Source organism: Alexandromys fortis, unplaced genomic scaffold (assembly GCF_014885135.2).
Source record: "Alexandromys fortis isolate MF-2015 unplaced genomic scaffold, M_Fortis_MF-2015_v1.1 scaffold_145, whole genome shotgun sequence".
Taxonomy (NCBI): domain Eukaryota; kingdom Metazoa; phylum Chordata; class Mammalia; order Rodentia; family Cricetidae; genus Alexandromys; species Alexandromys fortis.
This window is the reverse complement of record NW_026068049.1, coordinates 1,393,003-1,537,181: the sequence shown is the minus strand read 5'-3', so window position 1 is coordinate 1,537,181 and position 144,179 is coordinate 1,393,003. Positions and strand designations below refer to the sequence as shown.

The 144,179-nt window shown below is 45.6% G+C and overlaps 1 protein-coding gene across 1 annotated transcript; it reads left to right on the top strand.

Annotated features, from left to right (window-relative positions):
- The first annotated feature begins 32,943 nt into the window (after window positions 1-32,943).
- On the top strand, window positions 32,944-128,553 carry Clic5 (chloride intracellular channel 5). The gene is made up of 6 exons (XM_050119376.1): window positions 32,944-33,306; window positions 76,233-76,342; window positions 81,435-81,560; window positions 87,420-87,526; window positions 115,982-116,163; window positions 123,462-128,553. Exons 1-6 carry the CDS (start codon window positions 33,244-33,246, stop codon window positions 123,627-123,629), a joined length of 756 nt encoding a protein of 251 aa, XP_049975333.1. The 5' UTR covers window positions 32,944-33,243; the 3' UTR covers window positions 123,630-128,553.
- The last annotated feature ends 15,626 nt before the right edge of the window (window positions 128,554-144,179 follow it).

The following is a 144,179-nucleotide window of genomic DNA, read 5'->3' as shown; positions in this document are numbered from 1 at the left end:
TCAGTGATCTGGAGGCTGGGGTAAATGCCAGGCCTCCTGAGAGCTGGGCAAAGCCAAGAGGCAGTGGGCCCTGCTGTCCAGCACGGCACTTCTAAGATGTTTTTTTTTTTTTTTCCTTTTTAATCTTTATTATTACTGTAGCATGCAGAGGTCACAAGACAACTTTGTGGCGTTAGCAGTTCTCTCCTTCTGCCTTTAGACAGGCTCTGAGGATCCAAATCACACTGTCAGGTGTGTATCCTTGGGTAGAAAGTGCTTTAACAGCTGAGCCGTCCCCCAAAGACAAACTCTTCTCCCTGAGTTCAGAAGCTCTGGGGGATAGCTGGCCCCAAATCACAGCCTTCCCAGGGGCACAGCCCCTTCCCCTTCCCCCAGTCCAGGGGTAGAGCCTCTCCTTCTCCCCCACCCCAGCCCAGGCGCAGAGCTCCTCCGTCTCTCCCCAGAGATCCCTGGGATTCACTGGACTTCTGTGTTTTCTTTCCGGGGTCACCAGTTAATATACTCAAAGTTCCAGAAGTCTGTACACATTGCTCCCATGCTGGAGCACCCGTCACTTTCTCTGTTCACTTCCACAGGCTCTGAAGATACGTGGAAGGGCTTTCAACCACTAGGCATGAAGAAGGTATTCTACATCCTTGGGGGATCCGAGGCCTTTAAGTGTTTAAACAGGGCTCTTAGCTTCAGAGCAATTCTGCACCTTTACTCAGTAAAAGTGTCAAACAGAGGGTATGCTGTGGAACGGTTCCCAGTTACAGGACCACAAGAATTTTTTTGCAGGGAAATCTCAATGGAGTAGTATACCAAGAAACACCCTAAAATTACTGCCCTGATTTACCTGTATCATTATAAAGAATGCAATGATGTACCATGACTGTTGTCTAAATGTATGCACGAAGGGAGCAGAGTCAAGGGGCCTGAATATCACCTTATCTGTGTAGCAGATTTCTTCACTACTGTGGTGCTTTGCTTAGGTAATCTGTTGGAAAGTGGCCAGGCTCAGCTGAGGCTTAATGTAACTGCTGGTGTCCAAGTCCCGTTATCTGTGACGTGGGGAAGCTACCCGCTCTTTTATTTTTTAAAAATTTATTTGTGTATTTTAGGTATGAGTGCTCTGTCTGCATGTATGCGTGCCTGCCAGGAGAGGGCATCAGACCCATCATGAATGGTTGTGAGCCACCATGTGGGTGCTGGGAATTGAACTCAGAACCTCTGGAAGAAAAGTCAGTGCTCTTAACCGCTGAGCTATCTCTCCAGCCCCTCTCTTTCCCCCCTTTTCTTTTTTAAAAATATTTTTTAAAATTATTTTTATTTCTGTTTACCATTATTAAAACAATATATCATATAAAATAGAATTTGAAAAAGCACTAGATCTCATTAAAATACTAAAATAAGAACATTCTGTATTGCCATATGGCACAGAAGATCAAAATTAAAATAGACATAGAGATGTACTCCTGTAATCCTGGCACTTGGGAAGTACAAGCAGAAGTTCAGAGTCATCCTTAGCTACATGGTAAGTTCTGGGCCAGCCTGGACTACATAGAGAGTTATTAAGGCTGTGGATGGGCAGACTCCCTCCACAGAATTAGTAACCTTCAAATAAGATCCTTGCTCCCCAATAATCCACCGCAGTGTCCCTTGAAACCTTATCTGAAACCTCACAGGAGAACTGTGCCTTTTTGAGACAGGCTCTCATGTAGCCCAGGGAGCTCTGAAGAGAGGAAATTAGGGAAGAGCTGGGGAATCTCTCCTTATATCTTTCTGAGGCTGGGAGATCTCACAGCTCAAGCCTGCTGCCAGGCTTTCTGGTTTCCAGGCAGGAGGCGGAAGGGTTGAGAGGAATGTTTGTGTCCACCAGTACCCACCTTGATGTAAGTCACTTCCTCAGGTCAGAGACCCTGGCCGGCCCTGGGAAGTGTCTGTTAGCTCATGTTTTAATGGGGTGTCTGTCCTGAGATGCGAGAAAGAAGGGCTGGATTCTCACTCTACATTCTCATTCCTCTTCCCCCCAAGCCCACAGAATAATGACCTATGCTTTGAATACACAATAAAGTTGATGAGTTTTTGTGTGTGTTGTTTTGTTCTGAGACCGAGCTAGCAAGGAGGTTTTTGGGGATTTGGTCAACCCAACACCACCCAGAACACATTTTCTGAGCCTCAAGTGTTGGCTGATTACAGCCTCAGGGCTGGGGCATCCCAAGTGGAGATGGATTCCCTCCTGAAGGGCTTCTGAGTGTTGGGGGAGGCAATGGGAAGCACTAGAGGAAGGCCGAGGATTTGAAACTGCATGGTTCAGTCGAGTGTTCTAGACATTCAGAGGAAGGGCCTGCTGGTGACCAGATTAAATCATCTTCTAGTAATTCCTCTTTCTCACTTTCAGAAATTATTTCCAGTCACCTCAAATATCCTTAGAGGATATGGGAACACACACACACACACACACACACACACACACACACACATATACAGAGACAGACAGAGAGACAGAGGGAGAAGGAGCTTTGACATCTCTTACATCTTGTTTCTCATTTTCATTATACTTAGAGTTCTGTGGATTACGCCCTTCATACCTGACCCCAAGGTGAAGAATCTTTTAGGAATGTCGAAGACTGATTCTTTCCTTGTGTGTGCGCACGTGTGTGTGTGTGTGTGTGTGTGCGCTCGCAAGTGTGGATGTGTGTGCATGGGCTTGCATATGGAGGCCAGAGGTTGATTCTGGTGTCTTCCTCTGTCCCTCTTCACCCTTTGTTTTTGACTATGAATTTCACTAAACCCAGAGCCGAGCCATCCATGCAGGCTCGTGGACAAGAGAGATCCAGGGCTCTACCCATCCCTACCTTGCTAGTTCTGGGATAAGAGATGCCTACTTCTGTTCCTGGCTTCTTATGGGAGTTCTAGAAATCTTAATTCAGGGTCTCAACACTTGCATGGCAAGCACTTTGTTGACTGAGCCATGTCCCATCCAGGAAAGCTATTCCCTGACCTTAAAGCTGCAGGATTTGGTGGCCTACACCTTTAATCCCAGTACTCTTGGAGGCAAAGGCAGGTGGATCTCTGCTAACTCAAGGTCAATAAGGTGCAGGATAGCACAGATATATACTGAGGCTATGTCTCAAAGGACAAAATCCCAAACAAACAACAAAAGCCTCTAAGATTGCTTTTATTTTATCTAAGATTGACAAATATTGCATATTTGTCACTAGGTCCCAGAGTCAAGAAGTAGGTTTTTTTGTTGTTGTTTTTTTGTTTTTTGTGGCAAAGGACCAGAAGAAAAAATACTCTTTTCCCTGGCAACAAGTTTTACTTGGTATTGAAATAATATGTTTGTTTGTGTAGCCGGGGCATCTATTAGTGCTTTAACAGCTAACGTTTATAGAGCAGCAAATTGGTTTGGCATCCATTAGTAACTCAGCCCTGATGTGGGATAATCTCATCTGGGCAATTAGTGGGCCTGGTCTCCCATTAGTAGCAGCTGTGAAATCATGTGGCCGAACATCTCAGGAAGCCAAGTTTATTTTGTGTTTGGACAAATGGTATACAGTCTTGACTTCCCCTTAAATGATCTTTTTATAAAGCCTTACTATTTCATCTATATTGGAGAATCCAGTTGATCCAAAAATAGCCAGAACCAAAACTTAAGGCATGGCCCTAACAGAGGCCCAGCGTGCCACCATGCAGAGATTGCTCTGCCCTCAGCCGCAGAGGTGGTGACTGTCCCTGAGCTAAGTGACTTGGATGGCTTTGCAGAAGAGCATAGCTCCAAGGACTCAGAGGAACAAAGAGAGGGTGGAGAGAGAGACCCTTGGTATTGAATAAGCAGCCCGAAGGATCCAAGAGGGCCTAAATTCTTGACACTGAGCATACAAAAGGGAAGTATTACCGTGCACTCTCTTATATGCTAGCATCAGTGATTACATATGAAAATATAGCCTGCCGAGCACAGATCTCTTGAAAAACTACACACAGACATAGAAAGACAGATACACCCATACACACCCACAATTCCATACCTAAAGAAATTTGAAAGCATTGCCTGCTTCTGCTTCTTAGAGTGGAGTGTTAACCTGTAAAAGGGTCAGATAATTCTCCAGAAACCTGGGACCTTCTTCGACTCAGTACTTCTCCTTGGGAAACACTAAGGCTAACACAGGCCGTGCCGCCATTGCTCCAGCCTCAGGTGTCTGCTGGGGCTGATGGCATAGCCTACTGAAATGGAAGGGAAGTGAAAATTCTACTCTACATAAGCCTATTTTTTTCCCCAGGGATGATTTTAGTGGCTTTGATCACTCGTTGAAATAAATTTTGCAGAATCCTCCTGTGAAGTTCCTATAGCTTCTGCTTGGATACAAAGACTTTGAGGAACCTGGAGCTCATCCCTGGCCATGTTGGTCTCTAAAGCCCACACTTCCACCTATGATTCATTCTGCTAACTGTGAACACATTTAAACTTCTCTGCAGGGCAAGTCAGTGATCGGCGACTTTCATCATCTCTGATGATGCTCACTTCTCTGTCAGAAATAAGGAAGGAAGAAAGAGAATGGTGGAAGGGAGGGGTAAAGTCCTGTAGAAGTATGGGAAGACTCTCAGGGATTCATTTGAACGTTCGTGATTCCCATCTCTTTGACACCCAGTCTTCTGCTATTCAAGACCCCAGAGATGTGATGTTTGGACACAGGTTGAAAATGCTTGTTAAAGGTTAAGAGTCAGTCACCTCTAAGGATGGAGAGAGGGCGGCTGCAGATGAGACACCCTGGCGTTTCTCCCTGAAGTCTCTCCAGGGGAGCTGTGCTCTTCTCAAGGTCGTTTGCAAAGCAAAGCAGCCTTGGGGAAATGGCGTCTTTGGTGTTCTCTCTTCTGTAGGAAGTGGGGGCCATACAGATGAGAGGCTTTAGCAAAGCCCCAAACAGCCAGCACCTTTGTTTCTTTTCTGACCATTCTGGTTTTCATGTCCTCAAATTTGAATTCTCAAATTAGACTCGGAATGACCTTTAGCATAGATTGCCTAACAGACAGAACCCATTTCCCCTGCCGTGCCTAAGGGCTGGACCATGCCTTCTGATGCCAAGCCACCATGGTGCATAAGAATGATCTAACACTGCAGTCTTTGAACCAATCCTCCCCCCCCACCCCCGGAGATAAGTGGCATCTGAACCAATCACCAGCTTCCTATCCGTGAACCTGTTCCGATTGGCTCTTACAGCCTAGACCCTCCTCGTGACCAGGAGGAGGTCCATAGTTCCAACAAGGCCCCAGGGTCAGAAGTTGGATTAGGGAAATGGAGCAAGAGATGAGCAGGGGCCTGCAGGACAGTGGCTGCATGAAGCAAAGCAGGCAGGAGCCAGTGAGATTGGGAACACACGGGGCCATTGACGGCAGGCAAGGGCAGTAGAGGCCAGTGGGCAGGCAGAGAGAGGAGGAAACTGGGAGAATGAAGGAGAGTCAGGACTAAGTTCCCATGCCAAGGTGAGTGGGCAGCTGTGGCAGGTTCAGGTCTGGGGGGTCTGAAGCCTATGCCACCAAGGAACCCTGCCTAACAGACGTGTGTAGAGTTTGGAACACACAATTAGCTGCTGAGGTCATTATGAATTCGGAATTTAAAAATCAAAACAGTTACAGATTTGTTAAAATTCATCAGATACTAGATGTCAAAAAATGACCCAGAGAAGTAGCAAAGCTATTCAATACTTAGCTTTTATCTGCAATACTTCTGTTCTCTCAGATTTTTAATGTTTATATGACACGTTGCCTCTTCATTTGATAATATTTGGAAAGTCCCTTTATGAGAGAAAGAACAGAAACATACTTCCTTCACTACCATGAGCCAACAAATTTGAGTTTAATGTTGATAATTAGTATACAAGCTGGTTATGTGTGCAGCTTCCCACAGACCAGGTTCTCTCTGTGTGTATTTCAAATCTTGATGTTTCTTTATTACCCACATACTGCCGATGGCACTGCCATTGGTTATATTTATATTTTGGTATGACCTATGACTTTGGGCCTTGGTGTCACAACCTGGGCTAAGACAACAGACGTGAAGAGCACTACTGGAAGCCAGTGCTTTACAATAGCAATAATATATATAATATAATAAAATAAATAGTGATATATTAATATAGTTGTTATCAGAAATGACTTAGGACCACAAATATATACCTCTTTAAGTCTAAACTGTATCCCTAATTGAGTTTCTTAATGATATCTCCTAATTTCCAGGTCACTCCAGAGCCACCAGATCCTAATGGCAGCATGACAGAGAACTGTAGAGGAAAGAGACATTGGTCTTAACCAATCACATCTTAAGTAGCTTATGTTTGCAAAGTTTACTGTGGTTGTTTGAACAAAAATGTCCCCCATAGGCTCACAGGGAGTGGCTCTGTTTGAAAAGATTAGGACACATGGTCTTGTTGGAGTTGGTGTGGTCTTTTTGGAGGAAATGCATCACTAGGGGTGGGCTTCAAGGTTTCAGATGCTCAAGCCAGGCCCAGTGACTTTCTCTCTTCCTGCTGCCTGTCAATCCAGATGTAGAACTTTGGCTCCTTCCCGAGTACTGTATCTGTCTGCACACTGTCATACTTCCCACCATGACAATAATGGGCTAAACATCTGACTCTGTGAGCCAACCCCAGTTAAATGTTTTCCTTTATAAAAGTAGCTGTAGTCATGGTGTCTCTTCACAGCAAGAAAAAAAGTGGTAAACACTTGAAACCTGGATTGTGAGGTCTGTGAGCATCACAGTGAAGTCCTCTTTGATGGTCAGAGGGTTTCAATTTCTCCCTAGACTACAACCTATGAAGGCACAGGTGATAGTTTCCATAATTATGAAATAATTAACCGAATAAGATGGAACCCTTTTGGCCTCTGTACTTTCTGGGGACATAGTAAGATTGGTGACATTCTACTGTCTTTGTGCAAGTCTTTAGGAACAAACACTCTGTGTGTCGGAATTTGATGTCACATGCTTCTGTTTGAGGAAACATCTGCTATCAACTGCTCCAAATGCACTCTGTCCCAAATAGGGGAAACCCAGATGAAAGGAAACACGTGTCAGGTGAGCCTGCGGGCCCACACTGGAAGGCCCACATGGGCTTGACTAAATCAAGGAGACTGTGTCACTACAGAACAGGAAGTAGTGTGTGGTCTCTGGAAAAGGCTTCCAGTCACTTTCTCTCTGCTCTCTCAGTCAAGTCTATGGCCAGCCTAAGCCTCTTCTGTGTCTACCCGAGTGGGCTTGTGAGCCTGTCTTGTTGGAAACTCTACTTGGACTATGGGAAATCTCCAAGTAAGGAAGGCGAGGGGCTGGGGAGGTGGTAAGGCTGGTATAGTGCTTGTCACACAAGCCTTGGGACCTGCGTTCAGATCCCCAGCACCTATGAGCATGCTGGGAGTAGTGGCACATACCTGGGATAACGGCTGGGAAGGTCAAGACAGAGGGATTCCTGGAGCTTGCTTGCCAGTACAAACAGACCCAATGATATACTGCAGGTTCACTGAGGGAGATTGTTTGACAAAAAGAGTAAAGTGGAGAATGATTGAGGATGCCAGTGACCTTGACCCCAGTCTCCACACCTGTGCACACACCCACATTTGAGGATGGATAGGCACACAGACATATGAACACAAATATGTCACCTATATATAAGTGAGGGGAATGAGATAGCATCTGGTTATGTAAACAGAGACTCTGCTTTGGTTTCCTGGCCACCCAGAACAAAATAATCACACAGAAACTATATTAGTTACAAGATTGGCCAACAGCTTAGGCATATTCTTATTTAGCTCTTACATCTTAAATTAAACCATTTCTATTCATCTGTGTATTGCCATGAGACTGTGGCTTACCAGCAAGGTTCTGTCTCTTAGACTCCGTAAAGTCTCTCTCTTTGCCTCTGTTTGGATTTCCCACCTGACTTTACTCTTCTAAGCCATTGGTCAAAACAGCTCTATTCATCAACCAATAAAAACAACACATACACAGAAGGACATCCCACAACATGGGTTCAGCAGGAGAAATGAATCTTGGGGAAGGTTTTCACTGCACAGGAAAAGATACTAATAACCTCCAGAAAATCTAAATAAAACAAGCAAAAAACCCAGGAAAGTTAGGCAAGGGGACCTTGTACCTGTCATCCTGTCCCTGAGAGGTAGAGAGAGGAGAATTCCTGGATTTTGCTGGCTATCCAGCCAATCTAGGCAGCCAGTGAGTTCCAGGTTCAGTGAGAGACAATTCAAACAATAAGGTGAAGAGCAATTAGCAAAAACTAACATCTACAGACATTTGCACCTGAGTCTACACATGTGCATAAACATATTACACACATGCATGTGTCTACACATGAATGCACACACTCACACACAAACACAAATGTACTTGTGTCTACATAGCTGCACATATACACAGAGTAGTTGATAATACATATATATATATATATTTGATTTTTAAAAATATAATAAAGAACAAAAACACCTTGTGTGAAACACATATAGGTAATGAATATATCAATCTGTTAGCAGGGGTGATAGTTCCATGATAGTCTTACAGATGTTTGTCATTTCTTTCTTTTTATATCTTTCTACATTAAAGTTTTTATACAATTAATAATTATTTTCTGAATTTAATGAGTAGATAAAGATTTGTTTTTTTTTTTTAAAGAAAGATAAAACCAACTTGAAATGAAAACAGAAATATTTTCATTTGGCTCAGTGCCTTCAATTTAGGCATTTAGTGTAAGTAGGGGACCTTACACTCAAAGACACTAGGCAAACTTCCCCCAAGAGATTCTAAAATTGAGGGCATTTTCAGGGCAATCACTTGGTCACCCACGCGACCAGTGACTTCTTAGTCCCAGCATCATGGAGGATGGGCCAGTGCCTCTGACCTCTGTGAGTATCCCTGAGGTCACACTCGCTGTGTGACAGTCTGATGAGTCATGTCCCCCCACCCCACCTACCCGAGCAGGCAGTTCCCATATATCCAACGGAAGGAAGGGGGAAACAGGTAATAATGTGGTTGTGATAGTCGCATACAAAGGAACTTCCAAAATGCTGGACCGGGGGTGCCAATTCTAGATGCCAACCTTTTCTAAAGATAGAAAATGCAGCGTATTGCGCCACCCTGTTTATTTTCTGAGTCTTGGAATTGCCTTTGAACAGGAGGCAGCTAACTCTGGCAGACTTCCTGGAAACTTGACACAGAGTCTTGGGGTGGCATTAAAAATGCAACGGGGCATTTGACTCTCTGAGGAGAGCAGGGTAGAGCCCCATCCTCCCTCGCTGCTCTGAGTCAGCAAATGGGAGGGTGCCAGGGGCTCCGTGGAAGCTGGACACTAGGGAATGAGGTCCTCAAGCCCAGCGTCAGTCTCAGGGGGCTCCTGAGGACCGAGGAGCTTGCATCTGGTGTTCATTGTCAGATAACTTTACACCCCTGCTAACAGGTATTGTTGAAAGCTCACGGCACTGACAGTGCCAAATCCAGTCACTTGACCAAGAAGACCAACCACCACATCTTCCCCACAGAGCTCGGCTGAGCCTGCATCCACACAGCTATGATCTGAAGTATGGCTGTCACTTCCTTAAGCACAGGATAACGATGACCGTGCCTCTTGCAGGCCCTATATAGACAGCATCTCTGTCATCACTTGTGTGGTGTTTCACACGTCCCATCATTTTCCATACTGTAGAATAGGGACACACGCAGGTGGAAGGACCGTCCTTGGGAAGAAAAAGAAGTACCAGAGAATGGGTCAGTTCGCTTTGTGCTTCACAGCTCAGCCTCTTCTCTCGGGCTGCTGGACTGGTACTCTGAAGACGATGTACCTTCAGCCTCTTCTAAGTGCCACAGTGATCCATCGACTTGAAGCACTCCCCTACTTATATTTACAAATGGAAAAGGGATCTAGCTTAGCAGAGACTTACCTCGTTTGATTGCCAGCCCCAAGGCTCCAAGTTAGTTTAACTGCCCCGCTTCTGCCACCTCGGACCTTAAATTCTTCTCTGTCTTATGTGCTATAGATCAGAGGTATCTGAGAAAGTGGTGAATAAAATATAAATACATCAGTTCGGTCTTACCACCAAGTTCCTTACCAGATGTATAAATCTGAGGAAGCTTAAAACCTCTAACTGTCAGTGTTCACATCTATAAATGTGGATTAGATATTACACACCTTACGAAGTTATTGTTCTAGAACTCAACCAAAAATGCAGGTGAGTACCTAGCACGGGACCCATGAGGTACTCAGTGGGCACGGACAGCACCATCACTGTTGAGAGTCTCGCCATCGTCAATGACATCAGTTCTGATGGTGCTGAGACAAAGGCGTCATATGAGGCCAAGGCGAGTCATGGGGTGCAATCTCTGGGTTTTGTAGAGTTTGAAAATAACTTCGGCTCTTCAGGCAGAATTCTTGGTCCCGGAAAACAGAAACAAGTGTGGAGGACGGTGAGATGACTCCGTAAAATGTTTGATGTGCTCAAGTAAGGGTCCGTGTTCAGAACTCCATCATCACTTAAAGCCAGATGCAGAAGCACACACCTGAAATCTCAACACAGGACAGTGGGGGGGGGGTATGGGGGACAGGTGAGTCCCTGAAGTTCATCGGCAGCCTCCCTAACTGAACTGATGCGCTTCAGATTCAGTAAGAAAAGAAACCCTTGGCTTCCATGTGCACATACACACATGCACACACACCACACAATGCACATATGCACACACACATGTGCACACACATACACACATGCACACACCCCACACACATGCACACACATATGCACACACACCACACACACACCCATCCTACTACACACTGAGCAACAGAGAATGAGCTTCCAGAAACATGTGCCTTGTCTTTACAGCCTGGTGGTTTCATGTTTTTTACCTGTCACACAAGGCAGGCGAGGCTTAGCACCTGGGTTCTGAACGCCAGCTTTGTCTTATTAATAATGTACACAAAGTGACCTCCACTGAGGGCCTCGCCTCTTTGGAGTTCCGCATTCCCATCTGCAATTAGAAACCTAGACTCAACCCTCTCTTGTCTGCCTCGGGCTCAGGAGCAGAGTCTATATTTTGCTAAAACACATGGTCTGTTTTGTTTATGGTGTGGCTACTTCTCTTTTAGTGGTCCTGTCCATTTTTCCACTGAGAGGACAGAGCAGAAGCCATATCAAGAAAACCATGCCCTCTAGTGTTTTATGGAGGGATTACTGTCCTGGGATGAGAAAGGAACTCTGCTGAGCTTCCTGGAAGGTCCTAAGGTAGGAGATATAGATTTGCCCCTAACTTGATGGGAATTTAAATGAGTTTATCTTGGAAAATTAAAATACTATGAGAAAGCAACCCCCTAAAAAGCCCTATAAAATTATAGAAGTATAGGAATCCAAGTCATGTGGAAAATTACTGGGGAAATACTAAATCCTATTTGGTACAACATCCATGATTTATTTCAAAGGTGTTACCACTTTTTGCTGAAAACCAGCCTTTAGAAAAAATGTTTATGAACATGTGGGTGTTAACATGTATATGTGCATACCACACATGGATGCCTGGTGTCCATAGAGCCAGAAGGGGATGTCAGACTCCCCGGAGCTGGTGGGCACAGGAGGCAGATGTGGGTTCTGGAAACTGAACACAGGTCCTCTGCACACAAACCAAGTTCCTTTAACCACTGAGCAATCTGTATAGCTGCAAGAAACGCAACTTTTAATGTTTCATTGGGCTATTTAGAAAAATATTCAGAATATTTAAAGAAGTTAAACTTCAGTATTTATCTACTCAATCTTTTAGTACTAATAGTCTTTCTCAAAAAATTTGTTTTACTTGTTTTTGGTTTTTTATTTTTCTTGATATGAGACAAAAATATCAATAAAACAGTCTCATTTTCTCCTATGCAGCATCACAGAAAGTGGCAGCTCATGTAGTCTGTGCCTTTTGTCATATAGATAATAATATCCAAAACCTGGTACTTTTGTTTCAAATTGAGAATCCTAGGTACTTTCTGAGAGATAAGGTGTACTATCAAGCAATGATATTGTTCAATAAAGTATTATAAATATTAACTTATTGCCTCTCAGGCAGGCGCTGATATGACCCACCCAGTCACCTCATTTGACCCTGTAACAACCAAATAGAGCACTACACTTGTTAGCCCCACTTAGTAATTAAAAACAAATGGAGGTTGTAATGTTTAGTTTTTGTCAAATTGAGACAAACTAGAGTCATCTGGGAAGAGGAAGCCTGAGTCAAGGAATTGGCTCCATCAGATTGCCACGTGGCCATGTCTTTTTTGCACTTTCTTGATTAATGATTGACAGGGGAGGCCCCAGCAGAGTGGGGAAACTTCCCAGTAATTCCCGTTCATCTGGGAAGATTTATTTGTGTCTGTTACAAAGCTCAAATCAGAGCACTGTATTTGCTGATATACTGGTCGGTATAAGAAAGCAGGCAGGGCAAGCCATGGGGAGCAAGCGAGGAAGCAGCCTTCCCCCAGGGTCTCGCTTCTGTGCTTGCCTCCAGGTTCCTGCCTTGGCTTCCCTCGTTGATGGTAATGGATGACACGGAAGTGTAAACCACACAAATCCCTTTTTTCCCCACTGCTCTTTAAGGTATGATGCTTAAACAGCAACAGAAAGCTGATTAGGTTAAAGGACTAGAAAATCGAGCGGCCGTACTGAATTCAAGACACCGTAAAGCCAGTGACCGTCTTGTTAGACAGCGCGGACCTTCTCTTTAGACACCACGCCCTCCCTCATTTGAGCCGTTCTGTACTGAAACCGAGACCAGGGGGTGTTTACTATTTTTGTTTGGTTAGCAGCAGCAGCAGCAGCTGATAAGCAGTTTTCGGTTTTGAAACTTTTCTAGCCCCTGTATGGTAAAACGAGGATCACACATCTAGGGTGGCACAGAAAGGTTGGGCTGGAAGGGAATCCAGGGAAAGTGGAGGCAGGCCTCTTTCAGCGCTGGTCAGGTGGGGACCAGGCATCTGAATGAGTTACAGCTTGAAGTTCTGCCGTGATACTTCCTGAGTCAAGAGGTCCATTGCGCACGCATGTGCCAAAGAGGACCCCAGCTCTTAGGAACTGTTCGTTTGTAGTCTCTTCTGCTCTCCAGCCAAAGGACAGCAACACGCACCACAAGAACATCTGGTTTTGTGATGTTGTTCAAGCATGGACTTTTCATACGCACAGTTCCTTGTGTTTTACTTTGAATAGCGGCTTGACATGAGACCATCATCTTAGCCAATTGTAATTTGCTTAGTCATTTCCCTATTGTTGGGGCTTTGGATTGTTTCCTGCTAAAAATAAAACTCCTATATTATTTCCAGACCATTCTTCATTCAGAGGCAGTTTTTCCAATCCATATCGCCCCAGGGCTTAATTTCTGGGTCAAATGTCTGCAGCAGCATCTGCTGCCAAGCTCTGCTAGGGTGGCTTTCTAGAAAGAACGACAGCAAATCGTGTAATCGGTAGCACTGAGATTTTAGCATTCTGTTCTTCCCATGACTCCATTGTTTATTTATTTTTGCTATAATAATAATAATAATAATTATTATTATTATTATTGTTGTTATTGTACATACATATGTGCATGGTTGTGTAAATACACGCAGAACTTAGTAGTTAATATCAACTGTCACCCTCAATTTCATCTCCATTATGATTTTTATGATAACTAAAATGTATTTTTTAAATTTCATAGATATATACAATGTATCTTAATCATATTTGCCCCCTTACTCTGTCTCTCTAACTTCCCTGCCCCCCCACCAGTGTCTCTCCCTTCCAGCTTCAAATCCTTATTTTTTTAAAATCCACTGAGTCTAATTCTGCCGTGTGTACATTACTATAAGGTCGTCCAGTAGGCACAGGCAACACTGCCACCCAAAGGAAAGGGATTTTCCTTCCCCCTGTAGCCATCGACTGGCAATAGCTCCTGAGGTAGGGTGCAGGGTTGGGAGGTCCTGCTCTGTCCACCTTGGTATTTTGAGACAGGGTCTCTTACAGAACCAAGAACTTGTTGATGTGGCGAGACTGTCTCTGTGTCTGCAGTTTGTAGGGCCACAGGTGCTCTCTGAAGCACCCTACTTTTTTTTTAAATATTTATTTATTTATTATATATACAATATTCTGTCTGTGTGTATGCCTTCAGGCTAGAAGAGGGCACCAGACCTCATTACAGATGGTTGTGAGCCACCATGTGGTTGCTGGGAATTGAACTCAGGACCTTTGGAAGAACAGGCAATGCTCTTAACCGCTGAGCCATCTCTCCAGCCCTGAAGCACCCTACTTTTTAACATGAGTGCTGGGGTTCTAGACTCAGGATTTCATATTTGCAGAGCAAGCACTGAGTTCTTCTCTCTCCAGCCCAGCCTTAAACATCCGGTCCTCCTACCTTCACCCACCCTGTTGCTAAGACTATAGGCTGAATCGCCACTCAGTTTACCGGAAACTAGAATCAAACTCAAGGCTTCCTGCGTGCTAGCAAGAGCAGGTTTTGCTCCACCTGCACCCACCTGCACTGTGTTATTTTATACGATTTATTTTCATGCATAGTTCTGTGCGCGTGTGGGTCTGTGTATGTGAAGGCATATGCTCATGGTGACCAGTGGCATCAGCTCTCCCTGGAGACAGAATGAGAGGCAGTTGTGAGCTGCCTGCTGTGGCAGCTGAGGATCGAACTTGGGTCCTCTGGAAGAGCAGTGCAGAATTTTAAACCCTGATTTGTTCAACTGGTTTGTGGTAGCGTTAAAAGTTCCCTTGCTTTTATTTTGCTAGTTAACAAGACTGAGCGCTTTCCCATGTGGAGATTTATTGTCCACATTTCCTCGTGCACACACTTGCCACTGATTTCCTATGACCTCACTTTGAATGAGTTGACTCTTGACCTTAGATAACTGGGCCAATGCTCCGTTTGTTAAAACTAAGGCTGTCTTTGAAATTTTCCCAGCACATGCTCTCCAACTGCCTTGTAATTGTCTTTATATTGTTTTATTACTTTAATTGTTTATATTCTAACATGTATTCAAAATAGTTTTATTTATTCATTATTTGTGTGTGTGTGCATGTGTGTTTGTGCATTATTGTGCATGCATGTGTGCATATGTGCCAGGGCGTGTGTGTGGTAGTCAGAGGAACACTTGGTGGGAGTCAGTTCTCTCTGTCTACCACTGCAGCCCAAGGATCTAACTCAACTCAGAGCATAGGGCTTGGCAGCAATCACCTTTATCACTGAGCCATCTCACTGGCCTGCTAACATATGTATTTTATGTCTAATTATTGACTAGGGAATCAGAACCATTTGTTTCCTTCCTTCATGGAAATGATCTGTTGATGCTACTGTGGTTTTCCTTTTATGATCATCATTCCTGCTTTGACCAAAATTTATTGCAGTGTGGATTCAAAGCACTCTCTGTAATATGAACTGATGTCTTCATGGGCCACACAGTAATTATTTTTGTGTGTGGGCGCATATCCACACGGTGCATAGGTGTGTACATGTGCGTGTGTGTTCGTGTGTATGTGTGCCCATGTGAACATTTGGTGGGTACATGTGTGTATAATCTGGAGGATAATCTTAAGTATTTTTTCTCAGATGCCATCAACTTATTCTTACTTTTTTAAAAAAATATTTGTTGTCTTTTTAATTGTGTGATTCTGGGTATGGTACATGCACACCTGAGCACAGATACAGCGTCCAGAAGAGGTACTGGGTTCCCCGGAGCTGGAGTTACAGGTGATTATGAACAACCTGACTTGGGAGCTGGGAACTGAGCTCGAGTCTCTACAAACACAGAGATTCCTAACCACTGAACCACCTCTCCAGCCCTTCCATCTGGTTTTGGAGACAGGGTCTCTCATTGTTCTGGAGCTTGCTGACTAGGTTAGGCCGTGACATTCCATTGCTCAGTGCACGGAATGCACAGAGCTATAAATTTACCTCAGAAGATGAATGTGGCCATGCGGTGGTGGCGCACGCCTTTAATCCCAGCTCTATGGAGGCAGAGGCAGGTGGATCTCTGTGAGTTTGAGGCCAGCCTGGTTTACAGAGTAAATTCCAGGGCAGCCAATGCTGTTGCACAGAGAAACCCTATCTCAAAAAAAAAAAAAAAAAGAAGAAGAAGAAGAAGAAGAAGAAGAAGAAGAAGAAGAAGAAGAAGAAGAAGAAGAAGAAGGAAAAGAATATAAATGTCATTTTAGTGAACTCTCTCACCAGTTTGCACTCTAACTGTGAAGCATAGAAAATGAACATTTTGGATATAGCAAATTTAGTTGCTGTTATCCAGATGCATAACATCAATGCCCTCTGCTTTAAGGCCAGTGTTTCAGAGAAGCAAAGCCCGGGATGACCAGGAAGGAGAGTGGCACTGGAGCAGGCTTCTTCAGTACCGAGAGCTAATGTTGCCTGAGGCCAATAGACCTGACTTTTTACAAACCCAATGTGAAGTAGGAGCCAGCTGCCCCTGAATGGCACCGTTTCCACCTCTCTGCTGTTTCTTTCCCCTTTGCCATCGTCTGAGATGCTTTGACTGGGGCAAGGGTGACAGCGAAGGAACTGTGCACTGGAGAATGACCCAAGGAAGGGCCTCTGAGAGTCCAGTACAGGCAGGAGGAGAGAGCATTGATCCAACTGCAGTGGGACGCTCACTGCTGCAGAGACTTGGACACAGGAAGAATGGACAGACAGCAGACAGGAACTTGGAGGGTGGGAAGATGGATTCCGTAAATCATAAGCTTCGCTCCTTGTTTGAATGACTGGCTAGGTGGTGATGTCACCAACTTGGTAGGAATATACAATGGAGAAGATTTGAGCAGGGAGGCCGAGAGTGTCAGACTGTGGACATTGACCTGGGGGCACCTGGAACATCAAAGAAACAGCTCACCAGATTGCATGGTTATTAATATCAGGCCCCCAGGAGAGTGACTAAGACTGAAAATTAAAAATTTGAGACAGATGGGTGGACCCAGGAGTCGTTGGGTTTCAAGCAAAAATTACATTAGCTCCCTTCGTAACTCACCTACATAAGCAGCCGTAACTCCAGGGTAAGTCCTTGTCCACTAGAGGCCTCATCACAACTGCAGATCTGTAATGAAGTTCAGCCCGGACCCCCAGAAATCCCCACAGGAGCTGGGGAGCCCAGACAGACCCTGTGTTTACTGTTAAATGACAGTGAGCTACATGGTGGTCAGGTTTCCTTCCTTGGATTCAGCTCAGTTCCCCACCTAGCAGAGGTGGGACCGTTGGTACAGGCTGCATAGCCAAGGTCAAGAGCACGTGGGTGGTCTCTTGTATCACATGAGATCTGAGAGGGCCTCTGTCAGCCCTCACCTGTCCTGTGTGAGCATGAATTCATGTTTCGTTAAATATTTAACAAATTGAGTGAGTCAGGGTTGGGTTTGGGGGGTGGTGATGCAAATGACAAGGCGTAACACACATCAGGGATTCACAGGGCGGGCCTGTCTCTGCATCGCTCTAGTGAGGGGAACTTGGATAAATGAGTTTGTATCTGTGAACATGAGTCTCCTGAACTTGTTAAAAGGGGAATAATGAAAACAGTCCCAGCCTGCCCACCTGACAGACAGCTGTCATGATGACAGTGGAGGAAGGCCTATGCAAACAGTATCATTGTTTAAAGGTGCTTCGTAGTGGACCACATCTAGGAAAGTCTCAATAAACAGCTGACGATGGAACTGTGCTGTGAGCACCTTCCACCCATGGCTCTGATCTTGCGTTCCACAGCTGCCTACTGAGTGCTTGCCGTCGGAGTGGGGGGGGGTACTGTGCTCGCTGCTAGAGGATACAGAAGAAGCACGGGTGCCAGGACAAGATCCCAAGAACCTTAAATGCTTATCAGTCAGCAGGAGGCACAAGTCGGGAAAAAGCCACGTGCAGTAGGTTCTAGCGTGTGGCATTTTGGAAGAGGCAAGACAGACCATCTGGAGGGAGACAGGAAGGGATCAGCGGTTGCCTGGGGCTAGGGGAGAGAAAGACAAGGATGCTAATGGCATCAGAAATGATCTTTGAGATCTTCTCATGGGAGGCACACACCACTGTAAGTTTGCCCCAATTAGAATGTGCAGTACCGAGGGGCTGGAGAGAGAGCTTGGCTGTTAAGTTTGCACAGTGCTCTTGCAGAGGACCTCAGTCTGGTTTCCAGGATCCACATTGAGTGGATCAGGACCACTTGTCACTCCAGCTCCAGGGAATCAAATGCCCTCTTCAGGTCTCCATGGCTACCGGCACACTTGTGAAGATACACACACTGATGTATTCATTACTTTTCTATTGCTGTGATAAAATTCTATGACCAAAAACAACTCACCGAAGAGTTTATTTTGGCCCTGGTTCCAGATGGCTGAGTCCAATCATGAGGGAGGCAGGAGAGCAGATGGCAGGCATAGTAGCAGGAGCAGAAAATCAAGAGATCACATCTTCAGCAGCACACATGAAGTAGAGAGAGTGGACGGGAAGTAGGGCCTGGCTATGAATTCTCAGAGCCCACCTCCAGTGACTATCTCCTCAGGAAGGCTGTACCTTCCCGTAGCTTCCCCAACAGTGCCACCAACTGGCAACCAGGTGCTCTAATGCCTGAGGCGATGGTGGACACTTTTCTTCCAAATAACCACATATGGATATGAATAAAAATAAAACAATAAATCTTCAGATGAACAGGGCCAAGAGTGGGCTGTGATGTGAACGGGGGACTTCCAGCGACTGTTCCGCATCAGAGCAGGTTCTCATTGCAGATATAATGCACTCTTCTTGCAGAGGCTAGGTATCTGGGCTGTGTGCAGAGGGTCCGTGGGAACTTGGTACTTTCTGCTCAAGTTTCCTGTCAACCTAAAACTACTATAAAAGTGATCTCCTCAAGAAGCAGAGACGCACACGCGTTAGAGGCACCGAACCAGATGAGGGGGAAATTGCAAAGAGCTTTAGGTAGAGATAAATGAGGCGGAGTAGCTATGCACACACATTCCCTCTCTAGCTTGCCCCTATTCTATCTTCAAGCAGTGACTCAGTACAGCTCTTGTTTGCTTGCTTACGATTGATTTGATCTTTAATTATGTGTCTGTGACTTGTGTGACTATGGGTACCAACGAAGAACAACCAAGGAGGGCATTAGATCTGTTGAATGTGGAGTTACAGGCGAGCTACCATGTGAGTATGGGAACCTAACTCAGGTCCTCCGCAAGAGCAGCGAGTACTCTTAACCACTGGGCCATCTCTCCAGCCCCAGTTATGTTTGTTGATTGATAAAACCATCTCAGTTTTTATTCACCCCAGTGTAAAAGGTCATCATATGGGGAGCAGCTCAGGTCACCTTCAGCCTCCCAGGATTCGGAAGTGAGGGGCACGCAGGCTGGAATTCACATGGCCAGACACACAGAGCTTCCATGATTAGCTAGCAAGGAGCAAGGGAGGAGCTGGCGTTGATGGGTGACCTCAACCAGACCACTTTGGTGTGGCCCTTCTCTGTCCCTCTGACCTTCAATTTCATGTCTCCTCCCACGGAGCAGATGCCTGGGTGTGAGGCGGGACCTAAAGGCATCGTTTGACCCTGTGATCCTTGCTGCCGAGAACTTTTTACCGAGAGCACAAAGTCTTGTGTCCACTGCTCTAATTGCCCAATTCCGTGTTTCTGGGAAAGGAAAAGAGTCACAGTGTTTGGATAATGAGGCAGTAAGCGAGGATGGGTGGAGGATGGAGTTAAGCTCAAACCGACTTCAATGCAGCTTTAAAATAGCATAGAATCACTTAGGTTCAATGTCAGCCTTTGACAGGGGCTTCTCTTTCCATGAGGCTGAGCCAATGGTGTCCACACAGCAGAACCCAGTGTGAGGGATCTGTAGCTTTAAAAAAAAACTCTGTAAAGGTATCATAGGAGAATTGTTTAACCAGGGTTGAACTGCAAGCTTAACATTATAAAACAATCTATCTCTGTCTCTGTCTGTCTCTGTCTCTGTCTCTGTCTCTGTCTCTGTCTCTGTGTCTTTCTCTCCTTCCTGCTGAGTTGGGGAGAGGTGAGGGCAAGTACCCACATGCCACAGGACACACATGCGTTGGTCACAGGACTTTCGGGAGTCCATCTTTGCTTTCTATCTTGCTTTGAGGAAATCTCTCTTCTGTCTGCTCCCTTGTCACATACTCCATCCAGGTGGCTGGCCTGTAAGCTTCTGGGTGGTTCCCCTGCCTCCCAACTCACGGCAGGAGTCCTGGAATACAGATACAAGCCACCACATCCACATCTGGTTCCTTACAATGAGGAGTCCGAACTCACGCCATGAGGATTGCACACCAAGTGCTTCTGTGCATTGGGCCATCTCCCTAACTACTGCTTGGCAGGTGTTTGCAAGGTGGATTTGACTGAAAACAAGTGCACTAGAAATAGTCATAAGGCAGTACAGAGACTCTGTCCTCTCAGTGATCTGCCCCTGGTTCCCTCTCTAGAGTTTAGCACACTTTGTTCTTAGGTTCTTGTGGTTGTCCTGCCTCCCACAATGGAGACTGTCAAGACTCACTGTGCACTTGCTCGCCACAACCGCTTAGTTTCTCATTGTGTCCCCAGGTTGTTGATTGTATGTGGTGGTTAATAGGTCAACAGTGTGTGAATGGAAGATAATTTAACAATCCACATCTCAAAGCAAGGGCAGCTGATTGTGAGACGGCCGCTCTACTGACTACGTCATCTTCCCAGAAGGGAAACAGGAAACAAAGGAGCCTCCTTTCTCAGGACCATGGCCTCCATTTCTGTATTCTCCTAAAAACACATCACACTTATGTGGCTAGCATATAGTGCGGGCTCGGAGCAGGCCATATGTGTTTGGGGTCCTGTGAGCTCCTTGCTGGCAGTGCTTCAATATTCTACACACATTGACTCCCAGCACTGAGCTCTGGTCCCCACATGGAACACCCATCCAGGAAACTGAATTTCACGCCCAACTGATATAACTGAGACATTTTCTGCCTTCTCCCCAGAAAAAGGAAATGGAACTAATTCAAAGTAATATGCTTCGATCTCCTGGAGGCATGAGAAAGCTTCCTGGCGATTCATTTTTAAATTGCACAGGTGGATATCAAAGCCTCGCCCCCAGTGAGAGATTGGCCAGAGCCTCTCTCCATCCACCTCCATGTTCTACCACAGTTTTCCCTCTCTCTGCCTCAACACCGCTAGGGAAAAGCACACGCAGAGGTTCCTTGTCTTTCTAAGGAATCCTAACTGGAGAAATGGCTAGTGAAGAGGAAAGGAAATAGACGTAAACATAAAGGTATCCCTAGAACCCGGAGGACCCTGGCACTGCTGCTCTCATCTCTAGGATGACTTCAGTTGGGAAGTAACTAACTTTGGTCTCCTATCCCCCTTTTGTAGATAAGGAAACGGAAGTTCAGAGAGGCTGGATTGCCAAATTCCAGCTCTCAAAAGTCTGTGGTGTCCCTGGATCCCAGTTCACTGTCCTTTTCATTATAGGTTTTCTGTCTGCTGAAAAAAAAATCAAGTCATAAAATATTATTTTACGGCTTTATTATTCTATTTTTTTTAACTACCTGTAATCGCTACAGCTCCATACACATCCTCTCTCTCTGGAATTCTGGCAATTTTGGAACACATTTTCACCTTCATTTGTATTTTAAGAACCTCCAAAGACAGCGTGGCATTGTTGTGAAAATCTGGAGCTTTAAGAATATTACTTTCAATCACCAAGATGTGGCCCATTTTTTACGTGTATCATTGTGCTGTTGACTCATGCCCACCCAGTCATAGCCACCCAGGGGTTCCTTTTATCGTACAGATTAGATGGTCGCCCACCAAAGTTTCTATTCTGTGTAAATTCTGACTCTGCTCTAAGTCTCTGGCTATGAGCATGATGCGTGGTGTGAGGTGGTCTCAGTCAAAAATGAAGATTGGTGATGGTTAGGTAAGAAAACTAGGGATTTCTAGTCTCAGCACCACGAGATCCAGCCACTCAAACAGCAGTACTTGGGCTCCCCACCTCTCCTGTGTCCCCACATCTCAGCCTTTGTTTTCTGTCAGTGTTGCTCAGAGTCATCCTGGCTCCATGGGGACAAGATGGAGCCACAGCTTTCTAGCCTGTTCTATCTCTACTAGGCGAGAAGAAGGAACAATGATCTCAAACATACTCCTGATATAAGTCCTGACATGTGAGCCACCTGCTCACCTTTGAAGCTCCTCTGAAACCTAACAGGCAGTGAATGGAGACGGTGTGGAAAACCAAAGAAACTGGAGACCCTGTATGTTTCCGTTCCTCTGAAACTTAACTGTGCAGCCATGGGCATTTGCTTCCTTCCTATGAAACATTCTGCTACCATAATGGATGGGTACTGGTTTCCATTCCGTGGTCTTCTGTCTTATTCCTCCCCGTTGCCCACTCTTTTGGGCCACACCCCTTTTGAGCTACTCTTTCTTTTGCTTGTCATCTTTTTTTGTGGTTGAGATGTTGGGATCAAACTGAGAATCTCTGAGTCACTAAAGATGGTTTATTCACAGGCTGGGCCCGTGACCAAAAGCTCAGACATGCAGGTCAGAAGAACAGGAGCTGACAGTTGCATTGCTGGGCTTTTTGTTTTTAATGTTACATTTGTCTTGGATCCCTTCCCAGATACACCTGCAAAATTGCTGCATTAAGATTTTCCCTGAGCTCAAAGAAGTGCTTGACACTCAGTGAAGATGGTCAGCTACTCAGTAAATTCTGCCCCAGAGGTTGATACTGCAGAGCTGATCTCAATTTGCATCCTTGCTTTTCTTTGACTTCTATGGCTTCCGTTCCCCAGGTTGGGTATTTTTAAAGCTGGGTATGCCATCCCTATGTTCTTCATTTGTATGTGTGCTTGTTTGTTTTCTGGTTCTTCTCTGGGTATCTCTTAGGCAGCATTCTGGACTCCTTGAGACTACCGACTCCTTAAACAAGGTCAGCCTGTACTGATCCTGTCACACCTATAAGCCACAGAGAATCGCCAGCTCATCCCACTCAGAATATTTTCTCCTCTGTGCGCCCAGGGAAGCATTGCTGGTGTTCTGGGATTTACTGATGGAGAGAGCTGGAAGGAGGATCAGCTCTTCTGGGTATGGCTATTTCCAAACATGTCACCCAGCCGCTCTGTGACTTGGCTTCCTCATTTGTGAAATGGGACTAATAACACCCAGTCACTGGCCTATTACAGGGATGACACAAGCTAATAAGGGATTCAGAACTCCCAGTGCATGGCAGAATCTTAGCCAATGTTAGCTATCATTTATGTTATGCAAGCTTTTTCATGGTTTAGTTCAAATTAGAAGTTATGAAAATGCTGTACTGTAATGCTCATTTTGCCCATGGAAAGGCAGGACCCAAATAGAGGAAGAAACTGTGGAAAAAAGAGGTTTCAATGATTCATTGACTGGTTGATTCCTTTAATGTTGACATATTGATCATAAACACACCATGGGACTGACTGAAATCTCAGGAACTAAAATCCCAAATAAAGCCTGTAATCCCGAACACATGCTTGTGATCACAGCATCCGCAGGACGAAATCAGGAGGGCCAGGAGTTCAAGTCTGGTCTTAGCTGAACACTAAGTTTGAGGTTAGCTGGGGTACCTGAGACTCTGTCTCCCCAAACCAAAATAAATAACAAATGAATCAATAAATTGTTCCTGCCTTGAGTTGGTCTTCTCAGATGCCTTGTCAGAGTGATAAGGAAGAGCACTAGAAAGATGAGTCCTGCTGTAGATACCTGTGGGGTCCTGCAGTAGATGATACTGTGGGGTCTTGCTGTAGATGATCCCTGTGGGGTCTTGCCGTAGATGATCCCTGTGGGGTCCTGCTGTAGACGATGCTGTGGGGTCCTGCTGTAGACGGTGCTGTGGGGTCCTGCTGTAGATGAAGCCTGTGGGGTCCTGCTGTAGATGATCCCTGTGGGGTCTTGCTGTTGTTGATGCCTGATCATTGGTTCAGGAGCCTTTGGAACTGATCTGTAGAAGGGATGTGGAAAAGCGTGGGGATACAGGCTTGGGAAAGCTGAGGATGCTGTAAGCGAAGCTTAGTGAGTGATTTAGGCAGGCACTTGACTGGAAGGCTGGACTGCAAAGACGATTTGAGAGAGCAGGGGGAGCGCTGGAAGGCTAGACAGGAAGACGCTCCCGTTACACTGATGCCAAGAGTCTACATCGTGTTCCCTGAGGTTCTGGGGAAAGGTGAGCTCAGGGAAATGTGTGTGTTAGTCTGATGGAGGACACCTGAAGCAGACCCACACTCAGGCTGTGGTATGGATTTCCTGGCTGTGTTTAGTTCTTAGGAGCACACATCATGGCACCAGGTGCCCCAGGGACCAGACATGGAGCTATTGGCTTTAATATTTTCCTTGTGTTTTGGCTTTGCCTGGGTCCCATCTCTCCTCTCTACTGCATCCATTTTCCCTTTATGCAGGGGGATGTTTACTCTGCCAACATATGTTGGGTGTGTGTATGCTCTTTTTTTTTTATTAACATTTTTATGTTCATAAGAACTCACAGCCAAGAGCTACTGTCCTTCCTGTCTGTGTTGTTTCGTTTTCTGTTTCAGGAGTTTGTTTTATATTTCTGAAGTTAATGGTGTGATGAAATTTGAGGAGAGAGTGCATGGAGAGGAGGATATGAAAACAAAATGGTGGATTCATATATATTTTGTGTTGTGTTGTGTTGTGTGTGTGTGTGTGTGTCTAGACCGTGTGAATATGTGTAGCTCACAGGTCAACTTGGGTGCTGTTCCTCAGGAACCTCCTGCCTTGGGTAATTTTTGTTCATTGCCAGTTAGGCAAGGCTGGGCAGCCTGCAAGTCCTAGGCATCCCCCTGTTTCCACCTTCTGAGTGTGGGCATTCCAAGCACATGCCACCATGCCTGGCCTTTGAAAATGTTCCATGTGTTACAGACACCCAGCTCAGGGAGTTCTGCTTGCATGGCAGACGTGCTGCTGACTGAACTGTCTTCCTAGCCCTGACTTTACAGTTTTCAAAATTATTTAAGAACTTTGATGCTTTTTAACTTTACACAGGAAACATTCATTTTGGGGGCATGCAGTTCTGCAAATTTTAACACATACAGAGATGCTTGTGACCACTAGAACAGACAGGATATTGGTTTTAGCACCAGCGAAAACTCTTTCCTAACATCTGTGCAATCAAACTTCCCCCAACCTGCTGCTGCCTGCCACTGATCTAGAATGTCATGCAAGCAAAGCTATACAATGCGTACCTTTTTGAGACTAGCTTTTCAGGTAGCATTGTACAGTTGAGATTTATGCATGTGCACACTTCTTAGAAGCTCTTTTTTTGACTGCTAAATGGTGTGCCGTTGTTTGTGTGTATTACAATTGGTTGATTCATTTAGCCATTGTTTCTAATGTGGGGTCATTATAAATAATACTGTGTAAACATTCACGTTCAACACTTTCGGTCAACAGGAATTTTCATTTCTCTTGAAGTGTGCCCAGGAAACGGGAAGACACAAAGAGCACAGACTTGATGTCATACACAGTTTCTAAACTGCTCTGTGGAAATGTTCTAGAAGTTGAGAGTTGTAGTTGCCTTCGTGCTAGCTCTCAGAGTTTTCAGAAGAGCAGAAGTCACCCTTCCTAATAGACACGTTGTAGCTTCTCTCATTTTACCCGTGTACCTCCAGGAAATAACTAACATTAAGAATATTTTCATGTTTTGCTCTTCGGTAAAGTGTCTGTATCTTTTTCTGTTATTTTTTAGACAAGGATTGTTCACTTGTTTTTGAGTTGTGAAAATTTTTTACACATCCTGAAGTGTCTTTTGACCCCCCTCTTCTATTTCTGAATGAGATTTATAGAATTGGTGTTACCCTGTCTTAAATGTTTGGTAGAATTTGTTAATGAAATGCCTGGGGCTTCTAGGTCTTTTGCTGTTGGCTTATTGAAGGGTTCTCAAGTGTGAATAAAATATATTTAATTTTTATTCAGAGAGTGAGCCTGTCAGGTAGATCCATCTTTTCTTGTGTGAATTTGTTATGCTTTGTCTTTCAAGATTCCATACAATTTGCAGAAGTGGTATAAGTGATATACATAATTCCCATAAGCAGGCTCTTCCAACAGTTCTGTGTCCTCTCACTTGTGGAGGTATAGCTGATGGCCCCATCTTTCATATCTGACTTTAGTAACACACCTTTTCTCTCTCAGTAAAATCTAGATGGGTGTGAATATTCAACTTTGTGGCTTTTTAAAATCTATTTCTCTCTTTTTTCTTTTTGTAAATAAAATCTTCTTTTTTAAAAAATCGTGTCCTATTTCTTTCTCTGTCTTTCAATCAGTTCTGATCTTACACTTACTCTTTTGCTCCTTTAGTTGCTTGGGTACAGTTAGCTATTCCTTTTCTAGCTTTTGAGGTAGACTCTTAGATTACTGGTTTAACTCCTTTATTCTTTCCTACCATATCACTTCCCCTCCAGTGAGCATGACAGCTGCACCCTACAAATTTCAATATTCTCTATGTTCATTTCAACCCAGTTCAAGTTATTTTCCAGTTATCCTTAAGGCTTTTGTGTTGGTCAACGATTTTCTTTTATTATATTGCTTAATTTACAAACATTTGGTTTTGGGGGGCATGCCTTTCTGACATCAGTCTAATTGACTCTATAACAGTCCTAAGACACATTTTCATTTTAAATCAGAATTTTTCCTGTGACTAGAATATGGTCTTTTGGAGGAAGGCCACTAGTTAGTTCCAGGCCACTTAGCCCTGAAATAATCACTCAGAAACTGTATTAATTAAATCACGGCTTGGCCCTTAGCTCTAGTTTCTTACTGGCTAACTTTTGCATATTAATTTAACTCATTTCTATTAATCTGAGTATCGCCATGTGACAGTGACTTACTGACAAATTTTCAGCATGTCTGACTCTGGTGGTGGCTCCATGGCATCTTCTCTGACTCCACCCTTCTTCCTCCCAGCATTCAGTTTAGTTTTCCCCACCTAGCTAAATTCTGCCTTGTTATAGGTCCAAAGCAGTTTTTTTTTAATTCATTAACCAATGAAAGCAACACATAGAGAGAAGGACCTCCCACACCAATGGTCCTTTGGTGGAGTTTCCTTGCAAAGTTGAGAATGATGTGTACACTGGTGACCATTTCCCAGGAGAGTTCACAAATTTTAGCCATGTAAAGTTGGCAGACAGTGCTGTCAAGTCTCTCTATGACTTCATAGAGGTGTCAAGATGTCAATTAATAAGAAGGAGATTAGAAATTTCTGATTGCAAGTGTGTTCTTGTCTCTTTCTCTTTTCTGACCAATAAGCTTTTTCTTCATCTGAATTGAGCCTCTGTTATTATCAGTTGTATACATGTTTAAGATTCTCTATGTCTTTGTCTCTCTTACACACACACACACACACACACACACACACACACACACACACACACACACATCCCAGGCTGGCTTTGAACTTTCTGTGTAGTCAGAGATGGCATTGAATTCCTAATCTTTCTGCCTCAGCCTTCCCAAATGCTATCATTGCACTTGTAACTCTGTGGTCCCCGAATACTATCACTACACACATGTACCACTATGCTCCCCAAATGCTATCATTACACACATGTACCATTCTGCTCCCCAAGTGCTACATTGCAAGCTTGTACCACTATGTGTATGAATGTACATCATATATAAACCTGGGAGTTATGGAGAGTTGTGAGTCACCATGTATGTGCTGGGAATCAAACTCAGAACCCCTGCTAGAGCAACAAGTGCTCTAAATGTTCAAGCTCTCTGGATTCTCTATCTGAAATTGGAAATGGTATATTTTAAATTATGTGTATTCTGTTGGTGGATGCTGTACACATGTGTGCAGGTGCTTCAGAGGCCAAAGGCTTCAGAGCCCCTGGAGCTGGAGTTACAGGTTAGGTTGTGAGCCACAGGATGTGGGTGCTGAGAGTTGAATGCCAGTCTTCTGAAGGAAGAGTACACAGTCCTGACTGCTGAGTCATCTCTCCAGTCCTCATCTGCATTTCTACTGTTGTAAAAAGGAGCAACGGGCTGTGTTCCCACTGCCCGGCTCCTGGCTGCCTGGCTAGCTTATACCCCTAAATAACAACACACAAATTGTATTCATTTAAACACTGCCTGGCCCATTAGTTCTAGCCTCTTATTGGCTAACTCTCACATCTTGATTCAACCCATTTCTAATAATCTGTATGTCACCACAAGGTTGTGACTTACTGGAAAAGATTCAACATGTCTGACCTGGCAACTTCATGGTGGGCAGCTCTCTTTCTCTGCCTTCTTTCTTCCAGCATTCTGTTCTGTCTACTCCACCTATCTAAGCTGCTGCCCTATCAAAAGGCCAAGGCAGTTTCTTTATTAACTAATGAAAGCAACATATAGAAAGAAGATCCTCCTACACCATTCTACTATATCACTTTGTATAAAAAAAGAGGTCTTTATTTGGGATTTACAATAGGACTACTCAGCTTTTTTTATATTTATGGCAAACAATTTAGCATTTCACTTGGATTATATGAACTCTGCAACTACACAAATTACTTTAACTTCCGTTCTTTATGTTGTATTTGTCATATTAACAAATTTAAATTAATCAACCTCATATATTTAAATATATCATATATGTTGTAGTTTTCCTTCAATAGTTGTACAAAAATACAGGTATTATAGAGACCCACATATCAGCGTTTCCCAGGCAATGGTAATCTCCTCTCTCTGGTTCCAATTTTAGCCTGTGTGCTGGCAAAGAGAACACTAAAAGCATTTTTTTGCAGTTCTTTCCTGATAAAGCCTAATCTAAAAATTGTGCTGAGTTTATAATGATGTGGGCTAAATGAGAAGTAAAGTGTTTTCTGCCTGTCAAAGCTGCCCTTGGCTCTAAGCAAGTTTGCTTGGGCAGCGCTGGGTGCAGCAGGCTTTCTTTTGGGCCACCAAACAGCTCCCAAACGGTGACATGGGGACTTCATATTAGTTATGAATGCCTAACCTTATCTTATGCTTGTCCCACTAGCTCTTATAATTCTAATTTAACCTGTTTATCTTCATCTGTGTTTTGCCTTGGGGCTTTTTACTTTCTTTCATTCTGTGTGTCCTACTCCATGTCTATCTGTCTGGTGACTGCCTGACTGTCCCCAGGCATCTGCCTCTCTTTCTCCTTCATGCTCTTCTCTCGAGAGAGAGCCTAGATTCCTCCTACTACTTATTCTCTCTCCCCACCAGCCCCACCTATCCTTCTACTGCCTAGCTATTGGCTGTTCAACTTTTAATTGGGCCAAATCAGATGCCGTAAACAGGCAAGGTAGAATTGCAACACATTTTTATAGAGCTAGACAAATACAGCATATACACATGCAATGCAGTTTTACCTAGCTAATATTCTGCAACACAAACATATGCAACACAGCTTTATATAGTTAAAGTAATATGCCATAACATTTGGGTATAAAAGTAAAGCCATTATATCAACCATACTATGGAGTTAGTAGTAAAACTGTGTACAAAAATAGTTGATGGCCAAGCCTGAAGTGGGGTGGGACAGCAAGAAGGTGCATAGGGGCTGGGGAGACCATTTAGCAGTTAAGAGCACTTCCTGCTCTTGTGGAGGACCTGAGTTTGGTTCCCAGCACCCAGGTCAGGTGGTGTACGATCTCCACCTCTAGGGGATCTAACTCCAGCTCTAGGGGATCTGGCTCTCTTTTCTGACTTCTGTGTGTACCTACAAATGACATACACCCACAATACACATAAAGACCAGAAAAATATGAAGGTTTTGTATTTAAACTATGAGTTATTTGCAGGGCTGCCATGGGTGATGATTTCTAGAAATATTAATAAGCAGAAACTTCCTGTTTTCCAATATGTCTGTGCCAGGCTTGAGATTCAGAAAGAAAGATCGTCCCACGCATTGCTTGGATCCTAGGCAAGAGCATGATCCAAAGCTCCCATAAAGGACTTTCCATTTAAAAGATCTCCTAAGGCTTTCTCTCTAATTTTGTTTGTGCTTGCTGACGTAATCTGAAGACATTCCCACACTCCGGTTCACAGAAGGTGTGATACAGCGAAAGCCCCAGACTCCTTTGTAACCCGGGTCCTGCCCTAGGGATTGTCATCACTGGTGCAGAGTTTCAGCTGTGAAGGTGACAGCTTGTGTAAAGCTTGTGTAAAGGCTTCCGTGATGTAAGTCTGAAAGCAAGGAGGAAAAGCCGAGACATTGAACCTCATCCTGATGAAGAGCCCAGAGGGTTGCATGTCAGCCATGATGGTGCTGTCTTCAGCAGGAAGGGAATGCCTGAACTTGGAGTCTGTAATGGTGGCCATAGCATTGTCCTCCTCTACCTACCTACCGGAAACATGACCAGGGAGTTTCCGCCGAATCAGCTTGTGCTGTGTGTAGCCTTTCCTTCCTCCCATCCCTACAGGGTGAAGAAGGCCCTTTGTGTGCTGTCCCGTGGAGCCCCTCTGTGCTAGTCCACTTTTTTTTTTTTTTGCCATAGCAAGATACCTGAGATAAACTACTTAAAAAGAAGAAAGGTTTATTTTGGGTTCAGTTTTAGAGGTTCTATAGTCCATCACCCATTAGCCTCATTGCTTAGGACCTGTGGTAACACTGTACACAATGACAGGGACTTGTGTGGATGGAGGCTAGCAAAAAGACGGATCGGTATGGTTGCTTAACTCCTGTGATAGTTTGAATGAGAATGACTCCTATAGGTTCATATGTTTAAATGCCCGTCCTCCAATTGGCAGAATTGTTTTGGGAAGGATTAGGAGTGTAGACTTGTTGTAGGGAGTGTGATTGAAGCCCATGCCAGGTCCAGTCTTGATTTTGCTCTGCCTCTAACTCGTGGATGAGATGTAGACACTTAGCTGCTGCTCCAGTACCAAGTCTGCCTGTCCGCTCCATGCTCCCCGCCATGGACCCTCTGAAACGGTAAGCAAGCTCCTAATTGAGTGCTTTTTTAAGTACCTTGCCTTGGTCCTGGTGTCTCCTCACATCAATAGAGAACTAACTAAGACGATTGCCTTTTAGGACACGGCCCCAGTGACCCAACTGCCTTCTACTGGTAGGCCCCACCTCTTAGAGGCTCCAATAGTGCCACGGCTGGAGTCAAGTGACCGTTCAGATCCAAACTCGGACACAAACCCTCCATCTGCCTAGTTCGTGTGACAGCCTTGAGGTTGCCTTCTAGGACTACTTCACTGGAATGGATTTTACTCTTCATTGATTAGGACCAGATCTCATTTCCTTCAGTTCCGTGTGCACTGTGTGAGAGACACAGTTAGTTGAGTAACTGAGGAGGAAATACCAGTTTATTCAAATTCTGACTTTCCCATGTCCTAGATTGATAACTGGAATCAAGTTTCTTAAGTCTACTATGCCTCAGTTTCCCCACTATAAAATCGGGCCAATAACACCATTTGTAAAAATTAAGACAGCCAATGTCTTTCTTGAATTGCTTTCTGTCTTAGATTGAGGCAAGCTCTTTCACCCGAACCCACAGTTCAGACTGAGTTCAGACTGCTCATTCAGTCTGTTTGGTCTCCACCTCCAGAGCCCAGAGAGCAGAGACAGGCCACCAAGCAGGCCCAATAGTTACACAGATGCTATGGAGCCCAACTCAAGGCCTTAAGCTTGTCTGGCAAGAGTTTTGCACACTGAGCCTTTCCCAAGCTCGACAACTACTTTTTAAAAGAAACAAAAGATAGGGAAAGATACTTTTGGAAACCACAAGGCAATGTTTAACAATAGCGCCTGGGAATCTGTGGTTCTGCACCTCCCTCCTAAGGATACATCCAAGGGAAATGTGTCCATTGTCGTTAGGGTTGAAAGAAACCAGGGTCACTAACCTCACTCCACTAACCCTTAGACTAGTTCTCACCTTAGATTAGTTCAAGTCTGGGTCATGGTTACCTTGGCTGGGGAGGAGCAGGGGGAAAAAGGATCAAGAACTTCTGGTGATGTGGCTAACATTTTATTCCTTCATCTGGTAACCGAAGGTGAAAATACATTTAGCTGTATACCCAAGGATGTGATTATCCCCCCCCCATCATAGTTCACAAACAAAACAAAACAAAATTGCACAACAAACCAAACAAACAACATCCCGCCCTTCACAAACAAACAAACAAACAAACAAAAACAATAAAGAAAGCTTGGAGTGGTGGCATGCACCTGTAACCAGCAATTGGGAAGTTAGAGGCAGGAAGATGAGAAATTCAAGCTCAGTTTCAATTACATAGTGCATTCAAGGCCAAAGGCCAGTCTGGGCTGCCTGAGAGGTGTGTGCATGTGTAGGGAGAGAAAAAGGAGAGAGAGAGAGAGAGAGAGAGAGAGAGAGAGAGAGAGAGAGAGAGAGAGAGAGAGAGAGAGAGAGAGGAAGCAGAGGAAAATAAAATAAAGCCAGGGGTAAGGGGAGACCCATAAAGTTGAAAGTGCTGATCCCTGACTCCAGTACCCGTGACCCCGTTGGCTCACCCCTTTGCCTCTCACAGGCTCCTGCCCCACCCCTTCTCTGTTTGCTCAGTGCAAAGACACAAATGCTGCGAGCTCGGGATCTTCCCTTCTTTCCTTTTTCCCAGGACTCGGCCCGCCTTGCAAGTGCGTAATTTTGGTACTAGAGTAACTTGGTCTAGCTGAATTGTTCTGTTAAAAAAAATAAAAATGTATACATTTAAAAATCTTGAAAGCCGTGGGCTCTTTTCCTTTTGCTCTTGTCCCTGGCTCCCTCTCTTTGTCTCGTTACCCCCTGCAGGACGTCCTCTTGGTCATTTGGGACTGCCCAGGCTCTGCATGAGCCTTGAGTACTGAAAGGTTTAGGGGGTGACTGGAGGCAGCCGATGCAGCAGAGCTCCCCACTGTGTCGTCCTCCCGACCGCCAAATCCCCGCCCGGATTGACCCCGCCCCGCGGCCGCGGTCTATTTTGGGCGCACCGGCGGAGGCGCGGGATCGCTGACAGTCGCGGATCCTGTGACACCTCCCAGCAGCCAGGCACTTGTTGCTCCCGGGACCTGTTGTCAATCCCTTAGCTCGCTTTTCCCTTAAGCCCCCTGCTGGCTCTTGAAGTCGGTTCTTTCCCCGGGTCACCTGAGACACTGATCTCTCAGACATCGCTGTCCTTGCTTGGGGAAATTGATGAGAGACTGGAAGCCTTAAAAGAAATTAAACAGCGCTGAGAAGAGAGGCTCCCACCGTGAGCAGGAGCCTGAAGTGCTGCAGAGGTGGCGCCTCTCCGACCCGGGACCGCGGCCCGGAGCGCCGACGGTATGATGGACTCAGCGACAGCTAATGGGGACGATAGGGACCCCGAGATCGAGCTCTTCGTGAAGGTAGGTCGTCATCCGCGGGCCTCTCTCAGTGCTGGCTCTGTCGTGATCTCAAGTGTCAGGGCGCAGATCCCTCTGGGACTAGGGACCCTCCCTAGGGAGCACAGCCCAACGCCCTGCCCTCCTGGTTCTGCAGATGGCCTTTCTGCAAGGGGTTCCCGGGAGGATGGAGTAAACTTCAACCTGGCAGGTGTCTGTCTTCCTGGAGAGCTGACCTTCAGTCTGTGAAACACTGTAGGGCAGGTCACCACCATGGATCCTGGACTCCAAGGGTCGCCGTGACCAGGCTGATCTTAAAGGATGCCTCCAGATATAGGGACAGGAGGACCTGGCTGGACCAGTAAACTTTTCTCCTACAGTAGAGGAAGGAGGAGGAGGAGGAGGAAGAGAGAGAGAGAGAGAGAGAGAGAGAGAGAGAGAGAGAGAGAGAGAGAGAGAGAGAGAGAGAGAGAAACGTTGATAAAAATGATCTTTGGCAAAGCAAAAATAGCATTTCCTAGCACCGTTCCCCTTTTTTTTTTTATTCAGAAAGACTAAAATAACAGTGAAGCTCGCAAAACTATTTTCTTGTTTTGTGGCTTGGAAAGTAGAAAGCGAACACCCGTTCCCCACTGTTATTGTCATTGTCATTATGATTCTGTGGGGCAGTATTTGTAACCAGGGGACCTGCCAGTCAACCTGAGTCAGGGCTGCAAAGCAGCACCTTCTAGTGTAGCAGAACCAGATTAAGCTTCTTGGGCGCTCCGTGAGCAGGAGCAGGAGCGAGACAGAGGCTGTATTTCTTTTGCAAGCTGCTGAAGAAGTACAAGGCCAGGTCCGCGGGCATGGGCAGAAACATTTGATCAGCCCTCTTTGCGGGACACTGCAGAAGCAGAAACTTGGAAACCTGAGGCGGGAGGAAAGCAGCCTCTGGGCAGGCGGAGTCGCCAGGACTAGGGGGAGGGGGAGAGCTCCGCTGCCTGATTACCTGAACTTTTCACAAAGGAGAAGAAAATCAAGGGCAGTTTCCTAGAACAGAGTGCTGAGTGTGGAGAACACACTTGTTGCTTAAAGGGCGTTCATATAACCTGGGAGCCCGAAAGATGTCAGTTTGCTCAAACCACCCCTTCCAAGCCAATGGTGCAGACTTCTGTAGAAAGTTTTAGGTTTGTGTAAACCCGAACAGCAATCTTTTCTTCTTTGACATCTTTGAAACACACGCACACACACACTATTCAATACACATATTGAATTTCTAATATAATATATATAATATATTATATATAATATAATAATATATAATCTGTTAAAAGTTATTTTATGTCTACAAAGTGATCTAGATCTCCTTTTGTGCTGGCGGCCGACCTAGGTAATGAACAAGGGCCCTGTCGCCTCCCAGGCTGGACAGGATTTGACCAAGGGATCCACACCGGGAGCCCCCAGCTCAGGTGCCCAGGCCTACAGCTGGGAGGGTGAATGGACAGAGGTTTCACACAGCTTGCTGTGTTCCTTAAGAGAGCCATTCTTGCACTTGCTCAGCTTCCCTGGGAGTAGGGACTTCAAGGTGTCAGGTTCCCTGAGGGAAATTTCAAACACAAATTGGTTCTTTTAAGCCAAAGGAGCCCTTTGCCCTGTTACCAGACGCAGAGACCAATTCTACCTGTGTCTTTGGAATTTCATGTTGGCAGCATTTGGAGATTTTGTCTATTTATATATAAAAAAGCTTACTCCACAGCTCAAGTAGCCCCCCAGAGAATTCTAGAATATCTGTGCTGTCATCTGCTTTTTCTCTAAAGAGAAGCAATTAGTGGGAGGCAAGCGGGCCTTGGTCTCTAAGACCAGATTGATGGCAGAGCTGGTTTGATTCCCCTATTCTCATTTTTTAGTTTCTAGTTACTGTTATGGTCACAGAGTATACACAAAAGCCGGGTCAGTCAGGTCGGTGGTGGTTCACCCAGCATGCAGGAGGCAGAGGCAGGAGGATCTCTGAGTTCAAAATCAACCTGGTCTACAGAGCGAGTTCCAGGACAGCCAGGCTACCCAGAGAAACTCTGTCTGCTAAACATAACCAGTTGAGTCTAGAGTAAAGCAACCGCTCTGAGCGGTGTCATTTTGGGGGAGGGGGTGATTAGTTTGCAGAATCATACTTTCCCAAATCTGAAGTTTCCCTTACGGATTTCCACAGAAAGAATGTCTCTGAGGTCTGGTGTTGGATAACCGATGTGCTTTCTGAAGGGGAGGGTAGTTTGGTCCCTCTGAAGTAGCTCACAGGGAATGTGGGTTGGTCCCTCTGAAGTAACTCACAGAGAAGAGGCCCCACCTGGAGCAGTGATGTTGGTCATTGTCAGCAGCCTGTGAAAGACCCCCCCCTCCACTTCACATAACACCGAGTCTGCCGTTCCACCCCACTACTCCCTGAGACTCCACGTTGTCCCCTTTCCTTGCTCTCCGAGGCCATCACCTGTTTCTCCTGCAGTGATAGTTGTCATCATGCCGAGGAACAGCAGCATCCTAGGTCATGTGGAGCTCAGGGAAGGAAATGATCTCATTGGGCCCTCACATCCTTATTCATGAAGGTTATTTCACTCTTTGTGAAATGAATAAAACAGTGAACTATGATTCACCGGACCTCATGATCCTTACAGTCACAGCGCTTGGTGAACTGAGGTATGCTCCCTTTCGGTACCCAAGGCTACGAGAACAGGGTTTGTGTCATGATACCGCCAGCAATTCTGTGTTGGGGGAAGGCGTGTGAAGTGCTCTGAAGCAGCCCACAGACAGCATGCAGGTTCAGTCCTCGGTCTTACACATCATACTCTATACATCCCGTCTCTCCCAGGACACTGATATGTCCGTCCTTGTATTATTTATTTTCCGGCCTATCATGTAGCCCAGACTGGCCTTGAGTTCCCTAAGTACCGAAAGATGACCTTGAGCTCCCAATCCTCCCACCTCCATCTCCTCAATGCTAAGAGTGCACCACCATGCCCAGTTTGCTTGGTACTGGGGATGGAGCCCAGGATTTCATGCATGCTAGGGAAGCACTCTACCAACTGAGTTTCAAAGGCAGCCCCTTAGACCTTATTCTGACAAGTTAGGCTCTTGATGTTACATATAACCTGCGCCCAAGGCATCTCTCTGCCTCAAATGAACTAGATGACTATGAGCAAATCACTCAACTTCCCTAATCTTCTTTGACCTCTCCTTTAGCCAAAAGTCTTTATAACTAATAGCAAGGAAGCTAACAATGATAACAAGTCATTGTCCAAACCAAGATACTTTGAGAGTGATGGGAACTGTGGAGCTTAGACTGAGGATAGATGTGACCAGAATTGTGAGAATGTGTGGTGCTCTGATTAGGCAAATGCAGTCAGCATCAACTTGCTGTAAAACTTCCATGGGGTCATACAGGCAAGAGTGCTTTGCAAGGTGAAGCTTGCTACACATGTCTTACCTTCCATCTTCCCTTAAGTTGTATGGCAGGTAGAGTGTCTCTGGATGTGGGTGTCCCTGATTTCCTTTGGAGAGCCAAGGCTTGGCTCCCTCCTCACTTGCAGAGATATTTTGAGAACGGATGAGATCATCTGTAGCTTGGACTTTGATCATAAAGGAAGGGTACCAGGTTAGAGAAGGCAATGAATATGGTTTGGTGAAGGAAAGAATAAAGAACAAGAGAATCAAAACGAAACAGAAAGCAATTTGAGAGGACAAACACAGGACTTTCTGAGCAGGGTGGATCAAGTTCTCCCTCCTCTCCTAGCCACGCCCTAGGTCCCAGAAACAGAAAGTTACCAAAGAAAAGGGATTATGGTCGACAAGTCCCCAACAGTCATTTCTAGAAACTGGGGGTATCAACAGAAACTATGGGTTCTCAAACGTGGATACATGAGCACATCATTTAGGGAAAGTGAATGGCTCTTGAGCCAGGACCTTCCCCAGGCTGATGCCATCAGTCCCCACGGGCAGAGTCCAGAGCAGTTTTCTCACTGCTACCCTGAGGTGACTCCAGCGTGCAGGGTTTACGGACAGCCAGGGGCGGGTGCAGGGCAGGCAGTTTCTGCTACAGCTAAAATAATATATGTGAAAGTCCGGAATGTCTAGTAAACTGGGGGTGTGGTCAGGAGGGCCGTGGATGGAACACTCAACTCCATCAACAATTGCTAACGAGCCGGCAGTGATTCTCTGCACAGGACTCTAGAACAGTCCATGCGTGAATGGTGAATGTGGCTAGTCAAATAGTCCTCCACGCCATGTGCTTGTGGTGGGAGAATAAAGCAATCCTCTGATGGTGTGATCGAAATGGCTAGTTGTTTTCGTTGCCGGTGACCCCAAAATCTCTGACAGGGGAGCAGTGGTCAAGTCATGAGATACATAGTGTGGTCATCTGATTTCCAGAACAGGCAGGATGGAGTCTCATGGTGTTCCCTGCATAGCCATCAGCTCTTCTGACAGCCTGATCCTTTCAGGCAGCTCATCTAAGCATAAGTTATCCCGTGAGGTGTATGTGTGCTTGCATGTGTGCGCGCGTGCATGTGTGTGTGTGTGTGTGTGTATGTGTGTGCATGCTCTTCTGACAATCTGATCATTTCAGGTAGCTCACCTAAGCGTAAGTTATCCCATGAGTGTGTGTGTGCATGCATGTGCATGTGTGTGTGTGCATGCCTGTGTGTGTGTGCATGTGCATGTGTTACACATGCCTATGTCCTTGGAGGCCAGATCAGGACATCAGGTGTTTTATCACTCTTTGCCTTTTTTATCTTGAAATATGTGTTCTCATTGACCTTGAGCCCAGGTGGTAATCAGCAAACCCCAGTAATGAGATGATCCTGGTGTCTCCATCCTCAGATGAAATGTCGGGGTTACAGATGCAAGAGATTACATCTAGCTATTTAAGTGAGTTCTGGAGATTTGAATTCAGGTCTTCATATTTGTGCAGCAGGCACACTTACTCACTGAACTGTCTCCTTTAGCTGTTTGTGTGTATGTAGCGTGTGTGCGCACACACGCATATGCTTGTGGCATAGGTATATGTGCATGAATGTCTACATGTTGCTGCACATGCACCCGTGTGCACATGCAGTAGTGGTCAGAGGTGGTCTTCTTTGGTCATTCTCTGCATTATCTTTTGAACAGATCATTGGGCTATCTTGTTGATTTTCTCAAAGAACCAACTTCATTGGTTCTTTGTATTGTTCCCTCTGTTTTTACTTTATTGTTTTCAGCCCTCAGTTTGATTATTTATTGTCTCTTCTTGGGTGTGTTCACTTCATTTTGTTTTAGAGCTTTCAGGTATGCTGTTAAGTTGCTAGATTGAGATCTTTCCTTTTTTTTTGTAGGCTTGTGAACTTTTTTTTTTTTTTTTTTTAGTGCTGTGAACTTTCTTCTTAGCACTGCTTTCATTGTGTCCTAGAAGTTCAGGTATGCTGTGCATTCATTTTCATGGAATTCTAGAAAGCCTTTAATTTCTTTCTTATTTCTGTCTTGGCCCATTTTTCACTCAATAGAGAGTTGTTCAGTCTCCATGAGTTTGTAATCTCTCTGCTGTTTCTGTTGTTGATATCCGGCTTTAAACTGTGGTGGTTTGGTAGGATGCACGGAGTTATTTCAGTATTCTGGTATCTGTTGAGACTTGCTTTGTGGGCAAGTATATGATCAATTTTAGAGAAAGTTTTATGAGGTGCTGAGAAGGTATATTGGTTTGTGTTTAGATGAAATGTTCTGTAGATATCTGTTAGGTCCATTTGGTTTATAACTTCTGCTACCTCCAGTACTTCTCTGTTAAATAGTTTTGTCTGTTGACCTGTCCATTGGTGAGAGTGGGTATTTATGTCTCCCACTATCGATATGTGATCTAAGCTGTAGTGGTGTTTCTTTTACAAACTTGGGTGTCCTTGTGTTTGGGGCACAGATGTTAAGAATTGAAATGCCATCTTGGCAAATTGGAGTAGGCTGGGCTGGCATCTGTGGTCTTTTAGAGTCTGTAGCACATTTGTCCAGGCCATTCTGGCTTTCAGAGTCTCCACGGAAAAATCAGGCCTAATTCTAATAGATCTGCCTTTAATATTACTTGGTCTTTTTCCTTGCAGCTTTTAATATTTTTCTTTGTCCCGTATATTTAGTGTTCTGATGACTATGTGGCGAGGGACTTTCTTTTCTGGTCCAATCTACTTGGTGTTTTGTTTGTTGTACCTTTTTAAGCATCTTCCTCTTTAGATTAGGAAATTTTACTTCTAGGATTTTGTTGAAAATATTTTCTGAGCCTTTGAGCTGGGATTCTTCTCTTCACTCTGCTCCTACTGTTCTTAGGTTTGGTCTTTTCATGGACTCCCAGATTGCCTGGATGTTTTGTGTCAGGAAATTTTTAGATTTAACATTTTCATTGACTGATATATCCATTTCTTCTACCATGTCTTCAATGCCTGAGATTCTGACTTATCTCCCTGGTATTCAGTTTGTGAGGCTTGCCTCTGTAGTTCCTGTTCCAATTCTTAAACTTTTACTTCCAGAATTCCTTCAGTTCATGTTTTTTTTTATTGCTTCTATTTCTATTTTCAGGTTTTGAACACTTTCATCCCCTTTCTTCCACTGTTTATCTTTTCCTGGATTTCTTTAAGAGATTTATTGATTTCCTCCAATTGTTTGTGTTTTCCTGGATTTCTTTAATAGATTTATTAACTTCCTCTTTAAGGACCGCTATCATTTTTATATAGCTGGTTTTAAGGTCTTTTTCTTGTGCTTCAGCTATGGTGGAATATTCAGGGCCTGCTGTGGTAGGATAGCTGGGCTCTAGTGGGGACATAGTCCCCTGGTTGTTGTTGACTATGTTATTGTGCTGGCGTTTAGGCATCTGGGTTTAAGATGATTATATATCTAGTGCTAGTTTCTGGGTTTGTCTTTGTTGGGTGGCTGTTTTGTTTGTTGGTTTCTGTTTCCTTTCTGGATTTTCAGAGTACGATGGCTGTTGTGTTTTTTGTTTTCCTGGCGTGCTCAGCTGATGTGTTCACAGAGTACGCCTACTAGTGTTGGAGGCTGGGGTACAGAGGAGGGTTGGGGGAGGGAGGTTAGGAGGGGATGATCTCTGGGACCCACAGAGATATAGGCAGGAAGGAAGAGAAGCTGCAGCTGGTGATCTGTTGCAGCTCTAGGGACAAGACTGATGGGTTGGGTCTAGAGGAACAGTAAGAGGAAGAAAAAGGTCTGTGGGCAGCCTACCTGACGTCCTGCCTGACCTCATGATCTGCTCTCAATATCCCAATACTTAGCACCTATGTGCACCATCACTGCTTCCTCTCCAGGTACTCGAAGGTCGAATGGTGCCCATCTCAGGTGTTATGGCAGGGCACAGGGACAGAAATCCAGTATCAGTGGCATGAGCCCCTGCCTGCCTGCTGAGCTGTACTCTCTCTTTGGGTGGCTGCTGGCTTTCTCCAGTTTGATCAGAGTCTATGAAGTTTGATATGTAGTTAAGTTGGAAGCTTTCATTGAGAGATCAGGTGCTAAGCCTGCAGTAGTAGAAAACTGTCACCGTGCCAGGCTGCGGTTTCCTTGCTGCATGGGAGATGGTAAATTGTTTGACATCACAGGCCATAGTGTGCTTCCTCCCTGACTTCTTTCTTTCCTTCCTCCCTTCCAGCTAGTACAACGCTAGTAGCAACAGTACATATTTGACGGGTTTGGTCTTCTGTGTTAGAATTTGGGACCTCCTCTGCAGACCCTGTGTAAGATAAGGACTTTAAGCCCACTTCCCATGGATGGTATGTCATAGCTTATTCTCACCCACCTTGTCTCACTGATGGAGCTGTGACATAGACCAAGGGCAGCTGGCCCTCAGGGCAGCCATCCCTGGATCCCAGCCCTCTGACTGGGCTGATGTTTTCACCGACCAGAGGCCATTGCATCAAGGGTGTGGTTGGTGTCACCGTAGTACAAGGATGAAGCAGAATCATTGATTCTGGAAGCTGATACTTCCTGCCAGTTCCTCCATCATCCAACAAAGCTTCTGCACAGCTGTTTCCTGGGAGGATGGGTTTCAGGGCTCTGTTCCTTTTCCTGTCTCTTGACTCCAGGAAGAGTGAGAATTTACACCTGAGAATTGTCTGTGCCTTTGACCGATAGGTGAGAAGAGCAGACTTTGGCGTCTGGGCCCTTTGCTTTTGGAGGTCCCTGCTTTCCTCTTCAGATTTCTCCACCCCTCACAACGACTTCCAGGCCCTGCATAGGTGTGGAGGTTTTTTTGGAGGAAACACAACCCCCCATGAGCTTCCCAGAGGTGCGGGTGTGTAAAAGGTCTCTCACCATCCAGGAGTTCAGGAGCCTGCTCTCTATATGAGGAAACATCTCTTCCGGCCTCTCGGAAAGTTAGAACTGTTCATCTATTTCCTGCCAGCCTCTGGGAAATACAGATAGTTCCTTGAGAGACATTTTGAGTTCCAAGATGTGAAGTTATTTAAGGACAAATAAAAATTTGCTACCAGAACTGAGATGAGCCTTTTATTTTAAAAAAGAAAGGAGCTCCCGCCTGTAGCGCGAATAATAAAAACCCAGAGTCAGAAATTGGGATTCAACCCAAAAACAGGGAAGGGAAGCAGCCAAGCCACTGGAGAAGTCCTACCTCTACCAAGGCTGGGCAACCGCAGACTAAGCATCCTAAGCCTCTCTCCTCCCATTTTATATTCCTTCCAGTGCTGGGATTAAAGGTGTGTGACTCCTAGGCTTTGGATTAAAGGTGTAGACACCACTACCTGGATTTGTTTCCGCATTGATCTTGTGTAACCCAGGGTGGCATTGAACTCACAGAGATCCATCTGACCCAGGACTTCCTGGGATTAAAGCTATGTGTCACCATTGCCTGACCTCTAGTGGCTTTAGTTTTGTCTCTGGTCTTCAGGCAAGATGTATTTATCAAAATACAAATATACCACTATACCTGTCTATAGAAACACCCTAGAGCACTGTTGGCACAGGAGAGCCTGGGTTTTTCTTATTGCTGTGGTCCTAGTAAACAATAGTGAGGCCAGAGGGTCTCAGCCCTGGATGCATGGATACTTCTGCAGATGTTCATGTGATCCTCCTCAATCCTTCTTCCTAAGTTTAGATTTAAAGAGGTTGAGGAGAGCAATCCAGCCAACTGTGTCTTTACACAGCTACCCTGAAGTCACTTTATGGCTCATCAAAGACAAAGAACCCAAAGGGACCAAATGAGTCCATGGGAGATCCAAAGGACAAAATGAAAGCCAGATCCTGCCAAAGCATGCATTTTACAGGATGGAGGAGGCTAAGGCAAACATGCTCGTTAGCCGGAAACATCCCACACTGGCGTCAGATCTCCAGGAAAGGGAGGAATGCTTTGACATTTTTTCCCCTATTTTCTCTTCCTCTCTTGTGATATTTCTCAGTAATGCGGGAGTGACAAGCAATTTTAAAAGCCGGGCAAATGGGAGCTGTTAGCTAGATAAAGAGCTTGAGGAGTTAGGACTTCGGGGGATTTCAGATGACAGAGAGAGTGGTTGGTGCAGATGTTTACGAAGCCTCACCCTGTGCCAGACTCTGAAAGCAGAGGGCGGTCAGGGAGAGGTCCAGAGCAAATGGGGTCGCAGCCGTCCAGGAGGCGCAGTGAGGGAGATGAAATGCGCATGTGCCGCAGGATGTGACAAGACAGAGGATGAGGGGTGCAGGGTAGCACCATTGAAGGACCCTAAAACTAGTCTGGGAGGAAGCGAAACCAGCAGTGAACCCTGAGGCGTGATCCCAGGCGCAGGTAGCTGGGAGTAGGCGAGCGGGGTGATGGAGTTCAGGACTATCCAGGGCTGTTGGCCGGGAATGGAACAGTTGTTGGAAAGACGTCATAAAACAACGCGAGGAGGGGACCGTGTATTGGTGCGCTCCCTTTGTAAGCAGTGGAAGTCACTAGAGGTGTCTGCCTGCAGCTCATGGTTAGGAAAGGCCTATCTGCTGTGCTGTGTAATGAACTCAGGGACAGACGATCTGGATCCACTCCTACCCTCCCACGCGTGGTTTGCTCCTCTATGCAACGGGCGGAGCAGCCATAATATCGTATCATTTTCTATTTACGCTTGTGGTGGTTCGAAAGAAAATGGCCCCCAAAGGGAATAGCACTATTAGGAGGTGTGGCCTTGTTGGAGGAAGTGTGTCACTGTGGTGGTCTTTGTGGGCTTTGAGGTCTCATATATGCTCAAGTGATACCCAGAGGGACAAACCACTTCCTGTTGTCTCAAGATGTAGGTGGGACTCTCAGTCCCTTCTCCAGCACCTTCTCTTCCTGCACTCTGCCATGTCCCACCATGATGATAATGGACTGAAACCCTGAGCTGTAAGCAAGTCCCAATTAAATGTTTTCCTTATAAGAGTTGCTGTGGTCATGGTGTCTCTTCGCAGCAATAGAAACCCTAAGTAAGAAAATACTAATATCCAGAAGTCATCTAGTGTGACCCTCCCTGAAAAGACAGTCCAAGTTGGACATTTTGGAGTGTGTGCTGTGTGTGTGGAAGGAAGGAAGACAGTGAGCAGATGCTGTTCTGTCATTACTGCTGTGGGCATGCCCGCCATGGCCACGCCCACCATGCCCCTGCCAACCATGGCCACAGGAGAGTACTGAGAGTCTCGAAGCAGGTGGAACTCAGCACAAGTACTGAAGCCTTTCTATACCCGAATGGATTTGAAGGGCAGAGGGTGCTGTGGGAACATATAGAAGGGTGTCCAGAAGGAGCTCGTGCAGCTTGTGAGGAATGTCAAAGCCTCATGGTGATATGGCAAGTTCATTTCCGGAGAGATGTGTTCTCATGCTGGGAAGAGTGATAACTCGAATGTGCTTGGCCAGCATGGCCAGGAACACCAAGTCTGCACCGATGCTCTAAGTGATGACCAATTCATTGGCTTTACGGCTCCTTTTCATGCTGAAACACTATGAATTCACAGTGAAGTTGGGGCTGTGAGGAAGAGGTTTGTTGATCATGAAAAATAATGTGACAAAAAAAAAGAAAAAGAAAAATAACGTGACGTCAAAATTGTTTCATATGAAGCACGGCCTTCATGTTAGTGCTCGAGAGCTGGAATCAAACACCAGGGTGGTCAGGGCTGTGGATCTGAACTTTTCTTTAGAGCTATGGTTGACGGAATGTATTCCCCACTGGACGGCATGTGGGGAAGGTGGGTTTGCGAGTTAACAAGGGGGGAGGGATGGGTCACAAGATGAGTTGGTTAAGCAATGAGAGGTAGGAAGGGGTTAAGTAGAACATTCTAGGTGCTGTGTGAATGATGGTTTGGAGGCAGGAAATGCCAGGTTGTATCCTCTAAGATACAACCTCTTGGCTGGGGTCAAGAGAGTGAATACAGGGGATGTCGGGAAGGCAGATGGAGTTAAAATAAAGGTTCCAGCAAAGATTATGGACTAGATATCTTACAAACAAGAGAACTGCTTTGCTTAGTACTAGGGCTTGGAGGTCCAAGGGAAAGGCATTGGTGTGTTAGATGTCTGGTGAAGGCCTGCTTTCTGGTTCATAAATGGTATGTTTGAGTTGTGTTCTTAACTGATGGGATGGGAAATCCCTACTGGCTCTCTCTTGGCCAAACTACTTCCCCGAATCCCAACCTGGAGCAGTTGAGATTTAGATTTAAAATCAGATCTGCTTATTCTACTTACTAAAAGTGCTATTTTGAGCGAGAGAGAGAGAGAGAGAGAGAGAGAGAGAGAGAGAGAGAGGGTGTTTATCCAATCATGTTCACCTGACCATGCTGCAGTGCATAGGGAAGTTCCTGTACCATCAGTTGTGGTCACCTATGTGTGGTGTCGTCAGCTTCCCTGCTCTAACCCTATGGACCTCACAGTAATGGTTTTCACTTCTATCCATCATTAGTCAGTGATAAAGGAGGAAGAACCAAGACTTCAACCACAGAAATAGCATAAAAGGAGGAGGAAACATGCAGAGAGCCATGCCTGGCAGCAAGCCCATTACCTGGAATGAGAGGAAGGAAACCCTTGTCCCAGTTACTGTCTTGTAAGAGTCCAATTTTGGGAGGTTGTCATGGAGATAGATAGCCTGTTTGTTGTGCAGTCGAAGGCTCCTCTCCCCCAGAGGTACACCAGTGCTTCCTAATGCTATCAGTGAGTACAGGCCCTGAGGAAACCACAGGCAAGGAAGGGAGGAGAGGCTGGCTCAAAATGTGTTAGTCAGAACATAAAAGTTGGGATCCGCGATGCTTTGGGGATTTGGCTGGGAAACTACAGGGGCCACCAGCCTGTTGTTGGTTGTCTCAGTGGCATCGGTCAGAGTTTTCTTGTAGGGAGAGGACTGTAGGAGAGTATAGCCATACGATCCTTCTTTATTGTCATATTTTATGGCTGTTGTTGTTGTTTGTATGTTGTTATTTTGAGACACTTTATCCCAGGTTGTCATCAAACTCTCTGGGGAGTTAAGGATGACTTGAACTCTGGATCTCCCTGCCTTTATTTGTATTCGCTGAGTGCTGGGTTTATAGACAAACATGGCCATGCCTGGTTTATGGGGGTGGGTATCAGAGCCCAGGGGCTTATGCATGCCAGGCAAGTGCACTATCAGCTGAATCACACCTCCAAGGGTTTGATTGCTTTGGCAGGATTCGTGTGAGGGAGTGAAGTGAAGGAGTTGACTGGCAACTCATAAAATCTGTAACCCTGGAGCTGCCTGCATGACTCATAGGCAGCTCTTCCCCCACCGACCTGCTTCCAGGGCAGATAAGGAAGTGACCTCAGCTTCTCCACCCTTGTCATGATCCTAGAAACATTTTCTGGCATTTCTTTCCCCAAAAGAATACCGCTAGAGAAGCCCTCACCACCTTGGGTCCCCCTAGAGGGCAATATGAAGATTATTTGGCCTCTGCTCCCAAGAAGCTCTCTCTGTGCGCCAAGAATCACTGTAACCTAGGTGAGGTACCTGCTACTTCAGGGTAGGGAGACACATGGCTCTTAGGGTTGAAGAAGTGAATACACAGTACAGTGGAGGAGAAGCAGGGCCTAGCAGGGTCAGCTACTTGGTGAAAGGCCTGGGATGTGGGGGGAGCATGGCTTACTGGAGGTAGAAATGGGGGGGAGTAACCATTGCTCCTACCATTGTCCTTCCCTCTGCTTGCCAATAATTGCCTTCACTTGGGTTCAAGCAACAGGACAGTAACTGTCTAAAATGGTGACCTCAGCACCTGATATTGAATGGGTCCTCTCATGCTGCCTGCTTTCCTACAAAGGCGTGGGCGCACTATTTCCTTATTGCCTATGTATTACACGTGTGTTTGTTTCATACAGATACAAGCACACACATGCTCTTCAGTATCTACATATAAGTTTTATTTGAGTTTGATTTCTGTTGCCATGATAAAATATTCCCAGAGCACTTAGGGAGAAAAAGGGCTTAATTTCAGCTTCCAAGTCCAGGTTACAGTACATCATTGCGGGGAGGTCAAGTTGGGAACTCCAGACAGCTAACCACATCACATCCACAGCCAGGAGCATATGTGTTCACTGACTTCCTTGTATTCAGCTCGAGTTCTTTACACTGACACAATTCAGGACCCTCTGTCTAGGGAATGGTGCTTCCCATGGTGGTCTGAGCCATCTCACATCCACTAACTTGGGACAGTCCTCTGCAGGCTAACCCACTGCAGACCATCTCTCACTAAGTCTCTCTTCTCAGCTGATGCTAGATTGTATCCGGTTAACAATTAAACTCAGCTATCTCAGAGTCAATACTTCTCTCTTGTCACCTGAGGTCTAAGACTTGGAAGCCTATAGCTACATAGTGCTTGGCACAATACTTTGCTGGATAACTGGCTGCTATCAGACCATTGCATGCGTTTTTTGCCTCTTACATATTTAGCAAAACTCCCCTTTTGTGCAGAGGGGGTCTTTGCTTCCTGCCATTTTGTTGGTGGGAGCTGGTAGCTTGTCTGTCTTCATCTCTCAAATAGAGGAATTGGATGATTTTTTTTTTGCTGCTGTCTGAGGTCCCCTTTAGCTCTGATAGTTGATTATTTTATTCTCTACCGAGTATCATCTAGGGCCCTTTGAGCGATTCCACAAGGATTTACGGATTTCTTGGTGAAGAAGCTGAGCTCTTATAGCCCAAGACAGGGTCATCTAGTGGTCCTTTATAAAAGTCTCATGGCAAATATTTCAGGCTTTGTATGATACCACTGTCTTTGTCACAGGCACGAGGTGCCCAGTTCTGTCACCATGAGAACAGTCACAGACAACATGCAGATTAATGGAAACACCTGTATTCTAGTAATACTCTACTCCAGTGTCACCATGGCCTGACTTATGACTTAGTCACCCAACTGGATTCATGCGGAATATATACAACTGAATTTGAAGTGAGTGTGGTAAAGTGGCCCGAGCTGTGGGGGTGCTCTTTGCTCTTTTCTACCATAGTATAGGAGAACTGTCACTTTCAGGGGAGGTGGCCAGACCCACCTGACACGCTTCCACAAAGCACCAAGAATGAAGATGCAACCTCTGAGTGATAATGAGATGGAGTATTCTGAATTTCCTAGAAAATTGTTTCTGTGTGAGTTCAGGTTGTTAATACCCCCTTTGCTTCATGTGATGAGAGTCACACAGGCGGGGGTATGTCACAGTGTTATCAGGCTCACAACAAGGTTTCTAAGGTCGTAGTCTGGGTGTAGATGGACCAAACTCCTCCTGTGGTTCTCCCACCACTTCTGCCTCCCTTCCCTGCACTCGGCTACTCTTTTGTCAAGTGCTCCCCGCACATTTACTGGCTGACCTGGTGTCTACCTGGCCACACTTTACTGGCATCTGTTGTGTGTCTGATTAGCACCTGGCTGCTCTGTGCTAGGGCACAGCCACCTGGCAGAGGGAAGATGTAACACGCCCCCCCCCACGCCGACAGCACCGCAAAAACAAGGATTCCCTCACCCCCAGACCCGTGGAGAACCCAGGTGAGATGGGCAAGCCCTGCAAACAGCCGCTCCCACCTGTAGGGCCTCAGAGATTTCTTGAGAAAGGACACTGTTGTCCTATGAGGTCACCTTTTCTTAATGGCAAACAGTTGGGGTGGTTTCTGTCCTTGACTTCCATGTACCCTTGACCAAAACCCTTGACCTCTCTGGGGAATTTTTCAACTATGAAACAGATTGGAACCACATTCCTGGCTCTGTGACATGCTGGCCTCCATTCAAAGTGAATAAATGTGAAGAATCCACTTGAAGTCGGTGGATTTTTTGCTGTTTTACATTGGTTCAAGTGCATATAAGCCACGTTCATTGTACATCTACATATGGGAGGTTTGCATGTAATTTTTTCATATTAAAAGACCCTTTTCAGCAGTGTCATATGTTATGACTTGACAGAATTTTTTTCTGTGGGTCAACGATTTATAATAAAAGGCAGTTTTACCCATTATTCATGTGTTTATGTTTTGGGAGTATTTTCAACTGGATGAAATGTTGACATTTACAGTGGACACACCCATCAGCGCAAACACAGGACCCGTGAATTAGCTGTCTAAATCCTTTTCAAAGGAGCCAGGGTTCCACCTGTGGTGTGCGATAACGCTCCCCACCATTGTTTCTTTAAGAAAAACAAAATGTAAATAGAATATTTTTAATGTCTTCTGTACTCTGCTACTTACAAGTCCTAACTTAAGTGCATAGAAATATTCTGCATTTGGGAATGAATGAAATTAATGGCTGAATGAATGACCACAGGGCCTTGCTGGAGAAAGAATCTGTGCATTTAGACCTAGCACCTAGGACTTGGCATGGGGTACGTATCCAACTCATCAGGAAATCAGTTCCTATAAGCTCAGGGCTTTAATCCCCCCCTCCTTTAGGTCTTCACTGTAAAACAGAACAGATAAGTCTATCAACACCTCTGCTATGTGAAGATTTTGTAAATGTTAGGAACAAGTTCAGATGATGCTCTGCTCTCAGAGCCACAGTTGCGTCCTCTGATCGATGCAATTCATGCAGGGACTGATGTCTTCTGCCTCTGCCCTCGGCCACAGGCTGAAATATGGAAAGGTAGAGCCACTGACTTTATGTCTGCATCCCCATAAGCTTGTACAGAGCTGAATATTTCAGAGATGCTCGGTGAATTTCTCAGAGTCCAATCACTTGATTGATAAAGTCTTGCCTATCCCAATGATGAGTGCTAGAGAATGTTAAATATTTACATGATTCTCTTTCTCCCAAAATGAATTCTTCTTGCAGTTGGGGGAAGACAAAGAATATGATCAAAAATATATTGTATGGAATTTTTCAATTAATTTTTTTAATGTACACACTTCACGGTTTACAATGACATTGTAAAAAAAATTAAAATTGCAGAAAGTTTCCTCTTATTATATTTTTTGCTCACATGGCCTTCTGAGATTTGGAAAGCAGGTTATGCCCACTGAGCTGAGCAACTGACTGGAGCCATCTTCCAGTTGCTACCATGTGTTTCAGGCAAGGAACTGCTTGAAAGACTAGACAGCTCTCTAAGACAACTGTTAGCAGTAGGGGCTCCTCGAAGATGCCATGATCTCCTTCCAATTAGCATCCTATGTGTGACATACAGATGTGGACAGCTGCACAGATAGCTGATGTCGTCTTAGGGTTGGGCAGCATTATCCCACAGTGAATAAAATTTATTCTTGTGAAATGTTGAAGTCACAAGTACTCATCCCAAACACAAATGGATATATATATTACATCTGTGGTCTTAAATCATCATGCGAGAGGTTAGGAGAAAGCCTTAAAAAATTATTTAAAAGATGCAAATAAACGGTAGAAAATGCTGATGTAGAATTAGAATTGGTATTCTGACATTTTCAGAATGCTTGGCACACACCTGTATCTTTTAGACATGAACACACACTAGGTCCATCTATAGACTTGAGCTGGTGACTCTACAGGACTGATTTCAGCATCCCTTCCACACTTGTCTGCAGTTGAAACCCTCCCATGAAGCATTTGCTTTTACTCTCAAGAACTTCTTTGCAGACGGATTCTGTGTGTACCTGTGAACAGCCGTTCTCGTTTCAACTCACAGACATTCACGTCTCACACAGTCTTCAGGCACGGTCTGCCTTTGCCATATTTTCTGGAAAGGCTGCTTGTTAGAAATGAGCTCAGCCAATACTTTATCTCGCCAGCCATCTACCAAGCACCTCCTATGTGTGTGGTTTTGTACTGTATCCCACGGTGTCCAAAGATGGAGACCAGGGTGCCTGGGCTAAAAATTCCAAGACAGAATCAGGTTAGGGATAGAACAATACACACCTTTGTGTCATTGAATGGTAGTAGTTTGCTTGAACTAGGGGTGAAGGGGGCTTACAATTGTTTCTCTGGAATCCATGGTACATTTTCTTCTATCATTGCTTACTCTGTTGACCTGTGTCCATCTTTCCCCAAAGCAAACTGCTTTTGCTATGACTCTACCTGACTTTGAGCTTGAGTATGCCACTTTGAACACATTCATAATACCTCTGAGGACTCAAAACTTTTCAGTATCACATTAAATTAAATTAAATAAATTATAAGGCACTTCCCCTTGATGGTATTTACCTAAGAGCAAGTCCAGGTTTGAATTTTCTACTTTTCTTTCTGTATTATTCCTCGTTTCCTGTCTGTATTAGCATAAACCTGTATTTGCCTGCATACTGTCTTATGAGTCTGTCCCTGTGTCTGCATGTCCCTGTATGTGTCCCTAACAGAAAGCATCACATGAAAAAGGAATGGGTCACTCTGTTAAAAGGATGAAGTCATGACCGCAGCTGACCCCAGGTGGCCAGATAACAGCTAGTATTACAAATATTATTATTTATCAAGAAACACCTGTATGTTGCTGTCAGCATTTATGACAGATTTCCAGCGTGTAAGATTACTTCCAAACTATATTTGCTGATTTCCAGCATTTATTCCCATAATGCACACACATGATTTATTTGTCGGTTAAGGGCATGGAAGAGAAAATAATAATATGGCTATGCATTAGTTTAAATTGCAAAAGTTGATTATATGGTAAATTCAAAGGTAAGTAAGATTGCTACGTTGGTCCCCTAAAGGGTGGCTAAAGAAACAGACCAAGTACTAGGATAGCAATCTTATGTATCAAGCAACCTCAAGTTGATTCATTAACTCTGACTGTGGGGTCCGGCAAATGTTCCAAAGAAGATGAGAGCTATTTTCATAGCAAGGCATTGCCACCCTTTAGTACTTACGTGTCCTTTCTATTCTATGTGTATCAGTGGTTTATCTTAGTGCATGTTTGTGCACTATGTGAGTGCAGTGGCCTCGGAGGCCAGAAGAGGGCACTGGATTCCCCAGGCTGGAGCTACAGAAGTTGATTAGCTCTTGTGTGGGTTCTGGGAATAGAATCTGAGTCCTCTGGAAGAGCAGCCAGTGTTCTTAACCACAGAGCCATCTCTCCAGCCCTAGCCTGAGTACTCTTAAAACCTTTCTGGAAATAGATTGCTTGCATACAGTCTACTGTTAAGTCTCAAACCCTGGGGCAAATGTCTGGGGTGCCTATCTATAATACAAAATTAAAACTTAATGTTTTAAAAAATTGTTCATTAAAAAAAGTCACCATCAATTAATATCTCTTTTTGACTAGCCTGTCAAACACCAGTGTTGAATTCTTTGTTCTCATTCTCCTCTTCCATATTACACAGAGCCTCTACTGGCTGTAGTTACCATGATTCTGTTCTTGTGTTATAGGGAAACTCAAATCCTTTGGCTAATGACATGTGAGCTCCTACTAGGAAGTAGCCAGTTCAGAATGTCTGGGGTGGGGGTTCTGAGCCTTCATATTTCTTCCAAATATTTGAGTGATTCTCAACTCACTCAAACTCTCCATTAATGGCATAAACCACTGAGGCTCCAAATAGTTGAACATCATAGCTTCCTGGGGAGTGCATCACAACCCCCCACCACCACTCTCCCCAGGAGAGCAAGAGCTCTAGAGTGGAAAGAAAAGCTTACATACAAATATACAAATGCAACCTGCTGTCTGGTTTTGCTGTTTGTTCATACTTGGTTTCAGGATCGACCACTCTTTTGGATAATCAGTAAGAGGGCTCCTCTCGGGGAGAAGCTTTTTCTCCCAGCGGGCATTAGGTGCCTGTAGTTCTTTGTTTACAGGTGGAACCCCGAAAAATCTCCACTTCCATATAAGCTTGTCCACCGATGCCGCCATTGTTCTCTCTTATTTACACAGACTTTGGTAGGAGCCACTGTTTCACAGCGGACTTCCTGGTATTATCCTGGCTCTTACAAACTTTCTGCTTTATTTCTTCAAGAAACACACATTTTAGCATTTCATCATGTGTGTGTGTGTGTGTGTGTGTGTGGTGCATGTGTGTACATGTTTATGTGTGTTTGGGTGCATACCTGCTGTATGTACATGTGAATGCTGGTCTCTATGTATGTTGCATATGTGCATATGTTCATGTGTGTCTGGGTATGTGCCTGTAGGTACATGTGAATTCTGGTGTCTGTGTGTGTGTGTGGTGCATGTGCACATATGTTCATGTGTGTTTGGACATATGCCTGTATGTGCATGTGTGTGCTGGTCTCTCTGTATATGTGTCTAAGCCAGGGGTTGACATTGAACGTTTTATTTTGTCACTCTCCACCTTATTTTCTGAGACAGGTTCTCTGAGGAAAGCTCTTGCTCACAGATTCAACTAAACAGGCTGGGCAGCAAGTCTGAGGAATCCTCTTATCGCCACCGACTCAGGGCTGGCATTACAGCCTGCTCGGCCACACCTAGCTTTTCAGCATTTTATCTTAAGTCAACAAAAATCCTCTGAGCACTTTCAATGTCCCAAGCTGTGGCTGTGCTAGACTTAGATATGACAAAAATGAATCAGAGTGTCTGCCCTTGATCAGACCAGACTTCCACACAGCTCTCTTGCTGCTAGGAGAGCACAGCAGGAGTCAAGATGAACCCTAAAGGAGCAAATGTGGGCTTCAGATAGGAGGCTGCCAGTTCAAGTCAAGGAGATGGAGAGAGGCTTCATAGGCATCTGGCTTCGGGACAGAGCTTTGGAAAGGTCAGGGCTGGTGACACAAACAGGTCCCGGCACTGCTGTCTGAGCTCTAACTCTGCTCAAGCATCGCCTACACCTTTGTCATTTAATCTTCATCTTGTAGAGGACATTCCCTGAAAACTTCCTAGGAGGACAGGGAGCGTGAGACTTAGAGAAGAAAAGTCACCAGCTGCTGTATCTTGAATGTGCCCCTCACAACCTCAGGCACTGGGACTGGAGGCTCAGTGGTGAGAATGCTGGCTGCTCTTCCAGAGGACTGGAGTTCTGTTCCCTGTTAGTATCAAGTGGCTCACAACCACCTGCAGCTCCAACTCCAGAGAATCTGACTTCCTTATCCAGCCCCTACTGAACTTATGTGCACACACATACACACACACACATACACACACACACGCTTTAAAATAAAATAAATCTTTTTTGAAAAGGCAGGCCTTGCCAGCATGGTTGTAGGAGAAAGCGGACCCTTTGAGATGTGTTAATGCTTGGGGCTACTTTTATAATGAGCAGGATTCTGCCTTCAGCTCAGTGATCAAACACCAAACTCCACCTTGGAAACTGAGCATTTTCCTCACAGCCAATCTTAGCATGTTTGAACTTCCCAGTCCCCAGGATTGTGAGAAAATAAACCCCCATCTTTATAAATCACCCAGCTTCAAGGTACTCTATTCATCAATGTAAAGTGAACTTCGACATCAGTGCTCTGGGTCCCCAACCCACAGGAATAGGGTAGCTGGATTGCCCAGGCAGTGAGGAGGAGGGCTACCTAGTTGAAGGGAGCAGGGAGCATGAGAGGGAGGGTGTGAGGAGGGGCCATGGAGAAGTGCACTTGGGCTGTGCCCGGAGAGAGAGTACAACTGCGCTTGGCAATTTGGTCATTATAGATAATGGTCCAATTATATGACATTTGCATCTGGGACAAGGTCTAGAGACCATGCCTCATGCGGTCAATTAACTTCTTAATGAGGAACTTTGAGAAACTCATTGCGTCCCTCCAGGGTGTTGGTGGTCAGGGTGCTCACCAGCAGCTGTGACCCAGCAAGTACCAGTGTTCTCATTCTTGAACGATGGGCGTAGAGCCAATATTAGTTCTGCATGCAGCCAAATCCGGAGCTGTCTTTACACCCAAGACAGAGAACTTTGGCATTTGCTCCATAGGACTGAGAACAATTTTTATTAGCTTTAGGCCTTTGGTTGTTGCAATCAATTACATTTTCAAGTCAAAAGAAAAATTATGTCTACGTGTGTATGTCTGTGTGTGGGTATATGAATGTGCCTGTAGATACCCTTAGGCACCAGAAGAGGGCGTCAGATCTCCTGGAGCAGGAGTTGCAGTTAGAAGCTGCCTAACTTCAATGCTGGGAACAAAACATAGGTCCTTTGCAAGCAAACACTCTTAAGCACTAAGCCATCTCTCTAGCCCTAATTGTTTTTGCTATGGATGTACATTGTTTTGATTTTGACTGTCTTTGAAACCTTTTACGGAAAGAAGTAGAATTGAAATCTAAACTAAGCTGAGACCTGTACGCAATGCTTCATGGACTGTAATCGCTGTGCCTGCCAGTGTTTAAATCTCTCCTGGAATTCTGGCTGCTCTTCTGTGCTCTGGTGGTTTGTGATAGGATTCACGTCTGTGAAGTCTAAGGCTGATGCCTTTTTTCCCCTTGGGGGCTGCCCCCAGTTCCCTGTCACCTGGCCCTCTCCTTATACAGTTCATCACAACAGCTTCCTTCTTCAAGGCCAGCAACTGGTCAGAGGACAAGGTGAAGAAGCTGGTTCTCCCCTTCCACCATGTGGGGCCCAGGGGTCACAAACAAGTCATTAGAAAGAATCTTCACCCGGTGAGCAATCCTACTGGCTTGAGAGAGCGTTATATAAATCCTTATATATAACAGGTTTTGTTTCTTTACTATGTTTACTTATAGCTCACTTGAAGGAATGACTATTATTAATCCGTTCTGTTGTTGATATAAGCAAGCTCACCTGCATGCCTAGAGAGTCTGGTGTCCTTGCCGGAAGTTAGACAAGGAACTTGTCATCTTCTGCTATGCTTGGCCCCACTGGTGATCTATTAGTCATGCCTTTTTTTCTTTCTTTTCTTTCCTTTCAAGACAGGATTTCTCTGTATAGCTTTGGAGCCTGTCCTGGAACTATCTCTGTAGAGCAGGCTGGCCTTGAACTCACAGAGATCTGCCTGCCCCTGACTCCCCAGGTTGAGATTAAAGGTGTGCACCACCACCGCCAGTCATTCTTTTTCTAAAGGACAAAGGAAAGAAAATAGTTAAGATGAAGGATGATTTCTGTTGTCGTTGTTTGCTTTTGGTAGACAGGTCTGTTGCTGCCTCTTCAACTTGGTGACTCATGACTGGAATGGAAACTCAGGACTTAAACAAGAGTAGAAACCACTTAAAATAATAATCTCAGGTCACTGGTGTCACCCGCAGTGAAACTGTGGGCCAGGTTTTCAGAGGAGTGCAGAGAACGACCCTCTTATGTTTGATCTTAACAACACCCATATTTGTAAAACATACTGTAGCCTGTAGAGAATGTTTAAATGAACACATAAGCTAAATTCTTAACAGTTCATGTGATCCTACTTTACAGATGGAGAAGCATTTCAGGGAGGGAGATGTTCTTACCCAAGGCTCCACAGTTCACAAAAGAAGCTGTGTCTTATGCATAGTGCTTTAATTCCAAGCTCCCGCTCTAAACTCCTATCCCACAAACAAAGACAGGCATGTGGGTAGAGATGTCACCGTCACCGTGAGAACTCAAGACATGAGCTTCTGAGTACATCTTAGCCTACACACGTCCAAACTCCAGGATCTGATCCCAGAGTTAAACACTAGCCCATCAGTGGATGCTGTTCCTCAACCAGCCCAGGGCTGGTCCTTTGACAGCTGCCTCTGTAGTTCAAGGTATTCTGCTGTAGTAACTAAGACATCAACACTCAGAGCTAGTGGGAGTTGGGTTAGTCTGTGGGTAATGAGGAAGAGGAGTAGTCCATGCAAGGGTCCATGCGGCTTGCCCTGCGCTCTGCCCATCACTTTCAGAATAGAAATGGGACGGAGAATCCTTGTAGGATAGTTTAAAAACAACAACAACAACAATAAGCGTTCCCATCGAGATTATACTGTACTACCTGATACCTTTGCTGACATTACACTATGTGGTGTTGTAGAAGTTGCACCCATGACTCTGGTTCACAGTGAGGTGAGACACAGACCCATGGTGAATGCAGAAAACAACTGCCACTGATCCACATCGGAAACTGGGATTTTTTTGTGTGTCGTTTATTTTTATAATTAACGCTTTCACATTAATTAAAATACAAGACTGCCTGACTTTTGCTAACCACAGTAATTCCTCCTTCACAGAATTAATGTCAAGAACCCACAGTAGCTAAATACTAGCATATTTACAGAACATACTATTTATGCAGGATGTTAGGAGAAGCTAGAAGGGGATTCTGCCAGCAGTGAATGGAGCCTTTGCCTCAGCTTCAATATCCTAGGCCTCTGATTTGAGCTGTTGGGATGGGTCAGCCTGTGAACTATTGGGAAGGTGAATTCCCACAGTCAGAGGTAGGAGCCAGGACCTCAGTCCAGCTGAGGATGAGACACCTGCCCCTGAAAATCACAGATCCATAAAGGGAATCAAATCAGATCAGGCTTTAAAGCTTAATTTTTTCATTATCATTGGGAATGTCATACATTTACATAATGAAATGTGACCTATAAGCCCATATCCCCCCCCTCCGATTCTCCCTGAATCTTCCCACAACATATCTTCTTCCAAGTCAGTACTGGACCTGAATACTGCAATGCTAGACTTCCTGGCAAGATATGCCCACCGGAGCAATAGTGGCATGACTGTTAGGGGTAACTAACTGCTCTCTGATTGGCTTTGAGGCCTGGCACACAGCAGAGATTTCATGCCTTATATTGTGACCCCTTGCTTCTGTCTTAATTCACCCTTGTTCAGGGCCCATTGTGCTTTCTTCTCTTCTACTCCCCTTTTGGAACACCTCCCATATGCTGTCCTACCTTTATATTTTGGAAGCATATAGCCTGTCTGATTTCACAGGTTCATAGCTGGGAAAAAATACAGGCTCAAGAAGAACTGTACCTCAGACACCTGCTTACCTGATTTAGAAGTCAGTTTCAAGAGACTTGGGCTTCAAAGACGAGTTAAGACTTTGTGGGAGACTGAGATAGGATGTATGTATGTTGAACATGAGAGGAATGTCACACCAGTCTGTGGTACTTTCTTCTAGCAACCTCCATCAACTAAGGCAGTCCCTTAAGACCTTAAGGCTGTGATTATAGACATGATGCAAATGTGTCTTATAGATTCTTCTCAGACTGATTCTCACTATTAATGAATAAAGCAAGAAAGTTTTTCTCAGTTTGTCTGTATATGAAGTCACCGAGGAGAATGCAGAGGCCAGTACATCATGTCCCTTTCTTCAGAGGACCCAGTAGCTTGGCAGAAGAGACGGGTGCGGGAGCACCTATCAACAGCCACGGACAACAGAAGATAACATTGTGTGTTGAGTTCTAAAAGAGAAGCAATGACTCCTTCCAGGGCAACTATCATGAAAAGTTTTAATAGAGGAGTTTTTGAGATTAGCCAATGTCTCAAGAGGCCAACGTTTTACAGAGAGTTCCATACCCAGCTTGGTTAATGGGGTCACATGCTTGGGTGGAGACCGCAGGATGGATGGCTCATGTTACTATTCTCAGCATCTCCCAGTGACTGCCAGCAGAAGAGGAGAAGATCTCTAATTTCATGGACAACACAAGAGCCACACTGAACTTTCAGGAGAGACTCCTACTACGTATGAGTAGTTCACAGAAGGTGACTCAGGCCAAAGCTATCCTGGAGTTTGGCACGTACACTTCGGCTCCAGGGTCATCTGCCCTTTCACAGGTTTGGGTCTATTGAGCTGGGTCAGACTAGCTAGAGATTCCCTGGGGCTTGAGCCATGGAGGATGGCAGTGGAAAGAACATCTTCTTGGTCCTTTGCCTGGTGGCTGAGAACGCAGAAAAGCCAGGAAGGACCTCACAGCTTCATTGATCCCACTAGGCTCCAAAGGAATGGGAACCTCGTGCCATCAGTTACTTTTCTTTACTTGATAAATACTAGACACAAGTAACTTAGGGCACAAAGGCATTGTTTTCCTTGAAGTTTGAAAGTAGTGCCCATCATGACTGGGAAGTGACAGTGCAGGCATGTGAGGTCTTTGCATCATCTTATATCTACAGCCTTTGAAAGTAGCGCCCATCATGCCAGGGAAGTCACGGGGCAGGCATGGGCAACCTTCAGATCGTGTTATCTCTACAGCCATTGAAAGCAGCAACCTTCATAATGCACAGCAGGAAAAAAAAATGACATCTTGAAATTCGCAGACAAATGGATGGATCTAGAAAACATCATATTGAGTAAGGTAACCCAGACCCAGAAAGACAAATATTATATGTACTCACTCATAAGTAGCTTTTAGACATAAAGCAAAGAAAGCCAGCCTACAATTCACAATCCCAGAGAACCTAGACAACTAAGAGAGACATACATGGTTCTAATCTACATGGGAAATAGAAAAAGACAAGATCTCCTCAGTAAACTGGGGGCATGTGGGCCATGGTAGAGGGTAGAATGGGAGGGGAGAGGAAGGGAGGAGATTAGAAAAAAAATGTATAGCTAAATAAAATCAATAAAATTAAAAAGGAAAGAAAGTAGCATCCATCAAGACAGGGAAGTCATGGTGCAGACACGGGATGCCTTTGGATTATGCTGGGTCAGCAGACAGAGGGAGAGAGGGTGAGCATTCTCCGAGACAGCCTGCTGTTCACAGAAAGCCAAGGAAGCCCCGAGCAAGAATGTCAAGTATGTTCCGCCCTAACTCTGTTGTCCCAGGACAGTGGTGGTAGAGTTTCACCTGATCCTTTCACCAGCGACTTTTATGCTCCAGGTGAGACGATTGGCGTTGTGACCTCTCCTGCTTGCTGAGTCCACCTTTCCCTTTCCTGACTCACTGTCAAAGGACAGCCGCACTGAGCAAACAGATCACAGCTTCCAGAGGAGCCAGTTACACTCAAACTTTCTCTCTCCACCCCAGACTTCCCTCGTTATCCTCTTTTGTCTGGATTTCTCTCCTGGGAGAACTTTCAGGAACATTTGTCGGACAATGGCGTCTTCATAGCTTCATGTGTGCAGCGTCTTCATAGCCCCACGCACATGTGTGTTTGTGTGTGATCTTCATAACCCCATGTATGTGGTGTTGTCATAACCCTGTTTGTGTGTGTGTGTATGTGTGTGTGTGTGTGTAATTTTCATAGCCCCATGCATGTGGCATCATCATAGCCCTGTGTGTGTGTGTTTGTGTGTGGTGTTTTCATAGCCCCATATGTGCAGTATCCCAGAAGCTATGGATTTCTTCATTCTGCTAGTAAGAATATTAACAATGCTCTACCCACACACCAATCCCACACCCTTCCTTTCTTTACGTCTGCATGAGTATTAGATCTATAAGGATCAGGTTGTAAAAAGGCCCCTGGATTAAGGTCAAGATTTTACAGATCTGTTGAGAATTAGGTCACTGAGTATAAGGTAAAAAGAGCCCAGACTTTCTGTTTTATTGCTATTCCATTTTCCAGGCATTTTGGCCTTTCCCCTGTGCAGCCTGTAAGCATAGGCATCCAACATTAGTAAGTTGTGGTATATCCGCATCGTTTCTAACCTCTCACCAAAGCTCATTCCAGTTCTGGATCTATGATTTGTTTCAGTGATTACAAGTTCCAGATGTCACTGAGAGAGACTGATTCCCAGAGGACAGACTGAAGTGCCAGTCGATACTAAAAGATAATTTTGACATCATTGTTGTATCATTCATCTGTGCAGTCATGCAATTGGAGATGGAGTCGACCCAGGCTTTTGTCTCCTTATGTGACATTCTCCATGAGTTGCAATTATGCATCGCATATGCATTCATGCTGTATAATGTATATATTACACTTATATTATATAGTTACACACTGTACACACACATATATATATTCTATTAACTCACTCATTAAGATAGCTAGAAATGCAGTAGAGGTGAACTAGTTCAATTCCTGAAGACTCAGTTTCCTGAGTGCAAGGCAAGAGCAATAAACACCTGTCCTAAGTCACACTAATTGATAGACTCGAGTCAGGACAATAATAATAATAACTCCTGTGTGGTCTCTTGCTGGGGTATGATCCCATACTATTTTGTCTCACACCCTAACCTTCCCAAGTGCCAGGCTTGCACATGTCCCATTTACCATCTTGACATTGACGTTGATCACAACTTCAGCATCACCCTTGATTCTTTGTATTTCACCAGACATAGCCTCTTTCTGACCCTCACTCTGGTGGCTTGAACAGCTGTGGTTTTCATAGACTCATGAGTTTGCATTCTTGGCCTATAGAGAGTGGCACTATTAGGAGGTGTGGCTTTGTCGGAGAAGGCATAGCCTTGTTGAAGGAAACACGTCACTGTGGAGGTGGGCTTTGCTGTCTCATATCTGTTCAAGCCATACCCAAGGAGACAGTTTACTTCCTGCTGTCTGTGGATCAAGATGTGGAACTCTCAGCTCCTTCTCCAGCACCGTGCCGCTCTCCATTATGATAATGGACTAAAGCTCTGAACTGTAAGCCAGCCCCAATGCAGCGTTTCCCTCGTAAGAGTCACTGTGGTCATGGTGTCCCTTCACAGCCATAGAAACTCTGACTAACACACTCACTGTGGCTAGCACCTTGGCTGACACTCACCAGAGCTGAATAGCAATATCTAAGTGCAAGATTTCACTCCTATTTAGTCCATTATCAGGGAATCTCCACTGAGCCTCCCTAAAGGCTCACCATTTACAGGAGAGGAACTGGACACACCCTATGGCTTCTGATAAATGTTGAATCATACGTGCTCAGTGTTTAATCTTTTCCTTGTTAAATCTCAAAAGATTCAGAGAAAGTACATTTCTTTTTCAACTATTTTAGCTCATTATATACACACACACATATATATACAAGTATCTATATACAAGTATGTATATGTATGCGTAATATACAAGTATCTATATACAAGTATATATATGTGTGTGTATGCATATAAATAAATATGACTTACCTCGTTTTCTTCTCTTTGCACTTAGAATGTATAGTGTTAAAAATCTTAGAAATTATATAGGACAAGAGAGTTTTTCTTCCCCTAGTGAATATGGAAAATGAAGTAACAATAAAGTAGAAAATGCCAGTAACCTCGCCTGTGGTGAGGGTCAAAAGAACTACTGAAAATGACCAAAAGATGATTTTGAGTTTCTTCGGCAGCAAGGGGGAAATGAAGAAAGCAAACAGTTCCAGAATTCACAGAGTAGGAGACATCTAATTTCTTGAGGGACATAGAATTTCTTATCATTGAATTATTCGGAAGCATAATGTGATATTTGAAACTGGAAAGATTTCTCAGCAGAAGGTACAGAGCACCTGATGCTCTTGCAGAGGACTGGAGTTCAGTTCCCAGCACCCACATGGTGGGTCACCACCCTCTGTAACTCCAGTTCCAGGGGATCCAGTGCTGTCTTCTGGCCTTCCCCGACACCCACACTCATATGCACAGACTCCCACATAGACACAGATACAGGCGCACACACACATAATTAAAAAGGAAAGAAATCTTCAAACACGATTCAGCGAGGGTGGCATTCACGGGTGGAAATCTTGCTTTGTGGAAGCATTTGGCTATTGGAAGCAAAGCAAGCCAGGGAAAAGCAGAAACTAGAACAGTCCACAGTCCCACGGGGCCCACAGCAGACCTCCCCCAAATGGCACTTCCCAGACAGGCTCTGGACTGAAGGCTGCCTTACGGTCTTGAGTCAACCAGGGATTCCACTCCTCTACCAGAGTCATTAAGACACTGAACAGTGAGAAAGGAAAGGGGAGGAATATGACATGCTTAGAGAACCTCCCCACCATTCAAGGAGTCCCTCCCTTCCCTCTGAATCACTTCCAGTCAGTACGTGTGATATTTTCCATTTGTCCTGGGTCCTCCTATCTCACGGTCAGACACAAAACGACTGTCCCTATTCTCACACTATGACTCACGAGGGAAGCCGGTGCTCAGGGGATGTGGCTGGCATGCTCAAAGTCATACTGCAGTGAGTAGAGAACCAGAGTTCAAATCTCAACCACCTGACCTGGCTCTGGGTTTACCCCCACTTGATTGTGGATCTTCCTTAGGCCGGAGGGTTGACTCACGATCTTCAGAATTTTCTCAGCCTCTGGTACCTAGGACAGAGGTCCTTAAAGAAAGACCCTGACCACTGGATCAGTATCATCCAGAGTCTCCTAGAAATGTCAGTCCTGTAGCCAGTGAGATGATTGCACATGTGTTTACAAGCCTGATGAACGGAGTTCCATCCCTGGGACCAAACCCAGGGGACAACCCATTCCACAATGTCATCACCTGACCACCACATGGGCTTCGGCTTGTCACTCCCCAACATCCTTCTCTCTGATAATCATTATAATTTTAAAAGAAATGCTAACTCTTGGGTTCTTTTGTGTTCTTAAAAAAGCATTGAACGTGGCTTATAAAAGTTTTGTGCGTATGTGTTTATGTATGTGTACATGTTCATGTGTGTGCATGCTCTTATTTGTGTGCTTGCCTGTGAAGGTCACAGGGTAACCTTGGCCATTATTCCTCAGGTTTTATTTTTTTGAGCCAGGGTCTTTCACTGACCTGGAACTCACCAAGTCGGGTAGGCCAGTTGTGCAGCAAGCCCCAGGGATCCAACTATCTCTGCCTTCTGACATGGTCCTGACATAACAAGCATGTGCCACCATATGTAGCTTTAGAAAGTGTCAGTAAACATTAAAAAAGGATGTTTTCCAGAATTCCCATGAATTTCATTAAGATATGTGAGAAATCCATTCATAATTTTGTTTGAAGTCTTTCAAGGCATGTTCAGAAATCACCCATTATGGATCAACTCCCAGTCTGGGAGGAGATTATTCCATCCAGTGGTCGAGATCTAACTCTGTGTCCTTACATGTGAAAAGCATAGAAAGAAAAGGAAATAATGCACACACACACACTCACACACATACACACATACACACGCACACACATACACACATGCATGCACACAAACATGCGCACAGACGCACACACACATACACACCCATTCACACACACATGCATACACACATGCACATACACACTCACACACATACACACATGCACACGCACACACTCACACACACGCACACACACACATACACACATACACTCCTCATAGGCTTGTGAGAGCAGGTATGAACCATAACTTTTTATTCGGCGCTCATTTTGGGCTATCAGCTGTCACTAAGTGCCTGGCATGAACTGTTCTGCTTGTTTCTGGCTCCGGCTTTATGAGCAGGCAGCACATCTCATCGCTAGTTTACAACCAAGCAATATAAAGCCAGGAACTTGCCCCGGACTGTGAAGCCAACAGATGGAAAATCCCAGGGGCTCGCTGTCCTCTCGTGCTCTTGGTGAGGAGGACATCAATACAGTGACAAGCTGTGGGACACTGGGCTGAGCTGGAACTCGGTGGGCGTTCCTTGGTTCTAGAGCAACATCTAATGCTTTGTTGATGATCAATATTTGTCAGGCAAATAAGTCAGAGACGATTCCATATTAACTACTTCGTATACAAGAGGTCAGCGGAGGCTTTCCAGGGCAGCTGGAATCTGATTGGGTGGAAGCAGAAATGGAGAGAAAAGAGAATCCAAAGGACAGTAGCACCACAGTCAAAAGCGCAGACAGCAGACCTGACCCCTGTCAGAGAGGGAACACGGGGACGAAGGAAGAAGTCTTGAAGTGGGAATACTGAAGTAGGAAGAGACAGTGAGGAGTCCTGAGAGTCGGCGTAAGGAGCTTGAATTGATGTTATTATCTGTGGAAGGCACTGTAGGATTTGGAGCACGGTTCAAAGGAGCCGAAGAACTCTCTGAGACTTCCTATTAGGTCTGTTGGCTCTTTGTTATTTTACAAGTGACAGAAGGAAGTTAGCCATGCTGCTTATCTGGGGAGATGAAAACAAGGAAGAAATCTTTGTAAAAAGGCCATGTGGAAGGACGGCTGTCTTGGTGGCTAAGAGTCCTTGCTGCTTTTCCAGGGGACCAGAGTTCAGTTCCCAGCACCCACGTCAAGTGGCTCAGAAACTCTTGGAACTCCAATTCTAGCACCCTCTTCTGGCTTCTGTGGGCGTCTACACCAATGAGTACACACCTACACACACATCCATACACAGACACTGTAAGCATCTACACCCATGTGTACACAGCTACACACACATACCCATACACAGACATTGTGGGCATCTACACCCATGCGGACACACCTACATACACACCTATACACAGACACTGTGGGCATCTACACCCATGTGTACACACCTGCACATACATCCATATAAGACAATGTGGGCGTCTACACCATGTGTACACATCTACACACACACTCATACACAGACCCATAATTAAAAATAAATCATAAAATCATTTTTTAAAAGGTCACATAGTATTTTGGATTGTTATAATGATCACAAATCAAGAATAATTGTTAGCCATTACATATATCTGTGATACTCAATAAAATGAGAATGATTGTTTATTGTAAGAGTCTACAAACACTGTTATAGGAAAAATAGATGCAAAATCCAGAAGGCCAACACAAAGAACAGATAAGTCTGCATAATGCTTGCTAATCAAGGGTTTCAAACAAATGGCCCAACCTGTTTATTAAAAGTAAATATTTATTATAGATATTTACTATCAGTCATTAACCGGTTTCTTTGAAAATGACAAAGCCATAGGTTTGAGTATGTTGTCTCTTTATTTTCATTAAATTAAAAAAATCCAAAAACTCAGTTGCCTTCCTATACACTAAGGATAAGGAAACAGAGAGGGAAATCAGAGAAGCATCACCTTTCACGATAGCCACAAATAGCATAAAATATCTTGGGGTAACCCTGACCAAGGAAGTGAAAGATCTATTTGACAAGAACTTTAAGTCTTTGAAGAAAGAAATAGAAGAGGACACCAGAAAATGGAAGGATTTCCCTTGCTCTTGGATTGGGAGGATCAACATAGTAAAAATGGCAATTCTACCAAAAGCAATCTATAGATTCAGTGCAATCTCCATCAAAACCCTGTCACTCTGGGTGATGGCCAGAGTAGGTGTCAGATCCTAGCATGAGCAGTTCCCATGTCAAGAAAGAGCCTGCATTTGACTCTTGGCTTGACCTTTTGTACAGTTCAGGGCCTGGTCCTCCACCTGCACAGCATAGAGAAATGGACCACTTACTCCTTATGTCATGTACTGATGCAGTACATTGGTTTCATTGTCAACATTCCAAGTGACAACAGGCCTGCATGTCAAGTGACAGAGATGACGTTCCACTTGAGGTGGCACCAGTTGTACAGTGCTTGTAGCTAGGAGATGGATAGTTAAAATATTGGCTTATTTTTCATAAGTTGAGATACTTAGATTCATGGAAACCTGGAAGAGATATTTAAGATAAGCAGTATAACTATATACGTAGATGCACATAAATACATGTCCGTATACATACACATATGCGTATATTCAAGACTGACAGGGACCCATTTTAAGAGCTCATCACACCTCAGTCCCTTTAATTTTATCAAAATATTTCCCCAATCTGTTGAGTATTTAATTTTACACTCCAAAGTATTGAGGACTTTGAAAAACACCTATTCCTAAGGGTTTCAGATATTTTCATTCCTGAAACCATGTATACAACACAAATTAAGATTTTTTTCCACACCCCTTCAACTGCCCTCTGAATGCTCCTAATGTTGGGGCTTGGGTTAGAGCTCAGTTGGGAGTGTGCTGAACTAGCAAGTGTTTGTACAAACCTAGGGTTTGATCCTCACCACCGTGTAACACTGGACATGGAGGCAAGAGGATCAGAAGCTCAAGGTTATCATTGGCTACATAGTGAATTCAAGGCCAGCCTGGACTACATGATGATCTGTCTCAGAAGAAGGAGGATGAGAGGGAAGAGGGAAAGGAAGAGGAGGAGAAAGAAAAGGAAAAGGAAGGCGAGGGAGAGAAGGAAGAGGAGGAAGAGAAACAAGAGAAAAGTAAGGAAAGAAGGAAGAGAAAGAGAAGGAGGAGAAAGGGTAGGAAGAGGAAGCAGGAGGAAGGGAAGCATGCTCTCAGCATGGGGAATCTCCTCGCTCTCCCGCACACACTTGTGAACACGTGCAGGGCCCTATTTTAAAATAAAAAAGCGATCACACCATTCTTGTTCCTTTGTGACTTGCCTTTTTCTCTGACCATGAAGCCCCTTCCAGAATAACACATAAAGATATATATCATTCTGATTTAATAGCTGTATTTTAGTCTATCATATATCTCTATGAGATCATAATCACTGTTCTGCTATTAAGGGACATATGATGTTTATATTGAATGGCACTGGGGATCAAATGATGTTATAAGGAAAATTTATATATGGGGTTTATGTAATCATGCATATGGATGTTGGTTGGCAAAGAAATCTTATTCTTCATTATACAAGCAGACATCCTAAGGCACAGGATGCTTGAGACAAAGATGAATTCACTATGATACTTTGGCACTCTTCTTTTTCTGCAACATGTAGGTTTTCTCTGCACTGGGGCTTGCAGACAAGAAGTCTGGCAATCCACTGTGCTGGACAGTGATGGGCAGCATGAGCTGTCAGCATGACACCTTCATAGAGCTTCATTCACAAACCAATACACACCAGAGTTCCACAATTTAACCCATCAGACGAGGGTCCGACACCTGACTGGTCCCTCTGGTAAGGAGGCAGGTGACCTCCGCAGGTGTTGGGTGGAGTTTGCCCAGGATAAACACTGCCTGTGACTCTCAGCATGGCTGGCTTCTAACAGATAGGCCAAGTCCTGGAATTTCAATGAATAATTTAACCAGTTCTCTTGTTGCAATGTCAGGGTTCCCTTTCAGCAGCTGGCACCATTGTCTTTTGCAAGCTGGCTCCTCCCCCGCGGGAGGTATGGAAATTTGGCTGAGATTCACCGACATTTTGAGAACCTACGAGGGCCAGATTATTCTACACAAGAGTGGAGATTTATCTTCTCCCGAACAGGAGTTATATGAAATCCAGATGTGGAAACCCTCACAGGCATTTGTCCCCAGGGATTTCGGTGAACATGCTCAGATTCAGTAAGCACATGGTGGGCTTGGGAACCCACCTTTCTAAGAAGCTCTCAGGAGCTGATATTTTGAGTAGCAAGACTGGAATCGGTCTAGAATTCCCTGAACAAAAGGGATACTGCTGTGAGCTCCAGGGAAAGCAAGCTGTCAAGGGACTCAGCTGAGGGGCGGGGGTGGGGTGGGGCTGGGTGTATGTGTGTATTCATTTTCCTAAGGGAACTGCCAAGCTGAAGGACATTGTATTCTAGCTACAACTGCACTCCATTGATAGAGAGACTAGTTATGTAATGATTATTGCTCACCCTTTTAGGATGCTGGCAATCACACTATCTTCTCGGAGAACTTCGTGTACCATGGGCAACTGTTTCCATCACCAAATAATTACACAACAGGGGTGGGAATGCTGAGGCCAATTCAAACCATTTAAACCATTAAAAAAGAAATGCTTCTCAGGTGAACAGGCAGAGAGAATATCCAGCTACAAGCACGAGGGAACAAAGGCCCTGGCTCTTAAATCAGATCCTCAGGCCTGGTTTCTTATTGGCCCGTGATCTCTCTGCTGCTGTGATCTTTGCCTGCTACAACTAGAGAAGATATGCCTGGCCCTGAAGTGTGTCACAAACTGAGAAGAATCAAACAGAATCTGCCTTATGACAGAGCAGAAGGGAATCCCAGTAATCACATAGTCTAGGCTAACTAGGAAGACACAAGGAGGAACTGTGCCTTTGGCTGGAGTTTGCGCTCCTCTCCCCTCCTAGGTGTTCAGCAGAACCATCTCTGTATAGAAGTGTCTGTGTGGACTTCATGGAAGGCCAGTGTCATAAATAAAATGCGTGATCATCGAATTATACTCTTTCCCACTGACCCCAGCTGGTGTCTCAGAACTCTCTAGAGCATCGTCTGGACGCTTCTTCAAGCACTCAGGAGATGAGGCACACATTGGAAGTTCTTTGCTGTTCTTTTATCAAAACATCCTTGGAAGGGGCTGGTCTTAGCTGTTGGATCTGGGTGCTGTGAAATCTCGAAGGTCATCGCAGTATCATGCGCTCTAAACATAGCCCAACAATAGCCGGCTTCCTTCCTTAGCCATTCTTTTCAAGTGAAGAGATCTGGGTTTGTCCCAGCTTACAAAGAGCTCAGAGGGCTTGCAGGGCAGGGAGCAGATGACTGTCGTGTAGTGTGCCACAAACTGGTACAATTGCTACACTTGGTCCTCTCCAACAAGATGGAAACACGTATACGTGGTCCGGTTTGATGACGCTCCGTCGTTCCAGAAGCCTTTGAACTGGATGCTATCTGTCAGGGCTGCAAGGGCATTTCCACATCCTCTGGCATCCCAGAGGGCTCATGGGAGGGATCTGCTCTGTGAATGTTTCTACCAGGAGGAGAAACTACACGGGTTCTGTCAGCTTGACCCAAACCTAGGCACACCTAAGATGAGGGAAACTCAACTGAGTGGTTATTTTCATCAGACGGGCTTGTCTGTGGGGCGTGGGGCGTTTTCTTTATTGTTCATTGGTATGGGGAATTGCAGCCCACTGTGGGGAGTCCCAGTCCTGGGCAGGTGGGCCTAGGTTGTATAAAGCAGGGAAGGAAGTTGGTAAGCAGCATCCCTCTGTGATCTCTGCTTCAATTCCTGCCTCCAAGTTCCTGCATTGTCTTCCTTTGATGATGACTGTAACCTGTAAGCCAAATAAACCCTCTCCTCCCCTAAGTCAGTGGTAGTCACTACTGACCACAGCAATAGGAAGCAATCTAGAAGAGATGCGCGTACCAGAATAAGGTTTTGTAAAACTTGTGAGATGGAACATGCCGGAAGGAGCATACCAAATTCGTAGATTCACAGAAAGGACCCAGGAGGTAGGGGAACATCCAGCCCTTTTAAACATGGATTCTGAACTTTGAACTCAGGTCTTCTTGCTTAGAAGGCAAGCATCTTCCCAACAGAGCTATTTCCTCAGCTCCTTTTGGGTTTTTATCGTGGTACTTTCAGCTTTTATCGGAGACGTCAGATGGGAACTTCCCAGGACTGTCACAAATCCTGATCCCGTCTAACTTCATCACAGACAAGAACTGCAGCAGACAAGTCCGAGCAGGGGCGGTCCTCACATAGCCCTTGTTTCAGGAGCAAGGGGGTGCAAGGCCAGACCGAAGCCACAACTTGCTGACGGCACATTTATCTTGTAGCACGAGCAAGACCAGCACGTGCCAGCCGGAAATGGGAAGGAGTACAAGAATCTCATAGCTTTGAATAATAACTTTTAGAAATATTGGTGGGGTCTTAGAAAAATCCCCTACTCTAATCCCCTTCCTATTAGATTGTGGCGTCCTGGGTGCTTGTGTGTTCTGCGTAGTTCTTGGAGTAGGCTTATGTTTTTAGTGGGAATACAATGACTAGGCCATTTCCTGCTTTAGTCTGCTGTTTGGAAAAGGCTCTCCTTTCCTAGTTTTCCTGGACGCAAACAAAAGACAGACTCCTGGTCAATTACAGCTCAGCCCCGAGCTTGACCCTGTAACACAGTCAGGTACAAGTTCAGAGTGAATTCTTTTGCAAGGTAGAGGATGAAATGAAGCCGCGTCTCCTCGAGGGAATGCCTAATTGATCCTCAGGATCTGGAGTGGAGGGACTATCTTCGAAAAGCAGAAGATGCGATCACTCAGGCCAAGTCTTCAGTGAAAGGGCTGGTTTCAGTTTTCTGTTGTCCTGGGGACTGAGCCTCACTCTAGCATGCTATGAAAGTGTTGTGTATGTCCCTGAGTTACAGTCCTCAGACTTCCCCTCTTTTTATGGCATGTGTTTGTGTGATGGGTTCCTGTGTGTGTGTGTGTATGGCACATGTGTGCACGTATGTGCCATATGTAGGGGCAGGTAGGCATGCATAAGTAGAGGCCTGATGTCAATGTTGGGTGTCTTTCACTTCCTCTATTCAATGAGGGTCTCAGACATGCATATGTGTGTCCATAGAGGCCTGATGTCAATGTTGAGTGTCTTTCACTTCCTTTATTCAGCGAGGGTCTCTTACTGAACTACCGAACTTGCAGCTTATGCATTGCAGGTAGTCTAGCTAGCCACCTTGCCCCAGGGACCCCTCTTGAAAGCTGGGAGGACAGGTAGCCACCGCCTCTACCAGGCTTCCGTGTGAGCTTGGGATGATCTGAACTCTAGTCTTCATGTCTGTGTGTGAAGCAGCTTAGCCACTGAGTCATCCCCTCAGCTCCCTGCCCCGCCGGGCTAAACTGTGTAACGAGAGTCTCAAAACAAAAACCTAATAAAAACAAAATAAAATAACCTCGCCCCTCCCCCCCAAAAAAACTGGCCCCTGGAGATCGGGAAACCTGGAGTAAGAGGGCAGGGAAACACTGTAGGAGTCAGAGGGCATGGGGGAGAACAGGATAACAGGGGCCATTGAATCAACTAAACAGGGCTCACATGGGCTCAGAGACTGAGGCAGCAAGCATGGGACCTGCATGGGTCTGCACCAGGTCCTCTGCATTTATGTTATGGCTGTTAGTTTGGTGATCTTGTGAGACCCCTAACAGAAGGAATGGGTATGTCTCTCACTTTTGCCTGCTCTGGAGACTAATTTCCTCCTATTGGGTTGCCTTGTCCAGCCTTGATATGAGGGCTTCCCCTTGTCTTATTGTATCTTGTTTTGTCTGGCTGTCTGTCGTCTCTTGGAGACCTGCTCTTTTCTTAAGAGGAAACAGAGGGTGGGTGTATCTGGAGAGATAGGGAGAAGCTAGGAGGAATGAAGAGAGGGGAAACTGAGGTTTGGATATAAAAAAACTAAAACAAAAACATTTTTTAAAAATGAAAAGTCATGTGAACTGTCTTGTTCAGTTGGTTTAGACTGCAAAGCGAAGGAGTGGATTGGAGAGGTGACTCAGCAGGCAGGAGCTGCTTTTGCAGAGACTAGCACAGGGTTCCCAGCACCCACGTCATATGATTTACCACCCATGCCTGCTCAGGCTGTGGAAGACCACACTATTTTAAGTCATTATGGAAGCAGAGAACACAGTTGCACAATCGCTAGGGAAACTCAAGCCAGTGGGGCCATATGCAATGCCAAGTGCTTGAGTTTTTTATGATTGTACCTCTGTGGAAATATTGCCACTTGGTGTGGTCATCCTGGAGTGTCACAGAGACCTGTGACTAGACCCAGATTCCTAGCCACCAGGCACAAGTACAGGGTTACCCTCAAACCTCCCTGGTGGGCTCTTCCACATTCCCACTCCAGTCTAGTTCGTCATCAGCAAACTGTGGCCACTGCACTGTGCTCCATTTCCTCGAGAAAGGCGCATGGCTTGTCAATCACTGCACTCCCAGGCTTTGCTCCCAAACTGGCCCTGGGCAGAGACACACTAATCAAGGGCTCTAATCAAGGGCCCAGTTTGGTGAACATGGCTGAAGACTCTTAGTCCTCTGGCTAGGCAGCAGAGCCAACAACAGGATTTTGTGGGGATCTTCTATCTTACAGGAAGTCAAATTTAAGCCCTTACTAAAGGAAATGTCACTGGGTACATCGGCCTGTGACTGTGCTTGTCGTTAGAGAGCTGTGCAATGTCTGGTCCCACCTGTCACCCATGCTGCAGACCCAGGACTCTGATCCTGCCCCCAGTAAGTTCTTTTATTTCTTTGTTCATTTGTTTTTCAATAATCTCCTTGCTTAGTTTTGTTGAACATCCCCCAGTGAGCAGAAGTTGACAGTCCCTGGCAATCCCTGGAACTCTGAGAGTAAGAATTGATGATGTCTAAGACAGGCAAATTAAATCTCATATCCATGAGAGGAGCTTAGACGTGGCATTTTCATAAGCAGTAGGATGTGAATTTGAAGGCTTGCAAGCATGCTTTATTGACATATTCTTAAATACTGATTTTGCACAGATTTTTTTCCAGAAAGTCCCAGACATAGGGACTTTTAATAAATCTCATGACTCTGACTTGATCTCAGTGCCATAAATTTCTACTATGTCATGATTGTGAATTTCGGGTTGGGAATCATTTAACTAAACTCAATTTAGGAGGAAGATGACAGATTCTGTGGTTTCTCTAACATCTGTCCAGACTATTAAGATTCAATATTCAAAACAACATTAGGTCCAAGGAGAGCAGACAGGAGGATGGCAATAACTGAAGAATCTCAGCTATCCTAGGATCTCAAAGGCCAAACTTAGCAGAAGACATGGTTCCATGTCAAGGTATCTTTGTTTGGTATATAAATCCTGGGGTTAGAGATTGAATCCATGGGTATAGGAGAAATGGCTTCATGACCAGTTTCAGAACTAATATTGATACCATTTTGCAATAACAAACAAAATGTATGTCAAGAGAGCAAAGAGAAACTTCTGAGCATGCCCTCATGACAAGGAAAGCAAGCTTCCTCCATTAGGAACTGGATGACCTCGGGAAGTTCAAGTAAGAAGTTTTCAAATTAAGCCCACATTGAAAGGAGTTCTGTCTGCTTGGGGACATAGGTTTTTAGCACTCTTTTGTTTCCTGTGCTTTGGAAGGTTTCTGAGGTGGAGGAATTCCAGTTTGAGCATTCCTGATCCAAGCACTGAGAGCTATAATCAGGTCTCGTGAACAGCGTGGAGGGGCCTTAAATGTTTGTGACAGCAATTCCTGGATGTTGAGAAAACACAGACTTCCACTGGGCTTCACTGATAAAATGCAAGAATCGCTCCCTGCTTGACTCCTCAGCTTCACCCATCTATCTTCCTGGGTCTCAGTCCTTTCCCATCTTTGGCATCTGAACTCCTTTTAAACGTGTTTACTTGCAGCATGATCCTCTGGACAGCAGCGTAACAGCTTCCCAGAGAGCAGACATGTACCTGCTTGTTCATGCACCATCAGCCACCACAGCATAAGCCCCTTCCCACAGCCTCCCTCTGAGGAAATGTGAGAGTGGCCTAACCGGGGAATATTTTTCTCTGACAAGTGAACACTCGCTATGGTTCCTTCTATGTTTGCCCTTTGGATTGAGAGATTGCTCCACCCACAACCCCCTGAGCATAGAGCATTGTCAAGCTTTTGTGCCACTATACAGAGACTTGTTGACTCTTGACTAAGGCCTAGACTTCTATAAACAGACATCTCAGTAGCTCTTCGGAGTGTTCATGGCCTATGCTTGTAATGACAGCAACTCTAACCATAACGTGAATCTCATGTATATTATCACTTAGTCACATATTTTTTGTTCCAAGTTTGAACTTAAAGAGAAAGAGAAGGAGAAATAGGAAGAAGAAAGAGGAGGAGGAGAGGAAGAAGAAGCTGAAGAGGAGGAAGAGAAGGAAAAAAAGGAAGAAGAGAAAGAGGAGGAGGAAGAGGAAGAAGAGAAAGGACAAAGAGGAGGAACAGAAGGAGGAAGATGAGCAGAGGGAGGAAGAGGATTTGAAGCTAAACTCGATTGATTCTGCAATGTCTATTTCCCAATAAGGCCCATTCTTAGATTCTAGGTAAAGATTATTAGGGGCAACAGTACTCAGCCTAGCCTACCATGTTTGTACCCTTTTCCAGCAGAACCCTTTGGAGCAAAGACACCACCCTTAAAGGTTCAGAACCATATCTGTTTTGAGTCATCATCACCATAAGCTTGCCACCTTTAACCCATTTCTTAAATGGCTTATCAGGACCACAGTGCTGATGAGCAAAGAGAAAATGGCCCGTGGGCTGCCAGGGTTGTGAGAGCAAAACACCAAAATTTGGACCATTTTCATGGGCTCTTGGCAGCTGTTGCAGTTGCTTTTCTTGTTGCCATGACAAAAATCTGATGAAATAGCTTAAAGAAGGAAGGGTTTATTTGGCTCACAGTTTGAGGGCACACTGTCCATCACAGTGGGAGTCGGGTGACTGGAGTGTGATTCCTCATCTTCTTACATCTTGGTAGACAGGAAGCAGACAGGAGGTGGGGCTGGTCTCTAAAACCTGAAGTCTTCCTCTCCAGTGACCCAGCAAACTCTATCTCCCAAGGGTTCCACAACCTTCCCAAACAGTGCCATCAGATGAGAATCAAGTGCTCAACACATGAGTCTATGGGGGATATTGGTCATCTAAACCATAGCAGCAACCTTTGTTCATTAGATCCGGATTTAAGACATACACATGTTGAAGCCACATGATCCTAAAAACATAGCACTCCCTGCATTCTGGCATGGCTAACACAGGAGGACTGTAGGGGCGTGACCATGCCTACCTCAAGGGCATCATTTCACTGCACAGATCCCCAGACTCTGGGAGGAGATAACCTGGCTGAGCCTAAGGGCTGGCTCCTGGAAAAGTATTAGAGCACCAAATCTAGAGGCAGACCACTGGGCTCTGTCCTGGCCCTACCAGGGTGGGAACCTTGGCCAGGTATATGGTTTCTCTGTCCTTCAGCTTCCAATCTGTAAGGGATGGTAAGGTGCCGTTTCACAGACTTCTCATGGAGAGCAAATTAATTGGTTGATAATAGATATAAATCTCTTAGACCCCACGCCTAATAAAACAGACCATTGTTATTGTTACTAACATAACAATTATTGTATGGGATCTTATTTTTTGCCAGTCAAGAATTCCTTTCTATAAAATTTGGTAGGTGGGGAGATGGTAAGATAGCTCAGCTGGTCACACTGCCTACTACCAAGTCTGACAACCCAAGTTCAATCCCCAGGATCCACATGGTGGAAGGAGAGGAGAACCTGCTCGTTGTGAGTTGCCTTCTGACCTCCACACAGGCACTGTGACATACATACATACATACACAAACAAATAGGCACACAACTAATTGAAAAATAAACAAATAAATTTGCTTGGATAAGGTCTTAGTATGTAGAGGGCTGGCCATGAACTCCCTAGGAAGCCCAGGCTGGCCTTGAACTCTCTACCATCCTATTGAGATTTCAGCCAGCACCACACAACATGGGCAAAGTCCAGTGTTTTCTTTCTCCCTCCTTCAGTTTCTTATCCTCCCATTAGCACAAGAGGAAAACAGATGGAGGTATGGGGATGTGAATTCCAAAGCAAGTTTTAACACACTCTTTGTCTCCTGCATCATAGCTGTCCCTGGGGAGGAGACCTGGACTGCTGAGTGCTTTGGAGGACTTCTCAGGGACTTGATGTGATAAACGCATTTGCACCCACTGGGATGAAGTGGGTCACCATCTCTCTGAATGTTCTGTGATGATTTCTAGTTTTGTATTGGGTGCCCCCTTCTGGTGGTGGCAGCCCAGGCTATCTTGGGTCCTAGGGATGGGTCTTTTTCCAGCAAGGGGGAAAGCATGACCTAGATAGTGATGGTAACTCTCGGTATGGTTAAAAAAGAAATGTAGTAATGATTCCCAACCAAAGTTGTCAAAGGGGAATTCCCAAGCACAGACCAGCTGATTATATGGATACGTAGAATGTTAACCTGATGTCAAGGTTCGGCAGTTTTAGAAGGCTATGATTCTAGAGCATCTCAGGTTGGAAACTCCAGTTCAGCATTTATGAGGACCATGCAAGGTAGAAGGCATTGCTTTGCACAGATGCTAGGGAAACAGGGATGGATCCACTGGGTCTCTGAAGTCCACTGGGATGTGGCTAGAAGCCCAGCGACTGTTCATTACCATCCATGTTCTTCTGTGTTTGTTTGTGCCCCGGACCTCAGGCATCTGCCCCTTTCCTTTTCAGGCTGGAATTGATGGCGAGAGCATTGGCAACTGTCCTTTCTCTCAGCGCCTCTTCATGATCCTCTGGCTGAAAGGCGTCGTGTTTAACGTCACCACTGTGGATCTGAAAAGGTAAAGGAAACCTATGTTCACAACAAATACCTAGCACAAGGAAGGTTCAGACGGGATGAGAGAAAGCCAGCCTGTGGCTCCAGGCAATCTCTGATGGATTCCGTCTCATTGCCCAGAACTGTTCCCAGAGACCAGTCGAGGGCACAAAAGAGGGTGAAAAAGCCAGGGCCTCCTCTGGGGCTGTGCTCCATTCACTACCCTGTTTGGTTAGAATTGATTATCAAGGGTTAAAAAAGCAAGCAAATGGCCACTTGATGAGTGTCCATCTCAAACATGGACACAGGCATCTAAAAACATATTTATTGCAATAGCACAGACATTGCATCTGTGGGACCACTGAGTCTTCGGGGCACTGGAATCCAGACTACTTCTAAGCCTTCCTTCTCTTCACTCTCAGAATCCATAACATGAGGGTTGTGGAGTGGAGGATTTCATGGGGAGGTCCTAAAAGGAAAGAAACGGCTTAATTATGTCCTTTCAGTTGAGCTCTCAAATATAACCTTATTCATATTTATTTATTGTGCTGAGGCCCAACCTTGGACCCTCATGCATACTATACAAGTGTTCTTCCACAGAGTTACAGTCCTGCTCATCTGACCAGAAGTCTTGCAGCACAACAGGTGTCTTACTCCCCTGGGGCTAACAGTGCCCAGAAAGCCTTTACTCCATCCCTTTGCCCGTAGTGGGGAAGCATCAAAAGCAGTCAGTGCTTTGTACAGTTTTCCCAATGCTCTCACTGCGTCCTATCTGCCTGTAGACTGGTCTACCTCCAAGGCTGCTCTTGATCCCAGTAGCTCTTGACTAGGTAGCTACTTCCACGTCGACGGGCTCCTCCTCCTCGTCTCTTCAGAAGCACAGGATACCCTGCCTCCAGGCTCAACTTCAGCCCCAATTCCTCGGTAGGGCCTCTGTACCCCATCACTCTCCAGAGTGGCCTCCCCTTTAAACTCACCTCACTCCTGTCACCTGGGCTTAGGCGTAATTGTCATTTAGCATCTCATCCAGGTATGACTTCCACTGTCCCAGTGCTTTATAACCACTCAGGGCTTTCCCGTGTAAAATCCTGCACTGTGGCATTCACAAGGGAAAGCCCCAGCCTCCATACTATACAAAGAAGCTGAGAGAGAAAGCCGCAGAGATGACCCGCCCCACGTCCCAGCCAGAAATAGGAGGGGATGCTACTAAGATCTAGTGCCTGGGGTTGGTTTCAGTGCACTAAGGGAACATGTGTCTGCCATGCAGCTAATGTCCGTGACAAAGAGAGAAGGCTGGAGAGTCTGGGGGAGGAGCTTGCTTGGATTCTCACCTGTAGAGCTCACAGCTGTTCCCAGCTAGAGCTCAGGCTGGGGTAGGAGTCTCTGCAGCATCTTATGGATGCTTCTGTCTCTCTGTCTCTCACATGATCAGATCTGGTCAGATCTCTCTGAGGCGGGCCTGGTGAGTAGCATCACCTTAGTTTACAGCACTATCTACACGTATATTCTAATTCAGCTCTTACTCTGGTACCACCATTGACTGGCTAAGTGACCTTGAACTTTCCTGAGCCTCCATTTCTTCATCTTCCCGATGATGATGAAAAAGCAATGCCTTCTTAATCCATAGGAGTGCTGTTGAGGGTTTAAGGAGGTGGCTCCTGTATTCATGTTTGGGATTATACTTGCCCTACTAACTGAACTTGAAACCTGGTAGCAATGTTATCTCTTAGCAATGTTCCTCTAACCCGTGTTATTGTCAATCCAAGGAGCAAAAGAAAAAATTGAGGCACATGGAATGACTCACAAATCAGAGGCAATGTGTGATTCTGTAAAGTCAACTCCCAGTGTTAATAGGAGGTCTACGCAGAGAGGAGGCGGTGACTGGCCAGAAATCTCTCAGCAATGCCCAGCTAAGTTTCAGAAGCCAGAGTGGCATGTCCCCAACTTGTCAGAATCCAGCGATCAGCGTGTATCCAGTAACCCAGAAACAAAACCACACAGCCACTCGATCAACAGATCGCTGTATCTTTAAGCCACAGTGACCGCTCAGAAGCAAAATGAGTGAGAACTTCCTTCCTTGCCAGCGTCAGTTGCTAAACAGGAGGAACCGGCCAAGAATGCCCTCTCTTTATGTCAGGGGAGGGACACACAGAGTCAACAGAGGCACTGAGTAAATTAGATTTTAAAAATACTTGCAGTCTCAATTGTCTGAGTTCCAAGTGTCACAGAATGAGGCTGGAGAGCAGCCTGTTGGGAGTGACAGGGAGCAGCGTGTCATTGAAATTCCTCTTGTCCCCTCCCTAACTGATTAGGCCAGGAATTTGTCTCATTACAGATGCCTCTGCCCCTCTTGTTGACTTCTTACAGTGCCTCCACCTCATAGTTTCTGCTCCAGCGTCCACAGGAATGTTGCAAACTCAGAGAACAGACAGGGCCATGAATGCTCCCCATGCCCAGAGACTTCAGCAGTCAGCCCCTCTCTCCTTCCCCAGTGCAGCCCTCGGATTCCATACTTTCTGTTGCCAAGGCCACTTCCCTTCCCTCAACCATCCCCACTCTCACCTTTGACCCTGGCAGGAGCATGGGAGAGCACACCACATCACTGGCAGTCACAGAGTCAAGTCCTTCTTGTTGCTGTCGCCAGAAGTACCTCCTCAGTGGCGGTCAGTACGCTGTCCAGCACAAACAGGGACCACACCAGGCACTACAGAGGGCAGAGTCCAGAAAGTTCAGATGGTTCCTTGTTTATTCATGGATGTGTGCTCCACACATCCCTGTTCTTCGCCAATATTTCTGCCTGCCTCTCTGGATCGTGGGGGAACTTCAGTGTCTCCTTATCCCCACCGTGTGTGGTGGAGGTGGTGGGGTTCACTAACACCTGATTACTATGGATGTGAGTAGCATACCCCAAGGGCTTCTTTCTTCCTTGTGTTTGGAATCAGGGGGCTGAGCCCAGGGCTTCACACACACTAGCAAGTGTTCCATTGCACCCCAGCTCCCTCTTTGTGTTTTCTGCTTTGCTATAGCATCTTGTTCAGGTGTACAGACGAAACTTTTGCCCAGGCTGACCTTGAGCTTGAGATCTTCCAGCCTTAGCTCGCCCATCTAGCTGGGGTGATGGGTCTGGGTTCTCTCTTATGAGGGACTGTATCAGCTAAGTACCCATCCTTTACAAGGTCTTCCTGGTTCCACAACCAATGACAGGAGGAACCAGCTTTCCTAAACACATGCTGCATTTACTCAAGTCCTGTTAGGAGAATGAAGCTGTTATTCCTTGGAAATTGATCACTTACATTCTGAGGTATCCCCTAAATGCTCCCAAGAGTTTGTTTTAAAAGATTCCATTTCTGATTTTAAATTTACATATATTGAACAGGATTTTAAAAAGTACTTAACAAAACAACTGCTTTCCAGTAAGATTAAAATCATAATAGTCACATTTTAAAAACAGTTTTGCTCAAATTAAGATTGAAAACAATAAAGATGAACTATGGTGGATTATTAACAGGTTACTAGTAGGCTAGCTGCCTACTAATCCCCCACATTAAGTGGAAAGCTCAAAACTTTTGTAATTGGGTTGGAGCTTTTATCAATATCAGGCCAACTTTTGATCTCTAATTTCACAGTTAAAGTAATTTCTTTTAATTTAAAATTTTAATTTATATATGGGTGTTTTACCTCCATTTGTGTCTGCTCACCTTGTGTGTGCAGTACCTGAAGAGGCCAGAAGAGGGCATCAGTTCCTCTGGAACTGGAATTATAGGCAGTTGTGAGCTATTAGCTGGCATGTGGGTATTGGGAACTGAATCCATGTCCTCTGAAAGAGTAGCCAGTGCTCTCAACTTCAGAGCCATCTCCTCAGCCTCAAATCCTCCCTTTTTAAATTAAGATGTATATTTTGTTTATGTAGTTATTTGAAATACATACCTACCTGCTGAAAACTTCTGCAAGCCAGGCATGGTTCTAAGATTTTTCTAGCACTGATCCTGAGCAGAAAGACTTTTCTTAGATTCTTAGTTATATTCTTGCTCAGTAACAGTGGGGTCTCTTTGTCTGTTTTATTGATAAAGTTTTGAGACTTTATTATGCATGGCTTCACAGTTGTAGCAATCCTCCTGCCCCAGTCTTTCATGTGCTGGAACACCAGGAGTAGACAGACCGTCAAGCCCCAGCTCGTAATTTTGTCTGTAGAGTTCTTGGCCACAGTCTGCCCAGCGTTTCCTGATCTGTAAAACGGAGTGTAGGTCTATCGGACCGAACCGCATGGGTGTCCACTAGAGCCCAATGGTGAGAACGAGTAAGACAAAGTTCTTTGAATACACAGACTCTATTTCATAGTCTTGTTTTTCAACTAATGTTTATCTTTCTTATGGATTTCCCACACCAGGGGCTATTTGGAGATAGAAAAAGTATTCTGTGGTGTCTAGAAATATACTGACCAATGCCAGATGTTAATTGCTATATATTAAAATTATGCTACTCATAATGGGAGCATATGAATTTGAGTCGATGACCCAAATCCAGCTCCCCAACATATATAGTTTTTGTATTCAAAGATATTTCTTAGGGGCAAAGTAGGATCCAATGTGCCAAATTTTTTTTCTTTGTGGAGGCCAGAAGAGGATACAAGATCTCTTGGAGCTGGAATTACCAGCGGTTGTAATCTTCCTAACTGTGAGAGCTGAGAATAGACCTCAGGCCCTCTGGATAGCCAGATGTGGCCTTAACCACATCTCTCCAGCCCCAGCATGTTAATTTGTCAAGCCAGGAATTGTGGGTTTCATTAGACTAATTAGTGAAGCAAGCAGCATTTGCAAGCACTGCCCTGCACAGTAAAGCTGTGAGTTAATTTAGGCAGCCACCGTGATTCCCTCCAGATTTGTTTCAGTTGTGTTCGGCTTCATCTTGTGAGGTCCCTCTGCCATTTCCTTCCCCCTGAGTTTTCTCTGTCACATCATAGGCCTGCAGGGCTCTAGCCAGCTTCTACTGTCTTACCCCGAGTACCACAAATCTGGTTAGGCTACGGGCATGCTAATTTGCACCAGATGGGGATTATAAAGTTAAAGGGTTCTCAGACCAGGACTCCTGCCATCACCTGAATCTCACTCTCTCGACAGAAAGCCAGCGGACCTGCACAACCTCGCTCCTGGCGCGCATCCGCCTTTCCTGACCTTCAATGGGGACGTGAAGACTGATGTCAACAAGATAGAAGAGTTCCTGGAGGAGACCTTGACCCCTGAGAAGTAATAAACTCAGTCTTTGCAGAGCTATGCAAGTGGGGGAGGGTTAGCTGTGGGGGGGGGGCAGGCTCCCAAAGAGGCTGCTTCACTTTGGAGCAGGGTCTCTGCTTTTCAACAGTGTGGAATGCCAGTCTTAAAGTGGGTCCACTAAGGCCAGTTGGCTAGAAGGTATTGCCAGTCAGTTCCTACACGAAGTGACTTTAGGGACTCTGCGGAGATGGTTAGCTCTCCTTACCCATTGGGCTTGTTCCCCCAACTCTGTTCACTGTACTCATAAAGACTCGGGATGGGGCAGACTCCCTCCTCTTTAGAGGCGAGATGATGAGATGACGACAAACCAGGAAAGGGACAGCTGGTGCCCGAAACGGCACCAGGAGTCGTAAGTCTGACCAAGTCACAGATAAGCAAACAAATACTGACAGGACCTGTCAGGTGCAGGAGCGGATGTCCTCGCTGGGTGGGGAGGCGGGCAGTGGGGGCAGGCAGATTAGCTGCTACCTATCCGAGGGGAGAGAAAAGGCATAGTTTAAAAGATGACAGCGCCTAGGCTCACTGATCGCTGTAGAATCCTGTAATCAGAGATTAAAGCAATCATACCTCATTGTTAAGCCAGAACACTGGCACTGTCTACAGAACGCAGCATGAACTTAGGGGAGCCAAGGGAAGATCTTGAGCAAACACCTTGGAGATTTGACTGGAAGTCTCACCCTGGGGGCCGGGAAAGGAAGTGGTGCAAAGGGTCGAGGATGTAGCGCTGTTGGTGGGGTGCTTATCGGGCATGTGCAAAGCCCCGAGTTCATTCAACCCTCTAGCTACACGTGAACCAAGCGTGTGGGTACATGCCTGTATCCTCAGCACTCGGGAGGTAGAGTCAGGGAGATTTGAAGTCATTTTTTGGAGTGCAGGATGTTCAAGACTGGCTGGGGTAGCTGAGATCTTGTCTAAAACACAGCATCAATAACAAATGGGCGGAGGTTCAGAATCAGGTAGGGGGGAGGTGACAGGTGGCAGCCCAGGTAAGACGGAAGGAAGGGCTCAGCTGAGGAAGAGGAGGAAGGAGACTGGTAAGGGAAGTGGAGTCCGACAATCAATCACCCTCTTGTGTTTACTGAAGCTGTGTTTACCTACCAACATATGTAGCTCCCATGTTGTGTCAGGCACTGAACTCTCCCGTCCCATCACCCTCTCAGCAGCCCTGGGACCCTGGAGAAGGAACAGTCCTTACCCTCATTCTCATAGTTGGGCACGGCAGGATAGCCCAAGGCTACCAATGAAGCCCTTACTGTTGGAAAATTAGTTATCTCTGCCGTGCTCTGATGAAGTCCTAAGCAAGGACACGGTTTCCCCTAAGGACAACTTTTGTCACCATGTTAGGACAGCTTGTTTTCACATGAGGGGGAATGCGCCTGCAGCCCATTGGAGGTGGCTGGGTACAGACTTTCAATAAGGACATTAGTTCAATCGTCAGTGCAGCCACACACAAAGCCCAGCAGGCCACAGCCAGAAGCCACAGATGTCTCTGGACAGAACACCAGGCAGCTGCTGGGATGGATGTGTCCCGAAAGGGCCGACTGCTCTTTCTTGCTCCCCTGGGACTCAGCCTCCTTTGCTGCTTGTACTACTTGCGAATCCCACACGAATAACTGTTTTCAGCACCCGAGTGGAGTCCAGGCCTCGCCCAGGGAGGTTAATATTGTCTCCTTGGAACCATCCTCCTAGGCAGGAACATCTACTTTCGCCCAGTCTGGCAAGGAGGATAGGAAAGCACAGGAAGACATGTCCATATGTTCTTGTGCCAAGCTGGTAGGTGGGATAGGCTGCTCGCCCTATCAGGGGACATAGGTGTCATCTTTACCCATCATCCCATGTCTGCTTTTGGCTTCAGGCCTCCTCTGTGAAAGAACATTCCTGACCCCAGACAGTTTGCTGTCCTGGTTCTTCACAGTCAGGTTAGTCAAGACCCCTGGCTCTCATCACCTCAGTCAAAGGGCACAAGGACTCTCAGGGTATATAGTTCACATATTTTGAACATTCTTCCTGAAGGCCATTATCAAACTCATTGTCTTCTTGTAAATCAGGTTGTAAAGGTTCCACTGTCCTATCAGGACCTAGTAGTGTTGGGCAGGGTCCATTCTGGCTTCTCCTGGCTGCTCACTCATGCTATGGGTGCTGAGCCTGCTGCCTCCCACTCAGGTCTTTTCTGAACTTCAGTTAAGTAGAGGAGGTGCGAGGAAGGACATTCCGGCCATGCTAGTGACCTCTCTAGGTCGTAGGTCCTTGAGGTCATTAAATGAACATCTTCAGAGGCCTCCTTAAGTAAGGAGCTCAGCGACAAGACCATCAGTCACTACCATCAGGATGCTGTTCACAGAGAGTGTCCATCTATGCTTCTATGCTTCTGCACCATCAGGTTGGGGCAGGTGCTGCAGTTACTGGCCAGTAAATATCACCAAGCCAATGCCTCAGCTCCAAGCTCAGAATCCTGCCAGTCTACTCTCAAGCCACAAACAAACCCAACTTCCCCACCATCTTGGGCAGGAAGGTGGGGTGGCTTGCATCCAGAGGCCTGTGGCATAGTGTTGCCTGGCCTTCTGTTTCTCCAGGGGCAGCAAGACTCTGTTTCCTGATGCTGCGAAGCCATGAATTTCTTATCCTGTTGCTGTTTGTGAAAACTGGCAGAGAGCCAAGACTTTTCTCCCTTCGTTTTGTTTGTCAAAGGAGAGGAGATCACACACAAATACTCCAGCACTTTAAAAAGATTACCCTTGGGTCCACAGAGCATTTGGGGTCATGATGAAGAATACTAGCTTCTAAATGAGGCTAACATCCTTCCTTTATGTGGACCGACCCAGTTGATGCTCAGGGAAAAAGTCTAGGAGCTCATGTAGAGTTATCATTGAGACAAACCTGGCCCTTGCCTGTGGTCTCCATCCCAAACCCAGAGTTTCTAGGATTCAGAACTGAGAAGCGTGGCTGCCTAGAAACCAATCGGCACACCCTGTGTGACTTTAGACAAGGCTCTTTCCTTCCTGGTGTGATCATCTTGAAAATGAAGGGTTGGCACTATGTTCTCCAAGATCCCCTTCAGCCCTAAATCTGTGACTGCATGAGTTTCACCGAGGTCTTTCCTAGAGCTGACTGTTTTAAAATAATCCTACTGGGTAGAAACGGGGATGAGAACAGGGGGTGAAGGCGGCTGTGAGACGGCTCAGCATCTATGTGTGCCTTGCCAGCTTGAAGACGAGCGTTTAGACACTCACTGAACTGTCTGGTGGGCACAACTGGCCGCCTGTAATTCTGTCCTTGGAAAGCAGAGGCAGGGGATCCCCCGGAGCAAGCTGGTTAGCTAGATTAGCCATATTGAGGTGCTCTGATTTGACTGAGAGACCCCTGCCTCAACCAGTGAGAAAGAAATGGAAATGAGGTGTGTGGAGGGTGATCCCATATGCACACACACATATGCACGCACACACACACCCACACGCACACACCCTTCCCACGTCACACATTAAAAACATGAATACACACATGCACACGCTAACAACCGAAGAAAGACAGCATAGAACCCAGGATCCTGATCAAAAACCAGCTGGTTACGTGGCGTACCATCCCTTCAGTCAGCTGGTCCCATGGTGTGCCATGTCAGGTAGCAGGCATGCCCTGAGCATTACCAAGGATCAAAATCAAGGCATTGTAAGTGCGATGTTTTATTAAAAATGTGTACAGATCTCTTTCAGCAGTAGAGCAGAGTTATCTTCTCCTCTCCCTCCGAGAGGTGGACACAGCTTCAGACGCTCCCACAGGATGCTGCTGCACGCCTTGAATGTGAGCTCTGGAGCCTCTTACATGGCTTCGGGTCTGTGCTGCCACATGCAGTAACGTGAGGTACAGTGACAAAAGAGGACAAGGGCATTTGTCATTGAAGCAGTCTCAGTGGATGGTGCGGCCCTCTTCCATCTTGTAGCTGTATGCCCATGGCCTCCAAAGTCTTCGGCAGAGGAAACCAAAAGGGGGGGCACACGTAGTTCTTTCAAGGGCCAGAGTCATAAGGGGTTACATCACCCATCCCTCCCCATTCTCCTGGCTAGAATCTAGTCACATGACCACAGTGTAACTGGCTGGGAAACGTGGAAAAGCCCATGGGTATTTAGTCAGTGGCCACATTTGCTGGCAGGCAAATTTAAAACAGAACAGACAGAAAACACTTCTCTAATTCTGATTCTCAAGTACTATGTGGTATTTTGCAAGGCACCATGAATGAATGTCTATTCAGCCCAAGTAGGGCATCACCATAGACAGGCGAAATAATCCCACCCAAGTCGAGCATGGTAAACCAGCGCGCTTATTAGGATTACTTCAGGGGCGTGGTCAACTCAAAGATGAACCCCAGCATGGTAGCTCCTTATGAAGTCACCCTGGGTGACCACTGCATCCCTGGGACTCCTGTAAAACCTGACGCCAACTCTACTGAGGAGCTTCCTCTTCCCAGGGGAGCTGAGAGCCGGGCCCTAGGCTGAGGACTTTTCCAAGGGCAGTACCTCAGACCTTAAGCCCTCCACGACCCCCAAAAGCAGGGCAGTCTTAGTCAACGAGATCACTGAAGAACAAATAAATGAAGAAGGATGGCAAATGATGTGTGTGCATGCACATGCATGCAGGTTTGTGCATATGTGTGCACGTGCATATCGAGATCAAGGTCAACTTGGGTGTCATTCCTCAAACGTCACCTCCTCTCTTTTATGAACCTGGATCTCTCCCTGACCTAAAATTCACCAATTAGTCTAGTCTGGCTGGCCAGCCAACCCCACATCTCCAGCGCTAGGGTAGCAAACATGCTACCATCCTCACCTTCTGACGTGACTTCTGGGCATGTCAAATTCCAGTCTTTCTCACTGCCTTTACTGACTGAATTATCTTCCCCAACCCCACAGCAAATGATCTTAAAGACTCCTTTGGTTGAAAACATATAATCTGAACAAACGAATTTGGTTTAATAAACATGAAGCAACCAGAAGCATACAGTAAAACCGTTCACTCCAGATCATGAAGACCCACGTTTATAGTTAATGATGAGTGAGCAACCTGCCTCCATCTCTGCCCACTTCTTCCTGGCCATACGTACGATGACTTTGGGAAAAGAATGGTTTTGTTTTGTTTATTTATTTGTGGTGAGGATCACCCTATGATAGAGGTGTTGGGTTAGATCCAAGGGTTCCCGCACATGTGAATGCACCTGCTCATCAGTCTTAATGCCAAGGTCCTAAGCTTGGCCCTATCGCTTGCATTTTTCATAGCTTCACAATGAGAAACAGTGTAAGGAATGGAGTGGGGGATCATTGTGAATCTCCCTTCACGCTTAGAAATCCAGGTGATAAAAACACAGGACCTTCGAGCAGAGCCGGGTTCAGTTCTTATTACCACACACATGTACTCAGTGCCGGAGTCATTTTAGAAGCCTTCAGGAGACACTTCTGGCCAGCCAGGATTGTGGTGGTGGGCCTGACAGTAGGTGTCTGTCTTCATGAATTCAGTGGAACTAGCAGGGACCCCCATCCGACACAGAGGCCAGCCCTGTATCACTCTGTACCATTGGTGGTGGTTCCAGGACGAGGCCTATGGACGACATTCTGATTCATTGCCCGATATCTGACTCACTTTGGTTGAGACTCTCAGTACCTCACCGGATTTCCTTTATTATGAGTGAGTGCTGAGAGCCCACCCTTCCTGTAGGATGACAGCAAAATCCCAGAAGATGGTAGCCTCAGCCAAGAAAGAGAATGCTGCCCCCTGCGATACAAACAGGCTTGTCCCTAAAGAGACCCTTTCTCACAGTTTCATAGAGCACCGTGCCTTCCCTTCCAGGTACCCCAAACTGGCTGCGAGACACCGGGAGTCCAACACTGCGGGCATTGACATCTTCTCCAAGTTCTCAGCCTACATCAAAAACACCAAGCAGCAGAACAATGCGGGTGAGTGGCCCCCCAGGGATGCCTGGCCTGGGTCTGTTCGTGCCAAGTGCTGCATCTTTGGTTTGCCCGTGACCATGTCAGAGCACCAGGCCAGAGAAGCTTCTGGAACCGATGCTGCTTGTTATTTTCTCTTCTCCTCTCATCCTCCTGACTCAGAAGGGAGGTCACAGAACCTGCTGCCTGCAGCGCAGGAGAAGCTGACTCAGAGGCAGGGGTGTAGCTCGCTTTGGAAAACTACCTTATCGTACAGCAGGAGGCAAGACATGGAAGGGTTATTGGTGCTGTGCAGTGTCCCCAGACATGTGACTCCATCTGTGTTCACAATGGGGCACAACTTCCCACTTCTTTGTAGTCCCGGAAAAGCTTTTCTGGGCTGACAGGAAGCATGAGAAGGGCAATGAGGGTCAGAATTTGGTGAACGCTGCAGACCTAATTCTCTTCACTGTGAGTGCTGTGGGGTGTCTAGGGATGGGATTCTGAAGTCCAGGCTCCGTCTCCACACAGCCTTTCCTTCCTGGCACTGGCTACAAACCTAGGACCTGCTTCTCCTATGATGCCCCATCAGAGGGGACTGAGTACACACACTTGAGCTCAGGGTACACACACTTGAGCTCAGGGAATTTCGGTCCCTCCTTCAGGAGCATCCTTTGAAGATTTGCTGAGGTGTCTGAATTGGGGTGTGTGGGACCTGAAGAGAGGTTGTGAGACACTCAAAGCAAAAGGAAGAGGAAGATGAGAGAGAGAATGAGCTAGATCTTCAGGGTCCAGTACCAAGCCAAGCAGAGGAAATGCCATGTGGATTTTCATGAAGAAAGCAGTTCAGTGATGCACAGTGAACCACAGGAAGATACCGGTCCTCTTGGAGTTCAGATCAGGGGTTCCTCTGAGTACCCATGAGAAAGAAAAGGAGGGCAGTGAGAACAGACCCAGCAGAGCAGGAAGGGGAAAGAGCTGTCACAGATACTGGGATCTTAGTTTGAACCAGGGGGCTCAAAGAGAGTCATGACAGTCAGAATGGGAGAAAGTGGGGGAAGTCAAGAAAGGATCAATTGGCTCACAGTTTGAAAACACAGGGCAGAAAGTCAAGATTGTCAGGTGCCAGGTCCCTTTGTGTCCAGTCTCCTGTGCCTGCTGGTGGAGGGGGAAGGCTCCAAGTCACACACACAGTCAAATTAGAAGACAGGAGGCCCAGTCTGGTGTAATCAAAGGGAATGAGAAGAGCTGGTGAACGGGCTAGCAAAAGGAAAAGCAGTTTCTATGGAGGCACCTGAAATAGGAGTCCTCCTTCTAGAAGTATTTCAACTAGAGATAAGGTTGCAGTGTGTAGGAAGTCAGGGGGGATGGGAAAGGCTAAGACCAGAGGTCGGGAAGAGGCCAGAACGGCAGTGCCAGTGTGTGTCCCTTGGACAATGGCTTTATCCCTTGGACAATGACAGCTATTAGAGGGACGTTTAGAAGCACTGTGAGAGAGAACAGTTTTTGGAGGGCACATGGTGATCTTGCTTCACTATAATTTGAATACTGTAGTTCGATGAATAACGCCCTGCCCCTCAAAGGTCACGTGCACCTGTCCACCTGGACTCTCAGAATATGACCTTGTTTGGAAGTGAGGTCTTTGTAGGTGAGATTAGCTCAGGATCTCAAGATGACTTCATCTTGCACTTAGTGTGGTCCCTCAATCCAATGACTTTTTATGTCCTCATAAAAAGGTGAGAGGAGCTGGGTGCTGGTGGCTCATGCCTTTAAGCCTTTAATCCCAGTACTTGGGAGGCAGAGGCAGGCGGAACTCTGTGAGGCCAGCCAGGTCTACAGAGCTAGTTCCAGGACAGCCAGGGCTGTTACATAGTGAGACTGTATCTCAGGAAACAAAACAAAACAACATCATCATCAACAACAACAACAAAAAGCTAAGAAGATACACACAAAGCCGCAGGGCACAGAGAGGCAGGGCAGAGGCCACAGCTACAGCCACAGCCAAGGCTTTCCAGAAGCAGAAAAAGCGAAGGAAAAGTTGACATTTAATTTGGCATGTGAGAAGTATCCATAATTAAGTCACCTGGCCAGTGGTCTTATTTAGCTCTTTCTCCAAGCAGACTAACACAATCCGTCATAGGTGTTTTCCCACTGTGGCGACAATAGCAACTATTAGTGAAGGAGGGTCACGCTGACTCACAGTTTGAGGGTACAGTCCATCTTGGCAGGAGGGTGGGGCGGGGGCTCAGGGCCTCCATTCACAGTGTGTCCACAATCAGGAAGCAGGTGGAAGCCGATGTACTCAGCTGGTGTTCTCCTTTTATCCCTTTTATTAAATCCAAGACCCAGCCCATGGGATGGTGCCACCCACGTCAGGGTGGACCTTCCTTCCTCAGCTAAACTTCTGTGGAAACCCCCTCCTAGACACACCCGGGGGTCTGTCTCCTAGGTGATTCTAAATCCAGCAAAGTTGTCAATCAAGCTTAAGTATCACAGCCCTCAGAACTTCCTGGAAAAGAACAGTTATTGACACTTTCCTGGTCCAGGGCCCAGACGCCAAGGAGAGGACCAGGGACGTCCCTCTTTCCCTGCGCTGGCTGGCTCTTGGATTCTGTTTCTTCAGATTCTACACCCAGTGTCTTTTTATCCCAACCACAAATATCTTCCTCCATACTTGTCAGAGTGCCCTCAGAAAGATTATCTCATTTGAGTCTCCCAGACTTTTTAAATTATAAATGGTATTTACATATTATCCACATATGCAGTTCTGTTACGGCCAAAGCCGAAGCAACGGTTTGCACAGAATACCGCGTGTCGATTTCCTATGAACTCAATCCTCTCCAGTTTTCATTGTTTCCCTTCTTCTGTTTCACCCTGGTTTTCCCCACAATGGGCTTTGCCCTTCTGTCCCTCCACCAACTCATTTGCACATTTCAAAGCTCACACAGGTCTGCTTTCTCAAGAGGTCTGTTCTTCTTAGCCCCACACAGAGATAGCCCATGCTTGTAGCAAGCACTACCCACTGCCCCGCACGCCCTTTCACGTTTCCTTCCTCCTGTCCCATACCCAGTGTTGGTAGGCAGGATCCTGACATCTTCAGGCTCAGCGAGCCAGGGCCCATGCTTCTGCAGGCCAGTCTTCGTTGTAGAGACGGCCTCACTGCTGCAAGAGCGCCCAGGGCCACACTCTCAAGGCAGAGCCAGCTCTATGCTCAAAGCCCACATGCCCAGGCAACGGGCCATGGTGCTCTCCATCCTCTGGGAGCTCCAGGCTGGAAACTGCAGGCTTTCTGACATCCATCACTTCTCGCTGGCTCTTTAATCAATCCTCTGTTCCTGACATCTTACTTCAGATGGTAGGCATCTCGCAATTCATTGTGTCAATCTCCTGTTCCCGACATCCCTCTGCAGATGGTAGGCATCTCCTAATTCACTCTCATTTCTCTCATTTGCATTTGTTTTGAGTATTTTTTTTAACTTGGTGTTGTTGTTCCTGTGTGTCATGGTACACATGTGTGGGTGGGAAGGCGTGCATGTGCACATGTGTATATACGTGTGTGGAGGTCGGAAGTCAATCCCAAGTGTCATTCTTCAGATGGTATCCCCCTTGTTTTTCTCGAGACCACATCTCTTGCTGGCCTGAAACTCTCTGATGCGGCTAAATCATGCTGGCCAGTGAGCTCCAGGAAGCCATTTGACTTCTAAGTGATGCCATTGCAACTCCAAGCCACTGCGCGCAGTACTGGGGACCAAACTGAAGTTCTCGTTATTATGCAGGAAGCACTTTGCCAGCAGAGCTATTTCCAGCCCCCCTTTCTCTCATGAGCAGAGTCTCCTCTTCCTCCTCCCCCTAGACACTCTGCCGATGGTCATCATCTAGTCCTGCCCCATCACCAAGAAAGCTCAAGAAAAGCCAGTGCCACAAATACCATTCAAGGTGTCAATCATCCCTCCACACACCTCGGCACAGTGCCCGCATCGAAGGAGTACTCGGTACACACTAATCATAATCATGTTTGTTGGAAACACAAGACAATCCTGCTGCTTCTGCTCTTCCTTAGCTCCCATCCAAAATCTCCCAACTACTGTAAGCCAGCCCTCATTCCGGGGAAATTCTTCCAGCTAGTCCCCAAGAGGCTTGGCCATTCATTCGTAGATTCGCTCTCTCATGTAGCCGTTCAACAAAATTCCGCGGAGACTGGGAATGACTCAGGGAGCAAGGGTGCTTGCTCTACAAGCATAAGGACCTGAGTTCAAATTTCAGCTGCATGTAAAAGGCTGAGCCTGGCTGCATCCTGTGTCTGTAGCCTCAGCTTTGGGGAGTAGAGACAGGCAGATCCTTAGAGCTTGCTGGCCAGCCAGCCTAATGGAAAAGGGGAACTTCCAGTTCAGCAAGGGACTGTCTCAAGCCAATAAAGCAGAAGTCAATAGAGGAAGACATCCTGCTCTGCTCGTCACCTGCACACACCCACACACTCGTGTGCAAACAACACACACACACACACACACACACACACACACTGCACGTAACAGCACCTACTCTGAACTCATTTTGAAATAGCTTGTGTTATGTTGCAGACAGACACTGAACCAGGGTCTGTAGCTACCAAGGGAAGCAGGTGAGGGGTCTTAGTGAACTAGCCGTCTGCATGAGCTAGAAACCAGGCGGTGGTGGGATTACTGACCCGGGTTTGAACTGCAGAACTAGCTGCACAATGTGCCTAAGAGATGTGTTCTTGCCAGGGCTGTTTCTGAAACAAGGATATAAACAACAACTTCTTCTTCTTCTTCTTCTTCTTCTTCTTCTTCTTCTTCTTCTTCTTCTTCTTCTTCTTCTTCTTCTTCTTCTTCTTCTTCTTCTTCTTCTTCTTCTTCTTCTTCTTCTCCTTCTTCTTCTTCAGATTTATTTATTAATTATGTATACCGTATTCTGCCTGCATGTATACTGCAGGCCAGAAGGACACATTACAGATGGTTGTGAGCCACCATGTCGTTACTGGGAATTGAATTCAGGACCTCTGCAAGAGCAGTCAGTGCTCTTAACCTCTAAGCCATCTCTGCAGCCCAATATGAACTTCTTAATACTTCTGCCAAGCACAGCCACAGTTGTTGTGGTGGGTTCATGTATTTCTTCAGTCAAAGCATGCACACACCTTGGCACAGTGCCTGGCCTCACAGCACAGGGTTTGCCTCAGTTCCTCCATCTGCAGACCAGGGAGGTTAGGTGTGCACCCCACACTCATTCCTATGACATGATGGCTCTCCCTGTGTTTCAGCCAGCTGTTCTAAGGCTGACCGCTGCACCTTGGGGCAGTTTGAGGAATTGGACTAGGGGACTAGGTCAGGAAGTGAGCAGGACACTAAGGTCAACATCCATCCAAGGAACATGTCTGAGGAAGGGCAGAGGGAAAGGTGGGACATTCAGAAAACCCAGCCTAAGAAGAAAGGGAAGGAGGGAGGGGTCACGGAGACAGGAAAGGCAGAAATCTTAAAAAGAAAAGCCCAGGGCTGTCTGTGGAAAACCCCACAGTGCGGTGCCCAAGGCTGTGAATCTCGCTCACTGTGCAGCTCCTGGAATTCTCAGTCTTTTCCAGCTCTGTTTCCCGTGGGCGACACTGATTCTCAAGGAGACCCCAGCCGACTGGGGAGTCAGGATTCTTCTCTCTTGGAGGGCTGGTGCTGAGACAGCACTGAATGGCAGAAACCTACAGAGAGGGTGCTCATGGCCCAAGAAAGGACACCTTGGGGATGAAAAAGCCATCAGGCCCTGAGAAGTAGTTGTGTGGCTGCAGGGATCCCTGCTCTCCTCACGCGTAGCTTTTTCTATTGAGCAGGGGAAAGCTGTCTCTTGCTTGGCATCAGGATTTCCAAAATCCTGAAGCTCCCGTTTTCTCTTTGGCACACCCTCTACCATCCCTGAAGTCCATAGTCAGGCAACAATCTCTATTGTCACCCTGAATACTCTGATGCATTGTGACAGTCACGTGACAGCATCCAGCTTCCCTCTCTAGTTCCCACCATCTCTGACTTGAGTGATGGGAGGCACAACCCTTGCCTCCCACCTCTGCTCCGAGGAAATGCTGCCAGTCATAGGGAACCCCAGACAAATCAAGATGGGCTGCGGGAGCAGTAGCCCCGACAATTCTGCCTGACTCCACTGCAAGGCATGCATGTGTTCTGCTGGAGACCTCAGTTTGGCTCTGTGGGTTCCCTCTTCCCTGTAGGGGTTCCTTTTACACTCCAGTGCATGGCTCCTCCACTCTCTGTCATCTCCCGAGACACTCTAGGCCTCTCCCTCCGAACACTCATCTTACAAATTGCCTTCAGATCAGAGCTGAAAATCTCTGCCAAATCGCTTGGCCTTCACAAACTCCTTTTAGCTACTTACCATAATTTAGGCGTAGCACACTGCATTCTACCGCATTTTCCCCAATCTCTCTTCTCCTTACCCTTCAATCCTATCAGTTCCTGGGACACATTTCATGTCTTATACCATATGGCGCATTCCAGGCAATTAGCAAGGGATGGAGTGCGCATGTCTAATTTTCTGTTCTTACTAACTCATTTGAGAGTCCCTTTTTCTTCCTTCCAACCCTATCGCGTTTCCCTCAGATACAGTTAACATTCCTGCCCGGAATTACCATCCTCGTTTTGGGAAAGAGTGTCAGATTCTCTGTGTTTTCTTTTTAGCTGGTGGAGAATGGGCTGTGTGTATGCACTGGGCTAAGACAAAGAGCTGGGGTTTTATTCCCCATGGTTCACATTTACTGTCTTCCATCCCCGGTCTTTGTGGACATGCCACAAATGTGGGAGTTTAAAGATCCCACTTGTGGGGTGGGAGAGCACTCTCTCTACCCGCTAAAGGACTAAAAGGTCCTAGTGGTCGCCTCTGAGTGTGGACTTTATAAGTCACCTACAGCCATGGGGCTTCATCCCATGGGGTTTCTCAGGCTGTCTGACCACACATCTGTGGGGTGACTGTTTTCACCAGTTTGAGTTTCCCTCTTCTCTTCTTTGTTCCAGCCTCCATTTCTCTCGTTTTTACTCCCGTGTCCCTCTGTCTTGGGGGCCTTTTTTTCTATTTGAAGTATATAATCCATTTGTTATTAGCTCCTCATAGCAAACCATCATCCCGTAGGGAAAACATGAGAAAAAAAAGCAGAGAAGGGCTATATGCTTGGGGTGAGTGCATGCATGTGTGTGTGTGTGTGGTATGTGTGTGTGTATTGTGTGTATGTGTTTGTATGTGTGTGTGGTGTGTATGTGTTTGTATGTGTGTAGTGTGTGTGTGGTGTATGTGTGTGGTGTGCTTGTGTGTGTTTATGTGTAAACCAGGTCCAGTACCCGGGACCAGGCATGGTGGGCCACCAGCGTGGCTCAAAACTTCCAAGCAGATGAAGCAAAATAAAGCTTCTGGTCAGTGCAACCTGGTTCTGCCTTACAGATAAAAACAAACCAAGCTCCCCAAAGAATAACAAATAGTCTCGACTTGAGCCGCAGACACCACGGGGCTGCTGTTTCCATTTTCTTTGGCTCTTCCCTGTGTGCTTTGCCTTCCTGCCCAGTGACTCCAGGCCAGGCGAGCTCACCCCTTCTGTGTTTTCTCTCCACGCAGCCCCTGCCCCTGCCTTTGGCTGCACCCCCCCCCCACCTCTCTTGTGGCCACTTGTGTTCTTTCTGCATCCTGACCTGAGTCGCTTCTTTTTGTTCTTGTTTCTGGGAAAATCCCATGAGGCTTTGCTGCACAGGACTGTACCATCCATTCTGCTGGCCCGTTGGGTCTGGAGGATGCACACATAGCAACCTGCCTGTGGTCTAAGTGTTTATTTTTTATTTTTTGAGACAGGGTCTTGCTCTATATGTAGCACAAAGTTAACCTGGAACTCATGAACAAGCATCCTATCTCAGCCTCCCAAGTGCAGGGATTACAGACACAAGCGGCCACTCACGCCTGTCTTAGGGTTTTATTGCTGTGAAGAGACACTATGACCACAGAAACTCTTGAAAGGAAAACATTTAATTGGGGCTGGCTTACAGTTCAGAGGTTTAGTCCATTATCATCATGGTGGGAAGCAGGCAAACATGGCGCTGGAGAAGGAGCCGAGTGTTTGACATTCTTATCTGCAGGCAGTAAAAGAAGACTGTACCACACTGAGAGTAACTTGAGCACATAAGATCTCAAAGCTCACCTCCTCAGTGACACACTTCCTCCAACAAAGTCACTCCCACTCCAAAAAGGCCACACTGCAGTGCTACTGCCTATGGGCCAAGCTCTCAAACACGTGATTCTGAGGGGGCCATTCCTATTCAAACCGCCACAGTTCCTAAGATAGATTTGCAGGTGTTTGACTACTTCTGTCCCCAAAGTCACCACGGGCACAGTGAGCCAGGCCCTCTTCTGTCTATTAGCAATCAAGAAATCACCCTACAGACATGTGCAGAAGTGAATCTGATTAGAGACAATGTCGCAATTAAGGTTGCAGCTCTCTAGATTATCTCTAGCTTTTATCAAGTTGATAAAAATCCCACCATCACACCCTATGCTCATTATAACCACAAAGACCATGCTTTTACAGATTGAAGAGCAGCTGCTTCCATGTGGCCTTCACTGGAGACAGAGTGATAAGAAATAGGTGCAGGTACATTAAGTCCAGGAACCGCGTCTCTCCATCCTGAAAGGCACTTGGCTGAAGCTATCAGGCGGGTGTACCATGATACCGAAATCCACCTACCCTTGGGACATTTGCTTTAAGTCCATTCATTTAAAATGTCTCCGAGCAGCTGAAGACCAAAGATGTTCAAATGTGGGTGCTGCAGTATCTTAGGCTCCTGATTCCTACCAACCTTTCTTGAGGCTGCTTGTGATATGTGTTACCTCTCCTACTGTTTGCCCCGGGCTCCCCTGCAGGAAAGGAAGAGGTCCAGGTCAACACTGTCCCATTCCTCAGCCGTGGCTGCACTGGCCCTCCCCTGTGTCAGCTCTCACCTGTGTTCTTTGGCCTGGAGTCACACAGCACACTTGTCTTAGGTCAGAGGCTGATGAGATATTTCTGTGAAGGGTCAAATAGGAAACATTGTATTTTTGGTAAACTGCACAAGCTCACTCAGCTCTGCTCAGCAAGGCCCTTGGAATCTTTGTGCACCCCAGACAGTCCATAAACAAGTGTGTGTTGCTATGTTAAGTGAACTTGGTCTGTGGATCCTAAAATACTATCTTCACACCCTTTCCCCATGTCACAAATTACTCTTCTTTCCACTCCCTGAACTCTGCAATTGTGGAAATGTAAAATGTAAAGACCAGTCTTAGCTCAAGAACAGCATAAATACGGGCGGTGGATGGTGGTCTGGTTCTGCATTGTGTCTACTTCTGTTTAAGGCAGTCTCTGGTTACAGCAGCATGCTCTCTAGATTTTGCTGCATTGACTCCTGTCTGTGATGCTATTAAAACGCCTTCTCCCATAGCATCGCTGTGTCAATCAACACCTGCACACACGCAGAGCTCTTAGATACTAGCACCTATCACTGTGGTTTCCGAGAGACTGCTCTGTGCAGGGTTTCCCACCAATAGAAAGGCATGTGCTGCCCTCTTGTGGCTAACAGAGAAAACAGTCCCAGAGAAGCCTGAAGACCTGCAGGTTTCTCAAGACCCTTTAGTCAGTCTCGACTTGGGGATTTCAAAACAGGCCAGGTCTCCAAGACACCTTCCACAGTCTTTGCCCCGTACTAAAGGAAGGATGAACCTACCAGGCCTGACAAGCTCTCAGAGGCCCTGGCAAGCTGCATCCTGAAGCCTCTACACTTTCCTCTCCCACGTCCAGCACCACCAGTCTGAACCTTTACAAATTTCTTTGACCTAAAACAGAGACATGTTGGGAAGGAGTTGAGAAGCCTGGGAGGGCTATTAACATAGAACTAAGGAACCCTTATTATCAAAGAGCCCATGCCTGCTCCAGAATGTCATGAAAGCCCCCTGCTGTTGGGGACAGAGGCCAGCTTGACTTATTTTTTTTCCTTCAGATTCCCAAGATGTGGCAGGCCACAGTGAAAATTGTGTGTGTGTGTGTGTGCGTGTGTGTGTGTGTGTGTGTGTTCAGTATTTCAAAAACAAGGCACTTAATATCTTCTCTTTCTCCCCTCCCCTCAGTATCTGCTCATACCCTGGACCCTGTATAGAAGCCTGGCATTTCTCAGAGGTACACAGCCCCTACTCAGTCAGCCTCCTCCTAATTTCCAGGACCTGGTGAAAAGGCAGAGGAGGCAACAAACAAAAGCAAAGATAGCAGGAATATAAGCATAGTGGCCCTGTGGCTTTCTCCAGGCCAGGCAGGGCTGTGGCTGGCAGGGCTGTGGCTTGCAGGGCTGTGGCTTGAGGCTCCGTGTCCATTCCACTGGGAATATTCCCTGATTCATCTAGAGATCAAGACTTGTTAGCATCTCAGACCCCAGTCTGAGAGAAGCCCTGAGCAAAGGCTGCAGGGAATGCTGTCACGTTGCTGTTATCTTTGGGTTCCTGGGTGGCCAGACCTTCCATAGAAAGCAATCAAAGTTCCTTTTCCAAAAGCCTTCGCCACAAAAGGGGCCCTCCAGACTGCTTGTCCCTGGATTCCCTGCCTGCTACTTGCCAGCTCTGGGTATTTTGTTGGTTAGTTGGTTGGGTTGAAGTTGTGCTTTGATTAGCATTCTTGTAAGGAAAAACAAACAAGCCAAGCACTGTAGACCCACCTCCAAGATCGGGCAGGCCCCACACTGCTGTTAGTCCTTTCTTCTCTGGAGACTACAAGCTCCAGTGGCTGTGACTTCCTGTGCCACCCCCCAGGAGCTGCCCAGGGGATCCCTCCAGAGGGTCTTTGGTTTGGATCCTTATTGAGGAGGTTTCTGTGATTTGAATTTTAACAAAGTTTGTTCCGGAAACCCACGAATCCTTGGGTAGTAGTGAAAAATGCGGTTAAGGCGGTTGGTGGTGGTGTGAGGGTGTTGAATGGGAGGAGGGGTAGGAGTGGCGGGTCCTGCGTGGGTGGGCTCATTCATTAGTGAGAGTTTGCTGTGTGGGCTCCTGGACTACAGTAGGGTGGAGACCACCAACACCATTCATGTGGAGGAATTTCCCACTGTCTGACCAGAATGAGTTCTGCTGGCCTAGTCTGGCCTCAGATCAAGACCCAAGGCCTCGGGGATAAAGAAACATTAGATGATTGACTTAAACAAAACTTAAATGCTCCTTTCCCTGTGGCAGCATCCTGTGTGATGGATCTCACTTCATCCTGTGTGACGGATCTCTTAGATCTGTGCAGTCTACAAATAAGTTTCTTAATCTCTCTCTCTCTCTTTCTACACACACACACACACACACACACACACGCAAACACACACACACACAATTTTTTGTCTGTGTTCTGATGGTTTTATATGCCGGCAAAAGCCTCGCATGCCTCCTTAACTAATCATATCAATTAGATCTAATTTAAACTGAAGCAAAGCTAAGCTTCCTCTCAGCTTCCATCCATGATGATGCGACCCAGCTTGACCGTCAAGCATAGTGGTTCTTCACTGCTGCATGGGTGTGAGTGTCAACATTCCTTGGGTGCACATGGTTTGGAAAAGCAGAGTTGATTTTTATGGTGTCTGTGCCCATGAGCCCTTATCCACGATCAGGACACAGTGTTCTAGAAAGATTCTCCGACATTTCCCTTGAGTCGCCATGGAAAGGGGCTCTGGGAAGTTAGCATGAGGAATGAGCTTCCCCCTTTTTTTGGAAAAGCTGTGACTGAAAACAACAAGATGTAAAAGCCTGGTGGATTGTCAAGACTGTCAGCGAAAACCTAAACATCCCAGCTTGGAGTCAGCCTTTCTTGTTGGACTTTCTTTGGACCACTAGCCCCCAAATAATGAATGAAATTGAGACTTAATATTAATTATGAAAGCATGGGCTTGGTTTAAGCTTGTTCCCATCTAGCTCCTAAAACTTAAATTAGCCCATTTCTATTAATTTTTGTTCTGACACGTAGCTCTTTACCTCTCTCCAATTCTCTATATCTGACTCCCTCCATGTCTGGCTGGTGAATCCTGCCTCTCTTCTTCCCAGAGTGCCTATCTCGGCCCAGAAGTCCCACCAACCCCCCCTGCCTAGTTATTGGCCATTCAACTCTTTATTAAACCAATCGGGTGCCTTAGGCGGGTGAGGCAAGACACAGACACATCTTCACACAGTGTAAACAAAGGTCCTGAAACATCAGCTGAGCCACCCTCACTGCCAATTTCGTCTCTTCCCTGTACAGATGGGATAGGTGGCACTCAAGGACACTGCTCAGACAACTAGGGTAGGGGAACTGGGACATCTTCAATAGTCTCTGTATTATTTTGAAGCCTCATTAATAAAAACTCAGGGACAGATATTGGGGTTACACCTGAAGATCCAAAAGGCAAAACAGGCAGCCACTGGATCTTACCTCAACTTCAGTCCAAAAATGGTGATCCTGCCTCCAGGAATCTCAGAATAAGACTATCTGTGAACTGTCTTCTCCTGTCTTATAAAACCTCTGTAGGACTGGGATTAAAGGCATGCACCACTGGGATTAAAGGCTTGCACTGCCCAGTTTCTACAGCAACTAGTATGGCTAATGGGATTAAAGGTGTGTGTCACCACTGCCTGGTCTGTAAGGCTGACCAATGGGGCTGTTTTACTCTCTGATCTTCAGGCAGGCTTTATTTATTAAAACAAAAATGAAATGCGGCTACATTAGTTAATTATCTCTCTCATTGCTGTGACAATGTTTGTGTTCTGTGAGGAAGGGAGCATTTGTATTACCTGGCAATCTGATAGAGCAGCCTATCACAGCAGCCGTGTTGGGCACGCCCAAAAGCAGGTTAAGGAAGACAGTGTTTGTTTGGCTTAGAGTACCAGAGGGTGCAGGAACTAGAAGGATCACATTTCATCTATACACCGGAAGCAGGGGGAAAAGAGGAAGGGAGGAGAGGCTGTGCCATCTCAAGCCTGTGCCCGCTGACGCACTTCCTCTAGAAACCTCTGCCTTCTGGAGGTTCCAGAACTCCCCAAATAACTCAATCTGGGGGCATCTACAAACCAATCTGATACCAACCGACACAGCAGGAGAAGCATGGCGGCAGGAAGCTGTGGCAGCTGGTCACATTGCACGTGCCATCAGCAAGTAGTGAGAGATGGGCCAAGCGTGTGTACAGCTCACTTGCTCGTTTGTATTCAGTCTGGTAGCTCAGCCCATAGTCTGGCACCACCCCCATTCCGAGTGAGTCTCAAACACAAAGTGTCAAGTCCCTCTCTGCCTTGAGTGAGTGAATCCTCAGGGGCTGAAAAGCAGCTTTTAAAAAATACTTCTTATCATTTTCAAAATTATAATTCCTTCCTTCTCTTTCCTCCCTTCAAACCCTCCCATATATCTTTGCTCTTTTTCAAATCCGTGGGCTCTTCTTCCAGTTATTGCTTATAAGTATCTATGCATATGGATGCACACCTAGTTCTAAATATAACCTGTTCGCTCTGTGTGTTACCCGTTTGCATGTCTTCAAGGCTGACGTAATCAGTTGCTGTGCTTCCCTGGGGAGAACTATTTCTCCTGCTCTCAGCATCCCCGAGTTGCCTGTAGTTCTCTGAGTGGAGCTGAGGCCTCCTGGGCTTTCCCCTCCCCACATTAGCACGTCATTGCAGCTGACCTTGTTCAATGCACACTCAGCCAGTCACCCCAAAAAGTGGCTTTGAATGACCCCATACCACGTCTTCAACTGAGGACAGTGCATTTTCCTCAATGACAAACAAAATGGTTTTTGCATCTCTGGGCAGTAACTGCACATGAGTTCTGTTTAGTAAAATTGTTTATCCTAGGCTGTTCTGCTGTCTTCAGTGGTCAGCCTTGTTCCTGACTGTGGTAAACCTATGGGCTTCTTTTCAACTAACAGAGAGAGGTGGCAGACATATTTCCAGCATCGATTGGCTGCTGCTTTATCGCCTGTTGCCGGAGTCCAGTTCCAGATGAGGGCAGGGTCTGAAGATGGGTGGATGCAAGGGCGGCAACAGAGGAGGAATCAAAGATGGACATCTCTTGATTTCATTTTAGGAGAGGTGGACAGAGAGGAAGCACATCCTCTGTGATCCCAACCAGGGATGTAGAGAGATGGTGAGGGAGGGAGGGAGGGAGCCAGGCTGTCATGGTCGGGAGAGTCTTGCAGCCTGACTGACTGGCAGCCAGAGTACTTCTTTATTTATACAGAATTTAGTAAGTAGGAGTACATTCATGTTGTTCCGAAACACAGATGATATCATTTTTGGTTTTGGACATGCGTCTCACTTCCTTCTGCTCATCTTCTAGTCATCATTAATAAACTATGACAGAACATTTATCACTATTATCATTTTCTATCATTTTCCCTCCAGTCTTGACATGAGTGATTCATTGAAAAACAGAGTTGTCACTGTTATTCATTAACCCCATCAGCCAAGTTTTGAGAATCTAGAGGCACTTGACAGCCTGTTCTCAGGCTGGTAGCCCTGGTTGCTTCAAGGACACTAGACCAAAACAAAATCTTCAAGCCAGCCCGGGCATACGGCCATGTCCCAAACATTATTAACTCTCAGTGGTCAGAGTGCCCAGGAAAAAATCCTCAGGCCAAAGATGCTGCAGTTGTTATCAAATTCTGGCATTATACAATGTTTATATTTTATATTTTTATAGACTCTGTCTACATGTCTGGTCCTAGCATTCCGTTTTTCCTTGGTCACATGAAACCACATTGGTTCTGCATGAGCTGACATTTCTCAGAAAGGGAGATCCTGACATCTCATGCTTTTATCATATTTCCCCTCCATTCTTTGCTCATCAGTATGAGTCCCTGTGTAGGGCAGAGGTAATTTCAGCGAATCTAACTTTGTGGCTGTATATGCTATGCAACTGCCTGAGTATAGAGTGGGAAAAGGCTTGCAATCCGAACTGTGGCCTGCTCCTCTAGCCCAACAATTCTTGCTAACCGTTTTAAGTTTTCTTTGTTTTGATTATCTTGTTCCTGTGTAAGTACAGGGACAGATGTTTCAAGAATATCTCAGAGCCTCATAAAGAGACCTCTGGCTTCTTTTCGTGAGTCAAACCTCTGAGGCATAAGGAAGGCATTCAATAGATAGGGTTTTCTCCCTAGAGCACAGGGAATAGTGTGCTCATGACTGTCCTGGGGAAGCTTAGAAGTAACATTCCTGGGAGAAGGCATAAATGATTCATAAGAAAATTTCCATCAATCCAATATCCCCAAATTGTGCAACTATTTAACCCCCCCCCCCAGTAAGTGTTAGGTGGAGATGCAAACCAAAGGTTGCGCAGTGGCCATGGCCATCACGTGGCTCAGCGCTGCCTGGTCTTTGCCGAGCAGCTGTGCCGGCTTTAATGACTTCTGCCATTCCCATCAGATATGGCTGTGCCAACCTGTAGCACAGCCATCCTTCGTGTTTCAGAGTCTGACCTTCGGGTCCTGACTAGGAACCTGACAATGGCAGCAGCATGTGGCAGAGGCTGTTCTCCTCACTGCAGCCAGGAAGCAAAGAGTGAGGAACAAAGTGGAGAGGTTCCAAAACACAACATGCCCTTCCAGGATATGATCAGAGAGACCTATTTCTACCTCAAGTTTTTACAACTTCCCCAAAGCACCCTAGCCAGATACTAAGTTTTCAGCAATGAACCTTTGGTGGGGACAGTCTATTTCCAAATCACGACTGAGGAGCTTAGGGGGTGCACTGCCTAGGAGGTTAGTAAGACAGCTTTGATGAGATCTCTGCACTTTCCTGAGCCTGAGTTATTGTGGGTGAGTTGACTCATACCTTAGTGTCTGGTCTCTGCTTAAGCAGGCTATGCAATTTCTATTATCATGATACTGTTAAGAGGCCCTCCCCAGAATGAAAAACCAATAGGGATACCCAAAACGTGAACTAAAGACTCTTCTTTATAAGGTTAGCAGCATCGGGTATTTTATTACAGTAACAGAAGAGATATCGAGGCAGTGGGCCTGAAGTAGGGCTCATGGTTCCTCGGCAGTCACAGTGTTGCCACTCCTCCTGGTGGTTCTCTGCCGACCAGGGTGTGTCTCACTCATGATCACCTCCAGAGGACTCCTCAGCTCCTGGTCTGGGCCAGATGCTCAATCAGGTTCCAGCAGGAGCTGGGGAGATGGCTCAGTAGGTTAGAACATTTGCCAGTGCTGAGTTCCTATTTCAGCACCCATGGGAAAAAGCAAGGCGTGGCTGCACATGCCTATAACCCAAGCACTAGGGAGTGGAGACAGGAGGATTCCAAGAGTTCCCTGGTCAGCTGGTCTGCCTACCCAAAGGAGTGTGAGACTCTTTCTCAAAGCAATAAAGGAGGAAGTGGTAGTGTAGGACCCCCCAGATGGATATGCACAAGTACACACGTGCGTGGATGTACCCCACATACCCCTCCACACACAGTTCATTCAGTTCCAGGTGCTGTGCAGTGTGCTAGGATAGAAACAGAACAACAAAATGCTGCCATGCCTACATGTATCGATAAAAGGTATGCTTCGCTATGTGTAATAGAAACATAACTACAGGAGCTAAAGCAAACATTTATTCTATTTGTCTCAGCAAGACCTCTGAAGCACGTTGCTATGCACCCACCCTGTCCTAAGCAATCTTGATATGCACGTCTCAATAGCAGTTTGCTTTTCTCACATAACAAGGCATCAAAAGAACAGTGTGTTCCAGGCAAATACTGTGGGGCCTAAAGAAATGGTGGATTTGGGTCCTCAGACCTCCTGATCCTTCATCTTGGGTCTACAGCTATGTGTATGCATGTGTGTGTGTGTGTGTGTGTGTGTGTGTGTGTGTGTGTTTGTACTTGGTATGCATGTTCTGTGGTACAAGTACGTGAGTGTGCAAGTAAGTGTAACATTGCACATACATAAAGTCAGAATGTGTGTTGTCTCCCTTTCTCTCCTCACAGTATTGCCTTGAGGCAGAGTCTCTCAGAGAACCAGAAGATCACTGTTTCAGGTAGAATAGCCAGCCATGGAGCTTCCAGAACCTCCTGTCTTTGCCCAACTCCCACCCCTTGCCCTATGCTGGGATAGGCTTTTTTTTTTTTTTCACATAGGTTCTGGGGATTTGAACTCAGGTCCTAGTGAATAAGTGCTGTTATCCACTGAACTATCTCACCAGGCTTCAACGTATGCCTTTTGTCTTCATTCCACAAAGATAGCCACTATATTTCCAGACATTAGATCTGAGTTTCTCTCATTGTTGGTGGACACGTCTTTTCCAGAAGTCCAATGACCACTTTCTACTTGTGTCCCCTTAGCCAGATCCACCTAAAAGGATGACAGTCTGAGAAGATGTGTCCTTCTGACCAAACACTCTGATATCCTAAAGGGAAAACAATATGGGTTCTGTTTTCTATTAGTAACAAAGAAGGGAAGAGAGGACTCTTGCACATAATTCACTTTCAAGCTAAGGTAATTTCCCTCCTATGGCTAAAATATTCGATCTAGCCATGCCATAAAAGATACATCATTTCCCATGCTCTTTGGGGCTTGACAAAATATGCTGAACTTTAAGAAACAGAAGTAAAAAATCGTGTGAAGAATTTTCTGTGTACCCAGCTCAAACTTCAGAAGGTACAGTCTCAGGTTGGTTATAAGAGTCCTGGGTAGTTTCAGTACTCAAACCAGACTGCCCAGGGGCACGCGGGGCACCCGTGAAATGTTCTAGGCAAGATGGGGCCAGGAGAGTGGGTTGGAAGGTATCTGAGTTCTGTAGAGATTTCTGTCAAAACCCCAGGGATGCCCCATCCGTATGATGGGTAAGAGGGAGGTTTCCTGGGGCCAGACAGTGACTGCAGCGTTATAAAGACAGGCTAGGATGAGGACGGTGGGAGATGACTCAGTGGGTGCAGTGCTTGCTCCATAGATGTGAAGACCTGAGTTTGTATCCCTAATATTTACGTTTCTTTAAAAAAAAAACCTTGTAATTTTATTGCCAAGGAGGAAAATTCCTGGGGCTCAGTGGCTAGCTAGTCTCGACAATTTTGTAAGCTCCAGGTTTGATGAGAGACACTGTCTCAAAAAAAAAAAAAAAAGTGGAAAATGACTGACTGAGGAAGACACCTGGTACTGACATTTGACCTGCACAAGCATCTGTACATGCACGCGCACACACATGGCCTTATGTGTACACACACGCACGCTCACTCATGTGTGTGCAAACGCGCATGCGTGCACACTTATGGTCAGATGAGAATCTCCATTCCTGTGATCACTTGCTAAGTGTAAGAAGGGCTTGAGTCTGTCCAGGATGACTTCCCAGGAAGACAATTAGTCAGACACGACATCTGTCCAGCAGAGGGAGGGCTACATTTCTCCTTGCACCTCTGATTCTCAGACACCAGTGCCCTCCCGCGTCACACACATTACCAGATACTGTCCCTGATAGTCAGCGACTCAATGACAATGGCCACAACCCAATGAGGTACACTAGGTTGTGACTTCCACTTTGGAGATGAGAAAACCGAGGCACAGGAGGTTAAAGTAGCCCACCCCGTCTGTGTGAGGCAAACCCAGCGGCTGGCCCCATGGTCTGTGCTCGCGACTTGCATGTGTTCTGTATTTAACAATATCCATTGTTTAAGAACAGCACACAGCGCTGAGTTTTAAAACAAGAAGGAGGCTTAGAAAACAGTGACCAAATCGGTTCATAAGCCAGCAAGTCCGTGCAGAATAAGTACCGTGTGTGCTTCTTTAAGACACTCAGCAGGCCCAGCTTCACCGTGGACCCAGACCTCACCATCCACAGGGGAACAGAAGGTATCAAACCCAGCATGTAGCGGACACCGAGCAAGGCAACTGGAAGAAAATGTGTAGACCACTCCCCAAATTACCCGGACTAGGCAAGGGAGGTGGCAGGGTGATTGCTTGCGCATCCGAGAAGGTCTTTGTCTCAACATGTGGTTCTCTGAGGACCAAGCAAGCATGGGCAATGGAATTCCTTAGTCCGAGTGCTTGTGGTGAGAGAGAGGTGAAGCAAGACCCGGGTCTATACAGGAGCAGACAGCCGGTGTAATTAGCGTCTCTCTGACAAGCTCGCCCTTAAGTCTGAACATCCGTGTTAACCCTAATCTATGCCCCCACACTCTAAAATCACCTTTTGTGAAGTAATTTAGAAACATCTCCTAGATTCCACCCGACTTGGTAAGACTCTTGAACGACACTGGCGGCATCAACAGCGTCAGGCAGCATTTATGTCGTTCCTTCTATTAGCACGATGGATTTTACAGCCGTTTATGAGTTTCTGGGAAGCCTAATAGGAAACATACACAAGCGCCTACTGAAGCAGTAGACAAGGTGGCGCGCTGTTCAAGGAAAGGCCAGAAGGGGTCGCCACCATCCCACGGCTGGTGTCAGTACTTGCCACTAATCAGGAACATATCCAGTCAGTCCAGTGAGGGCATCTCTCTCTCTCTCTCTCTCTCTCTCTCTCTCTCTCTCTCTCTCTCTCTCTCTCTCCTTCCCTCCCTTCCTCCCTCTCTCCTTTCCTCCCTCTCCCCCCACTGATAAATAAACACATGGAGAGCTTACATTGTACAGTTATATGGAACCCTAAATTTGAAGAAATAAATGACTATTTTTCTTTTTGAATGTACCGTGGCTTTGAGGAGATTAAAAAAAAAAGTATCTGCACCTGGAACTTGTCTATATCATCAATATCATCCTTCAAAAATGTATTATATGAAGAGCATGCCGAAATTGCCCTGAATTGCTCACCACAACGATGCTTTAGGCATAGCTAAAAATTACCAAAAGCTCTCATTCTTTTCAATAAAATAGCATACGTGTAGTGTTTGCTATCACCCTCATAAATGCTCGCCAATAATTAATGGATAATTAGTTGACCTGTGGAACTAAATCAGAAAGCTCTTCTTTTCAAAAAAAAAAAAAAAAAAAAAACCTGGCTCCTTTATAAAGCCCAGGGAAGCTGTTTCACGATGAATGCATCTTCTTTTGAGGAAAGTCCCGGCTTCCCTGGAGACATGTCTGAGAGGGTTCTGCTCACACTGTGACTTTGGGGGAACCCACAGTGTCCACTGTGCAACTCACCACAGTCACAAGGTTTGGATCTTGCCTGTGGAGGAAGGAATCATTCTTCCACCCAAGGCGGACGTCCTTTCCAGAGGACAAGGCACAACCCTGGCGGTAGGAACTGTAGACTCCTCCCTTAGCTGGCTGCCACCGCCAGGGCGCAGCAGGGGACATCGTGTAAGGGCCGTGGCATCTTTCTTCCCTTTGTCTTCCTGCCGTTTCTCTTTGGGCCAGTGTCTGGAAACGCAGGCCTAGGGATTGCTTCCTACAGGTGTGTGCCTGGGTTTCCCAGAGCTGGGCTGATTTGGTAACACACATCCTGCTGGCCAATTGGGTCATGCCTACTGTATTGGTCTGATGGAAGATGGGGCCCAAATTCTCCAAGGGATTAGAGCAAGAAAACCGAACTCTGGCACTATGGAAAGAGTAAGACATGGCCCTAGGAGAGGAGTCCAGACAAGGGTAGGTTCCGCTATGAGAATGAGTGCCATCCTCTATGACCCCCGGGGTCATCCTTACTCATGCCCAGGAAGAGCCAGTGTTCTCAAGCTTTCCTCCCACACTGAACTTCTGCCTTGAGTTGACCTCTAGTTTACTCAGGGACCCCATCCTCCCATAGGCTCAGATCCAGTCACAAAGGGATCATAAGTTAGGTATTTCCTGAGGTCCTACTCTCTGCTAGTCTGTGGAAGTTGCTTCAGTAGCGGCCAGTAAACAGCCATTGGGAGCAGCAGATATCAAAAGCAAGTGACTTGGGAGTGACATGTCATGGAGGGTTGGCATCTGTTGTCATGGTTTCCCTGACCCCGGCTCCCTTTCTCCATCCTCCGTGGACACTAATGGTATGTTAACACAGCCAGAGGCCCAGAAACAAAGGAAGCGACCGCACCCCCGAGTAGGCCCCTTCCCAGATTCTGGAATCCTGTGTCTGCTCTGACCCAGTGGCTCTGGGGACCTCATAAGAGTCGATTCCACTTTACCTGCTGTGTCTTCCCTATGGGCACCCAAACCCCACAGCCAACTGTTTTATATTTTACCTCTGTGTGGTCCCTTACCCTCAGATAACCTGACTCTGGGTGATTACCCAAACCTGCACAATGAACGCAAACACTTATGTTCATACACCAGGGACAGGAGGGACCACACTGGAAATCATATACTGGGGACAGGGGGGACCACAATGGAATTCATATACCAGGGACAGGGGGCACCACACTGGAATTCATATACCAGGGACAGGAGGGGGACCACACTGGAATTCATATACTAGGGACAGTGGGGACCACACTGGAAATCACTCCTGAAAATCTCCTTGCAGCATCTCCGACTTCCTCAGAAATGCACTCCTCAGTGTCATAGTGTCACCATGTCTGCTGCTGGCCAGACTCCTTACCTCACAGCTTTCATGGCCATGTTCTGTTCCAGCCCCAGCCCCAAATTCCTTGAATGTCTGGCTCTGAGCAATTCAGCCTCTCCTTTTCACCTCCCTCCATGTAATACCAGGGCATGGGAAGAAAAGCTTCTTCTTCCAAAAGATGCCAGAGAGGTGACGTCAGATTCTTCCTATTGGATTTTTTTTTTTTTGGTCTCCATTACCTTATCTAATTCATGAAATCTCGTTTATTTTTAACTCTCGAATGCCAGCAAAGTGTGGCTATGTTTCTATTCTGCCTCCAACAACATGATGGCTGGGGTCTCCCTCAAATGACAGCTGTGTTCTTCCCTCTTTTTTTATCCACATGAGCTCAGATGAAAAATCAGAAATTTCATCCAATTCTCCAAGTACTTCTCAGTATCCAGATGTCCAGATGTTTTTTTCCTCCATGGAGGAACCCCAGTTTTCTCCATGGAATTTTCTCCACACATTTTCACTTTTCCTTACACAGCACTGTGCCTGGGCACAGGCGGAGCCTCTGTTGGTTCTTTAGAAAGGATATAAAGGCCTCTGGTAGGCTCTGTACTCATAGACAACTTCTAGGCCATTCTGGATGATTCTTGAAGCATCAGGATCATAATCAAACTCAACTGTTAATAGCAGAAAGCAAGGTGTCCTCCAATTGGTTGGAATGTGGGCACAAAGAAATGGTGCTCCTTTTCGCAATGAGATGGAGATGGATGATGTGACATTAGCACGAGATAGACCACATAGGTGGCCAGAGGCGATGGGACAGCCTTTGGTACTCACAGTGGCCTGCAGAGTAGGAAAGATTTTGGTTTTGAGATCCAGTGTCTCAATTTTTAAAACCAGGTTTTGTTCCTGACTTATATATTTGGGCTAATATTTTGAAAATATGCTTTTCTTAGCATTTCTGAGTATATTCTAATTCAAGCTATACATGCTTATGTCTAGAGATTAAGATATTTTAAGAAGGCTCTGTGTGTGTTTGTGTGTGTGTGTGTGTTGAGGGAACGGAGCAGAGGTCAACCTATGATACCTTCTTCTGTTGATGGCCACATTATTCTTGGATGCAGAGTCTCTTCCATGAACCTGGGCTGCAGTGTCCCCTGGGTCAGCTGGTCAGTTGTCTCAGGGTGCCCTCTCGTGTCCATCCTGCTGTACTGGGGTTACAGATGCACCCTGCCAAGCCTTGGTGCACATGGTTATTGATGAGCCAAGCTCCAGGCCGGCATTTTACCCACTGAGCCATCTCTCCAGGTCCATTTTAAGCTAAGATTTTTAAGAGGGGAAAAGAGGAATTTGGTATGTTTAATTTCTGGAATTCAACATAGCTGCATACCTTTGTAGAGATTTTCTAAATTCTAGTTTCTCTTTTAATTTTTCACCCCTCAAGAACCTTGTCCAGAAAGTTCACAAAGTGCAGACGGACCCACCGTGCGCCTAGGCAAAGGGGCTTGCTGCTAGGGTCCTCACAGACTATTTGACATAGAAAAACTGAAAGGAAAGCTCAGAGAAGCGTTTCCGAGCCTGTGGGTTGTGACCCCTCTGAGGGGGACAAATGACCCCTTCATGGGGATTGCCTAAGGCCATCAGATAAAATTCAGAACAGTAGCAAAATTACAGTTATGAAGTAGCAAAGAAAATTTTACAATGGGGGGGGCAGGTCACCACAACATGAGGAACTGTATTAAAGGGTTGTAGCCTTAGGAAGGTTGGGATCCACTGACTTAGAGATTTGTGGGTGACAGAAAGGTGAGAGAGTATGGGAAGTTAGCAGATATGTGTCTAAGAGACCCCCGTAGTGCTCAGCTTGCAAATCATCCCAGCATGGAGGGGAGGCAAGAAGCCCACATACACCCCACCCTTAGAGCTAGCATCTCCTTAGCCACACTAGAGAGAAGTCAAGGCGTGTATGAGCTCCCACCCCCACCCAGTGCCACCAGGTCACAGGAGTGTCCTCCCCCACCCCAGTTCCATTACGCAGGGAGAAGAGCAAGGGAGAGACAGTCTGTCTGAGAAACTGAGTACTTCTATGCAAAAGAGGCTGAGAATCCTCTAGAGGGACTATTACATCAGACTAGGTTACAATCTAGAATAGATTAATAAATTGCTAACTTTCCCACTGCCCAGCGCATGAGATCCTCTAAGTAAGCGTGTAAAACAAACGAAACCAAGAACATGCTATGTTCATGTATACTTTTGGAGTGGTCTGAATGCTTCAAGAAACTAGCTATGTATGTCCAACATAAGTATATGTGCCTTGGGTATGTCTGTGACTCGGTTTACTTAGCTGTTAAGTGAGAATAAATACTAGTCCTTGGCTCTTATGTGTCTAGGCAACCATGAGTACCACATTCAGGGTCCCTTCAGAAAACAGTGAGTGTTGCCTTCCTGTGGGAATTGTCCTTAGCGGAGCAATGAATGGGACAGAGGGTGAAGGGTGCTCAGCCTGGGCCCAGCACCTAGTGGTCATGGTCTTCCTTTCCATGGGCAGGCACCTACCTAGGCTGCAGATCTTTGCCAAAGGTGGGCCTTGATCTCTTTCTAAAACAACATTTTATAATTTAAATTATGTGTATAAATGCTTTGCCTGCGTATCTGTCTGTAGACCTCACACAGTGCCTGAGGAGGCAGAAAGGGTTAATCGAACCCAGGTGGTGGTGGTGCACACCTTTAATCCCAGCAGTACTTAGGAGGCAGAGGCAGGTGGATCTCTGTGAGTTCGAGGCCAGCCTGGTCTACAAAGAGCTAGTTCTAGGACAGGCACCAAAAGCTACAGAGAAACATTGTCTCAAACAAACAAACAAAAAGGGTCAATTGATCTCCTGAACTGCAGTTAGAACCATTTCTTAGCCCCTGTGTAGATAAGACTTGAATCCAGGTCCCCTGAAAGAGCAGCCAGTATTGTTAACCCTTGAGCCATCTCTTTCCCAATTTATTTTTATAAGGTTTATTTTTATTTATGTTTATATGGATATGTCTGTGTGAGTGTATGTAATATATGTGTACTTCTCCAAGTACACATCAGAGAGAAAAATACACAGAAGACCCTACAAAGCTCCTGACCCCAGACCTGCTTTCTATTGTCTCAAAGACCACCCTTGGCATCTGCCCCTCTCTGTGTGAATTTTGAGAGCCAGAGGTGCCGCTGGTTTCATGATCCTCAGTTCCCATGCTGTGCCCAGATGTTAGCAAACTGGGGCTGAACCATGCTTGCAGAAACTTGTTGGAGGCTGGATTAGAATCTTGGCTCCCCGTTCCTCCTCCAACCCCCATGCCTTGGTAAGACTATATTATTTTCTTAGCTCAAATTGCCATTCCCAACTCATTATTTCTCTATGACGAGAAAACAATATTGGCTCTTATGTAATAGCAACCTCAATGAATCTGGAAGTGATCATGGAATGGGTGGATTTTTTTCCCTCCTTAAAAAAAAAGAGAGAAAAATAAATTTGAGATTGTTTGCATATGCCTGAGAATATTTATGAACTCTTCCCCTTTTTCCTCATTGCATATTTTACCCGGCACATTTGTGTGTAGTGCGGAATAAATCTTTATGGGAAGCAGAAGCGGAGCAATTAAAAGACTGGGTATCCATCAAGTTCATGGGATGCTAGTCATCAAGGGTCACTGGGTGCCGTAGCCTGCCTGAGGTTAGTTACCACAGCCAGTGTCTGAGGAAGCCTTTCAGTGGTGAGATTCCCCCTCCCCTCTCTCTATCACACACACACACACACACACACACACACACACACACACACACACACACAGAAGGACTTACTGTCCCCTGCCTTTCACCCTGGTCTCTTTCCTATCCATTTTACCACAGTAGAAAGTTCACTGTGAGTGGTTTCACGACCCAAATGCCATCAGCCGAAAGAGACCATTTAATCCTGTGGTTCAGGACTGAGCCAGCAGGCAGGAGGGAGAAGGCTGGAAGAGAATGTCTGGTACTGTCACGGGCGGCTTGTTAGCCCGGAGTGTTTCAGCATGTGGGTATGGTGTGTCCGTTTTCCTCTGACCATTCCTCTCTACATGGTTTGTCACCAACAAGGATTCCAGGGGGTCTAAGGGCACATAGTTATGGCTGTGCATTAAATATGCAAGGGAGGGTACATGGTGGCACATGCCTGTAATCTTAGTATTAGGGCGGCAGAGGCAAGAGGAGCAAAAGTTCAAGGCCATTTTTGCTAGTTATTGAGCTTCATGAGCAAATCTCATGAAAAATCTAAATAAGTAAAAAGAGGGAAAGAAAGCTCCACTTTGGGACTTGACCTCAGATTTGGGGCTACTCGGAATCTCGTGCTTTCTGTTGCATCTTGGAATGTTTAAGGATACACTGATTTGAAGTATGGGAGGATGCACACAGGCAGAAGGATGACTGCTTCATCGAGTCACAAGAAAACAGTGATAACCATTGACCCACCTGGTACAGTCCAGGCCCTTGTCTCAGGAACTTTCCCTACACTGAGTTGAGTGAACCTAAAAGGGGCCATGTGTGACCTGGGGGCTTTCATTGTCACTGAAATGAGGAGGCTGTCACTCAGTGACCTTGAGGAGCTAACCTCTAGCTTCCAGAACCAGGGGCACAGGTGGGATTTATGGTGCCCAAAGCTAATACAATAAACTTAAACAGGGAAGTGAAAAAAGCCATGTCCTCCCACCCCCAGTCTTGGAGAGGGCTCTTCAGTTAAAGGGTCTTGAAGCTATAACCTCAACTGTGAGTCTATTCTAGGCAAAATCTAAATCCTAACGGGGGCGGGGAGTCACCGTGGGATTCCGTCTTGCTTTTCATCTTGTGTCTCTACCATGATTACTGCAAGTCAAGTTACTGACAAGCAGTGAGCATGCTCAGAATGTACATGCCTTGTGTGACGTTGTAGTAATGAGGTAGAGGACCCAACCATAACTGTTATTAAACTTTACCCCTTCCATTTCAAGAGCTCATTTGGCAGATAGTTGGACTCTATCCAGAGCTGCTCTCTCAAGGTCTCCATCACTGCTTCCTGCCTATTTGCCAATATTCACTGTTGCCAAAATTCACAGGTCTGAAAGGTCTCCAAGAGGCATTTGGGAGTTAGGACTTGGAATGCCTCCTTTCCGTTTGCTCACTCCTTCATATCCGTCCGCTGATACAAATTGATCAAAATTTAACAACTCTACCATGTGTCATGGTCATTTTTAAATGTCAACTTGCCACAACCTAGACTTGCCTGGAAAGAGAGTTTCAGTTGAGGATTTATTTGGATCAGGTAGAGCAGGAATTACATTGATTGCTCACAGATACGAAGAGAGCCTATTGTGGGTGGCACCATTCCCTAGGCGGGAGGTGGGGGTGAGCCAGATAAGAGAACAAGCAAGCAAGAAGGCAGCCTGGATATTTGCTTCATGCTGCTAACTTAACTATGGATGTGATGAGACCAACAGGTCTCAGGCTCCCGCCTCTGACTTCCCTACAAAGATAATCTGCAGTTCAGTAATGTGTGCCAAATAAACCCTTTCTTCCCCAATACTGCTTTGTAACAGGATGTTTTGGCAGAACAACAAAACTGAAACTAGAATATTGTGCTATTTTTTTTCCTTTCCTGCTGGGATTGGGTTTTTGCCCCACTCTATCGCTGAAAGGATTTGAGGAAGCAAACAAACCCAGCATGAAATGCAATCACTTTGGGGAGAAAAACATAATAAGTATTGTCCAGTACCCACCCTCTGCCTTAGCCCTTGAATAGTCTGGTAATCCCATCACAGTCTAGACAATCACCGAGGGGAATTCAAGCATTTTCCCCAGCTCTTCTCACTCTATTCTCTCAAACCGAAAACACAAAGCAGATGATGAAGCCGAGTTCAAATGCCACACCAGGGAGAAGGAAGTATTGAGAAACGAACGGCCTGCCTCTAGCCGGTTTCCAAACATTCCAGGAAGTGTTCAGCAGCATTGTCTCAGACAAGTGTTCTTCCATTGTCCCAGACAAAAGGCCTCCTATGAAAAGACAAAAGTGGGTTGTTTGGGAGTGGCTAATTACTAGAAGGCACATCTGGGAAGCCATGACAAGGAGGACAGAGCTCGCAGTTTCTCCTCTGGATGGCAATGCCCCCTTGTGTCTGAGGCCATGTGGGTCAGTGGGAACTCCTGGGATCTCAGGAGCATGCTGTCCAAACAGGGGGTGGGGGAAGTTGAGAAGCGGGGCTGATGTCACAGGTACAGTGGTTAATGACCATGCAGCGACCCTGTATATTCAGGTGCAAGGTTGCCATGTCATCTTCCCATGATGCAAAGGTCCTATGCTCCTGCGTATCTAAATGGGTTAGTTGCTCTACTCAGGATAGAAATATAAACGTCTTCTGCCACCTCGTCTTCTTTGCATCCATGGCAGGTGACAGTCTCTATGCAGTGGAATCGAATGCATATTACTAATGGCCATTCCTGTCGGTTGCATTGGTCCCCCCAAACAGGACGGGGCTCTCTTTCCTATGTCCTGGTCCCTGAAGGTCCCCTCCCCATTTCCAGCTAGTTTAGTCAAAGTTAATACTTCCAGAAAGCTGGTCCTATCTTAGGACTACTTCTGTATCATTTTTAATTACTTAATCAGCCTTTCTTCAAAATTATTGTGTGTATTGTGAATCATTGACAAAAAAATAAATATAAAAAAAGTAGAAGCTGCCTAATGTTGTACCTGCTGGAGATAAGCTCTGAATACTTTGACATACACTTTAACTACTGAAATTCTTTATTTAATAGGAGACACGTCTTAAAGTAAAAGGAATTTAATCAAATTAAAAGAAATATCTGGTGTTTTAATCAAATTAAAGAAATAACTAGTGTTTGTTGCTTGGCTAGTTTCTCAGATTTATTTTATTTGTGTGTGTGTGTGTGTGTGTGTGTGTGTGCGCACGCGCGTGCGCGCGCACATGCATGTGTACTCCGAAGTCCCTGTGACTATATTTAGTAAGAAGAGAGCTGACCCTTCTTTTTGTCTTCCATGGCAGCCCTTGAGAGGGGCTTGACAAGGGCACTAAAGAAGCTGGATGACTACCTGAACACGCCTCTGCCAGAGGAGATTGATACCAACATCCGTGGGGACGAGAAAGGGTCCCAGCGCAAGTTCCTAGACGGGGATGAGCTGACCCTAGCCGACTGCAATCTGCTCCCCAAGCTGCATGTTGTCAAGGTAAGAGGGGTCTGTGCCTGGTATTGCCGTCCTCTCAGGCCCAGCCAAGTGGTGGGGATGAATCAAGGGTAGTAGCTCCTGGGAGCCCAGGTAACTCTAGGCTCTAAAGTCAAATATTAGGAACCCAGATCAGCCTTCACTGCTTGCTGGGTTAACAGCCTCTCCGGGATTGAATTTCCTTAAATTAAAAAAAATGTATACATCTGGGTGTTTTACCCGCATGTGTGTATTACACTGTGTGTGTCTGGTTCCCATGGAAATCAGAAGTGGCTATCAGATACTCTGAAACTGGAGTTACGGATGGTCATGAGCTGTCATGTGTATGCTAGGAACTGAACTCGGGTCCTCAGGAAGAGTAGCCAGTGCTCTTAGCCACTGAACCATCTCTCCAACCCTTGAGCTTTCATCTTCATCTATAAAATAGTCATCTGTTAGTTATCTCCAGGGTTATTGTAGGACTTAGGTATGAAACTGCTTATTTTACTATAGGGGCTCAATGTATAATAAGTGCAAGGCTACTATACACAGTTACTTCACAGCCTCGTCTTGGAGTTATCCGCGTCATGCTTTCCCACCTGCATTAGATGGGTCCTCATGGGTCTTCATGCATCGCTGTGCACAGACTCCAGAAGCTCCCTTTGGTACCCACCTGCCATTCTCCCTCCCTATTGGCTGAAGCCAGTGGTGTCGAGAATGCACGCTTGTTCTCAGTGTGCCTGCTGCCCGTCTGCACCACCTGCTCAGTCATGCCCTATAAAAAGGTCACAGACTGAGCACTTTTAAGAGGAAATTTAGGGGTTATCTCAAACGACCTCCAAACTCACACTGGTCTACTTCCTGCTGTGTCTGTGGCAGCCTTGTGTGCAGTGTGGAGGGATGTTTCTGGTAAGGAGCCCCCGTCTTCCGGCTGCACATAGCTCTGAGTACTAAAGCATCCCTTCCTATATGGAGCTCAACCATGTGCTCCAGAGCAATGTGGGACAGCTCCGTTGTTGTTGGAAGTTTCTGTCCTATAAGCCACCTCCCAAATGACCAGAGAGAGACTTATTATTAATTATGACTGCTCAGGCAATAGCTTAGGCTTATTAGTAACTAGCTCTTACAACTTAAATTAACCCATATTTATTAATTCATGGGCTGCCACGTGATTCATGCCTTATATGCACTATAAGCCCATGGAGGCTATACGTTAACATTGGGAGTCTTCCTCAATCCCTGTCCACCTTATTCTTTTATCACTGAACTCAGATCTCACCAATTTGGTTAGACTAGCTGGCTAGTGAGCTCTAGGGACCCTCCTGTCTCTGTCTCCCAGCACTGGGAGTCCACGTGTATACCACCACAGCTGTCCTTGTGTATGGGTTAAATCTATCCTCAGGTTCCCATGCTTGCAAAGCAAGAACTTTACTGACTCCGTCATCTCCTCAGCTCACCCTGGCCCTCATCCATTTTGATGCTCACCATCTAGACGACTCTAGAACAACATGCAGTAGGGTCTTATGCCCTAATAACCCCCTGCTTTTATTATGTCTTACCATCTCATTCTGACCACAGAACCTTTTCCAAGTGCGGTGACCCTTTAATAAATACTAATTTATGGCAATATGATCAGCCCCCATGTTGTTTAGGGTAGTCATATTATTTCTGTCTCTCACTGAGGACAAGGCTCACCTACTCTCCATCAGTGGATATAGCTATTTCTTTCAGCTGAAGCATTGAGCTAGATACACAGACTCTCCTCCAGTTAGAGAGCACTCCAGCCTGTGGTGAAGTCACTCAGCTGGCCATCCATGTGTGAGTGTCCCACGGTCCTGGGTTAGCACGAAAACTGGGGAGGGAATTACACGCTTCCAGGGCAGGCCAATACAACACTTTAATATGAAGACATTTTCGGCTCAGGGCCAAGCTAAAGATCTCTTAGAGGACCAGCCAAGTATGTCGCTTTGAAGTTATTAAGTATGGCACACCCCACCCACCAAAGTGTGCTTTCTCCTCCTTTCCCTGAAGAAGCAGAACCATTAGGTATGTGTGATGCCCACTCAGTCACACGGTGTCATGGCAATAGAATGGAAAGATCAGAAGACCCAAGTCTAATTCATCACCTGCCACCAACTAGCAGGGCGGACTAGGGCGAGTCATTTGATCTTTTAGGATTTCACTTTTCTCATGCCTAAAAGAAGAGGCGTGGATCAAATTCCCTTGCTTCCTTTTCCTTCCTTCCTTCCCTCCTCTCTTCTCCAACATGTACAGGCAACTCACTTAGGCACCCTTTGTCAAAGTAAGCAAACACACAGGCGTCTATGCCATCCTCTGAATGCGTCAGCTCCATCCAGCCCTAAATGACCAAGCTAATCCCCTGTCCTTGGAGACAGTTCAGTGGGTTTCTAGCTCTGGGAAGCCGGGGATCAGATGGAGGATGGCCTAGGAGGGAACAAAGGCTGGGCCCGGGCTCCTGTCTCCTTGGATTTCTGCTGATCCAGCTTATCAGATCCAGGGACCTGGCAAAGCTCTCCAGTGTAGAGAGCATGAAGGGGAGCCAAGGCAGTTTGGCCTCAGACGCCAAAATCTAATCTGGGCGGTGGGAGCTAACTGTTTTCATATGAGACAGCAAATTCACAGCATGAGTGAGGAAGTTCCTCTGGACCTCAGAGTTCTGTGCGTCCTCATTCCTGCTTGCCTTCCAGACACATCTATCCCCATCCAAGGATGCTGAGGGGCTGTGACCCACACTCACCTTGAGCCTGGTCTAAACTTCCGTGGGTGGGCTTTTCCTGGCCCAGCACAGTGACTGTTCTCAGTGGGACAACTTGGAAGGGAGACAGACATATAAATATAGATTCTGTAATTGCATGTCTGTTATTTCCAAACTAATGAAGATAACCCAGGATATGCTTTCTAGTTTGCTTTTCTATTGCTCTGATAAAACAACGACCAAGAGCAGTTTGGAGGTTTATATTTGGCTTACATTTTCACATCACAGTCATCATAAAGGGAAGTTAGACCCACAACCCAGAAAGCAAGAACCGAAGCAGAAACCAAGGAGGAACGTTGCTTACTGGCTTGCTCCCCTTGGCTTATCAGTCAACTTTCTTATGTCTTAGCCCACCTGCCTAGGGATGGTGCCACCCACAGTGGGCTGGGCTCTCTTACATCAATCAATAATCAAGAAAATGACCACACAGACATATCCACTGTGCGACCTGATGAAGTTCCTTCTCCCAGATGCCTCTAGTTTGTGTACAGTAGACAAAACCAACCAGTACAGCTCTTCCTGAGCACTGGCCTTGAAACCTAGCACCACAAAAACAAATAAACAAATGGATAAATAAATAAAACTCCAAATTAAAATGCTAGCACTAACCAAGTATGGCTTCATTAGTCAGTGCAAAATATCTCCCAACCCCATTTCTTTGAGCTCAGCTGGCACAACATCTAAATAAACAATCCAGGTTGTTCTCTAATTTGAGATCCTCCTGCCTCAGTCTTGTGAGAGTATTTGGATTCTAAGTTTATGCCTTTGGACCAAACCATGCACACCACCTCTTAGTAGATTCATTCACTGTACTTTGAGCCATTTTTATTCCACTTGGCTAATTCCAGCTAGTTCCCTTGGTCAGAAAATCATCACAGTATAGATTTGCTCCACGCCGAGACAATCTCTTCTCAAAGGTCAAACCGGAAGGCCCTCCTCTTGTAGTGACCAGAGGGAGCTCTGGGACAACTGGTGGTTATTGTTTATTGGCCACACTCAAGCAGGATAGAACATTGTAGGTGGCTTCTTTAGGGTTCACCCCCAGGAGAGAATAATTTCCTATCAAGAAGTTCTGCCTCTTAAATACTGGGAAGCACAGATGTGCCTAGAGGTTTCCATGCTCAGTGGCAGCTACTTTCTCAGGGGACCACTCAGATTTGTGGGAATGTGTCAATGGGGAGCCCTGAAGATGTGGGTCCTGCAGAGATACCACCTGGACTTTGGAGGTGAGAGGGATGGTTGGCTGTGGCAGGAGCCAGTCTCTGCCGCTGAGTCCCTGTTGTGTCCTGCTCCTTCTGAGCTGGCACAGGAGGCGTGGGAGTGAATAAGAAACAGGACTCATGGCTGCCACAGAGAACAGTAGAGCCATCGGGAGAGGAGCACCTCCTACCCTGGCTTCCAGCCTTGCTGCGGGTGTAGTAACTTTTCTTCAGGGCCTGTAGACTTACCTGATGAGGCACAAGTAGGCTGTTCAACAGCCCCAATATTACCACAACAATAATAACAACAACACAGCAAATTGGGGGGGGGGCAAATTTGGAAGTAAGCATAGGTTTTGAGGAATGGATAGATTCTATGGAGAAAGAGAGGAGGTCACAAATGACTTTCTACACAGGAGCATGGGGCCACATGGGGCTATCTACAAAGCCTAAGACCTGAGACTAGAGTAGCTGAGGTTCATCAGCCCTTTCTCAAGCGGATGAGGCAGATGGGGGATGCAATCAGTTTGAAGGTACCTTGATGACTACTGGGGGAGGATGGACATAAAGACAAGGAACTCCTGTAAATGAGACTGAGAAGCTACCGGGCAGGTGTGCATAGGGACCATTTTCCCATTCCAACACAGACAGTGAAATGCTAAGGTGCTATGACAGGCAATTCTCTTCTGCACAGAGAAGCAGGACAAAAGCAGAGGGACTTTGAACCTGAGGCAGTTTCTTGGGCCTCCCAGGATGCCAGAGAACCAGGGTATCATTGTCTGAATGTCACTAGTAAGAGGTCACAGATTAACTGGCACTCTGGGCCTAGGATCTGAGTTGTCCTGTTTCCTCATTAGTTGCATAGGGCTGAGCGGAGAGGAGAGTTATGGGGTGAGCCCGCAGTGATGCTCACCCTTCCTAGTTCTCAGTGGACAGGCACCGTACTGGCAGTCCCTGCAACCCACAGTGATGCTCACCCTTCCTCATGCCGTGGCCCTTTCCTACAGTTCCTCATGTTGTGGCAAGCCCCAACCATGAAATTATTTTCATTGCTACTTCATAACTGCAACTGTCATGAATTGTAACATAAATATCAGCGTTTCAGATGGTCTTAGGTAACCCCTGTGAAAGGATACTTTGACCCACAAAAGGGTCGCTATCCACTGGTTGAGAATCTCCGCAATATGTCATGAACCTTTCAGTCTCTTCTGGGTCTAGTTTGCTCATGGCTAAAGAATGTTTTCACGTTTAAAATGAAAGGCTTTGGAACACCAGGGATGTGATTTAATGGGGGTGTTTTGCCTAGCATACATTATGTCTTGGCGTCTATCCTCTGCAACACACACACACACACACACACACACACACACACCACAGAATGGTTTCATCACATATAACTCAATGTACCTTGTCTGATGTTGGGATAACAGAAGATACCAATGATTAAATTCAGCTGTGCACTGAAACTTTACTTATTAAAATGACTGTGCCTCTCCTTTCTCATCTGGACAGTAGGTATACGGTCCTTGTAGAATGCTTCAGAGATCTGAGTAGCATAACACAGCACCCAGATGAGAACGGGCTTATGAGCCAGTCATTAGGGTTATGGAAGGGTATAGAAGCGAGAAGACTGTGGTCCCACCCTGTCATGCTGTTGCTTACAAGCTGGGGAGGAGAAAAGGATGCTGTCATCCTTACGACTCAGGACAGAATGTAAATATTGTCCTGGAACCTGAAAACTGGAATGAGCGCCTGGAAGGAACGTGTGCTCTCCCTGGTATAGGAGGATCCCCAGAATGAGTTTCTCATGCAGTAGGTCATCTTTGTCCTTGTCGTGGCATAATTTTCTGGGGACTTTACATCATCCAGATGGGAAGGAAGGAGAAATCCTCACATAGCTGAGCTGAAGGGGTTCTGAGCAGAGTATCAGATCCTGTGGTTTGATGTCTCTCCACCCACATGAGAAAATGAAGGAAGTTGGGAGCAGAACCCTTGGAGAGATACTACTCTCTGCTGCCCCTGCCGGACCCTGAGAGCTATAGGCAGGATGAACATTGGGACCTATAGGTAGGTCCCAATGAACATTGAACACAGGAGCCCTTGTTAAAAAATATATATGAAGACTCTGCTGATATTAACACAGCATTAAAGCAAGAGCAAGGGCCTTCTGTGTGCAAGGCCCTGGGAGAGCTCACAGGTCATGTGTCCAGAAAGTTGTCTGGACTATACAGACCTTATTCAAAAAGCCACCCTGCCAGCCTCCATGTAGTGAAGAAGCAAATGCATGAAATGGGCACCAGCCGGGCCTCAGTGAATTGTGTTAGACAATGGCTACGGAATGTCTGAGCACTCTGTCAGAACCCATTTACCCATTTCTGCAAGGTAAAGTCCTGCTATTACCTCCATGTCAGAGAAAAGCAAATTGGGGCTCAGAGAGGTGTCAGGGATTTGTCCTTGGTCACAGCTGTCAGATGGAATAGGGATTACAAAGTGGCCAGCTGAATCCCAGAGCTGGCCCCTAGCCACTGATGCTACTGTTCCTATAAACACAAGCCCCTCTTCTCTACAAGTCCCGGGCCACATCCCGGGTGTGGTGACTCAGAAAAGACTGGAGATTACTAGTGGCCCACGCCCACACCAGATCTAGAACCTTCATATATATGCTAATACCTGACTCACTTTTCTGGGTCCCACCACCACCGCCATCACATAAAAACAAGGATGCTTATTTAGAGCAAAGCAGAAGAAGGACCAAAAATAAAGAGAATTTGAACTATAACAGGAAGCATGTATCTATAATCCTTGTACCCGGGAGTGGAGGCAGGAGGACTGAAAATTCAAAGTCTCATAGGAAGTTTGAGGTTAGCTTGGGCTATGTGAATATGGATACTCTATTGGTAATATGCTTGTGGTTGTCACACATATTTCCCCAAATGTGTTATATAGTATGGAAACTATGTCTACCTCAAAAAAATTCATATCGCTTCAGGTTTCCTTCACAGCACACTTTTTTTTGTTTTTATATATGTGTATGCATATGCATGTGTGCATGCCTGTAGGCATGTATGTGCATTGGTGCATATAAACATGTATGTGCATACACGTGGAGGCCTGAGGTTGATGTCAAGAGTCATCCTCAATTTCTCTTCCATTGACTCATTAAGGCAGTCTTTCTCAATCAAACTCAGAGCTTGCTGATATGGCTAGTCTTTCTGGGCAACTTTGCTCAGCCTTGGTGCATGCAGATGTATCTGATATGCACAGCCACCCGTGAAATCGTGGCCCTAATACCTCCTACTGATTTGTGTCCTGTCTTCACACTACCTCTGTTTGTCCTCTTTGTTTAGATTGTGGCTAAGAAGTACCGGAACTACGACTTCCCGGCTGAGATGACAGGCTTGTGGCGGTACCTCAAGAACGCCTATGCGCGGGACGAGTTCACCAACACCTGTGCAGCTGACAGCGAGATCGAGCTGGCCTATGCAGATGTTGCCAGGCGCCTCAGCCGATCCTGAGCTTAGCCATTTGGCCCGATTCTGCTACAAAGGAATTCTATTTTTCCCAATAGGCCTTCTACAGACTCATTTCCCTCCTTTCCTTGAGGAAACACTTAAAAGCAAAGAACGAAGCCACATCCTGCCGGCACCCCTGAACTCAGCTCCAGACTGCTACCTTCTAAGATCAGTGCCATCTTTCTGCCCTATCCCAGGAGCCAGACAAGAGGAGAGAACGCATCAGCAGACCTTCCCACCTGCTGACCCCATCAGGTTCAGTGTGACTGGGGTCAGTTTGAAGAGCTCCCGTGGGATTGTCACTGGTCCCTTCTGCCAATGTCATAATACTTTCCCTGATGCTTTAGCAACTCCAATCCCAGCTTCTCCTCCACCCCACCTCTTCCTCAGTAACTATGAGGAACAAAAATCATCCCATGATCCTTAGAGAGAGAACCATGCTTTGATTGGAAGACAGTGCTGGGGGAGGGACCCAGCTGGGTGTGGCTTTGGGAATCTTGCAGAGCAGTTCCAGTTGCTCACTATTTCTGACAGAGGGCCATATTATAATGTTCCCTTGGATACACCCCAATTTGTCGCAGTGCTGGGACCAGGTGCAATCCGATTATGTCCTGGCCAGCACTGAGCCCGGCTTTCCACCTGTCTCCACAAAGGCCGTTGACCTAGGACTGTAAACTGAGGCGATCCAAATGGAGAGGGACTTCTGGGAAGCAATGTTGATGCCAAAAGACCCCACAGGGTCTACAGCCACAGGGGTCACTGACTGAAGAGCACTCAGCCACTGGAGATTACATGAGTGGGTGGGACTGTTCTTCAATGAGTGACTTTGGGTGGAGTTGTGGGGGGAGAGGGATGGTAGCAGATAAAGCGAGGAGTTTGAAAAGTAGCCTAGTAAACCTTTAGACCGGTCTTCTCCCTCACCATCTAAATCATGGACTGCTCTTAGGGCACACCTACCAACCATCAAGCAGACTCCAACATTGGCCAAAATTGTCTTCCGGGCCCTTCCTAGTCACTTCTGGACATGGGTTGCCACCTGGGTGTGCTCAGGCTCCCGACTTCTTCAGCCCCAGCGTCTGATGGGAGAGAAATTCTAACAGGGAATAGTGTGATCAAGGGCTGCCTTAGGAAGAAAGTCCATGGGTCTTTCTGACTGGGAAGCCACAGCTTGAATTTGGAAAATATACTGTCCTGCGTTCATTTTCCTGCCGTCAGACTCATCTATCAGATTTTTAAGAAAAAGCTTTTTTAAAGCCTAATATTTCTCTCCTTAGTTGTCTGCCTTGTGTTTTACCTACAAAGCTCATGGGGCCTGAGCATGGGAACCTGGACTGACCAACCATTATGACAAATGAGTTAACCATTCACTCTTCCTCTCCCAATGAGCTAGGGCGCACATGGGAGAAATCCATCCACTGGGCCTCACTCTAACAATCCTGCCTTCTGTGTCGCTGCCAGTGCAGGGCGAGGCTCCTGAGGACCAGAAAGCCCCTGGACTTGGCTCATTACTCCGGAGGGTGGGGCAGCACGGGTCCTTTCCACAGAAACGTCAACACGTGCTAACAGTCACTGGACTCACCTGCCTCTAGGGATCGCCAAAGCAAAGCTCGACCATTGATCCAAGAAGGGAGGAAGCGGGAGGTCTCCCTAGCCCATTGGGGAAGAGGACTCTGCCTGTGTTTTATAAGCCTGAAAGAGCTTTGAAGGTGCAAAATGAGTCGATTCATTTCCACCCTACAGGAACCTTTCCACAGGCTCTCTGCAAACTGCCCCTGGGGTGTTTAAAGGGCAGCTCTGCTGAGGGACCAGCCCTTTTTCTGCAGGGAAGAGCCCCTAGTGGGCCTGCTGAGCAGGGAGGGGGCAGGAAGAGGCTTCCAGAACCATAGGAAGGCTGTTTAATTAATAGGAAACCATGCTGTTCTCAGGAATCCTTCCCAGAACTCACAAGCAGGGTGACCCAGGCAGTTCACAGCCCTGTGTCCTGCAGGTGGACCTATGGTGAAGACCAGGATGCATATAGAGGGGTCCCCAAGGGAAAGGAGAATACTCAGGACCCTCATGTGATATTCTGAGCCCGGAAATGGGCAAGTCTTTAAAAATAAACCACCCAAGCTGAGTCAATACTATTTCTAGAAGGTCCTCCTGTGATTGAGTTAGTTTTACATACATAACAAAATTTAGCCCATGTTGGATCTATCATAACCCCTTTAAAAAGTGGTGAGATTATAGAATGGAGGCTCTTCTGAGTACTTGAGTTCAGAAGTTATTTTTATGTTATCAGAGAATCATAATTAGACTGACCAGTGTCTTAGGACAGAATTGTCTTGGTATATAAAAATAGCAATTAAGTAAATGATGATTATCCCCCCATCCCTCACCCCTACCCCCCACCCTCAGAGCAGAGTTTTCTTCTGAGGCTCCAGCTTCTTTGGACCTTGGCCTTAACCTTGTCATGTATATGATTCACCATCTGCAGCCACCCTCTCGTAGGTTCCAAGTCTTAACTCAGACCGTGCAGGCACTGCCTGCAGAGACTGGATAGGAGCTGTTCTGGCAAATGCCAGTCCCTCAGGAAGCATTTGGGTGACAGAGAAAGACAAGCTATTTTGATGGAACCATTTCTTTTGTGTTCATTTCTCACCTTGGATTGACACATGACAATTTTGTGTGTGTGTGTGTGTGTGTGTGTGTGTGTGTGTGAAGTGGAAGGCAAGACAGACAGCTGGAGTGAGACTCAGAATGACTGAGTTGCATTTATCTACCTATTTAAAACTTCCTATGTCTTGGGTTGACCCAGAAAAAAGGCCTTTATTAAGATATTAGGAACTATACACAATAAGATAGAAAGTGAATTTTTGGTTGTTCCAGAACATTTCATATTTTCCTGCTAAATTCAGGGTCTTAGGTATGTGCATATTCCCCGCCTTAAACAAGGGGTCTAGATTAGGCTCCTGGCAGCAAACAACTCAGTTACGAAGTTGGAAACAGTCGGTTTATTTGGTCAGGCAACCCTAAATAGGTGCCAGCTTCCTGGTGCCTGCCCCTGGTGTTCCCTTCCGGCGCTGGTGGGACCAGACAGGATCTTGATTTTTCTTCATTCACAAGAAGCCACTCCAAGAGTGAGGTTTGTTTGGGGGATGTTTGTGGTACCTTCTGGTTGTGAGATGAGGCAGCAGTTGAGAAGACAGCACCTGTGCTTCAAAGTGGCCATATTCTACAAAAAGACAGTCCCAAGCATTTTAGGACCATCTTGGGAATGGAGCATGCTTAGCATAGACAGACGTTAACTGTCTAAAAGTCCCAGGAACCTGCAAGGCCCAGGCAAATTGTGTTTTGAGGGAAGCAGAGGCAGAAGCTGGGTGTCCATCTAGTAAGAGTTTGCCGCCATCACTGGAAGGATTTGCAACAACAATCAGATCTTTCTAGAAGCAACAGGTGTCTGATAGGTGCTTCTGGGATTCTCCATTTTCCCATGGTCAGAGGTGAGCTCAACTACAAGACGAGTCAGGAAACGGATGTAGCCTTGCCTGGAAACATGGAACATTAACTTGTGCTTGAAACTAAGTTCAGTGATTCTCAAGGCTTATATTTTAAGATCTAAGTATGTGTATCATATATATTATACCTATATATGACATTAAGAAAGATCTTTAAGCTAAGTGATACTGGCATATACCTTTAATTCCAGCACTCAGGAGGCAGAAGCAGGCAAATCTCTGTGAGTTTGAGGCCAGCCTGGTCTACAAGATGAGTTCCAGGACAGCCAAGGCTACACAGAGAAACCCTGTCTTTCTCAAAAGGAAAGAAAGAAAGAAAGAAAGAAAGAAAGAAAGAAAGGAAGGAAGGAAGGAAGGAAGGAAGGAAGGAAAGAAAGAAAGAAAGAAAGAAAGAAAGAAAGAAAGATCACTAGAAAACATGGAGGAGAGAAGCGTGCCTATGAAGCACCAGATTCTTCTGTTGGGAGAATGTTCGGAATCTTGTCATTGGCCATGGGGCCCTTCTACAGACAGGCCAGTGACCTTGCATCCTCTGCTTTCTACCACTCAAACTAACAGCCTGAGCTGAGCTCTAAGTCCATTCTCTTCCCCTTACAATATTCTGTTCTCAGCCTCGTTTCAAGACACTTGCATCTTGTAAGTATGAATCAAACAGCACAATCCTATTTAACGTTGTTGAAGGAAATAGATCTGTACTACTACCAGTATACTACCAAAAATAAGCAAAGCATTGTCCCCGTATGAGGTTTGAGTTAAATCGTATTTTCTATTAAATCAACCTGATGTTTGGCAAAAAAAAAAAAAAAGTTTGAAGCCATGATATTTTTGTATATAGCTAAAGATGTTGAGACTTTGACCATGAATGTATTTATAGAAGATATCAGACTAGGATCTAGCTTGGTTGATAGAGTGTTTGCTTATTAGCATGCATGAAGCCCTGGGCTAGATCTCCAGCACTACATAAACCAGGCTTGGTGTGAACACTTGTAATCCCAGCTCTAGGGAGGTGGAGGCAGGAGGATCAGAAGTTTAAGGTCAGCTACATAGCAAGTTGCAGGCCAGCCTGCTATATGAGACCATCTCAAAACAAAAGGACAAAATCAAAAGAAGCAAAATACCCAGCTGATGTTTAAATTTGTCCTCCCTACCCTCCCAGTCACCTAGCCTTTTCATTTTTGTAAGATAAGTAATTAACTAATTTAGCAATTCTAATTAATAATTTGTAAATGCTCCAAATAATGGTAACTCACTTTTCTTGAGACCCTTAACTGTAGTGAGACCAGGCCTTGCTTGAAAGCCTTACTAAATGCGACATGCCTTTGAATACACACAGTCCAACGCTTGCTTTATATCTTGAGCCAGCTGTAAATGCATTTCCCAGTTTTGATTGGTATTTACTGATTCAAATAAAGTTTGTTTATTTTCAAATATTACAGAAGAGATCACTGGACTTCTTTGGGGAAGGGTTAGGCTGCTTTAAATGACAGCATAGAATTCTCTCTTTTCCAAATAAAGGTTATTTAATTTCACATAAAACGTGTTCATTTTTTTAAAATCAAAACTAAAAAGACACACAGGTAGAATTGGATGTGGCTCTGTGGTAGAGCCCTAGAGGGCAAGATGCCTTAGGTTTGATCCCCAAGATAGACAGAAAGAAAAGGGGGGAGGGAGGGGGGAGGAAAATAGGGAGGAAGAAGGAAGGATGGAAAAAGAAAGGAAGATAGAAATGAAGGAAGGGGAAAGGAATGGGAAGTGAAAAGCACGAAATCAAAAGGCTTGTGCTGTAGCTGTCCCAGTTCCATTTTTTTTAAAGAGTAGGCAGGCTATAACCTCTTTGATAGCGCAGGGGTAAGGTGGAACATTATACCCTTACCAGCCATGCTTCCCATGGTCCTTTCTGCAATGTCTACCCAGAGGGAGACCCAGAGGGAGACCAGCGAGTTGCAGTCTAGTGTGAGTTAAACTAGCCATCAATCTGTGGCCCAACTCCCATCACATGCCCAGCTCTAAACTTCCGGTCTTAGCATCATATCACTGACTCAGAGCTGAGGTACCCAGGGTCTCTGAAGTCAATGTGATCTCAGATGAGGTCACCTATGAGCTAAGGTCTAGGCCACCTTGTAGGGTCTCTGTAGAGTGAGACTAGCCTTTGAGAATCTTAGAAGTTACTAAACAGCTGCATCAGGCACCACCTTGGATATGTGTGCTGATTTGACCAGTAAACTATGGCCCCATAGACTCATGTGCTTGAATGCTTGGTCATAGGGAATGGCACTATTAAGAGGTGTGGCCTTCTTAGAGTAACTGTGACCTTGTTGGAGGAAGAGTGTCACTGTGGGGCAGGCTTAGAGGTCTCATAAGCTCCAGCTACACCTAGTGTGGTACACAGTCTCCTTCTGCTGCCTGCAGATCAAGATGTAGGACTCTCGGCTCCTTCTCCAGCACTATGCCTACCCACATGCTTCCATGTCCCACCATGAAGATAATGGACTAAATCTCTGAACCTGTAAGCGGGCCCCAATGAAATGTATTCCTTTATACAACTTACTGTGGTCATGCTGTCTCTAGTGGGAGCATGGAAGACAGTGGTGCTGAGGGTGGTTTAAACTGTGGGTGGTTTATTAAGTGACCTAGAAATTGTTCTTGTGATATCTTGATGAAGAATGTAGGTACTTTTTGCCCTTGCCCCAAAGTCTGCCTGAGACTAAAGTGAAGAGTTTTGGATTAATTCCATGGGCAGAATAAATCTCAAAGCAGCCTAGTATAAACTCAATCGTGTGGTTACTAATGTTCACTCTTATGAAGATTTATCATGAAAGCGAGTGAGTTGAGTAAGTTTAAAAACACAAAATGTACAGATTGAGGAGAAAAGAGGCACCAGAAAGTGGAATGGAGCTAAGTCCTGTGTTCAAGGAAATAACAAATCAAAGAAGAATCAGATATTAAGTGGAATATAGGGAGTGGTGACCTCAGGGTAAGACCCCACCCAGCTAAGCTTCCAAATTGTGAAAAGGAACTAAAGAAAAGCCTAGTACCAGGTGTGGTGGTGCACACCTAGAATCCCAACTCTCAGGAGGCAGAGGCTGCTGGTTCTCTAAATTCAAGGCCAGCCTGGTCTATGGAATGAGTTCCAGGACAGCCAGGTTTAAGCAGTGAAAGAAACCATGGAAAACAGAGAGCTAATGAAGATGTGACTGAATGAGGGAAAGGTCATGTTCTAACCCTAGCAAAGAGCAGAACTTGGCAGCTTTGGCCACATGGCTATGGTTTTAGAGTCAAGGGTAGAAGAAAGTGATTATGGAACCTCCCTCCATGACTATGGAAAGCTGCTGAGGCCAGGTGTGTCCCTGTGTGGAGGCCCAGAGAAGCCAATGCTTAAAACTGTGAAGCTGAAGTCTGGATTGCCTTGGAGACCCTAAGATGTTGGCAGTGATAGAGCCATGCAATTACCTGTCAAAGAGAGCTGGTAACTGGGAAGGAAACCAGCCCAAGAGAAACAAGTGTATTGCAGACAATAAAGCTGAACAGAGTTGGAGATCTGAAGAGTGTTTTGGCATCAGACATTGAGAGTTTAGAGTTTTCCCAGCTGGTTTTCCATCTTGCTTTGGCCCAGTATTTCCTCACTGTGCTCCCTCCCATTTCTATGCAGTGTAAAACATATTGTAGGAAACAAAAAAACTCTGAACCCAGTCCTAGCTCTGTTCTCCCTATGCTGTAACTTATCCCATATTATTCCTGAGAGTGTGTTTGTTTTTTCCTACCCCCTATCACCAAAGACATCCTATAGTGGCCAAGTCCATTGTTAGTAGGCAAGTGGCTTTCCATGTTTCATTGTTTGAATGCAGAACTGCTGTGAACTGCAGAGCTCATGCTCGATCAAGGGAGACTTCATCTCTCCTTAGCTTTATCATGAAGAAACCAGGCAGTGTAGGAGTATGTCATGGCCTGAATTTGAAATGTCAGCCATTGGTTTATGTGCTTGAGCTTGTATAGCTTGTAGGCAGATTTCTCTGTCCTGTTTGTCAGCTCTCAAATAACCACGGGGAGACTTCTTAGTAATTATGAAAGCTTGTCCAATAGCTTAGGCTTATTTCTAACTAGCTCTTATAAATTGAATTTACCCATTTCTATTACATTATTTTCTGCCTCTTGGCTTTATTACCTTTACTCTGTAATGCCCATGCTGATTTCCTGTCTGGCTGATGACATCCTTCTTCTTCCCAGCATCCTCTCTGCCCTGAAAATCTTGCCTAGGTATTGGCTGTTTACCTTTTTATTGAACCAATCAGAGTGGTACATATTCACAGTGTTCAAAAAGATTATTCCACCACACCAGCTGCTGGAACTGCTGGAAGGTTGTAGAACCTACTAGGAGAAGTAGGTCACTGTGGTCAGGCATTGAGGCTTATAGACCTCTCTGTTTTCCTGAAGGCAGATACTGTGTCCAGTCCCTTATGCTCAGAGCTGCCATGCTTTCCCCACAACGAAGGACTGAATCCCTTCCCAAATTGTAAGCCAAAATAAACCCCTTCTCTCCTAATTTGCTGCTTGTCAGGTATTTGGTACCAGCAGTAAGTTTTGTAACAAACACTGTGTGCAATGGATGTGCATAGTATTGAAGAGGGTGAAGTCCCCTTGTGGAGTAGTCTCCAAAAATCACTCAGTTTTGTGTTTCTTTTATTATTATTTTGTATTAGTGTGTTTGAATATGATCTATGCTCATGTGTGTGTAGAAGAGGCTATTAGGTAGCTTGCTCCATCACTATCTCCCTGTTTTAAAGATAAGATCTCTGATTGAACCTGAAGTTAGGCTAAAGGTCAGAAATTACAAGAGATCCTCCTATCTCCTCCCTACGCAATGTGTGTGTATCCACCCTTCTTTTTATGTGGATGCTGGGATCTGAACTCATGTCTCAGCATGCTTATGTGGCAAAGTGCTTTTATCCACTGAGCCATCCCTCCAGCCTGACTCTTTTAGGTCTATCACCTAGGCTTCCTACATACAAAACAGAGACATTTTTTTTTTATCAAATAGAAGTGCAGGGCTTCATACCAAGAAGGGAGGCAGCTCAGGCTGAAGACAAGAACATAATTCTACTTGTGGGACAGTCATTGAATTGTCCTGTGACCTTGGGCAGGGACTGTTTCATGCCTTCAGCTTTCTGAAGGAAGTACGAACTCCCATGTCTGGAGATTTTGGGGTCTCTGATGAAGAACACTTAGTGGCCACCATGACTTATTTCAAATGGAATGACATTCCAACAAATTGAAATGTCCAGTCTATAGAAAGCTTTCTCTGTGAACTTCATCAATGGTCAGATAATAAATAAAGAACTGGCAGTTATCTAAGTGGGTTTTTGATGTAAGTGTCAAGTGTCTATCTTGGAGTTGGTTCACATAACACTTGTTCTCCTATTCTCCACCTACATGCAATGAAATCTGCTTCCTCTTACAATGAATATGTTCCCACGGTTCTGCCATGAAGCTCACCGGGCTGCAATTGCTTAAGACAGAAAGTAGGGAAGACTCAAAAAACTTTGAAGATAAAGATCGTGAGTGAAGGGGCCGGAGAGATGGCTTAGTGGTTAAGAGTGTGACTGTTCTCATAGATCTGAGTCTGGTTCCAGTACACACACTGGGCAGACTACAACCACCTCTGTTCCAGCTGTGGTGGTCGAACTCGGGCCATCTTCTAGCCTATCTTAGCCCCTGCACTCATATTACATTTACCCCCCACCACCACATTCATGACTAGAAATAAAATAAATATTATATTTTTTTAAAAAAATGAATGTGGGAGAAAATAAATTCCATTTGCCCTTATTTTACCCTCATTTAATTTAACCACCTTAGTGCCCCACATTTTCCTAGCTCCAAATTTATAGATGCTTGGTATCTGAACCACCCAAGAGTCATAATGTAGATTCAGAATAGATATCAAGTAGCATCCCACCTACGGAGCAAAGCTTGCTTTCCCACCATTTATCATCATCTTGAATGGTGTCTGTTTAGTAACTCCTTCATAACACTTTCTATGGTTGAAAACGAATATTGAAAGCATGGAGTGGTCTTTCTAACTTTTTGTTCTTATAACCAATGTTTAAAGGCCCATCAAGAGGCTTAACTGCTCACTGTCTCCATGATTCTCCTTGGGATTCATATTAGAGTTGGAATTACTAGGTCAAAATGCGTGCATATTGTAAGAGTCCTTCCTGTCCATGCTGCTAAATTAACCCTTGGATTGCTCTATCATCCTTCCTCGGCAGCAGAGCACAGAGAGCCCTTCCCTCAACTCATTGCCAGTGTCGGGTTTTACTGCTTTCCAATTCTCTTCCATTTGGCCTGTGAAGTACACTTCATGGGTCTGCCTTTGTTTATCTATGTGTTGAAGAGCTTTTCAAAGCACGCGAATCCATTGCATCTACTGTTTAGGCTCTCGCTCTTAAAAGAGAAGGTACCATTTCCTCTCCTGCAGTACAGCTGCCATAGATCTGAAGCCAGCACATCTGGGTGAGCCGAGCCTGAACTGCTTTCTCTGGCAGTTCCTCTTCTCCTTCTGACTTCCTGGTACACTACCATATAGATTTCCTTTTTTAACTGAAACATGAGAAAACGCAAAAAACAAAACAGAAAAAAAAATTCCCTTACTTTAGTTTATACCCAGGCCACCCTAGATCAAGTCCTTGTGTCTCGTGCCAGCATGTGAGGTATAGGGGTGGCGGGGTCTCCTCTAACTTGCAGAGTTGGAAGCAGTGTATGTGGAAACATTAGATTTTTCTAGAAAAATTCTACCGGAAATTCTCAGATGTTGTTGAACCCTCGGTGTACAGAGTTAAATAAAACCTGTTCTCAGGCAGATGAGCATGGAGGAGTGGGGAGAAAGCTGGCAAATTGGCTGTCTCTACCCCAGGCTGTGTGGAAGTGTGAAAACAAAAGAAGCTGAAATCTAAGCGTCAATATTTAAATTATCCTGTATCTGGAATGACAGCCTCCAGAGTCATCTAGCCCCTCAAATAAGAGCCGAGAAACAGCAAAGATTCCATGAAATCTGAGGTTAATTAGTGCTGGTCAGAGGGTGACTTCACTCAACTGGAGTGGATGGACTTTTGAATTGATCTCTTTGGTCTCTCCCTTGTCTCATGATGCTATCCTAAGTCAGAACATCCTGTCATTGTCACAGATTCTCAAACAAGCCAAGATAGTGTTCTGCGTTTGTCCCTTAACAAGATGCCACAGAATCCACAAAGACTGGGAACCAAGTAACGGCTCTGATGGGTCACAAGAGTCTCACTGAACCACTACATAAGAAAGGCCACAGCAGGGCCAAATTCAACATCCAAAAGAGACGCAGTTCCCCAAAGCGACCGTGCGGTTGCTTAATTCTAGAAAGGGGAACTATACCAGAGTGTTGAGGAGGATAATGAAAAGAGCAGTTAAATGCTAAACTGCCCACTGGAGACTATTTGAAAATGCCTTTTTTTAGTACCTTACAAAGAACTCCAAAGTCAGTAATAAAAGAAAGACCCTATAAATGCTTCACGGCAGAAAACCAACTAGATAGTGAGCCCACTTGACCCTGGATTACCCTGGAGGAGGGAATGGGAAGAACATGAAGGAGGGCCACTTTTCCCATTTTACTCTATAAAATCAAGGAAAAACAACACAGATATGATTTCGTTATCTTTAAAGGACATATGTGCTCAAAGGCAAAGGGATTTGCTGGACTGAGAGCAGGGGATGGTAACAAAAGGTGGCCTGAGGGTGACACAGAACAAGAGCACGTGGTTCCAAGCTGATAACCAGCTTGCTTGATAAGGACAGTAAAACCCTCACACAGGTAAAGATACACACCAATTTGTAGCCAGAGTAGTGAATTCTGAACTCTTTGACTCTTACCTATGATACCATGGTCACGAAACCCAGGAAAATTCCGGACTTCTATTGGAACAGCCCTGGCCATGGTCCATACATGTTTTACCTGGTGTGAAATTAGGGTGTGGTGGCTCCTATTTGAGTCCAGCTGAGATCAGATCACAAGAATTATCAACGAAACCATCATCTACCCTGTTGAATGACCACCTCTGGATTCCCATGGGCTGAATAGTACATATTTATATTCCTTCAGATCCTTAAAATACCTTCATAATATTTTCTCTTTATTCATACACAGATGGAACCTGAGACCTGCAGTAGTCGCAAAGTGAAGGGTGTTTATGGGCTCACAATGAACTAGGATTCCGCCCCAAAGACTGACATGGCAGTCTTAGTGTGAAGCTGTGATGAAAGAGTAGTCAGAAAGAGAACAATGTGATGTGTTTAATCCACAAGATGAGTAGAAACCAGGTAGCGTTATGAAGCAGTCAAAGCAGCTGAAGTTTTGTGGTTCAGTGTGAAAAGTCCCCCATAGGCTCTCATGTTTGAATACTTGATCCCCAGCTGGTGGTACCCATTGGGACATTAGAGAACTTTTAGGAGGCAGAACCTCGCTGGAAGAAGTGGGTCACCTAAGAGGTAGGACCTGAGACTCCACTTCCTGGTCATCCTCTGCTTCCTCAGTAAGGAGGTGAGCAGCTGGCTTCTTGCTCCTGCTACCTTGTCTTCCCTCCTGCTACCTTGTCTTCCCTGTCAAGGATTGTAGGCAGAGGCTGTTCTTTTGTTTCCTGGCCACCCTGACCAGAAACAATCACACAGCAAGTGTATTGATTACAATACTGTGTGGCCAATAGCTTAAACATATTTCTAGCTAGCTCTTACTTCTTAAATTAACCCATTCCTACTATTTTATATTTTACCACAAGGCTTGTGAACTGGTAAGGTTCCCAGGTGTCTGTTTTCTTCAGCGACTACACAGCATCTCCCTGACTCTGCCTACTCTCTCCTCCTTCATCTGCTTGGATTTCCCACCTTGCCCAATTCTTCACTACAGTATGCATTGAAGCAGTTTCTTTTATTAACCATTGGTAATAAACGTATTCACTGCATACAGAGGGGAATCCCACACCACCTCCCCATTTTATCTAAATAAAAAGGAAGGCTTTAACTTTAACATAGTAAAATTACATATAACAAAACAGTTATCAAGCAAGAATTATAATATTTAGTCCATTTACATTTGGCAGATTAAGGAAAATACTCTGTCATGTATCTTTTTTTTTTGTTGTTGTTGTTTTTAGAGACAGGGTTTCTCTGTGGCTTTGGAGCCTGTCCTGGAACTAGCTCTGTAGACCAGGCTGGTCTCGAACTCACAGAGATCTGCCTGCCTCCATCTATCTTATTTTTGTGAGTCTAAATTTTTATAACTAATCTATCTTTTATAATTATAAAACTTTCTTTCTTCAACTCCACCAAAGACTCCAGAAGGATATAATATTACCTAAGTTACCAGGATGTGCATTGTAAGCAACTTCCAAAACCCTAGAATTGACAGAGATATCTCAGTGCCTGGACAGTCACCTGAAGCTCCTTTGAAACACTGGGGTGGATATCCATCTTCAGCATACAGGCCCATAGTATTTGGCAGACTTTTTCAAGAAGGAGGAAATTTCAAAGACCGTTTTGCCTATATTGGCAGTTTGTCAATCACTATCTTCTGTGTCCTGCAGAATGACTGACAGACTCTTTCATGAAACAGGAACCCTGAAGGACAGTCTCACCTTTAGGCAAGTTCAGCAGTAATATTTTTGTGGGTCCTACATATCCAGTTCATACAACATAGCATCAAGCAGTCCAGGCAAGAGCAGTTTCTTGCCCAAATGGCTAACAAATTCCATAAAGAGCCTCTTTGATGCCCATCATCTTCTTGAAACAGATTAGTGCTGCCAGGAGCAGATGTGTCTCATTGTCATGAAAAGTCCTAAGTTTTTAAAACATTTTAAATGCCACATTCTGCAAGTCTTTGAAAGGTTTGAAGAATACCAATTTATCTGAAATACATCTCTGTACATCTAGAAAAACTAACATGACTATAAGTTTGTCTATTATAAATGACTATCTATTAATATGTAACTTTTAATTATACATTACACTTTTAAATGAGCTTTCTAAACATAATACCTTAAACAAGAACAAAAATACATATAACAAAATTGGCTTTAAATTTGTATCAATAAACCAAGAGCCAGACCAATGCAAAGTATTCATCTCTATAGCAAATGATGGATGGTGTAAGCCAAAGTAAATGATTTCTCCCTTGGGTTGCTTTGTCAGACTTACATCACAGCAGTGAGAAAAGTTACTATGTTTTAAGCACATATTATTTTAAAATGTGACTCACTGTTCTAAGAATATAAAGACCTTCTTCAGTTCCATTTGTTGCCATATGGATTTTTATTGAACAGATATTTATTTATTCATATTTTTTAATTTAAGAAGAAAAACATGCACAAAGCAAAAGAAAATTAATTCAATTCAAAAGTATTATAATGAACAGTAGGCAACTTTCCTGCCCAGAACATTCTCACTGCTTTCCAAAGGCCTTGAGAAGTCATGATTTTGTGCATGGTTATTTACTTTCAGATTTTTCCATTTCAACTCACTGTCTAACACTATTCCTAGGAAGACATGAACACAGATGGGGAACCAACAACAGACCAAAGAAACAAAACTAGCAGATCCCAGAGATGTGCATTTAACTAATTAAATGTCTTTTATTTCAATTAAGATTATATTTACATGATTTTAATATTTTATTTAATATTTTAATATAATGTTAATATTTTAAATATTGGGAAGTTTCACATTCCAATTTCTTTAATGAGAACTTTCTATGGAGAGAATGCATTGTCCCAAAATTGAAATGTTGAACTTTTCTGTCCTTTCTTGTATGATGGTGATGGGATATGGCCTCTGGGGAAAGACTGTGTCATAAGGGTAGAGCCCCAAGAACCGGGTCAACACTATAATAAGAATGGCCATAAGGGGCAGGAGGGATGGACCAATAGTTAGGGACACTGGCTGCACTTTCAGAGGAACTGGGTGCCCACATGCTATCTCATAACTATGCATGCAACTCCAGTTCCAGAGACCCAATGCCCTCCTCTGACTCCATGGACACCTGGAACAGATGTGGTATACAGACATACATGCATTTGAAATATTCATACATATGAAATTTTTAAAAAGAATAGTCATGAGAAAAATGAACCCTCCTCTCTCCCTCATGAAGGACATGAAAGTAAAATGGCTAATGGCAAACAGTCATTGCCTTCATCTTGGACTTCCCAGCCTCTAGAACAGGGAGAAATTAATGTTCATCACTCCAGCGACATCACTTTATTATAGCAGCCCACACATACAGCGACACATCTTCCCACGTAAGCACATAGAGTCCACCCCCACTCCTTAGAGCTGCTTACTTCTCCATGGTGAGTTTGTATGCCATAATTTGATTAATCCTTTTTAATGAACAAAACTATACTAAAATTTTGTTATTGTGAGATCCACTATCATGTCAGTTACTATTTTTTGTTGCTTGGATAAAATATGAGAGCAACTCAAGGAGAAGAGGGGCTTCTTTTTCTCACAGTTGAACCCATCGTGGTGGGGAGGGCAAGGCGGTAGATGCTGGGAACGGCTGTCACATTGCATGTGTAGTCAGGGAAAAGAGAGGAAAGGTTGCTGACCAGCGCTCAGCTAGCTTCCTCCCTTTCATGCAGTTCAGGTCACAATCCCTGCCCCCCCAAACAGTACCACCTTCCTTTAAGGTATGCTTTCCCGCCTGGGTGGTGGTGTCACACACCTTTAATCCCAGCACTCAGGAGGCAGAGGTGGGTGGATCTCTGTGAGTTCCAGGCCAGCCTGACCTACAGAGTAAGTTCCAGGACAGCCAGGTCTGTTACACAGAGAAACCCTGTCTCATACAAAGGTGTGCCTTCCCACCTCAGTAAGTGAGGCCATCCCTTTCAGGCATGGCTGGAGACTAAAGAATCTACATGATTTATCACAGATGTCCTGGAGGCTTATCCTAGGTGAGTCCATCCTGTGAAGCTGATGGCCAACACTAACCACTACAATTATCTTGTGCCACACCATTGTCCTTATTTTAATTAAAAGAAAACAACAAAAAGAAAGTCACCATTCTTCAAAAGGTGAACCTTAAGCTAGAACAAAAATAGATTCAAGCTTCCACAGCATCCCAGTTATTCATCTGATACACCAGCAAAATATCATTGCTTTTCAATACATCTCTATGTTTTCAATACATCTCTATGTTATAGGTTGAGTATTACACTGTGTTTGAATCCCAATGCCTACTATTTGTGTAGTTGGCTTTATTTTTATTTTTATTTTTGGTTTTTCAAGACAGGGTTTTTCCGTAGCTTTGGACCCTGTCCTGGAATTAGGGTTTTATAGCTGGGTCCCTGGTGGTTTGAAAGAAAATGACCCCGAAGGAGAGTGGCCCTACTAGGATTGTGGCCTTGTTGGAGGAAGTGTGTCAGTGTGGGGGTGGGTTTTGACGTCTTTTTTGCTTAAACCTTCCACAGTGTGACAGCCAGTCCACATCCTGCTGCCTTCTGGTCAAGATGCAGCCAACACCACATCTGCCTGCACACTGCCATGCTCCCCACCATGATGATAATGAACTAAACCTCTGAAACTGTAAGGCCCCACCCAATTTAAATGTTTTCTTTATAAGAGTTGTAGTGGTCATGGTGTCTCTTCACAGCAATAGAAACCCTAGCTAAGACAAGCTGTGTTGCTACACACCTGTATTCAAAGCCCTATTGAAGCTGAGGCAGGAGGATGGAAAGTACAAAATAGCCTAGGCTGGGTGGCATGAAGGAAAGAGCAGTAGGCAGGAGGAGAAAGGAAGTGAAAAAGAAAGGGTTTGTGTTGCAAGGAGAGCCACTTGTTCGTCCCAGCCTCCTGGCTACCTTAGCCCCAAAATAACCACACAGAAACTGTATTAATTAAATCACTGCTTGGCCCATTAGCTCTAGCTTCTTATTGGCTAATGCCTACATCTTTATTTCTATCAATCTGTGTAACACCAGAAGGTTGTGGACTACCAGAAAAATTTCAGCATGTCTACCTCCAGCCATGGATCCATGATGTCTCTCTGACTCTGCTTTCTTCCGCCCAGAATTCAATTCTGTCTTCTCTGCCTCCCTAAGTTCTGGCCTATCAGGCCAAGGTAGTTTCTTTATTCATTAAACAATAAAAGCAATACATAGAAAGAAGGACCTCCTACACCAGGTTTGTGTATAGAACCAGGCTGAGAGGAAATCTATTTATGTAAAGATGGAAACAGACTGAAGGTACACTGCTAGAAAGGAATGCTGGCTCTATAAAAACTCCAGGAGGCTGGGATTCTCCCTCTAGACACTGGAAGAACATGTCATAATCAATGCCTTGGTACTGAACTTCTAGCATCTAAAACTGTGAATGACAAGCACTGTGTTCAGTTAGGCTGCTCAGAGAGTGGCACTGTGCTATAGCAGCCACAGGAAGCAAACACATCACGTCTCTTCATGTCTCAGTCTGCCCTGCATGCACCCCCTCCTCACTTGTCTCCACATAGTCTCAGCCCAAACAGACCATGCTCAAGCATCTTCAGGGAGTATCTTTGCTCTACCAAGGGTGGGATGCTAGCATCTAGGGCCATAAAGCCTGAGACTAAGGCTTTTTCATGCCTGTAATCATTCTTCAGTCTCTACATTGAAGGAGGTGTGGAGAATAATCTAGAATGTTCCCAAAATAGAAAGTACTATTTCTAAGTAAAACCCCTCATGCAGAAGGCTTCCCACACGTTGCCTTGCCTACACACCTTTGAGAAGCATGTCTTCCTGTGCTTCATACACCTCATCACACAGAAGGCTGACCCTCCAGCTTTATCCACCGAAATTCTTCAAGCTCTCTAGCAACTGGTGAGAGAAAAGACCTATGTTCAGGAAGTCCTCCTGGGGGACTTCCCTAGCAGGCTTGCTCATTGCTGCTGGTGGGCAGTGTTGTCGATTTGGCAATGGGGCTTTCTGCTAATCCTCAGAACACCAATCAAAATACTTTCTTCCAAAGAGGTGCTGATAAAAGGTGGTGCACGCCTTTAATCCCAGCACTCAGGAGGCAGAGGCAGGCAGATCTCTGTGAGTTCGAGGCCAGTCTGGTCTACAAGAGCTAGTTCCAGGACAGGCTCCAAAGTCACAGAGAAATCCTGTCTCAAAAACAAACAAACAAACAAACAAAAAACCAAAACCAAACCAAACAAACACACAAAGGAGATGTACAGAGCCACTGCTCAATGGGTGACCTTGGAAGACTGAAACTGCCCCTTTGAAACCACGCTGATGAAAGGGGTTGATGCAGACATGACGTGGGTGGCTACGAGCACTCATACTGGGACTGTTCAGAGTGAGCATGCTCCCTGGCAGGAGTTCTACGGGCATCTTCTCCTTGGTTCACCTTTGCATGGTGCTCCAGATATTGAGACACAGCTGGAGCCAGTGTCAAAACTGGGGCTGTACTTGATGGTGGTTGTGGTGGCAGGGGTGGTTGTGGATTCCTGCTCCTCTTTCTCACTGAGTTACATCAATTTTAAAGAAGTCTTTGGGTAAATATCCTCCCAAAATCGGTGGGTTAAAGGCGTGGTCCCAGCCTGGGGTGCTGCTGGGAGATGGTGGCATCTTTTGGAGGGAAGACTTAACAGGGGGAAGTTGGCTCATATTGGCACAATAAATCACGGCATAAGTGTGTAACAGAGGGTACTCTTTACTCCGTGGCAGCCATGAAGCACATAGAGAAACAGAAAGGAACCATGATTCCTTTATCTCTTACATGAACATTCCCTCAAAGACCCGTCCTTGAGGGCTTTCCTCCATGCAAGGAGGGGCCTGTGGCAGAAACTACAGGGACTACTGCTTGCTGGCTCATTCACAGACCAATGCTTAGCTACTTTCTTCTACAGTCTAGGACCACCTGGGTAGAAAATGCTGCCTCCTGCAGTGGACTGCTCCTCTGTGTTGTCTAGTTTTATGTCAACTTCAACACAAGCTAGACTCATTTGAGAGATGGAAACCTCAGTTGGTAAGTGCCCTCATGAGATCCAGCTGCAAGGAAGCCTAGAGGGAATTTTCTTAATTAGTGGTTGGTATGGGAGGAGCAGTTCATTGTGGATGGGGCATTGCTGGGTGGTGGTCCTGGACTCTGAAAAAAAAAACCTGGCTGGGCATCATGGGGAGCAAGGTATAGTCTTTCATGGCTTCTGCACTAGCCTCTGCCTTGATTTCTTTAGATGATGAATCGTGATATGAAAATGTAAGCCAAATCAACCCTTTTCTTCCCAATTTTATTTTAGTCATAGTGATTTATCACATAGGACAGATATATTTTTTGTTCCTAAGCAAATTGCATATCCAAAGCTTTATGTTGTAGTAACAAGCTAACCCAACCTTCACAGGAGATCTCCATAGGGCTTACCTTATACTACATAGGTAGGAGATGCTCCCATCCATCCCCACTGGGGAACTTAATTCTTTCCATCTAAGTGTTCCCTTGAGCTCAGTTCTTCTGCTCCAATATGAGCCCCTTATTCAACAGGACAGAATTCACTTCTTCAGGTCACAAAGAAAAGCCTGCAGCCAGGCCGCCTGCCGCTGGCTCCAGCTTTCTCCACTCACCCTGTGGCTCCATCGTGAGCTTCTCCACCACTTTCTGGCCACACTGTTAATTTAGCACTTTGCATGGTGGGTCATGTATGCACTTATGTCTAGAGCTAAATTATAACTTTCTAAAAGGAAGGAGCCATTTTAACGCTCTTCTGGTCTTTTCCTCACCGGGCATGGAGTCAGCTGTGTGGTTAAATGAAGAAGAAACAGTGAATCGATGAATGCAAAAAATAAAATTGATCACATTGCTTTGAAAACTAAACACGTCTTTCTGGAACTAGACATCCCATTAGTTTTTGAACCACTAAAATGTGCAAGGTTTTCCATGACCTCATTACAATGCTTTCTTATCATCAGTTATGGAAACATTGTAGTTTCAAGGACATTAAAACAAAAACAAATGTGTATCTTAGAAATTAATTAAAGACAGCGAAGACCTTGACTCAAAGCAAAACTCAGTGGTCCAGAAAATCTCCTTCCACCAGGAACTTACTCCAAAAAGACAAAAAGCCTCAGAGTGGGAGGGCGGGGGCAGGAGGAAGGCTTGAAGCTACAGGGTTAAAATAGAATTACCGGGGAAGTTCTGCCAAGGGCCAAACTTGTAAGTGCCTTGAGGTTTGGTAGAGTTGCAGCCATTGCTGTTGGGCAGCCTCCATCTCAAACCCAACAAGCAGGGCACGCAAATGGCATCAATTAATCTGAGCCTGGTAATGACATGTTTGCTTTGGACTGGAGGAGCGTCATTGTGGCTTCACCGCTGTGGTTGGCTTGCCATGGATGGAGGGTGGGGAGCTATATGTCCTGGACACAGCCATGTCATGGCCTTTGGGAGCCATCCAAGATGGATTGGGGTAATTGGGAACCTCTGGATAAAAAGTATTTTCTTCAAGAAGCTCAAAGAAAGGAGGCAAGAACATATATGATCCTGTGAACTGGAGGCTAAGCCTTATCTGTGGGTGGCCAGGAAGTATTTTCTGTGTGCTCATATGCCTTTGATTGACAAGAAATACTGTAGGCTGTTATTCATCATTTAAATTTAAGAGAGTGTGTGTGTGTGTGTGTGTGAGAGAGAGAGAGAGAGAGAGAGAGAGAGAGAGAGAGAGAGAGAGAGAGAGAGACAGAGAGAGAGAGAGAGAGAGACAGAGAGAGAGACAGAGAGAGAGAGAGAGACAGAGAGAGATCTATAAATACCCTCATGTAGAAGTCAGGGAACAAGTGCAATGAAGGCCCTCACCTTCCACCTTGTTTAACACATCTGGAAAGCTGCACTGCTTGCTGGCTTGCAGACTCCTGGGATTTCTTCTGCCTCCACTTTTTTTCTGCCTTAGGAGAGCAGGAATTACAGGCACATGTGTTCTGGGGATCTGAACCCAGTTCTTCATGTTCACACAGCTTATACCCACTAAGCCATCCCCCAGCTCCCATTGAGTTACTTTGTAGAAAAGCTTGCTTTCTCT

What these genes read in the sequence shown, in the direction of transcription:
- Clic5 (XM_050119376.1), top strand. Translation starts at nt 33,244, where the DNA reads ATGATGGACTCAGCGACAGCTAATGGGGACGATAGGGACCCCGAGATC. An exon ending in GAGACCTTGACCCCTGAGAA is followed by an intron (nt 81,561 to 87,419) that starts GTAATAAACTCA and finishes CTTCCCTTCCAG; the next exon opens with GTACCCCAAACTGGCTGCGA. An exon ending in CAAGCAGCAGAACAATGCGG is followed by an intron (nt 87,527 to 115,981) that starts GTGAGTGGCCCC and finishes CTTCCATGGCAG; the next exon opens with CCCTTGAGAGGGGCTTGACA.